General features: G+C 44.0%; 5 protein-coding genes and 2 long non-coding RNA genes across 28 annotated transcripts; 3 read left to right on the forward strand and 4 right to left on the reverse strand.

Annotated features, from left to right (window-relative positions):
* The first annotated feature begins 24,404 nt into the window (after nucleotides 1-24,404).
* On the forward strand, nucleotides 24,405-32,129 carry Foxo4 (forkhead box O4). 2 transcript variants are annotated; one of them, XM_013153727.2, is made up of 4 exons: nucleotides 24,405-24,503; nucleotides 24,912-25,468; nucleotides 29,311-30,367; nucleotides 30,683-32,129. In XM_013153727.2, the coding sequence occupies exons 2-4, from the start codon at nucleotides 25,016-25,018 to the stop codon at nucleotides 30,688-30,690; spliced, it is 1,518 nt and encodes a 505-aa protein (XP_013009181.1). In that variant the 5' UTR covers nucleotides 24,405-24,503; nucleotides 24,912-25,015; the 3' UTR covers nucleotides 30,691-32,129. The 2 variants fall into 2 exon arrangements, with proteins under 2 accessions (XP_013009181.1, XP_003471055.2); XM_003471007.4 differs by lacking the exon at nucleotides 24,405-24,503 and having other exon boundaries at nucleotides 24,646-25,468.
* A 129-nt stretch (nucleotides 32,130-32,258) lies between these two features.
* CUNHXorf65 (chromosome unknown CXorf65 homolog) lies at nucleotides 32,259-34,852 on the reverse strand. 2 transcript variants are annotated; one of them, XM_063246045.1, is made up of 6 exons: nucleotides 34,423-34,852; nucleotides 34,215-34,301; nucleotides 33,881-34,015; nucleotides 33,492-33,560; nucleotides 33,025-33,131; nucleotides 32,259-32,863 (listed from the first exon to the last, which is right to left on the reverse strand). In XM_063246045.1, exons 1-6 carry the CDS (start codon nucleotides 34,445-34,447, stop codon nucleotides 32,756-32,758), a joined length of 531 nt encoding a protein of 176 aa, XP_063102115.1. In that variant the 5' UTR covers nucleotides 34,448-34,852; the 3' UTR covers nucleotides 32,259-32,755. The 2 variants fall into 2 exon arrangements, with proteins under 2 accessions (XP_063102115.1, XP_063102114.1); XM_063246044.1 differs by having other exon boundaries at nucleotides 32,259-33,131.
* A 133-nt stretch (nucleotides 34,853-34,985) lies between these two features.
* Nucleotides 34,986-38,735, reverse strand: Il2rg (interleukin 2 receptor subunit gamma). Of its 2 annotated transcripts, none has more exons than XM_003470951.5 (8): nucleotides 38,538-38,735; nucleotides 38,193-38,346; nucleotides 37,793-37,977; nucleotides 37,445-37,587; nucleotides 36,691-36,853; nucleotides 36,125-36,221; nucleotides 35,809-35,878; nucleotides 34,986-35,480 (listed from the first exon to the last, which is right to left on the reverse strand). In XM_003470951.5, exons 1-8 carry the CDS (start codon nucleotides 38,731-38,733, stop codon nucleotides 35,319-35,321), a joined length of 1,170 nt encoding a protein of 389 aa, XP_003470999.3. In that variant the 5' UTR covers nucleotides 38,734-38,735; the 3' UTR covers nucleotides 34,986-35,318. The 2 variants fall into 2 exon arrangements, with proteins under 2 accessions (XP_003470999.3, XP_013009205.1); XM_013153751.3 differs by having other exon boundaries at nucleotides 38,510-38,694.
* A 5,888-nt stretch (nucleotides 38,736-44,623) lies between these two features.
* Med12 (mediator complex subunit 12) lies at nucleotides 44,624-67,503 on the forward strand. Of its 17 annotated transcripts, none has more exons than XM_063246057.1 (46): nucleotides 44,624-44,798; nucleotides 45,280-45,384; nucleotides 45,592-45,780; nucleotides 45,903-46,062; nucleotides 47,368-47,549; nucleotides 47,724-47,834; nucleotides 47,943-48,197; nucleotides 48,565-48,711; nucleotides 48,855-48,954; nucleotides 49,085-49,221; nucleotides 49,418-49,549; nucleotides 50,064-50,190; nucleotides 50,751-50,980; nucleotides 51,608-51,688; nucleotides 51,814-51,984; nucleotides 52,183-52,327; nucleotides 52,495-52,545; nucleotides 52,807-52,925; nucleotides 53,107-53,250; nucleotides 53,689-53,852; nucleotides 54,058-54,189; nucleotides 54,543-54,770; nucleotides 54,950-55,094; nucleotides 55,226-55,346; nucleotides 55,797-55,898; nucleotides 56,002-56,127; nucleotides 56,380-56,555; nucleotides 56,734-56,913; nucleotides 58,771-58,842; nucleotides 59,495-59,628; nucleotides 59,771-59,932; nucleotides 60,343-60,454; nucleotides 60,561-60,650; nucleotides 61,135-61,244; nucleotides 61,438-61,573; nucleotides 61,759-61,920; nucleotides 63,043-63,417; nucleotides 63,608-63,758; nucleotides 63,898-64,103; nucleotides 64,268-64,345; nucleotides 64,435-64,489; nucleotides 64,565-64,652; nucleotides 66,006-66,258; nucleotides 66,632-66,731; nucleotides 66,928-67,014; nucleotides 67,227-67,503. In XM_063246057.1, the coding sequence occupies exons 1-46, from the start codon at nucleotides 44,700-44,702 to the stop codon at nucleotides 67,268-67,270; spliced, it is 6,474 nt and encodes a 2,157-aa protein (XP_063102127.1). In that variant the 5' UTR covers nucleotides 44,624-44,699; the 3' UTR covers nucleotides 67,271-67,503. The 17 variants fall into 17 exon arrangements, with proteins under 17 accessions (XP_063102127.1, XP_063102128.1, XP_063102129.1 ...); XM_063246058.1 differs by having other exon boundaries at nucleotides 64,271-64,345; XM_063246059.1 differs by having other exon boundaries at nucleotides 63,898-64,094.
* Nucleotides 67,504-69,211: 1,708 nt separating this feature from the next.
* Nlgn3 (neuroligin 3) lies at nucleotides 69,212-89,544 on the forward strand. 3 transcript variants are annotated; one of them, XM_003471004.5, is made up of 8 exons: nucleotides 69,212-69,368; nucleotides 72,004-72,656; nucleotides 73,292-73,351; nucleotides 77,588-77,647; nucleotides 79,266-79,415; nucleotides 83,337-83,522; nucleotides 85,464-86,253; nucleotides 87,601-89,544. In XM_003471004.5, the coding sequence occupies exons 2-8, from the start codon at nucleotides 72,200-72,202 to the stop codon at nucleotides 88,436-88,438; spliced, it is 2,541 nt and encodes an 846-aa protein (XP_003471052.2). In that variant the 5' UTR covers nucleotides 69,212-69,368; nucleotides 72,004-72,199; the 3' UTR covers nucleotides 88,439-89,544. The 3 variants fall into 3 exon arrangements, with proteins under 3 accessions (XP_003471052.2, XP_003471053.2, XP_003471054.2); XM_003471005.5 differs by lacking the exon at nucleotides 73,292-73,351; XM_003471006.5 differs by lacking the exons at nucleotides 73,292-73,351; nucleotides 77,588-77,647.
* Nucleotides 89,545-95,893: 6,349 nt separating this feature from the next.
* Nucleotides 95,894-99,707, reverse strand: LOC106027939 (uncharacterized). Its single transcript, XR_001201521.3, has 3 exons — nucleotides 99,521-99,707; nucleotides 98,681-98,888; nucleotides 95,894-97,553 (listed from the first exon to the last, which is right to left on the reverse strand). It is a non-coding gene; the product is annotated as an uncharacterized LOC106027939 (long non-coding RNA).
* Nucleotides 99,708-116,327: 16,620 nt separating this feature from the next.
* Nucleotides 116,328-124,214, reverse strand: LOC134475353 (uncharacterized). Its single transcript, XR_010046473.1, has 4 exons — nucleotides 124,098-124,214; nucleotides 122,179-122,488; nucleotides 121,184-121,306; nucleotides 116,328-116,461 (listed from the first exon to the last, which is right to left on the reverse strand). It is a non-coding gene; the product is annotated as an uncharacterized LOC134475353 (long non-coding RNA).
* Between the last annotated feature and the right edge of the window lie 2,146 nt (nucleotides 124,215-126,360).

Raw genomic sequence — 126,360 nt, forward strand, 5'->3', positions numbered from 1 at the left:
AGCTCAGTGGCATAAGTGCCTGCCTTGCAAACAGGCAGTCGTGAGTTGGATCCCTGGTACCGATAAAAAGGAAAAAGACAAAAAAAAAAAAAAAGAAAAAGAAACAAGGTCTCACTATGTTGCCAAGCTGGTCTTGAACTCATGGACTCAAGCAATCCCCCCACCCCAGCCTCCCTAGTAGCTGGGACTTCAGGTACATGCCACCATGCCAGGCTTGTGAATCTGTCTATATGACAAGTCCTCTAAAAGAGTAGTACAGGGCTGGGAGTTTAACTCAGTGATAGAGTGCTTGCCCAACATGCATGAGATGCTGGGTTTGGTCCCCAACCCTGTGATAATTAATTGAGGTAGTAGGTTTTCTGTTTTATAAGACATTGTATCTAGTCACTTCTACTATAAAACCCAGTCTCTTGTATAAATGGCCAAGTTCAAGATTCTCCTATAAGAGTGTATCCTCTTAAAGTAATGGTTCAGGCCAGAGATTAACTTAGTGATAGAGCATATGCTTAACATATGCTGGGTTCAGTGTCCATCACCAAAAAAAATAATATGTTATGCTTCTTAATGTGGAATGATATCTATGAAAAGGTAGAAAAGGTGGTAAAAATATTGTGGTATAATACCATTTGTTTTAATGTATATGATACATATATAACCCAGGGGCCTGGTGTGTGTAAGCCAAGCACCCTATCTCTGAGCTACATCCTCAACCTATAATTTTGAAAGTCTGGAATATATACCCAAATGTTCGCAGTGGTTACTTTTGGGGAATTTCAGTTAGATTTTATGTTTTTGTTTCTAATTCTCTAGAGGATCTAATGTGTGTGTGTGTGTGTGTGTGTGTGTGTGTGTGTGAGTGATCAAGGAGCAAACCTAGGGTTATATTCCTTTTTTAATCACAAAAAATAAAACTATTTCTATTTAGAAAAAATATAAAAAGACAGAAAAAGGAAGAAAGCTTGTAAAGGAGAACAGGAAGCAGTAGTTAGAGCAATAGGAAAAGAACCAAAGACAATAGTTACCTGGAAGCAAGGGATGAAAGCTTCCAGAAGGAGAAAATTCAAATAAGATAAGCCCTAAGAAATGTCCACTGGGTTTGACAATTACCTAAATGGCAGCAGCTTCAGTAGAGTCCTGGGAGTAGAACCCAAACAGTGGACTGAAAATAAAATCAGAGGAGAAAATGAAACATTTATTAGAGAAATTCTTTTGGGACATTTGCCTAAGAAGGAAATGTAGAACTATAGGGAAATGCATTGTCAAAGAAAGATTTGTTTGTTAAGAATAGAAAAGATGGCAATGTATTTAGCAGCTGAAGGGAATGATCTTATAAAAAGTGAAAATTTGAGTATATAGGCTAAGTGAAGAGATAAGGCTTAGAATCAAATAGCCCTAGGAGAATTCTGTAAGTTAAATTTACAATGAGGTATGAATGAATACATCCTCTTTATTTAAGAGAAAGATTTGATAAGAAAGACAAGAGTAGAAGGTAATAGGCTAATTAGATCCTTTGCAGTAAAAAGGTGTTAACAGCTGTTAACAGCTGGCTCCCATACATTCACAGACATCCATACCCTTTTTGTTTTTCATGAGAGGCACACAGTTCCCAGTTCCCAAGTGATGTTGGGCAAAGTACAGTTATCCTTTAGACCTCAGTTATCAAACACAAAAACTCGTGTACACACACACACACACACACACACACACACACACGCACGCACATGCGCACACACGCATGCGCCAGTCAAATCCTTTGAGAAACAAGTGACATCAGAATTTTGATGTCCATTTGTACTTTATTGAGTTTCCTTGACCATGTTCATTCTTTCTCAAAAGGAATCAAGAATGGGGAAAATTGAAAAATAGAGATTTATAATCCTTACACTGGAAAGACTCTCATAAATTCATCATCCTACCTACAGGCAATACCATAACTCTTTTTTTTTTTTTTTGTCTTTTTGAGACAGGGTCTCGCTATGCAGTTCAGGCTGGTCTTGAGCTCACTCTGTACCCCAGGCTGGTCTTGAACTCCAAACGATCCTCCTGCCTCAGCCTCCCGAGTGCTGGGATTACAGGCATGAGCCACCACGCCCAGCTCGGCAATACCATACCTTGATCAGACAAACAACTGTCCATCTTCCTGCCCTTAAATTTTTCCTTGAAGATTTCATAACATTCAAGTTAGTGTCACAGAACCTACTGACAAGAACTTTCTGTATTAAGACTTTCCCAAAAGGGGCTGGGAATTTAGCTCAGCGACATAAGTGCCTGCCTTACAAGTGCACAGTCGTGAGTTTGATCCCTGGTACCGACAAAAAAAATAAAAATAAAAAAAGACTGTCCCAAAAAACTGGCAAATTAAAAGTTCCTGGAATTTGAGGTATTTGTTTCTTTAAGATAAGGGACCTGGAAGTGCAGGGATGGAGTGAAAACAGAGAGTCTGGCTATAAAAAGAGGTAATACAGGGATGTATAGAAAACAGAAAGGCAGCACTCTAATATACATACAATCTGTACTACAAAAGATCTGGGCTGAAAATTTAGCTGTTTTTTTTTTTTTTTTTTGAGACAGGGTCTCACTATGAAGTTCAGACTGGCCTTGAACTCATTTTGTAGCCCAGGCTGGCCTCAGACTCGCAGTGATCCTCCTGCTTTAGCCTCCTAAGTACTGGAATTACAGGAATGTGCCACTACACCTGACCTAGCTGCCTTTCTATGGAGCACCCCTTTTTATACAAACACACACACACACACACACACACACACACACACACACATCCATTGGTGACTTCCCTTTTAGAAATTGTTAACCCTAATTTCACCTGGTGCCTCTCGAGGGATAATGTCTCCTTTCAACTAAATCCCTTCTGAAAGTCCTCAGTTCCCTTCCTGTTTTGATGAGCTGCTTTTTGCTTTAGTTTTTCTTTCTTTCTTTCTTTCTTTGAGATGGGGTCTCACTACATAGTTCAGGCTGACTTTGCTTTGAATACACTGTGTAGCCCAGGCTACCCTCAACTCTCAGAGATCCTCCTGCCTCAGCCTCCCAAGTGCTGGGATTACAGGCATGCTCTAAGTACTCTTTAAATACTCAATTTGTCTACATAAATTGGCCATTGTATTTATTTTACCAGAGTATCTCTGGACCTCCTAGGAATGAAGACAATCTGAGAAAAAAAAGCTGTGGCTATCCGTGCATGTTTATGATAGTTGCTAAAGACCTAAGCAATCAGCTCACAAGAGTTTGCCCTCCAGCTTCCTGAGAGGTGTTTGTTAATTATATAATTAGTTATCTAGAACAGTAAGACCTGGACAGATAAAAGTGCTGCAGTTGTCTTCCCTTAATAAAAAGCTAACACTTATTGAACACTTCCTATGTGCCAGGAACTATTTTAAGTACTATATTTTAACTCAGTCAATCTTCAAAATAATCCTATGACATAGGTGCTATTTTTATAACTGCAGTATACAGATGAGGCAGAGACACATTGAGCAACTTGCCCCAAATTACACAGTTTATAAGTAGTAACTTTTAAACCCATGCTTTAACATGCCTCTCAGAGCACATCAACTCTACTTGTCACCTACAGAGGGGAAGCAGGGAAATATCTGAAAAGAAAAAAGGGAGAGAAACAAAGAACAAAAAAATGTGCTTCCAGTGGGAAGGGATAGAATGAAACTAACAACTGTCCAGTAACATTCTGGCTACAGCCTACTCCTGACTAGATATTGTTCTGTTCGGTCTTGAGCCTAAAACTTTTTGTTGAATTCCCATCTCCTTAATAACTATTAGAACTTCAAGCTTTTTTAATTTCTCCCCATCCTTCAAAGCCCAATGCAATTTCCACCTCCCCAGAAAACCTCCATATCCATCAAATTTATAGTAATCTGTACTTTAAATTTTTTACACTTATCGTCTGTAATGTTCATTTGGCTCTGACTCAACATTCTTAGCCTCATATGCATATGTCTCATTTTATCAACCATATTTGTAACTCTAAGGAAATGAACTAACACTTAACATTTCTCTTGCATCTTCCATAGTTCTGAGCATGCCATATAACAAATAATAAGCACTTGGTAAATATTTGTTGGCTGACTGATTGAAAAGGTCATGGACTGTATCTAATCTTGGTTAACACCTATGTCATGTGGAAGAGAACTATGCATTCAATGTGTATTCAATGAACATTAATATTACAAAATTTAAAAATTAAAAATCAATTCAAAAAGGCTACATGGAATTTCTACAGTATGCAGACAATAGTGCTGTGTGAATAGAAATGAAGTCGAAGACAGCTTCTAACTCAATTTTGTTCTTTTCTTCATGAAGTCTTATTTTACTAGTTTAATGCACACTATTTCCTTTCTCTGAATTCCTGCTGCATTTTAAGTCAGGAACAGTTATCATTCAATTTTTTTGTATCCCTCAATTTGATTATGAACTTCTTGAAGGAAATTGATGGCACTGTGCTGGAAATATAATAGAATTACAGTATTGGAAGGGACTTTGGAGCCTTTCATCATATAATTAAGCTTCTTATTCAACGCAAGAATCCCTTTTGCAACAGTCTTGATGAAGCTCTGATTTAACTCTATGCTTACAATAATAGAATTAAGTAAAATAGGGAAACACAAGAGGAAGAGGAAGTTCAGAGGCAATATATTAAGTTGGATTTTGACTACATGCAATTTAATATGACTGTTAGATAACCAGGAAAAGACAAACAGTCGAAATGCAAGTCTCAAACTGAAGGGAGAGGGTAGGACTGAAGGCAGAGACTTGGGAGTCTTGGCATGGAACTGAAATATTGAGATTAGGACTACAATGAACGGGTTACAGATTCAGAGTACTTACCTGGCTTGAGTGAGGTCCTGGGTTTGATCCCTAGCACAAGAAGAAAGGAGAGGAGAGGAGGGGAGGGGAGGGGAGGGGAGGGGAGGGGAGGGGAGAGGAGAGGAGAGGAGAGGAGAGGAGAGGAGAGGAGAGGAGAGGAGAGGAGAGGAGAGGAGAGGAGAGGAGAGGAGAGGAGAGGAGAGACTGCTGAGAACAAAAGGCAAGGACCAAGTCTCTGAGAATTCCTACACTTGGAAGAAAAAAGGAGAAATCAGTGAGGTAGGAAAATAGGAAAGCAAAGGAGAGATTGGTCACTAAAATCAATGGAGGATGACAGAGGATATAAGAATGAAAAACTTACTTGTCTGGTGATTAAGAAGTCAGACCTTTGACAGTTTTTGAGGTGCTGGAGATAAACCCAGAGCCTCAAATATGTTAGGCAAACTCTCTATCACTGAGCTATACTCTGAGCCCCAAAGTCAGGGTTTTGATGACCTAGAAAAGAGCAGTCTCAGTGAAGTATGGTCTATTTCTTGTTCACTCATTTTATGTCCAACACCTAGCACAATGTCTACCTCAATATATATTTGTTAAATATTTGAATGAATAGATGAGGTGAATTGTAGGTCCTGCTACAAAGGAGAACTTATGGAGGGAAACAGAAAACTCGATATTTTAATCTTTTTTCTCTAAAGCAGGAGGAGAATTTAAGTGATGATAGATATGTTAAAATGATGCAGGCATGCAGGCATGCACCTGTAATCCCAGCACTCGAGAGGCTGAGACAGGAGGATTGCTGTGAGTTTGAGGCCAGCCTGGGCTACAAAGTGAATTCAAGGACAGCCTAATCTTCATAGTGAAACCTTGTCTTAAAAAGACAAAAAAGAAAGAAAAGTAAGGAAAGAAAGAAAGATTAAGGTGAGAAAGCAGGGTTATGTTCCTTCCCTCAAATTATAAAGTAAGTTCATCTGAGACTCTCTCACAGATTGACAGTAAAAACTCTCACTATAAACTCTGGACAGAATACCAACATGTGCCTGCACACACATGCATGTGTGTGCATATGTGCACACACACACACACACACACACACACACACACACACACACACTACCAGAAGGCTCCAGAGAGTGAATAAAAGCAAGCAGATTTCCAGAGGGCAGATAGAACATGAAACAAGAGATCAGAATGGGGTGAATTTCTGTTTTTACAGCTTTACTTTATGGCTTTACCCTGAATTCAGCCTACAATCACTGGGCAAAACACCAAAACTCCATTAGAAAATCATCTTTCTAGACTGATGAACCAGAGGACAGAGCTTGGGACAATCATAGTCTCTGGAAAACAAGAAGAAATCTGAGAGAGAAGAAATTCTGAGAAAAGGATCCCCAAGTTATCTGTATAAGTTTTTCTCAAGGTGCATCCTAAACTATAAATGTAAAAACTAAGCAAGACCTTGCCTGAGAATTTGAAATTGTGTCCTGGAGTGCACACTGTGGCCTTACTCGTGACTTTGGAAATGATGTATCGATCACAGAATTTTCACCATGGTGCCAAAAAGTATAAGTCAAGTTTCTAAACATGTTCCAATTGCTTTGTCTTTTAGTATAGACTTCAGAGCTTACTGACAAATACTAATTTGATTGATTTATTACCTGACTATTCAGATTTGCTAAATTTTAAAAACCCTTAAAAGATTTCTGCAGAATAAAGGATAAGCTTCTGTTTCCAGGGAAAAAAAGCAAGACCTGTCAAAACACACACACACACACACACACACACACACACACACACATGTCTCTCTCAAAAGTCTTTTTGCTGTTTCCTCTGTCTGGAACACAAAGACTCCCTTCTAGTCTCTTTCCTATTTTTTGGCTTCTGAACTCATAAGCATTCTTTTACATCTAATTTTCAATGTCACTTCTTCTGGGAAGCTTTCCTGATCACCCAAATTCAAATAAGATACTCTATTCTATACTACACACCTATAGTCCACTTTTATTTCCCCATCTTACCATTTACCATACTGTACACAAGTGCTTGTCTGATTACCTGTGAACCCCACTAAATTTTATGCTCCATGAAGGCAAGCACTATGTTTTTTCTATTAGATTATTTACACTTCCTGATATATAACAGACACTTGGTTATTAATTTACTGAGTAAAGGAAACAATATAATTCCAAAGTATTTTTTATTTCTATTACACCAGGTTTCCATTCCATAATGGAAGAGAGAAGTCTCGACATTAGTATGACTCACCATTATTATATTGTGTTTAATTTTATAGAAAAGAGTACTCTTCTGCCATACAAAAAGATAAACTTGAATCATTTGTAGGAAAATTCATCCATCTTTAGACCATAATGTTAAATGAAACATCTCAGAAACATAAGCTTAAATATCATGTGTTTTTTCTTATATGAAAAACCAGGAGTAAAAAAGCAAAATGAAAGATAGATAATAGAAAGTAGGAAGACAGATGTATCTCAAAGGGGAAGGGCATAAAGATATGAAGGGAGGGGAAGGAAGAAGGAAAGGAGATTTTAAAAAGGAATTAAGATGTGTTACACACATGTACCAACTCCTCACAAGGAATGTAAATATTGTGAACTGCAAACGTGGACAAAACAAAAACAAAAGCAAAAAAGAGAGATTGAAAGATGGGTGGGAAAAATTACCAGAGTTGGGGCTGGGGGTTTAGCTCAGCGGCATAAGTACCTGCCTTGCAAGCAGGCGGTCGTGAGTTCGATCCCCGGTACCAATAAAAAAATGAAAAAGACAAAAAAAAAAATTACCAGAGTTTATCTTCTAGGAAAACGGTAGAATGATAAGCAGTAGAGAAACAGCTTCTCCAAGATTTGATATCCAGACGTTGGAATATAGCAATACAAGGAAGAAGACAAAAGTGGGTCTGGGATCTGAAGTGAGAATTAAAGCCCATGAGGAGAGCAAAGAAAAATTTCAATGAAGAAGAAGAAGGTGGCAGCCAGCACTTTCTCCCCGAACCCAGGCTCACTATAGCTCAACAGTAGATTCACTGTACATTTGAGGGGCAGCTCAAACCTGCAGATAAAGTGACTACTGGTGACCCTAGAGGCCTTTGCTGAGAAAAGCACCAGTGGACCAAAATCATGGGTCTAGCAGACTACAGTGACTGGTGAGTTATTCAAGTTCTAACATCTTCCAGGAGAAGGCAATTGGCCTGTAGCCATCCTGGAAAGGGGCCATCTGAGCTCAAAACTTAGAACAGCTATGGTCCAGCTTCAATTAGTGCCACCCAGTGTCAAAGTGAAGCTGACAAGTTCAAGTTGGCAGGAGGTCAGGGAGCCAAATTCAAGCCAGCAAGGAAGCACATGGAGTGTTACAGACTAACCAAATCTGGTTTTAGACTCAGTCAGAAACCAGCCAGAAGTTCAGTGGAACTGAAGATACAGGGTTGCTTACATGATTATCCACTATTCCACCATAAAGCTACTGCTGGCTTGCTGTAGTTAGTCACCTCATATCTAGACTCTGTCTGCCCACTTTGTCTAACAGTGACAGCAGAGACACGCCTTGGAGTGAACTTGCTTTTCTTCATTTCTTTTTTATTTCTTTTCTTGTTTTTGTTGTGTTTTATTTTTTCTTGGTTGTTTGTTCTTGTTTTATGAGTGTTACAGAATTCCTAGTGTTTTGGTTTTTGGTTTTGCTTGCTTGCTTGGTTTTTTGGGTTGTTGTTGTTGTTTCTTTTTTGGCTTTTTGAGGCAGAGTCTTGCTATGTAGTACAGTCTGGACTTGAACTCACTATGTAGCCCACACCAGACTCAAACTCACAGTGATCCTCCTACCTCAACCTCCCAAGTGCTAGGATTATAGGCATAAACCAATATACCTAGCCTCTAGTTTTTTTGGTTGTTGTTATGTTCTGTTCTTGTTTTAATTCTTCCTTTTTTCTTTCTCTCCTGTCTTCTGCAATAGTTCCCTAAAGTTGTGTAATATTACTTTGTCCTCCAGTTTTGCTTCTAATCTCTTCTTCCTCTTCTATTTCTCTATTTTTCCCCCAACTTCTTTTTGAATTTTGTCCCCTGAGGGTAAAATCACCATACTGAGGTCTTGTTAACTGTATACAGTCTTCTGGGTCATTTTAGATTTTGTTATATAACCACAAATCTTGTTCATATGGTTAAAGGTAGCAAATCAAAAGTTAACATAGTTTGCCATTTTCTAGGCTGTGTTGGATGCTATTCTTACTGCTGATTGTGCTTTACCTTTAGCTAAGGTGACATAATTGTTCTAATCACTTGTTTTCCTGATATACCAAGACCAAGATAGCCTAAAGATCATAAACAACATTATGCCCAGAACCAAAGAACCATGGGCTAGGCCAAGTAGGCAACAACTTCTCATCCTCAATAAATTGAAGAGGCAGGATCTTGCATCAGATTCAAAACATAAAAGCCAGCTACACCTGGAAGGCATCTCTAAGAACAGTCATTTATTAAGGGTTCTAAATACTAGCAATAAAGATATTCACCACAAACCATTTACAAGCATCAACCCATGAATTAAACCAAAAACATTGAAAATGAGAAGACACTTAAACAAAATGCAACCCTTGGCTTCCAACTTACCCAAGATAAACCCAGGGTCAATGAGGTGGAACAATTTAAATGCCAATCAACTGGACTCTCTGAAGTAACACCAAAATTAATAAAGCAGATTAATGAGGCTCTAGAAAAAATCAAATCAAAAATAGTTTCTCACCGAATGTGGTGGCATGTGCCTGTAATCCTGGCACTCAGAAGGCTGAGACAAGAGGATTGCTGTGAGTTTGAGGCCAGCCTGGGCTACAAATAGAGCTCAAGGCCAGCCTGAACTGCATAGTGAAACCCAGTCTCAAAAAAAGACAAAAAGTAGCAATAATAATTTCTCAGAAAACTTCAGAGATGGTGACCATAATGAAAGGCATGATTAGTAGCTCTCAAGCAGTTACAGACTAAAAAATATAGCAGTTTAGAGAAATCATGGAAACCATGAATGCCCAACACAGGAAAGAAATGGAATCCATTAAACAGATTCAAACAGAAATCCAGGAGATTTAAAATTCCATTAAAAGTATGCATAGCAGAATGAGGCAGTGTGATGACAAATTATCAAGTATAAAAGACAGGATTGTGGTTAACACTATGAAAAGAAAGATTTCTAAAAAGTAACAAAGGATCATCAGAAATCATTCTAGCACCTGTTAGATGATGCAAAGCAGAATGACATAGGATTGATCGGAGTCACTGAAAAACCAGAAGATAGCAAAAATGACATTTAAAAAATCTGTTCACAGAAGACATGGCAGAAAATTTCTCAAACAGGGAAAAAGAATTTGAGATAGAGATAAGTGAAGCACATAGCACTCCTATTAGTATGATCCAAAAAAATCTGCACCAAGGCATATACTAGTCAAGACTCCAGAAATTCAATACAAGAACAGACTATTAAAAAGGTGTTAGAGGGCCAGGGATTTAGGTCAGTGGCATAAGCACCTGCCTGGCAAGTGCAAGGTCATGAGTTTGATCGCAGGTACAAAAAAAAAAAAAAAAAAAAAAAAGCTGTTAGAGAAAAAAAATCATATACAAAGGAAAGCCCATCAGAATCGGAGCAGTCTTTGCTACACAATCCTCAAGTCAAGGAGAGTTGGGAGTGAAGTGTTTCAAGCCCTAAAAGAAAACAGTCTCCAACCCAGATCTATGTACCCCAGAAAACTACCTTTGAAAATTGATGGACAAAGAAAATACTTTCATGACAAAGAACACCTGAGGAATTCATGGCCACCAAACCAGCACTCTAATATGTTCTGAAGGACATTCTTGGAAGATTATAAAGTCTACAACTCCATGAAATCCAACAGACTGAATCCACTTGGGCAAGGCTAGTAATTAAAGGTAAGTGAAAAAATGGACCAACAAGAGAGTAACATGCAAAGATAAGTAAATACATACCACTTATCACCATCAATGTTGTCATCTCAATTCACCAATCAAAAGAAATAGACTGGTAGAATGGATCAAGAAGCAAGATCCAACAATATGTGTACAAGAAACACATTTAATTCAAAATGGAATTCATAGACTTAAAGTCAAAGGATGGAAAACAATATTCCATCCAACAGGAACCTGGAAGAAAGTAGAGGTAGCTATTGCAGACAAAGCATATTTCAAGCCAAGACTGATAAAGAAAGATCACTACATCCTTAAAAGGGTAACAATCCAAAAGGAAGAGATGACAATCATAAATATGTATGCAACAAATACCAGTGCACTCGACTATATAAAACAAAAATTAACAGACATGAAAAATCAAATAAACATTAATATAATTATAATGGGGAATCTCAGTATCTCATTATCACAAATATACAGCTCAAGGAGCCAAAAATCAACAATAAAATTAGCACAACTGAACCAAACTTTCCAACAAATGGACTTAGTAGATGTCTACAGAGTGTTGTACAATAGAGCATCAAAATACACGGTCATGGGTTATGTCAGGGGCCCCCAAGCCTCATGAAATTATGCATTTGTGATTGGTTCATTGTCTAACACTTGAATTGGTGGTGTGAGTGCTACACCCATCTGGGGTGGAGCCAGGATATGATGTAGGGGCGGGAAGAAGGTGTCTCTATCTTGCCGATTCACACCTTGCTATTTGCAGCCACTATTAACTGTGGCCCCACCCTGCCAACGCTGCCTTGGAGCCAATTGAGTATGGACTGAAACCTCCAAGAACTATAAGAAATAAACATTTCCTTCCTTCATTTTAGGTGTTGGGTATTTTGTCCCAGCAACAAGAAAAAAGTGACTAAGACAGTACACATTATTCTCAGCTGCACATGGGACTGTCTCCAAAATGGACTACACACTAGTTTGTAGGACATGCTTAAGTAAATGCAAAGAAATTGAAATTATCCCATGAATATTGTCAGATCATAGTGCAATGAAATTGGAAATCTATGACGAAAGAAACCACAATAACTTCATAAACACATGGAAATTAAATAACACCCTTCTGAATAAACAATGGGTCACAGAATTAAAGAAGAAATTAGACAGATTCTACAATTAAATGATAATGCCAATGCAACATACCAGAATTTCGGGGTACAATAAAACCAGTCTTACAAGGGAAATGTATAGTGATGAATACTCATACTAGAAAATCAGAGCAAGCTCAACTAAACAAACTAATGTTGAAACTCAATCTTCTAGAAAAGAAGAGCAAGTCAAGCCCAAAGCATATATGAGGAAAGAAATTTAGAAGACTAGAGCTTAAATGAATGCAGTGGAGACTAAGTAAACAATACAAAGGATCATTGAATTGAAGAGCTGGTCCTTTAAAAGAAATAAAATTACAAAGCCCTACCCAACCTCATTTTTAAAAAAGGAAAGACTTAAACACAGGCATTTAGGAATAGAAGAAGTGAAATCACAGCAGATACTACAGAAATCAAGAAGATCATCAACAGCTACTTCAATAACCTGCATTCTAATAAGATGGAAAATACAAGAAATAGACAGATTCCTAGATATATATGAATTACCAAAGCTGAAACAAGATGATATAAAAATTCTAAAAAAAAAAAAACCAATATCAGTCAATAAAACTGAAGAAGTAATTTAAAAGTTACCAACAAAGAAAAACCCAGGTGCTTATAGACTCATAAGAATTCCATAAGAAACTCAGAGAAGACTAATGTCACTGCCTCTCAAGCTGTTTGATGAAATTGATAGTGAAACAATACCCCCAAATTCATTCCTGGAAACAAGCATTGCCCTGATACCAAAACCACAGAAGGATCCAACCAAAAAAGAGAACTATAGCCCAATCTTCCTAATGAACATAGATGCAAAATTCCTCAATAAAATGCTGACAAACAGAATGCAGAAAATCATCAAGAAAAGTATATACCATAACCAACTAGGATTCATTCCAGGGATGTATGGATGGTTCATCATATGCAAATCAATAAATGTAATATACCACATCAGCAGAGCCAAGGACAAAACCACATGATCATCTCAATAGATGCAGAATAAGCATTTAACAAAGTCCAATACCCATTCATGAATTTAAAAAATCCTACAGAAAATTAGAATAGATGGTCTTTATCTCAATCTGATAAAAGAAATCTATGACAAGCCAATAGCCAAAATCATACTAAATGAACAAAAATTTAAAACTTTCATTCTAAATTAGGAACAAGACAATGATGTCCATTATCACCAGTCTAGAAACATTAGTTCTAGCATAGTTCTAGAAACATTCGCTAGAGCAATGAAAAAAGAGAAAGAAATGAAAGGAATAAGAATAGGAAAGAAAGAAGTTATATTATCATTATCTGTGGATGACATGATATTCTATATAAAAGATCTCAAAAAAACTCCACCAAAAGAATTCTAGATTTAATAACCAAATTTGGCCATGTAGATGGATACAAAGTCAACAGTCAAAAATCAATAGCCGTATCGCTGGTGTGATAGCCCATGCCTTTAATCCCAACACTCAGGAGGCTGAGGCTGGAGGATCACAGTGAGTTCAAGGTCAGCCTAGACCACAAAGTGAGTTCAAGGCCAGCCTAAACTGCATAGCAAAACTCTGTCTCAAAAAGCCAAAAAACAAAAAATCAATAGCCTTCCTATATATGAGTAACAAACTCACTGACAGAGAAATTTGGGAAACAATACCTCTCACAATAGCATCCCAAAAAATGAAATACCTAGGAATCAGCCTAACAAAGGATGTAAAAGACCTCTATGTTGAAAACTATAGTACTGTCTTCCAGCAAATTTAGTGTTTCTGTTTTAATATTTAGATCTTTGATCCATTTTAATTTTAGTTTAGTGTACAGTGAAAGATACGGTTATAGTTTTGGAAGCCATATTTTCAAAACTGTTACAGATTTAATGCAAGTCCAATCAAAATTCCAACAGCAGCTGGGGATTTAGTTCAGTGGTGTAAGCACCTGCCTGGCAAGCGCGAGATCATGAGTTCAATCCCTGGTACAAAAAAAAAAAAAATTCCAACAGCATATCTCACAGAATTAGAGAAAACAATCCTAAAATTCATTTGGAACCAGAAGGGTTCTTCGGGCAACAAAGGCAAAGCAAGGAGCACCAGAATCCGCAATTTGAAATTATACTGTAAAGCTACAGTGATTTAAAAAAAAAAGAAAAGAAAACCAGACATGAAGATCAATGGAACAGATTAGAAGATGCAGAAACAACTCCAGACACACTCAGCCACTTTATCTTTGACAAAGGAGCCAAACACCTTCACTGGAAGAAAGACAGCCTCTTTAATAAATAGTGCTGGAAAAACTGACTTTGCACATGCCAAAGACTGAAACTATACCCATATCTTTCACCATGCACTAAACTAAAATCAAAATGGATCAAAGATTTAAATATTAAAGCAGAAACACTAAATCTGCAGGAAGATAGAATAGGTAGAACTCTTGAAGACACTGGTGTAGGCAAAGACTTTAAGAAGAATACCCCAGTTGCACAGGAACTATCACAAAGTATCAACAACTAGCACCACATCACTACTATGCCATTTAAAAAGCTTTTTTCATGGCAAAGGAAAAAAAACACTTAACAGAGAAAAGAGAAAACTGATGATGTGGGAAAAAATTTCTACCAGCCATTTATCAGGCAAAGAACTAGTATCTAGAATGTATAAAGAACTCAAAAAAAAAATCAGACCCCCCCCAAATTTAAAGACCCAGTCCAAAAATGGGCATCTGAAATGAATAAATACTTCTCAGATGAAGAAATAGAAACGGCAAATAAATATATGAAAAAATGTTTAACACCACGTGTCCTTCAAGAGATGCAAATTAAAACAACACTGAGATAGCCAGTAAGAATGGCTATCATCAAGAAATCAACCAATAACAAATGCTAGTGGGGCCATGAGGACAAAGGAAATCTCCACTGTTGATGGGAGTGTGGACTGCTGATACCACTGTGGAAATCAGTGTGGAGATTCCACAAAAACCTAAAATTGGAGGTTCCATTTGACACACCTGTTCCCCTTCTTGTTATCTTCCTGAAAGAATTAAAACCATTATAGCCCAGTGATATATGCACACTCATATTTTTAGTGGCACAGTTTTTAATAGTTAAATCTTGGGAACAGCCCAAATGCCCATCAACCTATGAATGGATAAAGAAGATGTGGCTTTTTTTATACAATGGAATACTACTATGCCATAAAGAAGAATAAGCTTGAGACATTTCTAGCTAAATAGATGCACTGTGAGACCATAACCTTAAGTCAAATAAAGTAGACACACATAATTAACACTGCATTGTTTCTCTGGTGTGAGAAACTCAAAGTGTAAATAAGGACCCAAATGTATAATAGATATTAGAAAATGGGAAGTGAATGTTCAAATGAGAAGGGGAATAGCTCGAAGGAGCAAAGAAGGGACAAGAAAATAAAAGAATAGAATGAAAAAATGGAAACAAAGATTTTGTAAATAAATAAGGGAAGAATGGATGAAGGGATGAGAGGTCAGTAGTCAAAAAGAAGTAAGATACACTACATACAAATATAAATTCCTTATGGAGAATGTTTTCACCATGTATCTAAAATGTACCAATAAAATAAAAGTAAAGTTCTCAGAGATAGAAGAGTAGGATGTAAACTGAATGTCAAAAATCTGATAAAAGAGCAAGCAGCAGTTGACATAGTTACCACAGTGAAGGGAGAGGATGCTCTAAAAAAAGAGATGTGTGAACAGAAAACAGAGGGAGGGGAAAAGCAATAAAAATGAAATTAAGATGTGTTTTATAAATGTACCAACTCGACACAAGGAATATAAACATTTTGTACTACACACATGTACTAATAAAGTAAATTTTTTAAAAGTTATGAGGAAATCTATCATTCACTTTCATTGAAGTGTAATTTCCCCTGATTACATAGACACTTACTTATTTGGGACAATCTATGTGTGCTTTACATAGACTTCTGTTATTTAATGCTTGTATAAATACCATTTCAAGCTAGATAAGTAACAATACAGAAATGATTAAATTATGTTACATCTAACTAACAGACTATTACACAAACACTAATCATATTTATGAACCTGTTATTATTTGAAGACATGCTTATATGTTAAATGAGAAAAAAACCAAGAATACAAAAGTTTACATAAAACTGATTGCAACAATTGTTTGAAATCCATACAGAGGGCTGAAGATGTAGCTCAGCAGCATAGCACCTACCTGGCAAGCGCAAGGCCTTCAGTTTGATTCCTGTTACAAAAAAAAAAAAGAAAGAAAGAAAAGAAATCCATACAGATATCCCAGGCATTGTGGCGCATACCTATAATCCCAGTACTTGGGAGGCTGAGGCAGGAGGAGCACTGTGAGTTTGAGGCCAACCTGGAATACATAGCAAAAACCCTGTCTCAAAAACAAAAAGAAAACCAAAAAAGAAAAAAGTTAAATCCCGGTCGTGGATTTAGCTCAGCAGCATAAGCGCCTGCCTTGCAGGCACATTGTCATGAGTTTGATCCCTGGTACCAAAATAAAATAATAATGAATTATCTTATTTTTAAATTGTAGCAGCAAAGTTCAGAAGTCTGTTACACTGTTTTACTTTCCCCAGTGCTACTCTGAGCACACCAGTGCAAAGTGACAATCTGAAGTCAGAAAAATAAGTTCCTTTACATGCAGAGGCAGAGACCCCTAGTTTTCAGATCACCATCCTAAGAGTCTAGATTCACAGTGCTGTTTAGTGGAACTTTGTGTTGATGGAAATGTTCTATATTTGCACTGTTCAGGAAAATATCCCTTAGCCACACATGGTCACTGAACATTTAATATGTGGCCAGTGTAACTGAGGAGCTTGAGATTTAATTTAATTTAAAGTTGGTCACTTGTGGCTAGAAGCTATTATACTGTATGGTGCAAGACACTACTACGTGATAATGAAAGCTACAATCTTTTCTATTACAATGCACATTATTAGAATTCTAAGATAGTTTTATCCATCCTCTGAAGGTCAGTGGCTAATACTAATATCTTGTTTATTCTCACATGCCTTTTTTTTTTTTTTTTTTTTTTTTGGTATATGGGCTCAAACTCATGACCTTATGGTACATGCCATTCTTTTAAGGTTGTCTCCTTATTTCTGTCTTTAGATGAGTTAAAAGATGCATTATCATACTAAAAATACAAGGTTTCTAGAAAGCATGTCTTTTTGGGAAACAACTGTATTCCAACCATGTAGAAACTCATCAATAATAGACAATAATAAAATAGCATAATATGCATACATAAAAATCCACTGCCAGTGTCTCTTTTTCATAAAGGCAGCAATATGTTAAAGTATGCCTATCTTCTTTTCTTTCCCTCCAACACCCTCGTTTGACATATAATAAACTACAATCTCCCATCAATCCCTGCTAATCCTACTAAAAGTTTTGAAGATAACAGAGTAGTACATAAATTCAACAGAAGAGACTAATACAAAATGATCCCTATGCCAACATGGTGGTGCATGCCTGTAATCCCAGCACTCAGGAGGCTGATGCAGGAGGATCACCACAAGTTCAAGGCCAGCTTGGGTTACATAATAACTTAAAGGCCAGCCTGAACTGCACAGCAAGACCTTGTCTCAAATAAAAAATGCTCTTAGCTGTAAGAGTCAGCATCTTTCAGTTAGTCAGGTTGTGTGTCATAAATGGGATTTAGACCTAGAGAAAGCTGATATACTTTCTTTTTTTCCATGAATGCCTCTGGAGCTCCATGTAATCCTATCCAGATCTCTTTTATCACCAGAAGTTTCCTGGCTGTCTCATGCAGCCTGTGAAATCTATAGCTCACATAGATAGGCACGTGGTTATGTATTTTGCTCCCAGAGCAGGCTCCAAAATGTCCAGATATAGTGTCTAGTCAATCTTTCCTGGCATATCAGGCAGATATGACAGCACATGTGAGCCGAAGAAATACATAGCATGCACCTGGGAGGAACAAAGAGAGGTTCAAAGGCACAAATATGTACACTCTTAATACATACAATAATAAAATAGCATAAAGTATGCTAACCATGCCTATTATAAAAATCCACTGCCAGTATCTCTTTTTTATAAAGGCCACAATATATTAAAGTCTTCTTTAATATATTCTTTTCTTTCCCTCCAACACCCTCAGATTTCCTGTACTTTTATTTTTACTTTCTCTGATCTCTGCTTAGTCCCTTATTCCATCTGCCTCAGGCAGTGTCCACTGCTGACCTTTTTTCTTCTTTTCTTGGGGCCAGTCTTCTAGCACCTACCTCCATGGGGTTATGAGGTAATGTAGGCAAGCAACAATCAGGTTTCTCAGCTTTCAGGCCAGAATGGTAACTCTGTCCACCCAACCATCTATTCATCTGGCTTTCAAAACATAAAGATTCAGCCTCAGTCAATAACAGAGCATACCATACTTCTGCTCTTTATCAGAGAATAAAGATACTGTAGCTGACCTCTGTGGTCCTATCAAAGGCCTGGCTGTGAGAAGAGATATTTGCAGAATATATTGAAAGAGACATTCTATCCATCCACTCCCTTAGATGGCATTTTAAATTGTTTACTCAGATCAAGCTAGAGCACCAGAAGGTTACATGCCTGAACCATCTGAGCTCAGTCCCTACAGAAGTGTTTTAATGTTACACCCTTGGCTTAGCCAGCGTGGTCACAAGAAAGTAATATAGAAATCTCTTCTGTGTGTTTGTTATGAAATTTACTGAGGACATTGCCCCTTATGTTAATCCTGAATATTTCTTCTGGAATTTAGTGCCAGCAATGGACCATTATGTAGCTGTTAAAAAATCATAATTATGGGAGACAAAATATGAAAACATGTTTATGATACATTCTTGGAAAAAAGCAGAACATAAGATAGTATATAGACTAATTGCAACCATATAAAGTTATATGTGTCTGTGGACAAGGACTAAACACTAATAAACAAAGATAAAAATGGTATGAGGGCAACAAGATTAGAGGATTTTTTTCTTTTTCAAAAGATTTGCATTGCTTTAGTCCTCTCTCTGTTTACAATTGAGGGAACTAAGAATTCAGAGGCAGGAAAATCTCTATCTCTCTTAAAGAATGCTATGCTTCTTTTTTCCTGATAACAAGACTTGTGTAATTTGTTGCATTTCCCTCTTTCCCTTGACTACCCAAAAAGATAAATTCAGTGCTCAGTTCTCAAAGACAGAGAGAGAGAGAGAGAGAGAACCCAGTAAATGTTACTTATTAATATCTGTGTAATTACAACAAAAAATTTAAAAGAGCAAAAAAACAGTATAAATATCATTGTTTAACTAATCAGCAACAGAGTACTGACAAGAATTCAGATCTTCTAGTTCAGTCTAGTGTTCTTTTCATTGCATCAGACTGACCTTCAAAATTCAAAAAGGACTGAAAATTGTTTCAAACTTAGTAGTAATACTCATTCAAACCTATTAGGGGTTAAAATCCAAGGCTTTTGGTCTGAGGTGCACTTTTGGGAAAACAACTCACTAGTCTGGTGCCTAGAAAACAGTAGGCTTTAAGGAAATGTTCATTAAGAGAAAAAAAATGGGGCTGGCTTTAGCCCAGCGGTTCCTTCAAACCACCCGGCCGATTGGTCCGGTGGTTCGAGACCCGCGGGCACTCTCCAGTCCTTTAAAAAAAAAAGAGAGAGAAAGAGAAAAAATGTTTTCATAGGACTAGAGATTGAACCCAGGATCTTTACACTGAGCTATATCCCAAATGCTTTTTCAATTTTTTTTTAAGTTTTGAGGTAGAATTTCACTGAGCTACTAATTTACCTAGGCTGGGTTCTAACTTGTGATCATCTTACCTCAGTCTTTCAGAGTGCTGAGATCACAGACGCCACAGGACCAGCAAGAAAAGATATTTTTTAAAATAACAGACAGTTAAGCAGGCTAATAAGACAGGGTTGAGAAATGTTTCACAGAAACACACCACAAACAACTTAGGGAATGAGGCAAGAGGATCACAAGTTAAAGGCTAACCTGAGCTACACAAGAGTGACTTGTCTCACAAAGAAGAAGAAAGACGAAAAAAGAGGAAGAGGAAGACAAGGAGGAAGAGGGGAAGGAAGAAGAAGGCAAAAAGAGCAAGAGGAAGAGAAAAGAAAGGAAAGGAAGATGAAGAAATGACTTTCAGGAGAAAAGGCAAATGAAGATCTGTATGTTCTATACACATCTGTGAAGATCAGGGATGGGTAGAGGTGATGCTTTCTGAGACCTGGAAGTTTCTGCTTGGTATTTATGTTCACCACTACATCTTTTCCTGTGGTTACTAGCAAAAATTCTATAAAACTTCTGGATGGAGGCTAGTTTTTTTTTTTTTTTCAGAGCTGGGCTGGGTAACAAAGAAGTGGAGAAGCCAGGTGTAGTGAGTGATACATGCCTATAATTTCAGCACTTGGGAGGCTGAAGCAGGAAAGTTGAGGTCAAGGCCAGCCTGAGCTACAGAGTTCAAGACCAGCCTGAATTGCATAGTAAAACCCTGTCTCAAAACAAAACAAAATAAAACAAGAGCAAAAACAAAAACAACAATAAAGAAATGGAGAAATGTCTATGTCAAAAAAAAAAGAAAAAGAAATGTCTGTCAACTCAAATTAATAGAGCCATTTTGGGAGAGGGGGTAGAACCCAGGTAGAAGACTGGGTAGTGGCCATGAAATATTCAAGGGAGCCAAACCTCTGTGATCCTCAAGAGGAAAAAAAGTGGTGAATCAGTAGCCATTTGAGAACATAAACTTTGAGAACATAAGCTTTCAACTGGGAGAAAAACCTGTGCTTCCTATATCCTGCCATATCTGTTCATAGCATATGACAAGGATGGTTTTGGAGGCCTCCTGTTAGCCCTCTTTTCCTGTTCAGTGTCTCTTCTATTTTCCAAAGCTACCTTGATGACTCTAGTACTTGACCAAAGTGTATTATAACACTCCCACAGAAATGATGTAAGTTATCCTGAACTCACAAAACCTTAAAGTCATAGTGTTCTGTCACCCAACTGGTCTTTTTCCCACCCACCCCCTTCTAAAATAGCTGATCCTATGGCATATGATCATTTTTATCTGTCTAAGGTTTCAAAATATCTGTCCAAGGTTTCATCTTGTGAAGGTTCAACAAACATCTATTTGATGGCAGAGTCTAGTGGGGAAGATAATATACCCTCATGAAATGAAAAGCTGTGTAACCATGGGCACAAAATTAAAGAATACAAATCAAGTTCATAGAGGATCAGGTGGTACAAAGTAGATAAGTGATGTGTTAGGTCAGGCTAGTTGGGGAAAGTTTCCAAAAGCACGTAAGTTTTGGGCTTCAATTAGAAGTTTAAAAAGGTGATGGACATGAGTTGGTGGACAGGTGGACCTTTTCAAACAAACGCATGAAGGAAAGATGATGCAAGATACAACTCAAGCCAGGACAGTTGCCTGCTCCACCTTGACATTTCCCCATCTCAGCAACTCTACATGAGCAGTCACACAGAGCATCTATTTCAGTGAGAAGACAGCTCCTTGTCATCCAGTGACCACAGGCTCTCTCCTCCACTAAATGAATTCCTCACTCTTAAAGCACTTTCCAGATCCTCTAAATGAGGCTGCAGGAGAAAGAATAATATTCAGGAAATGCTTGCAAGGTATTATGAATAACTATGTACCATCTCTCTAGAGCCCAGGTAGGACTATATGGTTTTCTGTATGCCTTGTAGGTGACAACCAGAGGACAAATGTATGTTGGAGCAGAAGAATGAAGGAGTATAAAGAGCCAAGATAGCTATTTTGCCATGAGCAAGTTAATATCACTTTGAAGGGCCAATATAGACAGTGTTTTGTAAAATCCTAGTTGTATGGATATCCTTCTTAACAGAGAGAAGGCTTCAACATCACACAACATGTATCAATGGACACTGCAAAGGGTAAACTCAATTACAGTCCCTGTCCCTGGAAGTTTGAGATCCAGCAGAAAATTTGGAATGTGGCCAAGCAGATAATACATGATACAATTTATTTAAAAGTTGTTAAATGTTCAAGTGTAGTATCAGTTGAGTCCTGATCCCATTCATTCAACTAACATTCATTTTTACCAGTGATCCAGAGCCGAGATCACAGAGATACATAAATCAACAAGGAGCTCTCACTTTATCGGGAAAGACAGACAAATAAACAAGTATACAGTTGAGTATGGGCCATACAGCATGAACCTGCCCAAAGTACTTGGGAATGCTAAAAACAAATACTTCAACTACACTTAAAGGAGACAGAGAAAGCTGTATAGTTTTCCAAAGTAAGAGCCTTGAGATGACAAGTGACAAAATCCCAGGATGTAGACAGAAAAGTATAAAGGGGCTCAGTTATTTCCAGAAAATCACGGAGAACTCTCACTGGTTGGAATTCACAGTGCCAACCAAAAGATGAAGCAGGAAAAGTGTAAAGTGACCTGACTCTGAAGAGTACTACCAAGGAGTTTGAACTTATAATGTAGGCAATGGGGAAAATCAGAGAAAGTCATAAGCTGAGAAATTAAGTGAACACATGTAAATCACAGGATGCCAGTTCATCTGCCTCCTGGGTCAGTCTCCTATCTCCTTAAGCAAGCCACTTATCTCTGAGTATTATGAATGTCATCTATAAAATAAGAATAATAGTGATACTCTTCTCACAGGGTTGATATGAAGAATAATTGAGAAAACCCATTAGCACAGTGACTGGCACATAATAAGTGCTCCATAAAGTTTAGCCAGAATTACCTGGCATGCTTCTTAGAATGGTAACAGTGTTGCTGCATGTAACATAAACTGCAGTGCAGTAAGACTGATGGAAATCGATCGTATGAAGACAATATTGCAATTAAAATTCTAAATAAGGTCTCCAGCTAGGATTTGGATGGAGCAAGTTAGGGAGATGAAAAGGTCTTCCTTGGGAGCCTGGGTAGACCAAGACAACCATTAGCCAAATTCAGAGATCAAGGGTATCCAGAGGATAATGATATAGGGGAATGAAACTCCCAACTTACTATGTCCAGTACGAGTTCGTGTTCTCTAAAATCGAAGAATGAATTTTAGAAACAACAGAGGTTAAGAGTAGAATATATTTCTTGAAATAAAGAAAGATTGTGTCTGAAGAGAGACCTAAGGGGTTCCAAGCCGGTTGCCAAGGACTCTGTCCTTTCCAGGGACTTTTATAGAGTAAAACCATAGGATGAGACTGTTCAAGGTGGGGAAAACTGGGAACTCACAAGGCAGATGGGCATAAGGTAGGACACAACTATATCGTTAGCCAATAAGATTAATAGTTCAGGGGGCTGGGGATTTAGCTCAGCGGCATAAGCGGCATAAGCGCCTGCCTTCCAAGCAGGCAGTTGTGAGCTTGATCCCCGGTACCGATAAAAAAAGAAAAAGACAAAAACAAAAAAAAATATTAAAATTAAAAAAAGTATTAAAAAAATAAAAAAGAAAAAGACAAAAAAAAGTATTAAAATAGTTCAGGTAAAATTGATTACACTGGGGACAAATGGGGAAGCAAGTCACAAAGAAAGTGGGCATTCTTATGGAGCCATGACTCTTCCCTAGGGGGTTGGAAAGGTGACTCCTGGTTTCCTTGGGGTAATAGGAAACTATTTAGAATATCATTCCTTAGGATATGGATGCATTTGTTTGATCTTTTGCCTTGAGGCTTGGCCCACAGCAGGGGGTGTCTGTCTCCCCTTTGGTTGCAAGGTATCTGGGCTTCTGCACTGGCTCCTTCTAGGACCTAGCCCTGTCTCACTGCCTATAATATTTCTAACTAACTCAGCTGCCTGTAACAGTAGCAACGTGGATGCAGGAACAGATAACAAGTTCAGTTTGGGACCTATGAAATAAAAAGCGAAGCCGTTTAAAATAGGAACCAGAAGAATAGCAATACATAAGGGGAGTTCAGAAGAAGTGGTGGAGGAAGTTAGTGACAAAGATCTCACTGTCAGCGTGAACCGTGTATGGTGGGGAGAGTGTATAGTGGGGTCAGAGGCGGGTGGAGCAGACCCCCATAATCAGCTGTTTATGTGAAAACATGCCTCCCACTGAACTCCCACAACGTGTAAACACCTTCTTTTTAAGTCAGGTTTCTTGCTTCTTGCTTCACGGTTTTCTTCTTAGAGACAAAGTGTTTTTCCTCTTGATGGCTCTTGAGGAGGGGAAAGGTCTAGCATCTCCCAATATGGTAAAATATAAGGGACCTCGAATTACGGAGCAGGAGGAAAGCGGATGGAGGAGGAAAATTAGTTTCATGAAAAGGAAAGGAGTCCACAACGATCATTAATAATTTAAAGTTCCACCTCCCCATATCCTGCCACGCCGTTCTCCTGCCGCGAACTTCTGGCTCCTGGTCGCAAGGTAGGACGGGAAATGTAGTCCTTAAATCTGACCAGGGTGACACGACTGAAGAACTCGGTTTCCCAACTGGCTCTCCAGGCGCGTGCGCAGATGGCTGCCCCAGCGAGTGGTAAACAGAGACGTCAGGCTGGGGCTGCTGCTTGGAGCAAAACAAAAGGGAAACCCGGGGGGCGGGGGGTGGGGGGTTTGATCGGGGAACTGGTGCTGGAACTGGAGAGACTGGGGTCGCGAGAACTTTGACCCTAGTAAGAGTGGCGAGAAGGGAAGAGGCGGGGGAAGGGGAGTCAGGGGAGGGGCAAGTGACGCCGGGAAGCGGGGTTTGGGGGAGGGCAGTGATCCGGGAGGAGGAAATTTGGGAGGAGTGTCGGGGGGGGGGGGTGGGCAGCAACTTAAAAGGGGGAGGGAACTACTGCTTGGAAGACTTTCGATGATGGGAGCGCAAGTGTGAGGGGATACCGTGCCTCGGGTTTAAAAGAGCAGGAAGCTGAGTGAGAGTTTAGAGAAAAAGTGTCTTCGCTAGGCGGCGGTTACAGGTGGTGCCTCCAAAGAGCTCTGAGGCTCCAGGCTGTAGTCGCGAGAGGATCAGAGAACTGTGTGGAAGGGACAGTTTGGGGACTAGCCTCTTGAGTTCATGACTTTCTGGGGACCGACAGGAATGTGCCTCCTGGCCCTCGGTGCTTCCCTCCTTGGGGGTGGCATGGTGAGGGACTCTGGCAGACTGCACTGAACGCTGAGCCACAGAAGTCCAACTCCACGTATGGATCCAGGGAATAAGAATTCAGCCACAGAGGCTGCTACAATTGTAAACCTCGATCCCGACTTCGAACCCCAGAGCCGTCCCCGCTCCTGCACCTGGCCCCTTCCTAGACCAGAGCTTGCTTCTGAGCCATCCGAGCCACCCGAGGTGGAGCCAGGTCTGGGACAGAAGGTACACACGGAGGGGCTCTCGGAGCCGATCCTGTTGCCCTCCCGGCTCCCAGAGCCGGCAGGGGAGCCCCAATCGGGGATCCTGGGGGCTGTAACAGGTCCTCGGAAGGGAAGCTCCCGCCGGAATGCCTGGGGAAATCAGTCGTATGCAGAACTCATCAGCCAGGCCATTGAAAGCGCCCCGGAGAAGCGACTGACACTCGCTCAGATCTATGAGTGGATGGTCCGCACTGTGCCCTACTTCAAGGACAAGGGTGACAGCAACAGCTCAGCGGGATGGAAGGTAACTATGACTCCCTTACCTGCATCCCAACACCACCTATTCCTGGGTCCCTCGGCCAACTCTTACTCTTGGACCCTTTTTAACGCCCCCCCCCCACCTTTAAGCAGTCTAGAGATCCAACTTAAGTCTTAAGATAGACATTTACTTGGTATATAGTATATGCCACACTCAGAGCTTGATGCTGGAGGTTCACAGATGAAGTAAGACAGTGTCCCTACCATGGAGAAAATCGAATTCTCTGCTCCCTGTTCAACAGTTCCTGCACTTTAGCTTGGGCTGTCCCAAACATTTATTCCCACAGAGAAATCTTTATCCTATATACAGCAGGAACTGTGTGAATTCCTCACATGAACTTAACCTTTCCTCCTCTCCCACCTCCTACCCCAAAACCTTTTCTCCCATTCCTGTGGGATTACTTGAATTCCCTGCTTGCCTCCCTATGCCTCAGTGTAGAGGTACTATTCTAGGATTGCTCTACTCAGATGAGGGAGTGGGTGGCAAAGGATAAAAAGTGTGGTATTCGTAGGGAAAAGTAATTGATTTTATGCACCAGGAAGAAAATGGACTGTGAGCTGCTATTTGACTCGGTTTACCTACAAGAAATTCTCCCTTATAAGGATCCCTCCAAGCTTTTGGGGTAAAATCATGATTTACTGTAGAAGAATATTACTCATGTAAGGATGTAGGACACTGACTTTAAAATGCAAGGTTGGGAGTTCCCTTGGCCTTTCACAAAGAAACTGTGGGGAAAGAACTCCCAAGATACTCAAAAAAAGTCTTGTCCTAAGAAATATACACTCTAATCACAAAATCAGGCAGCTTCAACGCATATTAATGTATTGTGCCTCTCGTTGGTGAGGTCAGCATACAACAAAATACAGAAACTGCCATAAGCAAAGGGTCTTCCCTCAGATATGAGAGATTAAGAGATCAGATCTGCAGTATGTGTAAGGGCTGAACAGAAGACAGGACAGCTGAATGAGACCCTTTGCACTATTTCTGGGTAGACTGCCACACCAGTCTCAGCTCATAAAGAACTCCTTTCCTTGGACCCAGCCTACACAGCTGTTTTTCTTTTCCCTTAGGTTCATTTTCTAGAGTAGAAGAAATAACCTTGAATTGTTAGTTTTACCATGGGAGTACAGTCCTTCCTTTATAGCTTACAATATAGTTTTAAATTTTTTCATTTGATTACTCTTCACAGCATTTATGAGATTCTACATTTTACATATTAGGAAACAGAGGTACAGAAAGGTTAGGAAATGCGCCTACTATCAGCAGAATGAAGACTTTAAATCAGTTCTAACTGTAAATCCTATTTCTCTAAGAAGTACATGACTTGCTTTCATTAGAACGATTGCAAAACCAAATCATACTGAGTCTGGGGCTTCCAAGCCCCCACACCCCCACCCCCACCCAATCTCCTGGGAGGAAGCTTCAAGCCTGAGTTGGCTTCCCTGAGGATGTGCCATGATTAGTCCCACCCCACCAGGGGGCGGCACTCACTTAGAACAAGAGTGCTTAGGTTAGGTGGCTTGGGGAGCAATTAGCAGCCACCCTTCCCACAAGCATATGAGAGTTACAGACTTCTAGGGAACAAACCTCTCCCACTTGCTAGTTCCAAGGCCTACAAAAGAAAGATGGACAAATGAACTACATAGGCATTAAGTAGTAGAAAAGAATGGGCCTTCTTGGTAGACCCAGAGTTAAAGAATGAGAAGGGACGCAATCACAGCACCAGGAGTCACTCTAGTCCTTAGTTCCTAAGAGTTTAGGCCAGATGGACAAGTACAAGTCCTTGAAGGAGCTAGAAACATTTGTGCAACCAAGAAAATTGGAGTGCCATGCCCACAAGGTCCCAGGGAGATAAGTTCTTTGGCTAAAGGGCTATGGAATAAGAAGCTGCTTAGGAGAGCTCTCCAAGCAAAGGGTCTCCTTATCTGAAAGCACCAGAAACACATGAGTGGCTCCCTACTGTTCATAGCCTTAGCCACCTCCTTGCTCCAAGCACATCTAGCTCCTCCTGAGTTTCTAAACTAAAGAGCTGCATGTGGGAGGTCAAATTCCTATAAGGGTAGAGAGATTATCCACAAATTCCTGAGAAGTGGGGAAAAGGAAATAAGAGGGAAGGAGGAAAAGGGGGGACCAAAACTGGGGTGTAACCAGCCTTCAGCAGCCAACAAAAATGAGCTACACCCAGAGCTCAAGAAGTTGCCCATCTCAGTCTTGCTCCCTGGCCTAGGGTGGAGTGTCCCTATCAGAATGATACCAGTGAGCCCACAGCTTCCAGTGCCCAAGGCATTCAAGAGCTGAGGAACTGGGACATGGGATTCAGCCTGTAATCCCAATATTCTTGGAGACTGAGGCAAGAGGATCCCATTTTCAAAACCAGCCTGGGCTGAGGGTTTAGCTCAGCAGTTTAAGTGCCTGTTTGGCAAATGCAAGGTGGTGAGTTTGATCACCACCAAAAAAAAAAAAAAAACAGCCTGGGCAATTTAGTGACAGTGACAGTAGTAGGGCACTGATAGAGCCTCAAAGGGAACCTCACTTCCCTCACCCATCAGGCAAGAAATATGTACTGTGAATTTTTTTTTGTACCAGGGATTGAACTCATGACCTTGTACTTGCCAGGCAGACTCTTATGCCACCCACTAAACCCCCAGCCCCAGTACACTGTGAATTTGATATGCTGTGGGTTTGATAGTCTGGGATTTCACTGTTGGAGGTTGTGGGACTGGAGAGCATTGTCTGTGCCACTGGCACTTATACTTGATGAGTCTAATTACATGAAACTGTAAACCATGCATTATACATAGATTGGTTATAATTGTGTGGGACAGACTAAAAATACTGTGCAAGAAATGTGGCTGTCAAAGTCAAGCAATCACTTTATAGAAAAGGTAGTACTTCAACTTTGCCTTGAAGAGCTAGAAAAACTTAGAGAGGAGATCTTTCCTAGGAAAAAGAGGGAGTGATAGTCATAAGTGTGGTGAAGGGTATGTCACCAATTGGCAGAAATAAAGCTGAGATTCAAGGGGAAAAAAGGAATCTTCCAATCCTATAGAAAGCTGGTGGTCCAAATACTTGAAGGGGAAAGGAGTACCAGCTGTGTTGAGGTTCCAGCCCCCTGCCCCCATCTCAGAGAACTTGCCTAGGACAGGGATGTATGACCATTGTCCTATAATCTCCACCTAGCCTCTCTCAAGGAAAGGGGTGGAAGCCAGGGATGGTGGCACAGACCTGTTACTCCAGCACTTTGGAGGCTGAGATAGGATCACTTAGAGGCCAGCTTAGGCTACATAGCAAGAGTCTGCCACAAAAAAAGGAAGCAAAGGAAAGGAAGAAAGAGAGAAAAAAAAAGAAAGAAGCCTGGGAATTTAGTTCAATGGTCTAAGCACCTGCCTGGCAAGTGTGAGGTCATGAGTTTGATCCCCAGTACCACCAAAAAAAAAAAAAGGATGGAGTTGTGAAAGACTTTTTCTCATTTAAACTTTAGTTCTTGCTGGGTCACTAGCCCCAGATACTCCCCAGAAATCAGGAAAGGAGCTTTTGGGGGAGGCACTCTGCCCTCTATAGTGAATTGTTACTTTATCTAAGGTACCCCTGTGCAGAGAAGTCAGGGGCAGAGCCACTTGTCCTAAAGAAGGAATAGTGTATGGTCATCTTCTCTTCCTTCTTCCTCTCAGCTCCTTCCTCTCCCCTCTGCCAGTTTCCCCTCAGTTTGATGTTGAGTCTCTAGGTACACCCCTGCTGTGTCCCAACCTCCCTGTAGGTAACTAATCTGCTGGCCACCTGCCTCCCCTCCACACACCTCCCTTCCCTGCTCACTCTACCCTCTCCAGAACTCCATCCGCCACAACCTGTCCTTGCACAGCAAGTTCATCAAGGTTCACAATGAGGCCACTGGCAAGAGCTCTTGGTGGATGCTGAATCCTGAAGGAGGCAAGAGTGGCAAGGCACCCCGCCGCCGGGCTGCTTCCATGGATAGCACCAGCAAGCTGCTCCGGGGCCGCAGCAAAGCCCCCAAGAAGAAACCATCTGTGCTGCCAGCTCCACCTGAAGGTGCCACTCCCACAAGCCCTATAGGCCACTTCATCAAGTGGTCAGATAGCCCTTGCTCTCGAAGCCATGAGGAAGCTGATGTGTGGACCACCTTCCGTCCACGAAGCAGTTCAAATGCTAGCACTGTCAGCACCCGGCTATCCCCTATGAGACCAGAATCTGAGGTTCTGACAGAGGAGGAAATACCAGCCTCAGTCAGTAGCTACGCAGCGGGTGTCCCACCACTAAATGAAGATCTCAAGCTGCTAGATGGGCTCAATCTTACATCTCCCCACTCACTGCTATGCCAGGGCAGTCTCTCGGGCTTCTCTTTGCAGCATGCTGGGGTTACTGGCCCCTTACACACGTATAGCACCTCCCTTTTTAGCCCAGCAGAGGGGCCCCTGTCAGCGGGAGAAGGGTGCTTCTCAAGCTCCCAGTCTCTGGAGGCCCTGCTCACCTCTGACACTCCACCACCCCCTGCCAATGTCCTCATGACCCAAGTAGATCCTATTCTGTCCCAGGCTCCCACACTTCTGTTGCTAGGGGGGATACCTTCCTCCAGTAAGCTGCCCACAGGAGTGGGCCTATGTTCCAAGCCCCTAGAAGCTCCAGGCCCCAGCAGTCTGGTTCCCAGCCTTCCTGTAATGGTACCACCTCCAGTCATGGCAGGTGCTCCTACCCCCAAGGCCTTGGGGACTCCTGCACTCACATCTTCTACTGAAGCAGCAAGCCAAGACAGAATGCCTCAGGATCTAGATCTTGATATGTACATGGAGAACCTGGAGTGTGACATGGATAACATCATCAGTGACCTCATGGATGGGGGCGAGGGGCTGGACTTCAACTTTGAGCCAGGTATGATATCCTAGAATCACCTTGGCACCTCAAACCTATGTCTGCTCCTGGATGTCCAGCTGAGCCAGTGAGAGATTTAGAAAATGGGTAGTAGGAGCTTATGGGGAACTGGAGAGATGTCATATTATAGTGACATAGTTTCCAAATGGAACCTCCGGGCACCTCAGCAGTACCCTACCCCCACAAGGCAGTAAAGAAGGGGTATGTGTGTAGGGAGAGGGTGTCTGTTTTCTGTTTTCCTGAGCATGAATCTGGATGGTGGGAAGTTGGCCTGCTCCCAGATCAATCTCTTTGTCCTATTTCTTCTTCCTGCAGATCCCTGAGTCGTGGCTGGAAGCTTTGTTCCCCTGCTTCAGAGACGGAGCTAGGCACATTCATATCCACTCTTTTCCCTTGAGCCCTCCCTAGGAAATATGGGACCCTACTTCAGAGCTTGGTGGGGTCTAGTCACACAAACAGATATTGAGGATTGTGACGATAAAGCTGCCTCATATAGGAGCGATGTGGGGAGGGGCGAGTTTATTCTCACTGTGCCAATTAGGAAGTAAGGCCCCTTCTCAGGAGCCATCCTTAGCTACCCTGACTCCCATCCCTGGAAACAGGGGCCAGCAATGCTGTTGGAAATGTGAAGTCACCAGTGGCCTTACCCCTGCCTTTGGTAGCGGGGTTTTTTGTAGAGTCTTATCTGAACTGGACCAGGCTAAACTGAGCCTGGGATTTTTATGCAGTGGCCCCTTAGGCCAGTGGTGTGAGTTTGGTGGGTGGGATAGGGGACCTTAAAGAGCCAAAGGTCTGAGCACTGGAGTGGCTCACCAGGCCAGTCACTTTTGGGAGGCTGCTGATAACAAAAAGGCTTTTTATAAACTTTTAAGGGAATATAAACACAAATATAGAGATTTTTAATAGTATCAAGGTGCTAGTGATGGCAAGAATACTTTTTTTTCTTTCTGAAGGCTTTGTCATAGTGACATGATAAAAACACTACAGACAGTACTAGTACACGGGAAAGTAGGGGTGAGGAGGGGAGCAATAGCAGACAAGAAGAGCTTCTGTTTGGACCGGCCTAGAAAAAGGTCCTTGCATAACCAAGTTAGAATTGCCCTAAGGAAAAATTTAAGCCAAGTGTCCTCCTTCAGTCAGTTTATACCAGTGGTAGCAAACCTGTGGTACTCAGCTGCAGCAGGCTATTTGTTTCATTGGAAGTTGTAAAAGGTTCACCATCACCAATTTATACCTAGGAGACTGTGGTGTTGGGATGTGGCCACCCCCTTGTATGACCCAATGTGGGTTACTGGGGGAAGGTGTGTTGAAGGCCTGAATTAGCTTGGGGCCTGGGAGGAGGTCAGAAAGAGGAGAAGAGGATTTAGAATGGTATAGTTAGGTACAGAGACGTCCCTATGCAAGGCCCCTGACAGCTGTCCCTGCTCTTCTTTTCCTTCCCTGACTGCAGGGGTTATATGGAAGTGGGGGAGGGGAGAGCTTGGAAGCTTGACTGAGGCTCTGGGAAGTGAGTGGAGATGGGGGAATGTGGATCAGGTTTATAAGCGCCTGCTAGGGAGACTAGAGTTCTTTCACCACTCCAGTCCCCAAAGCAGCCCCTCCCCCAGTGACTTTTGCACTGTCCCCTCCCCCACTTGTTGTGGGTTCCCGTCATTTCCTGTGTCAGCGCTTGGCCTACCCAGATTGTATCAAGTGCTAGATTTGAGTGGGGAAGTGTGTCAAATCAATAAATGAATAAATTCAATAAATGCCTATAACAAGCTCTGGTTTCTGCTGTCTTACTGCTCCCCTTAGATAAAGAAAAAGGGTAGTTAAATCAAAATCAGATGGGAAGGACTGCCCTGAGGCAGAGAGATGAGGATGGGGGAATTTCAGCCTGGGAGGCATTGGAGAGTGTAGGGAAAGACACCTATCCCTAGCCTCAGTAGAGAGGAGGCCTCCTAAAGTGAGGTAGGCTAGTGTGAGAAGACTGTACCTGCTTCTTCATCCCTCAAAGACTCTACTAGACTTTAAAGTCTTTCTCCCCACCCTAACCCTTGTGCTCACTATCCCTCTCCTTCCACTCCATCTACCCTTGAGTCTCACCAGTGCCTGAGGCATACTTAAACTTAATGCAGATAGTGAGGAGTCTTTCTCAGAAAAGGAACTTCCAAGAGTCAGGCTCGATGGTGCCCGCCTGTAACCTCAGCTACTTGAGAGGCTGAGGCAAGAGGATCACAAATTCCAGCCCCTGAGCAATTTAGCAAGACCTTGTCTCAAAAAGAGTTGGGGATGTAGCTCAGTGGTAGAGCTCAAACCCCAATACCCAAAGAAAAAAAGAAAAAGGAACACATTAAATTCCAGGAATCTCATACCCAGAATCTGTTCTCACTTGGTCACTTTATTGAGTTATCGATGTCTATCCCTCCGACCGTGAAAATCTACTCTGGTCTTATAGTGCTGGCCCTTTCGAGGAGAGGGAGCGGGTGCATGTTCTTCCAGTTTTCCAGATTTGGACTAGAAAGGAAAAGTAAGATAAACAAAGAGGTCCTGTGGGGAAAGTAATGAAGGACAAAAGAAGGCATGCATTCGAAAAGGAAATTCAATTCCTTAGGCAGAAGTGGGGAATATCCAGTTTGCTGGTGGAAAGAGGACAAGCCACATTTGAGCGCTCTTACTGGAAGGTTCACAGTGGATTCAATTGCAGCAACCTTCTTGGCTTCTAGGATTTTAAGCATCTTCACTCGGTTCCTCTCTAAGATATCACATTGTGTTCGTAGGACATCTAGGAACGGAAAAAAAGGCACCTACACCTGCTAGGGATTGAGACCCTACCCATACTGATCCTCCCACCATTCAGATGGTCAGATGGAGTAACCTGGCCTAAGATGTTAAAAGTTAGGATGGTAATAGGGAGAGATACACAGAAAGGATGGTAAAGAAATGGGGTGAAGGGGTTTGCCACATGCACACTCTACCTGGATTTAACTAAACATCCCTCCGAAAGTGGACCTACACCCTGTCTCCTTTTTCTAGGCTTCTGTGATTCCACCTACCATAATACACTACTCTCACCATAAATTTTCCATCATACAGCTATGTAGCACACTCTCCATATTCTTCCCTCTCCCACCATACTCCTTACCAACCAGTTCCGGTTCTGGATTCTTCAGGAGGGGCACAATAGCTCTGTAGGAATTCTCAATTCTGGTTCCTGTGAACATTACAGTGTAATATCCCCAACCCTTGTCACCTAGTCTACACCCTTATGAAGTCCAAGATTTCAGGACTCCAACACTGCCTTGAGTTGGTTTGCCTTATTTTTTTCTCTTAGATATGAACATAAAGGGAAATTGTGGACACTAAGAAGGGGAGGGTATGAACCTAACTTTCTGTCATAGAGGCAATGCCCTGCCTTAGCCTTCTTAGAAATTATCAATTTGGATCTGATGAAAGGTATTCTATTTTAAGGACAAAGCTCTTCATCCATCTTCAGGGCCTTGCTGTATCTAGGGAATACTCTCAAACCTTTACCTGGTGCCCCACGCTCCACCTTACAAACGTAGTAGGTGTTTCGAGCTGTAAGGAATTTGCTGGCATATTCTCCATGGATCTTCGTCATGAAAAACATCTTCAGTGTCCCCGATTCATCACACAAATCGATGATGTCTGGAGGAAGGCCACAGGATAATTGGGGCAGTTGAGGACACACAATGAGAGTAAAGGAGACCCAGGATCCTCCAGACTGCGTTGGAGGAAGCTGTAGGGATACGAGGAACTCTCTTCTTGTCAGGAGAAGGGTTTAACTACTAAACATGACTTTACTGCTTCTGACCTGGGTCATTAATCCCCTCCCCAAACTCCTCACCTCGTTTATGCAAGCCCACTTTAGAGCGAATATAATGCATCAATAGGAGGACAGAGCAATTGGTATTAACCAGAAACTGCTGGTTATCTGAGAAGAGATAGGATGGGGCGTATGAGCCCTTCTATAGTCACACCATCTCTGTGATCTCCATTGCCCTTATGCCTCCCCACACCCATTCCCAGACCTCCAGCTCTGTGCTGCCCCTCACCTCCATATTTGATGACGATAAACATGGTCTCAAGATCATCTCGCTCTTCAGAAAGCACCCTGTGAGTTTTGTGGAAAAAGGGTGTTCTAGAGCACCTTGGGGGTAAGGGCAAGTGGGCCTGTAGGGTTAAGAGACTGGAGGGGCAGATGGATCTCACAGGCTGAGAAGGCCCAGACCAGGCAGATAGGACAAAGCTATTGGCAGTTGTGGATAACCAGCATCTCTGGGGTGGGGCCTGAGACCCAGGTGAGGGATTGTGAGGTCAGAAGTGATACTTGTTGCAGAAGATGGAGTAAGGCTAAAGAGAGAAGTTGGGTGGGATCTGTAAAAGATGTGTTGGATATGGCATGGGCGGCCTCTAAATACAAAACTAAACTGGACCTGGAATGACTGCAGAAACTTACTGAAGAAAATTCAGTTTCCAAGACAATATTCCTTTTTAGTTAATTTGTAGTATTATCACTTCTACAACATGACTCTACTTCTTTTCCCTGCCCTCACACCATGATTCCCACCATCCTTGCTCCCCATATTTCCCTTGCTCCCCATCCCCATGACAGACATTCTTGATGATTCTCAACAGAAATTTTATTTCTCATTGATTCTGGAACAATTGAAGGATAGGTGGTACAAGGAAGGGAAGGAGGAAGAAAGAAGCCTGTAAAAAGGAAAGGTCAGACTGGGGAAGATAAGAAACTTGCATAGGGCATTTCTCAAGTGGGGGATACTGAATAAAAGGGCAATTACATGGGGCATCAAATCCAACATTAGCTAAAGGATGGGATGCACATTGAACATTTCATCGGAAGGGAGGGATGAATGAAAGGGAGTTAGTAACACATAGTGCTATGGGATGTTGAGTTTTTGTCAGGAAACTGGGGCTCAGGTTTTGGACTTCAAGGTGTAACATGGAGGAACCCTGTAGGGCTGACCAAAGAAGTCCCCAGGCCCCTCCCTGGGGCCTCTCCTTTTGGGGGGACCTCACTGACATGACAGAGCCGTTCATTGTAGTCTGGTTGCAGACTCTCAGCCAGTCCCTTAGACACACCACTCCAGGCCTAAAGACAGAAATCCACAGGTCAAAGATCAACTAGGGGCAGGAAGCAAAATATTTATGCTCTGTGCCAGAGAAGCTCCCAAGATGTCTGCAACTACTATGATTACAGATGGGCCTTCAATACTACCGTTTTCATCTGTCTCCCACAACCCGTAATTCATTTTTCTGTGTGTCTCTCTGTCATCCACCCCTTATTTGGTAGGCCACATCTTGACACTTAGTGCAGGCCCCCCACCACTGTTTACTGCAACCCCTCCCCCACTAACATCTATCTTGCTGGCCAGCAATTGGCAATTGACGGACTGTAATATATTTGATAGTGTTCTCACCGAAAAATTCCCATGGTATTCAGTGATCAGATCCTCTAGGTTCTTGAGGGTGGGAATTCGAGGCATTGTCCTGATAGGAGAAAGAGGGAACAGGAATGCTTAAGTTAAAGCTCTTTTGTTACCCTTCTAGTCTTGCCATCTGAAATGATGGGGTTCTGTGTTTTTTGTGCCTGTAGCTTCCTCCTATCACCACACCTTCTTGGATGATCCCTCATTCCTTAGTGTCTTGCCCTCTATCCCTGAGGATCCTCAAATCATCTTCCATCACTCTTCCCAATCACCCTACTTCATGTTTTTGAGCTTTCTTAAATCTCACCGTTCCAGCCAGCAATACACAAAGAAGAGACTAATAATCAATCCCATGGAGCCAACAGGGATAAGCACAGCTTTCGTTATAAACAGCCAAGGATTCTCTATAGAAAAAAAGGAAAGGAAAAAGAACCTTACTTTGTGTCTCCCCACCATGACGAGGGTACTAGGCATCAATGTGAAACACACTCCCTCTACTTGATTTTCACTACAGAGGAACAATCATTATCTACATTTTACAGATTTGGAAACAGAATCAGAGTGGTTAGTCTGGTTCCAAGGCCATCTTCGCCATGCAGGCTCTCTGGAATGCTGGAGAGAAATCACACACATTCCATATCCCCTTTGAGCACCCTTTGGCCTCCTTTTCAATCCACTCCCCCTACTTGACAACACATAACTCAAGCCTACAGAGAAAAATCCCACATCCTAGGAACTGAGGTCAAACAGGAAAGGGAGAGGAGGCAGCATGTTTAGGGGATTAGGAATAGGGAGGTAGAACAAAAATGATGGTGTTAGAAAGGTTGAGGTGCTGGGCTCATGGATTGGGATCATGTATTTGGTCCGTTTTACCCTTTGAAATATTGCTTCCCCAATAGACTGGGTGGCTCCATTTACTCCAATGCTGAGCACTTCCACAGAGTGGATTAAAGCGGCTCCGGACCCGGAATGTGTACAGTTTCTGCCCATCCACACTAGGAAGGGAGAAGCTCTGTTTGTGATCCACTTGTTGTTCCTTGGAAAGAAGGAAGGTAAGGAAAAGGTCAGTGTATATAAACAAAAGGAAAATTAAAAAATACACTCTCACCTATAATTCAGTGTCACCTGGTTCTTTCAAGTTCTGGCTCTTCCCAGTTCCAAAGAAACCTGTTTCTCCCCTCCTTTCTTTTTAAAAAAATTTATTTCTATTAATACATATTTGCAGCACATAATGGTCACATTCATCATGGGGGATTTGTATGTGTACATAACAAATCTTCATTCATTTTTGTCCCCATCCTCTTCCCTCCCTCTGACTTTTCCCTCCTCTCAACAGTTCAAGCCATGCTTCCCTTTACACTGACTTAAATCTAATGCCTCATCTCCAGATCCCCTTAATGGTTTGCATTTGTTTACTTCTCTGCCTGGTCTCAGGAAGTGTCTGGACAGGGAATTCACTAACAATGATAGTGAAAGGAGTTGGAAGAGAGTAGAGGGTAGAGGAGCAGAGCAGTTGGGAGGCAAAAAAAACCAGGAGCTTGGTCTAAGGTCCTTCTGTCTGACTGAGGAATGCTTTGACCCCATCTGTTTGGATTTAACTGCTGCATTCATGTTCCCAGTCACTCACAGTCCAGTTGCTATCCCAGTCGCTCCGATACTGCACCAAATGCTGCAAACAGTGGTCCAAGGCATATCTGTTTTTCCAGCTCAGCTCTAGCTGGGATTCACTCAGGTTGCGAAGTGTTAGATTCTCTGGAGCCCAGGGGATCACTGGAGACATGTGTGCATGTGCAGTCATTCCCCTGGCCTAGACAAGTCCAGATCTTAAAAGTAGTTCTCCTCACCCCTCTTCCCTTCTGCATCCTGATCCCCTACCTCTTCCTTTCTGTATACCACAGTGGAGAAAGAACACTACTCCACTGACTCTAATGCCCCTCAGTAGCCCTGACCACTTGGCCACTTCTTTCCAGATTACCCAGATTCTGAAGTTTTAGCTTCTGTTCCATCTGCCTCCTGGGTTCTCGTGGGTCCTGGAGCCGGACAACAAATGTTTCATAGAGACGGATCTCGCTTTTTGGCAGCCAACAGCCAGATGTGATCTCTTTTGAGAACTTATAATGACCACACTCCTGGACTTTATAATTATCAGAGTTCTTGTACCTGGAGAAAGATTGGAAGGAAGAGGAATAGTGGGGCAGATTTGGGTACTGCATATGTTCATGGCCTAACCTCATCTGATCGGAACTGACTTATACCCCATGAGAAAATTGAAAGATGCCTGGAGGTTGGTTATCCTCTTTCTTGGTCTCCTTGGAACCTCTCTCATCCACCCCTCCTCTTCCTCCCCTGCACAATCCCCTCTTCCCTTCTCATACCCATATTGCAGAGTCAGGTTGGTAGGCTGGGGTTCAGAGCTGCTATTCCAAGTGCAATTCATGTACTCGCCATTGAACACAAAGCACTGAACTTCTGGGAGGGGCAGGGTGGAAATGTTAAGAGACTCAAGGGTCTCAGAGGTCGAAAAGGAATCTAGGTTGGGGAGAAAATAAAGTGGGAGAGGAAAAAAGAAGAAATAGTGTGAGGCAGGGATCCTTTTCCCTGGCCCTCCCAGGTCTACTCTTCAATTCTCCCTGAATTGTTGTGAAGGCCAGGCTCCGGATTTCCATATGGTCCCTTCCCATAGCCTCCTCACCAACCCTCTCCAGTCCCAGATTCCCCACCAGCTGTGGTGTCTTCATTTCCACTGGGCTTGAGGACCGTTGAGTTCAGCCCCACCCCCAGCAGAGGCAGCTGCAGGAATAAGAGGGAGCTCAGTGGCAATGAGGGCTTCAACATGGCGCTTGGTCTTTGTTCCCTGGGTGTAGTCTGTGTCAGGAACCTGGGCGCCTCACCCTCTAGCCCTCCCCACCCACACATTTCCTTCTGTCATAGCTTCCGGTGGAAAGAACCTTACAAACCAGGGTTTTACAGAGGGTGTGGCAAATGTGTTCAGTGACACAGGCTAAGTCCTCTGGGAGATTAGGTGGGAGTTAAGTAGAGACTAAGGAGAGTATACAAGTGTCACAGACTCAAGGATCCTCAGAGCACCTAGATCCTAGGAGACATTTGCTCACCTCAACTACCATCACTCCCAACAATCTTCTCTAAATCATTATCTTTTTAAAATTTTTATTTATTTATCTTTTTATTGGTTTTTTTTTCTTTTTATTAGTTTTTTGAGACAGGGTCTCACTATGTAGTTCAAGCTGGCCTTAAACTCACTCTGTAGCTCAAGTGACCTTAAACTTGCAGCAATCCTTTTGCCTCAGCCTACCAAATGCTGGGATTATAGGCATGTGCCACCACACCTGCTATCTAAATCATTGTCTTTTATAGTGGAGGCTCTAACACCACCCCCATCCTATGCTATGAGCCTTCTTTACTTAGTCACCCTTAAATCTCTGTCAAAGCTATACTGTGCTAGAAAGATGGAAAATACTGTTGTGGCTCCTATGGGCACGTATATAGCTATCTTTCCATAACCTAGTTAGAACCAGAATACCCACGCATAGCTACTGCTGGAGCTGGATCTGTGTAGCAGTAAGTGAGGAGATCTGACTTAGAAATGAAAAAACCATAATACTAGTTTCAAACTCCCCATCTTCCCCCAAATCAGCTTTTCTTTCTGTCTTCCCTATCTTAGTTAATAGTATCACTCTCTCAATCACCCAGACTTGAAACTTGAGTGTCCTCCCTAACACCCTCTTCAATCCAGCAGTTTCCTCTTTTCCATTCCCACAGCTGCTGTGCTGAATCAGCTTTTCATTACTTTCAATCATAATTATTACTAGAACCCAGTCACTGGTCTTCCTTTCTGAAGGTCTTTTGCTCTCTAATCTAATCTTCAATCTATGGCCATACTTATTTTCTCCTAAACACAGGAGCTGGTTAGAGAAAAGAATCTATTTATAGAAATTGTTTGCCTCCCAATATTTTGAGATGTTTTATTTTGTTTGTTTTGTTTTGATTTTTGTCTTTTTCAGACAAGGTATCCCTATGCAGTTCAGGCTGGCCTTGAGCTCACTGTGTAGCTCAGGCAGGTCTGAAATTTGCAATGATCCTCCTGCCTCAGCCTCACAAATGCTGGAATTACAGGTGTGCACCACCATACCCAGATCTCTTGTTCAGTGTTTTTTGTTTTTGTACAGGGGATCGAACTCACAACTTCGTACATGCCAGGCAGACACTTATGCCATTGAGCTAAATCCCCAGCCCCTTGTTTGGTTTTTAAGCCATGGTTTCACTAACTTGCCAAGACTGGCCTTGAACTCATGAGACTCCTGCTTCAGCCTCGTAAGTGCTGGAATCACAGACATGTATCACCACAGAAATTATTTATCCAGAAAATATTTATTGAGTCTTTAAGAATATGCTTATATTAAAAGAGAGCTTATATTTTGAAAATATACAGACAAGATGCCATTATCATTCTTGAAGCTCATAGATAAGTGGGGAAGACATAAATAATACCATATAGTGTAAATTTTATGGCATAAATGTGAAGATAGTACAAAGTATATGAATACAGAAGGGGAAGTAACTAAATTTACCAAGATGGAGAAGTGAGTAATTTAGAGGAAAATTTTGCTGAAGACCTGCTTTTTGAACATACTCTTAAAAGAATGAGCCAAGTGTGGTGGTACATGCCTGAAGTTCTAGCACTCAGGAGGCTGAGACAGGAGGATTACCACAAGTTTGAGGCCTGTCTGGGTTACATTGTGAGTTCAAGAACTACACAGCAATACCCTGTCTCAAAAACTAAAATTAAACAAAGTATAATTATACAAGACTGATAAGGAGGTAGGACATTAGGCAGAAGAAAAGAAGATGGGGTTCAGGAAACAGGATTATACAGCTTAGAATTTATTAGGTTGCTAGGGCTGCCATAACAAATTACTCCAAACTCTAAAACAGAAATTTATTTTCTCACAGTTCTTGAGGCCAGAAGGCTAAAATCAAGGTGATGTATATAAATCTCCACCCAAGCCAAGTATGGTGATGCAATGCCTGTAATCCCAGTACTTGGGAGACTGAGACAGAAGGATTGCTGTGAGTTCAAGAACAGCCTGAGGGGCTGGGGATTTAGCTCAGCAGCATAAGCACCTGCCTTGCAAGCAGGCAGTCGTGAGTTCGATCCCCGGTACCGATAAAAATGAAAAAGACAAAAAAAAAAAAAAAAAAAAGAACAGCCTGAACTGCACAGTGAGACCCTGTCTCCAAAAAAAAAAAACTCCATCCTCCAGGATTTGCATGTGCTAAGCAAGAGCCCTACCACTGACCTACATCCCCAGCCCCAATCAAACTGCTTTAAGAGTTTGTTTCATACCCCTCTCTCCCAGCTTCTAGTAGCTGTTGACAGTCCTTGGCATTGTTTGTCTTGTAGACAAATAACTTCAATTTCTGCTTCTACCTTCATATCATCCCTTCTCTGTGCCTCCTTTAACCTTCTCTTGTACTTTTTTTTCAGTGCTGGGGATCAAGTCCAGGACCTTGTATATGTGAGGCAAGGGCTCACCACAGAGCTTTATTTTTAGTCCTTTTTTATTTATTTATCTTTAATTTCGAGACAGGGTCTCACTAAATTGCTCAGGGTGTTCTTGAACTTTAGATCCTCCTGCCTCAGCCTCTCAAGTAGCTGGGATTATAGGCATGTGTTACTACACTTGGTGAATTCTAATTTTAATTATGGCTAAGATCCTTTTGCCACAGATTCTGTGTGGATTTTCCTTCTTGGGGGCCACCATTCAACTTACTGCAAAGAGACCATTATCCAGACTTAAAGTCTTCAAAAGCTACTCATGCCCTTCCGGATAAAGTTCAACACTCAAACTGGCAAGATTATGGAGCACCAGAAAAAATTGTTCATTGCTAGTGAGAATGAAAGACTCTAGGTCTATCCTCAACACCTAAAACAATTTAAAAAAAAAAACAGCAATAAACCCCCTATTTTTTGACTTTCTGGTAAGTAAGTTCCTTAGCAATAACCACACCTTGCATATTGGCTGCACTAATGCCACTGTGCAAAGCTGAGAATCATCAACTATAAAAATGTATCAAGCTTGGGTAGGATGTTATCAATGTTATGCAGGTGTGGAGAGAGTAAGTATGTAGAAACTCTCTGTACCTTGTGCTCAACATTGTTTTGAGCCCAAATTTCCTCTAAAGGAATTGTCTTTTTATTTGAAAAAAAATAGTCCTTCATAGGCAAGGTATTTCCAGGTACTCAGAAGGTTAATGTAGGAAGACTAAAAGTCCAAGGCCGGGCAATTTAGCGAGATCCTGTCTCAAGGTTTTAAAAAAAGGTTTAAAAAGAGTGGAGGATTTAATTCAATTGTAGAGAGAGTTAGGCTCATTCCCAGTATCACAAAATAAATAAAGTAAAAGCAAGTCCTTCAGATTTAGCTCAAATATTTCCACCACCAATATGGTTTTTTTCCCCAACCAGAACTTTTTTCCCAATTGTGATGATTCAATTTTTTTTGTGGTACTGGAGATTGAACCCAAGTTCTTTGCAATGAGCTACATTCCCAGCATCCCTGCCATACTCTAAAAACATTTTTTGAGACAAACTTTCACCTAAGTCGCTAAATTGCACCGGCTGGGTTTGAATTTGCATCCTCCTGCCTTGATCTCCCAAAGTGCTGAGGTTACAGACATTTGCCACCATGCCAGGCTGTTACTATTATTTTTAATACTGTGGGGGGGGGGAGGAGGTGCTGGAGATAGAACCTAGGATCTCCCAAAGCAAGGACTCTACCCTGAGATACATCCCCAACCCTTATTAATTTTATTATTGTGGCTTATCACTATTACTGCTTTTTTGATTTTTTTTTCTGAGTAATATTCCACTATAGCTTTTTTGATTTCTTGAAACAGGGTCGCACTATGTAGTACACTCTGGGATCAAATTCAATGGGATTCTCTTGCCTCAGCCTCCCAAATGCTGGGATTACAGGCATGTGCCACTATTCCCAGTCATTGTTACTTTTCTTATGGCACTCTGGCTGTTTTTTCTCTAAAAGACAATACCGTATTAGAGACAATATTGTCTCTGAAATCAAGAAAGACTCCTTAGCCAGGTGTGGTGGTACACCACTTTACAGCACTTTACAGCACATTACAGAACAGGGGGTGGGGATGGGCTGAGGCAGAAGAATCACAAGAGTTTGAATCCAGTTTGGGCTACATAGTGAGTTCAAGGCTAACCAGCAATATATGGCAAGATTCTGATTTAAAAAAAAAAATCCTAGTCTCAGCTCTGTTACTCAGTAGTTGTATAATACCAGGCAAAAGAATTTTCACTCTTTGGAAATGAGCTTCCTTATCCACAGAGTAACAACCCTTAAATTATGGTTCCATTTGTGAATTAAAGGAGATAATGTCTGAAAAATCAAGCGACACAGTAGGTGCCTCTTTCCAAGGAATGAAGGTTCATATTTGTTACGCACTTTTTTTTTTTTTGGTCTTTTTCCTTTTTTATTGGTACCAGGGATCGAACTCACGACCGCCTGCTTGCAAGGCAGGTGCTTATGCCGCTGAGCTAAATCCCCAGCCCCAAAGGTTCATATTTGTTCATGGACATTTCGAGGATGCACTTCAAGGCGTCTAAGAATCTCCCTGGAAATTCAAAATTTTGAATGTACCATTTTTCTGAGAAGGTAGACAGATTTTTGTCTTTGTGTTTGTTTGTTCTGAGACAAGGTCTTGCTGTGTAGTTCGGGCTGGTCTTGAACTCACTGTGTAGGTTAGGCAGGTGTGGAACTCGTGGTACTCCTACCTCAGCCTCCTAAGTGCTGAGATTACAGGTGTACGCCACCAAAACCAGCTTCTTCCTTGGCATCTTAAAGGGTCAGTGAACTAAAAAAAGATTAGGAAACTTCGTGGAAATCATAATGGCCTTGAGGGATTAGTGCCAGTGTTTCAGATTTTAACAGGTGCTTTCTTGGGCACACAGTTCCTAATCTCCACAGCAGTCCTTTGAGGGAGATACTAGCATGCTCTTGTTATCCAGAGGTGTCAGCATATCCATTATTAAGAAACGAAGTAATTTTGGGGCTGGGGATTTAGCTCAGCGGCATAAGCACCTGCCTTGCAAGCAGGCAGTTGTGAGTTTGATTCCTGGTACCGATAAAAAAGAAAAAGACAAATAAATAAATAAATAAATAAAAAGAAACGAAGTAATTTTAAAAGGTAGAGTTCCTAACCAATGCAAATATTGAACCTATTCTAGGCTAAGAACGGAGCTATACAACAGGAACGCAATCCCAACCAAAGTTCTGCACCCTGTCTCCCCCTTTGCACATCCACACCTCCAAGAGATCTCTCTCAAATGGGAAGGAATCAAGAGATGTAATGGGGGAAGAAAAGGGAATGAAAAAGGAGTTAAGAGTGTTATGTGCCTGTACTAATTCCACACAAGGAATGTAAACATTATGTACGTCAAATGTGTGCTAATTTTTTTTTTTTTAAAGTCTGCATCTCCACCACCACACACACACACGGCTCACAAAAGCTTCCGTGATTTTCGCTAAGGTGTAAACTGACTCTCCACCTTTAAGGCGGAAAAGCACAAGGGTGCGTAGTTCCGCCCCACGCTGGGTCGGGCCCCGCCCCCTCAGCGGTCGGTATTTTCCGTTGGTTCCCGGCGTCCCTCGGCTGCGCTCGGTAGTTTCCGGCAATAATCAAGAGTTCCTAACGTGCCCCACGTTGTCTCTCGGACGCCGTCCTCCCAACCCCCACTCCCCTTTCGTCTCCCTCCCTCCTCCTCCTTCCTCCCTCCCCCCACCCCCCACACAGCCCCAGTTTGGCCTTGCTGGCGCCTGTGGCGCTACGGGCTGGCCAAGATGGCGGCCTTCGGGATCTTGAGCTACGAACACCGGCCCCTGAAACGGCCACGGCTGGGGCCTCCCGATGTGTACCCTCAAGATCCCAAACAGAAGGAGGTGCGTTAAAAAATCCGGACTGCTTAGGGGCCAGGGCAAATGATTTGCATTGACAATTTGGGGAGAGGGGGCGGGGCGATTAGGTGGGAGCAAAAGTCCCAAAAGGGGGAAGAGTAAAGTGGACCGGTGTAGAACAGCAGGGGACGGTGGGAGGTTCCAGGCCATAAATAGCGAATGATGGTGGGGCGCGCTAGAGGCGCCCCCTCTAAGTACATACACCTCAGAAAGTTGTCTCAGGCAGCTTGGTGAGGCGGCTCTCGAGGAAGAGTGATGTTTAGAGAGCTCTGGCAGGTTGGGAATCTTAGTGACTTGTGGGACTAAGGGTGGGGTCCAAAGGACTATAGGGGCCTACCTTTAATAATCTGTTCTACACAGAATCATCCTCCTCCCTTTCTTCGTGTTCCCATCTCTTCTTCCCTCCTTTCCCATAACTTCCTCCCAAGGGGGGAAAATACCCTAAAATGCCATTTTCCTGTCTCAGGATGAATTGACGGCCTTGAATGTAAAACAAGGTTTCAATAACCAGCCTGCTGTCTCTGGGGATGAACATGGCACTGCCAAGAACATCAATTTCAATCCTGCCAAGGTGAGACATCCTGCCAGGCTGAAGGAAACGACTGGAAAAATCTGAGAAGGAGCAAAGGCCCTGGGTTGGGAGGACTTAAAGGGACAATTTAAATGGTTTAAGTTTGCCCCCATAATCCAAAGCTATCATGTTGCCATTTTTGCTTCAAAGGTAGGACCACCTGTCTGCCCTTTCTTCCTACCCTGAGGTATAGTTTTCTTTCCTCAGATTAGTTCCAACTTCAGCAGCATTATTGCAGAGAAGTTACGCTGTAACACGCTCCCTGATACTGGTCGAAAGAGGCCAGTGCACCAAAAAGACAATTTCTGGCTGGTGACTACTCGATCCCAGAGTGCCATTAATACCTGGTTCACTGACCTAGCTGGCACCAAACCACTCACACTACTAGCCAAAAAGGTGAGATACTCTTCTGTTCTGTAGACCATGGAGGGGCTACCAAGTACCCTCATTCTTACATTAAATTACATAAATATCAGTTCATGGGCTAACACGTCTCACTATTTGCGATATCCGTTCAGGTCCCCATTTTCAGTAAGAAGGAAGAAGTGTTTGGGTACTTAGCCAAATACACAGTACCTGTGATGCGGGCTGCCTGGCTCATTAAGATGACCTGTGCCTACTATGCCGCAATGTCTGAGAACAAGGGTAAGAAGAGACAGGTCGTTGACCCCTTCACGGGTGAGTAATTTCTAACACTGGGTGTGCCACTGATGGCTTCAAGGAGTGATAGACCCTTGGCATCACTCTTTCTAATCTATATTCTTTGCTTCTGCTTGTATCTTGGATTCACTCAGTAAACATCAAATAATTTATTTTGGTTTTGTGTTTTGTGGTACTGGGGTTCAAACTCAGGGCCTCACCAATGCCAAGCAAGCACTCTACCACTGTGCTTTACCCCCAGCCCTGACATCAAGTAATTTGATTTCCTACTGTGTTCATGCACTGAGCTATAAAAATGACATATATATTTGCCACCCTTAGGATGCTTATAGTCTAGTGGGGATGAAAGGCACATGTTCAGATAACATTAAATATAGAACATGGTATTTACCAAAGAATAGACAGAGCCAGGCATGCTTATGCATGCCTGTATGCCGAGCATTCAGGAAGATCACAAGTTCAAGTCCAATCTGGACAGTTGAGTAACTTAACAAGATCTTGTGTCAAAGTTTAAAAATTTTTAGACAGCTGAGTGTGGTGGTGAATACTTGTATCCTAGCACTCAGGAGACCAAGGGACAAGGATCACCACAAATTCAAGGCCAGCCCAGGATACATAGTATGAGCCTGAGGTGAGCTTGAACTGTATAGCAAGACCCTATCTCAATAAAACAAAACAAAAAAAGAAAAGAAAAGAAAGAAAAAATTGTTTAAAAGAACTAGTTTTATAGCTCGGTGTGAAGGCCTGGATTCAATCCTCCAAAAAGGGCTAGAAAGTCCTGTGGTGTGAAGGCCCTGGGTTCAAATCCCAGCACCACCACCACCCCTCAAAACTAAAACAGAAGCTGGGGCTGTGGTCCATGACTAATCCTAGGTACCTGGGAGGCTGACCCAGGAGAATTTCAAGTTTGAGGCCAGCCTGGGTAACTTAGCAAGACCCTGTCTCAAAATAATGTTTTTTATCAGTACCAGGGATCGAACTCATGACCACATGCTTGCAAAGCAGGTGCTTATGCCGATGAGCTAAATCCCCATTCCTAAAAATGTTTTAAATGTTCTGGGGACATACCTCAGTGTTCCCTGGGTTCAGTCACCAATACTACAAAAAAGGAAAATGAGAAAAGAGAAGGTTCTTTGAGACTTCAGTGGACAGATTTTATCTCTTGAGGATACCTGGGAAGACTTTGGGGAGGGTGGCATTTGGTCAGAGGCTAAGAAGATGAGTATAGTTTATAGCTGTGATGATTAGAAGTTGAGATAGGGATAGAAGATATTCTAAGCAGAAAGATAATTTCAAATAACCCCTTTTTTATCTTTTCTCTAGAATGGACTCAGATCATCACCAAGTACTTATGTGAGCAGCTACAGAAGATGGCTGAATACTACCGGCCAGGCCCTGCAGGAAGTGGGGGCTGTAGTTCCACAATAGGACCCTTGCCCCATGATGTAGAAGTGGCAATCAGGCAATGGGACTATAACGAGAAGCTGGCCATGTTCATGTTTCAGGTAAGGAGGAAGCCATGTTACGTAAAGCATTGGATTGAGCCTGATCTTGCACTCTACCAGTATGAAACAGATGTGTCTGCCACCTTGCCCCAGTTTTCCTTTTATTTGCCTCATCTGCCTCATCTCTAATAGTCCCTGGCTGAACTAATCCTCTTCCACTCCTGGTACCTATAGGATGGAATGCTGGACAGACACGAGTTCCTGACGTGGGTACTTGAATGTTTTGAGAAAATCCGCCCTGGAGATGATGAATTGCTTAAACTGCTACTGCCCTTACTGCTTCGAGTAAGGCTTAAAATCTGGGGAAGCTGGGGTGGATTAGAGGAAGACAAGATGTTAAAGCAGTGTCCCTTGAAGAGAAAACCATGAGCTCTGATGATCTTGTTTTCACAGTACTCTGGGGAATTTGTTCAGTCTGCCTACCTGTCCCGTCGTCTTGCCTACTTCTGTACCCGGAGACTGGCCCTACAGCTGGATGGTGTGACCAGCCACTCATCTCATGTTATATCTACTCAGTCAACAAGTGCGCTGCCCACAACTCCTGCTCCTCAGCCCTCAACTAGCAATACACCCTCAACTCCCTTTAGTGACCTACTTATGTGTCCTCAGCACCGACCTCTGGTTTTTGGCCTCAGCTGTATTTTACAGGTAGGTACTAGATTGACTCAAAGAAGTATTAAGAATCTGAGAAGAACTGTGTGTCCATCCTGAAGAATGGGGTGATTCCAAATTGAATGTGGGAGTAGGCATTGAGTACTCACTTGGAGACTGTGGCTTCTCAGTAATGAGGTATTAGTTCCTTTTTGGGGGTTCTGGTCTACCTCTCCCAGGCTAAATACTAGAGCCAAAGCCTTTCAGGAAAGTAGATGTAGGGAAGTGGTCAGGAATGGATGGCTGCCTGCCTCCAAAACTTTGAATAACCTTTAATCTGAAACATAAGGATTGGGTCATCTTACAGGATTCCTGAGAGGTGGCTATGGTAACTGAGTTTGACTTAACTGTTTATGTCTGGCAGACCATCCTCCTGTGTTGTCCTAGCGCCCTGGTTTGGCACTACTCACTGACTGACAGCAGGATCAAGACAGGCTCACCACTTGACCATCTGCCTATTGCACCTTCCAACCTGCCCATGCCAGAGGGCAACAGTGCCTTCACTCAGCAAGTACGTCTGACCAGTAGCCTGGTGCTTCCAGATATGAATATAAGCCTAAATTACTCTTCTAGAAATAGTGATTTGGGGTCTGGTAGTGTTCTCATAGTTTTTTGCGTGCTGGAGTACATCCTTAAGCCTTTTTTATATTGTAGGTTCGTGCAAAGTTGCGAGAGATTGAGCAGCAGATCAAAGAGCGAGGACAGGCAGTTGAGGTTCGCTGGTCTTTTGATAAGTGCCAGGAAGCCACTGCAGGTGGGTGTCAGAGGGCAGATAGTAGGAAGTATATTTGGGAGAAGGATGGGGTGGTAAAGGCATAGATATCTGAGAGTCATAATGTGTCAGACCTCTGGATAAGTCCTCCTGTACTGTTTGTCCTCCTCAGGCTTCACAATTGGACGGGTGCTCCATACTTTGGAAGTGCTGGACAGCCATAGTTTTGAACGCTCTGACTTTAGCAATTCTCTAGACTCCCTTTGTAACCGAATCTTTGGATTGGGGCCTAGCAAAGATGGACATGAGGTGAGCAAGATGGGAACTAAAAAGAACAAAAAACATTGCCGGAGCAACTGTCTATATGAGGAGAAAGTGTGGTGAGGCACTGAAACCAGGGGATGTATGCAGAGTATCTTCCTGGGCCCAGGATGTTTTAAGATTGGACCTCATTTCTTTGTATCCAACCCTACCTTACTTATCCCTGTGTTCCTTTGGTCTCCAGATCTCCTCAGATGATGATGCTGTTGTATCATTACTATGCGAATGGGCTGTCAGCTGCAAGCGTTCTGGTCGGCATCGTGCTATGGTGGTAGCCAAACTTCTGGAGAAGAGACAAGCAGAGATTGAGGCTGAGGTTAGGGAACAGAGATAATGAGGCCAAATGGAAAGGAATCTGATTGGGGTTGGAGACCCCAGAGAGACTGAGGTTCAGAGTTGATGGTGTATATGCCAGGCATGGTAGTATCTACTGTAATCCAGCATTCAAAAAGCTTAGGCAGGAGGATCACTGTGAGTTCAAGGCCAGCCTGGGCTATGTAACAAATTCAAATCCTTCCTGAACAACAGCAAGATCCTGTCTCAAAAAATGACAAGTTGATAGTGTGAGAACAGAATAAAAAACTAGCAGAAAATCTGCAAAAAATGTTAAGGACAGGAGGCACAAATAGGAAAGTGCAGATTGATATTGATACCTGGTTAGAGAATACATCAAGGCTACAGTTGACAGCTGGCAAAGAAAATGGAGGTCAGAAGGGAAAGAGAAGTGAAAAGTGTAGAATGGAGGCAGATAGGTGGGAATTCCAGGGTCATCAAAGAGTAAAGAAACAGAAAAGTCGGTCAATCCTCAGTCTCTTCTCTCCATCTTGCAGCGTTGTGGAGAATCTGAAGCAGCAGATGAGAAGGGTTCCATCGCCTCTGGCTCTCTTTCTGCTCCTAGTGCTCCCATTTTCCAGGATGTCCTCCTGCAGTTTCTGGATACACAGGCTCCCATGCTGAGTATGAACACCCCCCACACACACACACACATGCTCTAGTTTCTCTGCCTACTCTCAGTTACCTGCCTCTGTCATCAGAAAGCATATTTAATGACCTTTTGGTCTATATTTCAGTCTTGAGCTCTATGCAAAATGACTTTTAGGTATAATTCTCCCAGATCATCTTAAATTTTAAGAGAATAAAGAAGTAACAGGCAAGAATAAAGACAAGAATATGTGGTTGACGCATTTTCACTTTGTAAAGAGCAGCAGAGATGCTCTGTTTCTTGCTAAGATGATATATGGAACAGCAGGTGGGGTAACCAACTATACTTTTGTCCTTCAACAGTTTGGAGGTTTTTTTTCATTGTTCCTATTGTCTTAGAGGTCTCCCTCTCTGAGATGCTCTAGAGCACTGGTGGCAAACTAAAGGCACATGTGCCACAGTGAGTTGGTTGTTATCACTGAAAGCTCTAAAAGATTTGTCATCACTGCTGTACAGCATTATGCCTTAGGTATGTCCCTCTTTGTGTCCCCTTCCTTTGTGCTCTTGTGAACTCATGTCTTATTTCTTCTTTTCAGCGGATCCCCGAAGTGAGAGTGAGCGAGTAGAATTCTTTAACTTAGTACTACTGTTCTGTGAACTGATTCGACATGATGTTTTCTCCCACAACATGTATACTTGCACTCTCATCTCCCGAGGCGACCTTGCCTTTGGAGCCCCTGGACCCCGGCCTCCCTCTCCTTTTGATGATCCTGCTGATGACCCAGAGCGCAAGGAGGCTGAAGGCAGCAGTAGTAGCAAGCTGGAGGTGAATGGGCTTCTCATTGCCTTTGATTGTTTCTACTAATATTCCCAACTTCACAGCTCCAGGAGACCTCTGAGAGTCTCTTTTGCCCAAGAAGAGTAGTAGTAACTTTTTATAGTTTACCAAGCACTCCCACAACTATTTTTGTTCGTTTTATTTTTGTTTTGAAACAGTTATACTGTGCAGTTCAGGCTGGCCTTGAACTCACTTTGTAGTCCAAGCTGGCCTTAAACTTAATGCAATCCTTCTACTTCAGCCTCCTGAATGCTGGGCTTATAGACATGCACTGCCACACCCAATGACAGGGCCTTTTTTTTCAGTGCTGGGAATTGAACCCAGGGCCTTGTGCATGCTTGGCAAGTACTCTTACCACTGAACCACATCCCCATTCCTTTCATATTAGTTTTTTCATTTCATCTTCACAACAGCCTTGTGAGATACTCTTTATTTCCCATTTAAAGCTGATAGAAGCTAAGGCGTAGACTGGCTAAGTGACTAGACAAGGTTTGAATCTAGAACTTGTGGTTTCCCTACTTCAAGCTCTTCTCTAGTTCTTCTATAAGCTTTTCTATTCAGTCGGGAGCAGCTGTGTAAGACTAAAGCCACTTTGCTTATGTTCTGTTCCTTCAGGATCCAGGGCTCTCAGAGTCTATGGACATTGACCCTAGTTCCAGTGTGCTCTTTGAGGACATGGAGAAGCCTGATTTCTCAGTAAGTGAGAACCTGAGTGGGGAAGAATCCAGCTCCTTAGATCCTCTCATTATGTCACATTTTGGGATTTCTTTGTACCCCCTCAGCCCCTTTTCTTCTCCTAAATCCTGTTTTTCATTTCTTAGTTGTTCTCCCCTACCATGGCCTGTGAGGGGAAGGGTAGCCCATCCCCTGAGAAACTAGATGTTGAGAAGGAGGTGAAGCTCCCACCTAAAGAGAAGATCGAAGGGACCCTTGGAGTTCTTTATGACCAGCCTCGACATGTACAGTACGCCACACACTTCCCTATCCCCCAGGTACTGTTCCCCAATACCTGTGTCCATCTGTTTTGAGCCTAGATTTCTGTCCAGGGCATTTGCCAAGGGGTTGAAGCTATTCTTGAGGGTGCGGGTGTGCTGGGAAGCAGCTTGAGCACACTGGGGCACCAAGGGTGCCAGCATGCTACAGGAAGAGGGCAAGTGTGTGCAGGGTCTGATGGTACTGCCGGGATGCAGGAGGAGTCGTGCAGCCATGAGTGCAACCAGCGGTTGGTCGTACTGTTTGGGGTGGGAAAGCAGCGAGATGATGCCCGCCATGCCATCAAGAAAATCACCAAGGATATTCTGAAGGTTCTGAACCGCAAGGGAACAGCAGAAACTGGTGGGTTTGAGGCTCCTTGAATAGATTTCCCTCAAAGAATGCCCTAGTCAGTCTTCCCATCCCCAGTGTAGGGAACTCCTCAGTCATGTCCCAATGTCCTGTCTCTTAGAGTCTCCTGAGAGCTCTAGTCCTTTTGAAACTTCCCCCCTCATTCCCCCCCTCTGCAGACCAGCTTGCTCCTATTGTGCCTCTGAATCCTGGAGACCTGACATTCTTAGGTACCTCACAGTAAGCCCCATACTGCCCTTCCTGCCCCACCCCTCCCTCAACCTAGCACCTCCCTGTACATATTCCTCTAAGGTCCACATAGTCTGTGGTCCTCTAAGCCTTTGCTTCACTGTTCCCTTCCCTTTATCCCCCAGCCCTTCCCTTCTTCCTTCTTCCTCCCCAACCTACCTCCCTTCCCATCCCCCCCACCTACCCTCAGTCAACTAGTTATCTTTTCTGTCCTGAATTGTCTCTTTCAACTGTCCCTTCAGGTGGGGAGGATGGGCAGAAGCGGCGCCGCAACCGGCCTGAAGCCTTCCCCACTGCTGAAGATATCTTTGCTAAGTTCCAGCATCTATCACATTATGACCAACACCAGGTCACAGCTCAGGTGTGGGCCTAAGCCCAGTCCCCTTCCCACATTCTGGCCTCCTGTCCTATTTTTCTTTCTTCTTATCTTTTTTCCCCCTACGCAGGCCAAACCTGCTGGTCTCACCCCTTTCCACCATCATGGTTTCCTGCTTCCCTGGTTTTTCCCTCCCTCCACTCCTGTCTCCCACTGCCCTTATCAGGTCTCCCGGAATGTTCTGGAGCAGATCACGAGCTTTGCCCTTGGCATGTCGTACCATTTGCCTCTGGTGCAGCATGTGCAGTTCATCTTCGACCTCATGGAATATTCACTAAGCATCAGTGGCCTCATCGACTTTGCCATTCAGGTGGGGAAGTTAGGGAAGATAAAGGTGAAAGAAGGAGTTCTGTGCTAAGTAGGGTATGAGGACTGGAGTAGAGGTTCCACCTATTTTCCCAGGCTATTTGGGTAGGAAGACTAATACAGGGTGAGTGGAACATGGTCTAGGATTGTAGGAATAGAGATTTAAGTGTTCCCTGAGGAGGCCCAAGAGACAGATTAGAACATTGGGTACAGAACATCCTCCCACAGTGGAGTTCATAGAACTGTCCTGGAGACTGATTAGGGGTGTCCTTAATAGGACAAAAGATAGCAGCATGTAAAAACAGGGCCTTTCTGTGTTAAGGCAGCTCCAGTAGGAAGGGGCACCAGCCTGGCCTTGCCAGGTTCCTCCCAGAAAAAGGGTTTGTGTATGACATGAAAGGCATCTTATCTTCTCTTCTCTCACCCCCATCCACTGTGCTAGCTGCTGAATGAACTGAGTGTGGTTGAGGCCGAGCTGCTTCTCAAGTCCTCGGATCTGGTAGGCAGCTATACTACCAGCCTGTGCCTGTGCATCGTGGCTGTCCTACGCCACTATCACGCCTGTCTCATCCTCAACCAGGATCAGATGGCACAGGTCTTTGAGGGGTAAGCAGAGCTTCAAAAGACTGGAAACATGGGGCTCTGGCAAATGCCAGTGGAAGTCGCTTGGGAGGAACACATAGACTCACCCTGGGAAGTACCTGCTGTGCAGTTGAGGAGGGACTGATGTTACCAGGAGACTGGAATCTGCTTCGTAGGGCCTCTGGATCCTGACCCCTGCTGATCCTCCCAACCTTGCCTCTTATGACAGGCTGTGCGGCGTAGTGAAGCATGGGATGAACCGGTCAGATGGCTCCTCTGCAGAGCGCTGTATCCTTGCATATCTCTATGATCTGTACACCTCCTGTAGCCATTTAAAGAGCAAATTTGGGGAACTCTTCAGGTAAGAGAGGTAGGAGGTAAGGGGTAGAAAGGGGGACCTAGTCCCATCTCCTTCCTACTACCACCCACCTCAGGAGCAAAGCACAGTCTATTACCCTGTTGCCTACCCAGGGTCAGTTATAGACCATGTCCTCCATGTGCCATTGCATTACTGAGAGTGGGCCTTCTGCTTCCCAAGACCCTTCCTGTTCTACATAGTTCCTTTCCTGCCCACTTTGCTGTGGCACATCTCCCTTTTTGTTGTCCCAAGGTCCCTTGACCCTCACCTTTTTTTCTTTTCTCCCAGTGCAGACCACCCTCGTGGGTCATACCCCACTTATTCAACCCTACTGTCGTCTTTTCCCACCCTTGCAGTGACTTCTGCTCAAAGGTGAAAAACACCATTTACTGCAATGTGGAACCATCAGAGTCCAACATGCGCTGGGCGCCCGAGTTTATGATTGACACCCTGGAGAACCCTGCTGCTCATACCTTCACCTACACGGGGCTAGGCAAGAGTCTTAGTGAGAACCCTGCTAACCGCTACAGCTTTGTCTGCAATGCCCTTATGCACGTCTGTGTGGGGCACCATGATCCTGATAGGTATGGGGCATGGCATATACTGAGGAATGGTCATCAGTCATATCCCTGCCTGATGTTGGGAGGGGCGACATACATGGGAGGTACTGCACATTTAATTATTACTGGGGCAGAGATGAAAAACTGAATCTGAGGTGTGGTGAAACAAGGCTTTTCCTGAGGGCACTTGTATTTTTCCCTAGGGTGAATGACATCGCAATCCTGTGTGCAGAGCTGACTGGCTACTGCAAGTCACTGAGTGCAGAGTGGCTAGGAGTTCTTAAAGCATTGTGCTGCTCCTCTAACAATGGCACCTGTGGCTTCAACGATCTCCTCTGCAATGTAGATGTGAGATTTGGGGTGGGCAGTTAGCAGGGCTGGGGTCTGGTCATAGTCATCAAACTTGTCAAAGTTCTGCAGGGTCGAGCCATGCCATTTCTCCACACTGAGTTGCCATATCTGTTTGCTCTTTGCTACAGGTCAGTGACCTGTCTTTCCATGACTCCCTGGCTACTTTTGTTGCCATCCTCATCGCTCGGCAGTGTTTGCTCCTGGAAGATCTGATTCGCTGTGCAGCCATCCCTTCACTCCTTAATGCTGGTGAACTACCAATCGATAACCTTTAGAATTTCTGGACCTCACATTTCAGTACACAGTGTCTATCCTCTCATTGTTTGGTGTGGGGCCCTTTGCTGTGGCTCCCTGGCCCTTACTAGGGCAGTGCTTTGGTGCAACCCACGCTGAAGGGGCCTGTTTTCTTTTTTCTATTTTTTATTTATTTGATTTGGTTTTTTTGCTCCCCTCTGGGCCTATTTTCTAATCCTAATTTTTCTGTGTGTGTGGGTGTGTGTATATGTGTATTTGTGGTGTTCTAAGGATGGAACCCAGGGCCTGATGCGTTCTTGGCATGTTTTCTGCGCAAAACAGTTGTCTGTTTTTTCTTTCACCTTACCTGTCTTCCTCCTTATTTCTCCTCCCACCACACATACTCAAGCACACACACACAAAAGTTGGTTTCATCCCTTCCAGATCTGCTTGTTTTCCTTTTAGCTTGTAGTGAACAAGACTCGGAGCCAGGTGCTCGGCTCACCTGCCGCATTCTCCTGCACCTTTTCAAGACACCACAACTCAATCCTTGCCAGTCTGATGGAAGTAAGTGACCCTGATCCAAGCCACGTTCCAAGAGAAAGCCCCCACTTGCTCAGGCACACACGCACGCACGCGCACTTCCTGTTCTTGTTCCCCCTGACTTCAGCTTCCTCTCCAGACAAGCCTACAGTCGGAATCCGCTCCTCCTGTGATCGCCACCTGCTGGCTGCCTCCCAGAACCGCATCGTGGATGGAGCTGTGTTTGCTGTTCTCAAGGCTGTGTTTGTACTTGGTAGGGGTGGGGGGTAGGAAGGGAGTAGTGCCAGAAGTGTATATAGAGTGGAGTGTCAGCTCAACTACAAGGGACAGTCTTTCTCCCTCTTGAAGGTGGTCCTCTGACTTTGGGGAGGAGAGGAGGGTGAAAAATACATTTCTGTCCCATAGGGCAACATTTAGGGAAGTTTCTGCCTTTGTTGGCTCAGGGTGGATCTCTACACAGTATTCTGATCTCACTCTGCCCTCTGTGTCCCACCCTGAACCACAGGGGATGCAGAACTGAAGGGTTCAGGCTTTACTGTGACAGGAGGAACAGAAGAACTTCCCGAGGAGGAGGGAGGAGGTAGCAGTGGCAGTCGGAGGCAGGGTGGCCGCAACATCTCTGTGGAAACAGCTAGTCTGGATGTCTATGCCAAGTATGTGCTACGCAGCATCTGCCAACAGGTCAGTCCCACCTTCCTCCCAAAACCCCTAAATGCTTCCTTATAATATAGGCCTGTTTCTAACCTGTGATCGTACCACTTCCTTACTATACATCAGGTCCTTAACCCAACCCCAGCACATCCCTCTTCTTAGTGCCCCTTACTGGTTGTCCCCAGTCCCTGATTATCAGCTTCCTCAGGAATGGGTAGGAGAACGTTGCCTTAAGTCACTGTGTGAGGACAGCAATGATCTGCAAGATCCAGTGCTGAGTAGTGCTCAGGCCCAGCGCCTCATGCAGCTCATCTGCTACCCACATCGACTGCTGGACAATGAAGATGGAGAAAACCCTCAACGGCAGCGTATTAAGCGTATTCTTCAGGTAAACCCAGGTGATGGGTCTTGGAAGAAATAATGGGACCTAACTTGAGGAGAAATAGTGGAAACCAACAAGAGAGAGAGGGAGTTCAGTAAACAGAAGACAGATAAAGATGTGGGAGAAGGTGGATGAGAGCAACAGCTCCAACACAGGTTCAAGAGTAAATCCAGGGGCTGGAGGTTTAGCTCAGCAGCATAAGTGCCTGCCTTGCAAGCAGGCAGTCGTGAGTTCAATCCCCGGTACCGATAAAAAGGAAAAAGACAAAAAAAAAAAAAAAAGAGTAAATCCAACGTGTTCTAGATTCAGTAATTTAAGACTGTGAGGTGAGCACATAGCTGCCTGTAACTGAGTAGTAAATAGTTACTACTTATTAAGTATATACTTTGTAAGTAGTTACTCCTTATTAAGCATGGTACTGTACATACATTTTCTCACTTAATCTTTACGACTCTATGAAGCAAGTATAAATACCTATTTGGCCAGCTTAAAGAGGTTAAGTAACTTCTCTAAGGTCACACAGCTCATAAGTTTAGAGTTGGTATGTGAATCCAGGTATGCCTGTGTTCTTTCCAGTACTGCAGATGTTCAAGTGATTGGGAGGGTGAAAAATAAGGTCATGGAGGAAAACCTAAAGGAATGAGGTCCCTTCAGCCAGAGACTGGCTGCTAAAGAGACACTGTTAAAGGGAGATTAACCAGTAGTAGCTTTCCAGTCTCCACAGGACTTAAAGAGATTGTCTTGAAAGGCCTTGTCTGGGACTTTTTTTTTTTTGGTCTTTTTTTTTAGACAGGGTCTCTCCATGCAGTTCAGGCTGGCCTTGAGCCTACTTTGTAGCCCAGGTTGGCCTCAAACTCGCAACTATCCTCCTGCCTCAGCCTCCCGAGTGCTGGGATTACAGGTGTGAGCCACCATACCTGGCCTTGTCTTTAACTTCTGAACAACTGTTCTAAAAAAACAAAGGCAGGCTTCAACTTTTAATAGCAAATATTTAAAGTGTAAATATTATGCAACACTTTCTGATGCGAAAGAATATGAAGCTGTAGAACAAGGATCTAGAGGGAGATGTGAAATCTTGAACTGCATTTAAAGTATGCTAGATTTCAACTATTTTGGATTATTTAAATATGATCTTTCCCAAAAAGAGGAGCATAGAGATCCCTTTTAGATCTTTGAAAACCTGTGGTTCAAGGCTGTGGGAGATTTGGCAGGGCATGGTGGCACATACCTAAAGGCCCAGTTCTCTGGGAGACTGAAGCAGAAGGATTACAAGCTGGAGACCAGTCTTGGCTGCTTGGCAACTTAACAAGACCCTGCCTCAAAATAAAAGCTGAAAGGCTAAAGATAGAGCTCATTGCAAAGGCCCTTGGTGGTATCACACACATGAAGAAAAGACAGAGTTCCTTGTTTGTTTTAAAACAAGATCATATAGTATAATTCAGACTGGCCTTGAAGTCATGTTGTACCCCAGGCTGGCCTCAAACTTGTGACCAATCCTCTTGCCTCAGCCTCCCAAGTGCTGTGATTATAGGCATGTACAACCACACTTGCCAAGAAAGTTCCTCTTTTTTTTTTTTTTTTTTTTTTGGTACTGGGAATCAAAGTCAGAACCTCGCACTTGCCAGGCAGGCACTGTGCCATTGAGCTATATCCCTGGCCAAGAAAAAGTTTCTGTTAAAAAAAAAAGTTATGGATGGCCAGAGATACAGCTGAGCGGCACAACACCTTGTCTAGCAAGCTTGAGGTCATGAATTTGATTCCTGGTACCAAAAACAAAAGTTACAAGAGATTGGAAATTGGTTGTAGGGTGGTGGGTAGCTGGGACATGGTGGTTACTAGCTTGGGGTGGGGCTTCTACCATAGAACTTGGACCAGTGGACCATGCGCCAGTCTTCCCTGGAACTGCAGCTCATGATCAAGCAGACCCCTAACAATGTGAGTAATGCCTTGTTGGACTCTCCCCTTTCCCATACCCAACTCCAACTAAGGGATATGAGCCACCATAGAAGAACCTGGGTTTTAGCCAGGTATAATGGCATATGCCTGTAATCATAGCACTCTTGTGGGCTGAGGCAACAGAATCACAAGTTTGACCCTAGCCCAGACAACTTAGTTATCAAGTCCCTGTCTCAAAAAAAAAAATAGCCTTATAGCTCAGTGTGAAGGGCCTGGTTTCAATCCCCAATACCACCACCACCAAAACCAAAAAATCTAGGTTCTACCCTTACGCTCTGGAACTGAGAAAAGTAAGCTGTGGGGATGGGAAAATAGCAGACATCATAAGCTGGTAATCAGAGAAATATATTGGGAATGCTGGAGTTCTCAGCTGTGGGGAAGCTTGGCAGGGCTGGCAGTAGAGCCTGTTTCTTGGGTCACAGATGTAGGAGGTAGGCAAAGAAGACAACAGTGGAGGAATTGGAGAAATATGGGCATGCTAAGCACGTAACTCCCAACAGTTATAGCCCTACCTTCCTTTCAACCTCTACAGTTGTTCTCCTTTGCTCTTATCTCCCATTCCTTGCACCAGGTATCTCTTTTTGCCCTTGGCTACATATTTTAGTTCCTCTGTGCCTTTCATCCTCACTAGGAGATGAACTCCCTCCTGGAGAACATTGCCAAGGCCACAATTGAAGTCTTTCAGCAATCAGCAGAGACAGGGTCATCTTCTGGAAGTATGGCAAACAACATGCCCAGCAGCAGCAAGACCAAACCTGTGCTCAGGTTGAGTAGAAACACATTAGGCCTTATCCTCTCTAATTGCATTTCTCTAATTGCATGAATGATATCTGCCTCAGGGAGATACTGTGCATGTTCAGAAAAAGGAGACCTCCCCACAACCCTGTGTCCTCTGTCTGTGCTACAGCTCTCTAGAACGCTCTGGTGTATGGCTGGTGGCCCCTCTCATCGCCAAACTACCCACTTCTGTCCAGGGGCATGTGTTAAAGGCTGCTGGGGAGGAATTGGAGAAGGGTCAACACCTGGCCTCCTCCTCTCGCAAAGAACGTGATCGACAAAAGCAAAAGAGGTAAAGGGTTTGGGGAGGGTGCTGGGATTGAGAAAAGAGAGGAGGCAGGCCCAGTGAAAAATAAAATTTAGGGCCAAGGGTTAGACTTGAACAATTATTTCTAAGATAACAATATGTAATCCATTAACTAGTGATTTCCTTATTTTTTTTCTGTAAATCTGTATAACTTGTACCCTTTCTCTGTTTTTTTTTTCTCCTTAAATAAAATTAAAAAAAAATGAATAGACATCATAGGAAAGTGGCAAATCAAGGGGTAAAAGTGGCATAGCTAAGCAAGAGGTCAGATCTTAAGAGCCTGGGATGGAGGAATGAGAGGTTAGAAGTTGTGCCATAGTCCTGTCCTGTCCCCTCCTTTTTCCCTCCGCTTTCTTTCTTGCCCCCTTCTCTTCTCGCTTCCCTTCCATTTCTAGCATGTCCTTGTTGAGCCAGCAGCCATTCCTATCCCTGGTACTGACATGTCTGAAAGGGCAGGATGAGCAACGTGAGGGACTCCTTACCTCCCTCTACAACCAAGTGCACCAGGTATGGGTGTTTGGGCCATGGAGGTGGGCAGGAGGGCAGGGAAACATGTACCTAAGAGGCCACTGGAAGATCCCTGAGCTGCATGTTAAACTTGTTTCTGTTGTAGATTGTGAAGAATTGGCGAGATGGCCAGTACTTAGATGATTATAAACCAAAGCAGCTAATGCATGAGGCACTCAAACTTCGGCTCAACCTGGTGAGGGGAAAGCTGGGGAGAAGAAAGGAGATGGGACTGGAAATGCAGCAAAGAAGTCTTGAGTTGGGGAGAGCAGGGATGAGGATGGAGACCCCAGATTTTGTGACGTTCAAGTGTTAGCTGTGGATATAGGGCCTGAAAGTTGTAAAAGGGACTGGATCACTGTGGTCAGGGTCCAGTAGCTTGCATGCCCTGGATCTTTGCAGGGACTTTCTCTCAGTGTCCTACATTTTGGTGTGTCCCTATAAATGCTAGAAACGCACTGTGGAATGTTGAATGAAATCCTGGAAATCATCTAGTCCATCTCCCATCACTTTATAAAAGGAAATGCCAAGAATTCAGCGATTTATTCAAGATCATATAGCAAATCGTAGATGCAAATGAAACTTGATCTTAGGGGTTCCAAATCCCCCCAACCCAGGCTCTAAGTAACTTAAGCTGGCTGTCACCCTTGAGCCATCTGACTGATCTGTGGCCCTGGCAGGTAGGGGGTATGTTTGACACGGTGCAGCGTAGCACTCACCAGACCACAGAGTGGGCTGTGCTTCTCCTGGAGGTCATCATCAGTGGCACTGTTGACATGCAGTCCAACAAGTAAGCAGTTCCCTACCCCAAGGGGGGGCCCTGTTCCCATGCCAGCTGCGAGGTTTGCTGAGATGAGTGTGTGGCTGACACTGTGGACTGTAATCCTGCATTCCCCACACAGTCTTGGTGCCCTTCCTTGCCATAAAACCTTTTTCTTTCTTATTTCTTCTCTGGGTACCTTCCTCCCTACATTCTGTCACAGTGAGCTCTTTACTACGGTGTTGGACATGCTTAGTGTACTCATCAATGGGACCTTGGCTGCAGACATGTCTAGCATCTCACAGGGTGGTATGGAGGAAAACAAGCGTGCATACATGAACCTGGTGAAGAAGCTGCAGGTGAGAAACTGGCATCTCAGCTTTCTGCCTTGACTGCATTTACTATCCAGTCTCAGGGCCTTGTTCTGGCCTAAGCCCTCCACTCTTCCTCTTTATGCCCGGTTCTGTGCTGTTTTTTGAGGCTTCCCAGTCTTCTTTTTTTTTCTGTATCTTTGAACTCTTGTCTCATCTTCCTGTGCCTGCAGAAGGAGTTGGGGGAGCACCAGTCAGACAGTCTGGAAAAGGTTCGCCAACTGCTGCCACTGCCCAAGCCAACCCGAGATGTCATCACATGTGAGCCACAGGGCTCCCTTATTGACACAAAGGGCAACAAGATTGCTGGTTTTGATTCCATCTTCAAGAAGGAGGCATGTTCCACTGTCTTCTCATGCCCTTGGCCTTTCTTCAGTAACCTCAAAGCTTTGGCAGGCTCATCACTCAGAAGTCCATCAGGCTTCGAAAACTGTCTCTGGGGTTTTGAGCAAATCACTTAACTTTCCTTGTTTTATCTCCCCCTTTGGAGTCCCACTGTTTTTTTCTGGACTTCCCTCCTCTCACTCCCTTTTCACATGCCACTGTTTCTCAGCACCTTCCTCTTCTCTTCCCTTACCTCCTGTCTTGCCCCGTGCATTTGTCTAGCTGATGCTGTATCTTTTATTCTTGCTTTTCTCTCTCCCCACCACTGATCTGTGCAATTTTCTCTTTCTCCTCTGTCATTTACAGTATTTGATAAGTAACCATAATCACTGTGTATAGCTGAGAGTTAAAGGGAAAAGAGGGTAGAGTTTAAAATCCAAAGTGCAGCTGGGTGTGGTGGCACAGGCCTGTAATCCCAGAACTTGAGAGGCTGAGGCAGGAGGATTGCCATGAGTTCAAGGCCAGCCTGAATTACATGGTGAGACTCTCTCAAAAACCCACCCAAATCCTATCATATTTATATATTCATATATAATATATACCCTCATTTCTCTTCCTTATTTGTCTGCTCATCTGTCTGTCTGTCTCTCTGCCTTTTTCTATTGTTCCACCTGCCTCTTTCTCTGTCCTAGTTTCTCGGACTCTACTGAGCCCTCTTTTCTCTGCCCTGTCTTTAGTCTTTCTCTTCCTTTTCTCTCTCTTCCTCTCCTCCTTCCTGTTTTCCTGTGAATGTCAGTTTCTCTCCCCCACTGCTTTCCTTTTCTCACCCTCTCTATGTCCTGTTTCTGTCTCCTTGCTTTCCCCAGCTCTACCTCCTCTGCTCCTCCTCTTTGCTCTCCTGGCTTCATCTTTACTCTTCATGCCTCTTTCCTTCCGTGACTTACTCTCTTACTTGTGTACGTGTCCCTGTCTTTCCATCTCTCACCATCTCTACTGACTCAAGTTACCTACAACTTTTTTTCCTTTTTTTTTAATATTTCCAACAGATATTATACTCCATTCTATAAGTCCTCAAGATGTACTTTGTGTTCTCCAAGTCTCATCAGCTCATTGTCTCTCATTTTCTGGAACAGGGTCTACAGGTTTCCACTAAACTGAAGCTCTCTCCTTGGGATCTGTTTGAGGGGTTGAAGCCATCAGCACCACTCTCCTGGGGCTGGTTTGGGACAGTCCGGGTCGATCGACGAGTGGCTCGAGGGGAGGAGCAGCAGCGGTTACTGCTCTACCACACACACCTGAGGCCCCGCCCTCGTGCCTACTACCTGGAGCCACTCCCAATGCCACCAGAAGATGAGGAGCCACCAGCTCCTACCCTTCTAGAGCCTGAGAAAAAGGTACCTGAGCCCCCCAAAACTGAAAAATCAGGAGCTGCTCCACCCAGCACTGAGGAACGCAAGAAGAAGTCCACTAAGGGCAAGAAGCGCAGCCAGCCAGCCACGAAAACAGAGGTCAGTACCTCCCCCACCATGCATCTCCCTCAGTCTCTCCTCATGACGCTGCATAGTAGAGAGTGAGAGTTTCTCCTTTATAGGAGGTATTTGTGGAAAGGGGTATCATTAGAATTATAATAAAAATCAGCTATGTAAATACAGCTCCTCTTCACAACCCTCTCACCTTCCTCCTCTGTCACCCACACAGGACTATGCAATGGGCCCAGGTCGGAGTGGCCCCTATGGTGTGACAGTGCCTCCAGACCTCTTGCATCATGCTAACCCTAGCTCCATATCCCACCTTAGCTACAGGCAGGGCTCCATAGGCCTGTACACCCAGAACCAGCCACTGCCTGCAGGTGAGTGCCGGCCTCTAGGAACATTCCTCCTACCCAAGGGCTGTACCACTACTACCCTGGGGCACTGTGGCTGACTAGCACTCCGGGAGAGGGCTGGAGGGGGAGGAGCCCAGATAAGTAAGTCTGCTTTCCTTTCCAGGTGGCCCTCGAGTGGACCCATACCGCCCTGTGCGATTACCAATGCAGAAGCTGCCCACCCGACCAACTTACCCTGGAGTGCTGCCCACAAACATGACTGGTGTCATGGGGCTAGAACCTTCTTCGTATAAGACCTCTGTGTACAGGCAGCAGCAACCCACAGTGCCCCAGGGACAGCGCCTTCGCCAGCAGCTCCAGGCAAAGATAGTGAGAGGGGCAGTAGGGAGGGCTGTCAGGGAGAGGGGCTTTTACAAGTTACAGGACTGAAGAGACACTTAGGATCTTCACAAGGACACTCAGGGTGGGAGATACAAGAAATGACCTAGCAGAAAGCATTTCCTAAGTTTGAGCTTCTCTCCTTTGTCCCTTAGCAGAGCCAGGGGATATTGGGACAGTCATCTGTCCATCAGATGACTCCCAGTTCTTCCTATGGCCTGCAGACCTCCCAGGTAAGGGCCTGGGGTTCTGAGCATTGGGGCGAGAAAGGCAAGCTGCTGTGCACACTCCTAGCCCTGACTCTTCTCTTCCATCTCTCCAGGGCTATACTCCTTATGTTTCTCATGTGGGACTGCAGCAACACACAGGCCCTGCAGGTACCATGGTGCCCCCCAGCTACTCCAGCCAGCCTTATCAGAGCACCCACCCTTCTACCAATCCTACTCTTGTAGATCCTACCCGCCACCTGCAACAGCGGCCCAGTGGCTATGTGCACCAACAGGCACCAACCTATGGACATGGACTGACCTCCACTCAGAGGTACTCAAAAGTTGAGAGTTGGGCAGGAACACTGAGGTATAAGGGGGCATTTGATATGGAAAACTCATACCTGAAGGTGATGGGGCTAGGCTGAACTCTATAGAGATACTGGGAACACTTACCTGGCCAAGTAGCCCATAACAAGAGGCTGGAGCTGGAAAGGACCTTGGAGACTAACAGTCTCACATTTGCTTCCCCAGTATTTCTTTGAGGCCCCAAGAGGAGGGATCATTTGTTCAATTCTGATAAAAGATCTGGGATTTATAAGAAAAGACTGACATGATAAGCTTTATTCAGCAGTTGAACTCCAGGATGGACTAACAAGTGAATACCGTGACTAATGTTAGACAAGCCTAGTTAAGACCTAGTAACTATGTCTTCAGGCTCCATATCTTATAACTTAGAACTCTGCTGGGGGGTGCTGATTAACTGTCCACTCTGTGGCAAACACTATACTAGGTATGACTACATGAAGTGAAACAAAGCAATAGATTTTGTAGATATAAAGACAGAGACAGAGAGACTGACCACACCACAAGGAATTTTTACTCTAGTTGAGGAGGAAAGTATTACCCTTGAGAATATTATGAGCAAAGATATAATCAGGTCTTGCAGTTGGGTGCTGTGAAGTAAAATGGGAATTCAGAAAAAGTGGGATACAATCAGTATGGACTTGAGTCATTGGAGAGGCATGAAGGTGGTCAGACCTGAGTTGCTCTTTGAAGACTAGCTATGATTGGAATTTGTGAAAAAGGAGAAAGAAAGGCATTCCAAGTAGGGGAGATAGTATGGTCAGAGACATGGGTAGTGTCTGGGAGATGGAAAGGAGAGTAGAATTCATGCTGGGGAGGTAGTGGGGGCTAGGCTTAGAGGGGGAGGATTGATAGATGGCCCTGAATGTTGAGCTTTATCACTGAGATACAATCCCAGAAGGGGGGTCTTTCAATTAGCACAGTGATAGGAGTTGGGTAGGTTGTGAGATTAGTGTGGAATGAGTAGATAGAATGCATAGGGGAAGGTGAGTGAAGATGGAAGACACAACAGGGAAACTGACTGGCCACAGACCGCCCCAGGGATACGAGTACAGAGGGCATAATAATATATCATGTGCTGAGACTGTTGAGAAATAGCTAAAACAGAACTAAAAAATTCTTAACCATTAAGGATATGAGACACTAAAAGAAAGTATCATTTTTGCCCCTTACTCCCCAACCTAGAAGTCTGTCAGACTGAAAAGGGCTCTTCTGATTAATACCAAGGGAAAATTAATGCAGTGACTTATTAGAAGTTTGCTTTCTACTGTCTCACTCTCCCTGCCCTGTGCCTTGACCCCTGGATCTCTTGTCTCTGGAGATTTTCACACCAGACACTGCAGCAGACACCCATAATGGGTGCCATGACTCCGCTGAGCACCCAGGGCGTCCAGGCAGGTGTCCGCTCAACTTCCATTCTGCCTGAGCAGCAGCAACAGCAGCAGCAGCAGCAGCAGCAGCAACAGCAGCAGCAGCAGCAGCAGCAACAGCAACAGCAGCAACAGCAGCAACAGCAGCAGCAGCAGCAGCAGCAGCAGTACCACATGCGTCAGCAGCAGCAGCAGATCCTACGGGTAAGAACCCAGGATTCCATCCTAAGACTTGGGAGCCCAAAGAGGAAGAGAGGCCCAGGTTCATGCCACACTGTCGCTAGCATTAAATGAGGCTACACTGTGCTAAGCACCCAACTGAGTGGCTGCCTAAAGTTGCTTAAATCATTGCCCTCCTCTTCCTCCTTTTTGTGTTGCCAGGGATCAAAATGGGAGAGAGTTGGACACTCTCTCCAAGTAGTCTAGATTTGGCCTCCTAGCAGTGGTCTGAGAAGGGAAGATTGGGACCCAGAGTTCCCTCCTTGCATCTTGACTTTGACTCCCCTTCCTGCCCCCATTCCTCCAGTACTGAGTCCTGTGCCTTTGCTTTCCTCAAAAGTATTTTATGTCTTCATAGCAGCAGCAGCAGCAACAGCAGCAGCAGCAGCAGCAACAACAGCAACACCAGCAGCAACAGCAACAGTCAGCTCCTCCCCAACCCCAGCCCCAGTCCCAGCCTCAGGTAGCTGTTCAACATCAGCCCTAGGCTTAGGGACAGCTGCCTAGGTTGAGCATGCAGCCAGCAAACTTGTTTGGGTACAGTATGCAATGGGGTAGCAGTGTGAAGTAAGGCATGGCACTCTACAGAGGAGTGAAAGATAAGGATGAAGGAGGCAGATGTTAAGAGTCTGATCTTCTGCTTCCTGTTTCCACCTCAGTTTCAGCGCCAGGGCCTTCAGCAGACCCAGCAGCAGCAACAGACAGCAGCTTTGGTCCGGCAACTCCAACAACAGCTCTCCAGTAAGCCTGCCTACTTTCATAAGGGAGCCCCAGAATAAATGAGGGATGGGGTGGGCAAAAGTAGCTGAGGTGACCACTTCAGGCCCAGGTTATGAGGGATCCCTTCCCTCTCCTCCCCTCCCCTTCCTTCCCCCTGCATCTGATAGCTTTTATCATGCATAATCTATAGGCTTGCTTGATCTCCAACCCTGACAATTTCTGGTTTTCCACAGATACCCAGCCACAGCCCAGTACCAACATATTTGGACGCTTCTGAACCACCTGGAGGAACTGCTTGTGCACTGAATGTGGCCCCACTCTTTCCTCTTAATACCCATTCCTCTTTCCAAGCTAGCACCAGTAATGGTTGGGGCCCTTCCCTCAGGCTCCGTTTTTAATAAGTTTTTAGTATTTTTGTTAATGTGAAGCATTGAGCTGTTGGGTTTTTGTATATTATTTATATAGAGACCCCAGAACTGTTGCACCCAATACACAGAGCTTATTTGCAAAGGGAGTGTGTGAATTCTGTGTGTCGGGAAAGGCTGGTCTCTTGGGATAGTACTGAGGGCTGGCCAATAAGTCAGAGCCTTCATGTGGTTCAGATCATCTCTCCTATTTACTTTCCACTCCCTGTCTTTCTGAATTCTACTTGAATTATTGCCCTCTCCTCCAGGTCCAAAGAAACATGTTTGAGGTACAGGCCCTCTGTCCCGTAAGGACAGCTCACCTCATCGTCTAACTGTTGCCCCATCCTTTACATTTTTCCTCCGTGGGAGACATACCACTGGGATTGGGCAGGACCATTAGACCAGGAGAAAAACCAAGGGAACCCAATTTTCCTTTAATAACATCCCAGCTGCTGGGCTTTGAACACTGTGGGTAGGGTGGAGGTTATAGTTGCTGGTTACCCTTTTGCCCATCTCATGTGGTCCCATCATGTACCAGTAGCAGCCTTTGCATAAGCTGAAGGATTTCCCTAAGTCCCATTTCTGAGGAGAAATTGCCCTCATTGGTCTGTGCCATCACAAAGTAGGTGGAGGAAGTACAGTGGCTCCTGAGAGGAAAGAGCCCGGTGAGAAGCAGCACCCATTGCTCTGCCCTGCTGCTGGAACTGTTTGTCACATGACCCACCTGAGCTGTTAACCTCGTATGACTATTGCTTGCCCCTATTGTACAGTACAAAAAAACAAAACTTGCTCCAGAGTCACATTTGGAGCTATGGCTAGGCCATTCTGAGGCCCCTGTCCTTGTGTCTTGAGCCCTAAGTCCAAGGATGTGTAGGAGAACCAGCTGCCTGTAACAGAGGAGTCTTCTGATGTGCCTAGCTAGGACTGGAAGAGGATCTGCAGCAGCCCCATGGGTGGGTAGATGATACAGAAAGATCTGGCAATTTAAGGGTAATGTCTAAGCCACTATTACATCCTGTTGCTGAGAAGTGTCAATTGTGCAAGTAAAACCAGGAGTACCAGTTAATACCCAAGTTACAAAAAATAAAATCCCTTTCCAAAGTCTACCTACAAAGCCCTCATGCATATGGGGTTTTCAGAGTTCGAGACTTTACATGTACAAGGAATTGAACTCTGGCAAGATAAAGGCAAACATGACTGAAACTATTCTTGACTAATTCTGTTCTAACATAAATATACCATTGCTACATTCTTTAGAGGAGTAAAGGCTTCTCTGGGGTAAGGGACATTCAGAGGGAGTTGTGCTAGGCCAACTGGATAGGGTACACTACATAGAGAAATGCAAGACAAAGACACGGGGCCTGGGAGGGAGGAGAGGTTTAAATGGTCAGATATCTAACCCCAGATGAAACAGTAGAGAGAAAGCAACTACCCTGACCTTTGGGAGTGTGACAGATGAGGGCTATGTGGCCCCACTGGTGGTTGCTGCCTGGGTAGTACTTGTGCTGAGGAGAGGTGAGCAAGGCTGACTATGGTTGAGGCATGTCTTTGAGGAATGCTACTGGGTGGGGGGCAGGCCTCAGTTTCTCCCTTTGTTTCAAGATCTCAAGATTTGCAGGTGAAGTTTAGACTGGCTGCCCTGAAAGATCACCTGCCTGATAGTTTGTGCTATGAGGTGTGTGCCAGAGAAAGCGAGACATGCACAGAACTTGCCTGAGCAAGGTGGGGAAGGGGGTGTTGAGGCCAGGCCAGAGGACTTGAGCCATCTCTGGCACAAAAGGAGTTAATGGCAGGGACCGCGCCCCCCCCACCCGTGTCTGGACACGCGCAGCGCGCCCCCTTGGTGCGCGGGCACAGCAGCCAGGCTGCCGGAGAGCTGATATCGGGATTCGGTGCAGAGCCCTTGGCCTGGAGGCAATATGAGTGGTCCGAGGCCGGGTTCAGTGGCTTGCAGCGGTCGGGGAACAGGTGAGGCCACCTGCCCTGGTCTCTCATCCTCTAGCTGCCCATACCTTGCCCCTATCCCATCCTCTCCCAATCCCAGGCCCCTCCACTCCCCATCCAGTGGCCCCCCCATCCCTCTCAGCTCTATGTTCTCCATCAACACCCCTGACCCCCCCCCAATAGCCCCCTGCGCTACTCTCTACCCCTTCCCTAAACCTTGCTTCCCTATCATCCTCCCGCCCTCTTTGCATAGCCCATCCTGCAAGCTCGCCAAAATATCCCTGTTGAGGACCCCCAGTCCCACTCCTGTATTGCACATTGTCAGTCCCCCCTTCCCTGCAGTGCAGCCCCATTCCCCTTCCATCATAGCATCTCCTAGCCAGGCTCCCTCCCCCACTCCTGCAGCCCCCCCACCCAACGGAGGCCTTTATTCTATCCTTCCCATTCCAGTACAACTCCATCCCCCCATACCATTCCAAACCTGTGTAGCACCCAATACTGCAATTCTCAATTCCGCTCTGTTCCTGTACAATGCCCCTCACCCAATATTGCTCTAGCCTCAAAAGTACCTCCAGATGCCATTCTCATCCCTGGCACTGCTGCCTCCCCTTGTCTTCTCCTAAATTGCAAGTTGGACCAGGATGGAGATCTTAGCCTTGGAAACTCACAGTGGGTCTTAGGGTACAGAGGGCATTTGGGGGTCGGTTGATTTGTCTAGGTGTTCACAGGGAGGGACTGTAGGGAATTGGCTCAAAGGGGAACTCTGCATTTGGTGCTGAAGGGTTACTAGAGAGGGAGACAATCCCTAAAGGGTTAATGGAATTCGTGAGGTAGGGCGGCGCCAAAGGGGTTAATGGGGGTTGCTAGCGGGGAAGTGGTGTGAATGAGTGGTCTGTGCCCCTGAGTTGCCATGGAGATGGTGAATGGGGGGATTGTGTGAACTCAGCTGCGGACTATCCCCCCCCAAATACACACCCACCCACTCCTGCCCCACCTCCCTGCTCCTACCCCTTCCTTCCCCTTCCCCTCCTCCCCTCCACCAGAGTGCATTCTGGGCTGTGTCTGGGATCTTCCCTCTTACTTTGCTTCCCATTTCCCTATTTCCTCCAAGCCCCCACCCCTATAGCCACTTTACCCAACCACCCTCCTCCTCCCTCCACCTTTTCGGTCTTATACTGTCACTGTCTGCGCCGCCTCTCCCTCTCCCTCTCTCTCTCCCTCTCCCTCTCCCTCTCCCTCTCCCTCTCCCTCTCTCTCTCCCTCTCCCTCTCCCTCTTCCTCTTCCTCTCCCTCTCCCTTTCTCAACCCCTCCCTTGGTGGCCCATTGCCGGGCGTTCCCACTCTCCCTCCCCCATCCCTTCAGCCACTTCTTAAAGGAGCAGGCCTGTAATCTCCAATGGTGGGAGAAATAGGGGGAAATTAAATGCTCCCATGGTGTGTGCGTGTGTGTGTGTGTGTGTGTGTGTGTGTGTGTGTGTGTGTGTGTTGTGAGCACGCGCATACATGACACAAGCATGGGTCCATGCGTGTGTGTCTGTTGGCACATGTGTCCAAGTGGGTGCATCTGTATGTGCCTGTGTGTATGTGTTGCCTATATAACTATGTCAGAAGGCCTATGTGTCTGAATGTATGTTGCTCTTTCTGTTTCTGTCTCCACTTGTGTATCACCATTATGCTGCATGGGTCTGGATATTTACCTATGCACGTATGTATGTGTGATTTCAGTAAGTCTCTGTGTCTCTAAATGTATCACTCTGCAAGGTTCTGGCCATGTAAGACACTGTCTCATAATGTGCAAGGATAGAGGGCATTTCTGTGGGTTTGGAATGTGTGTCTATGTGAGTGAATATCTCAGTGTCTGTGACTGTGAGCCTGGTGTAGTTTCTCACACTCACTCTTTGAGTCTTTTGTGAGTTTATTTCTATCAGTCTCTGAGTGTGTGTCCTCATACTCTGTTGTTTATCTTACACTTAACTAACATACACAATGCCTAGCATGCTAGGAGACTAATTGCTGCCCTCTGTTCTGGCATTCTGTGAATTAAGGGAGAGCCAGCAGAAAGGACCAAGGTTTCATTTGGAAGCAGTGACCAGGAGAAAAGTACAAGCAGGGGCACAGGACGATCCACACAGGAGGGTCAGAACTCCACTGGGACTGGAGTGAATGGCTGTGTCCCCTCCTTTGCCTGAGAGTCAAAGGCTGTAGGTTGGGAGAGGTTCTGCCTATCTGCTGCTTTTCCTCCTGATGCTTTAGTGTTCCTGAATAAGGTTACCAAGCCTACCTTTTCCTGATGTGGAGGTCCTGTGTAAGATTACCAGATCCCAGGAGTTACACTGCTCAGTGTTCACACAGTGTGCCCGGGGACCCCTTTTCCCTTTCCAGCACCTCCTTCCTGAGTATGTGCTACTGTGGCTCCAGCTGATTCTGAACTCAATTACCTATGGAATTAATGTTGGGGATTGTGAACTTGCAATGACAATTAGATTTTCCAACCATAGACAGGCAAGGAGGGTGGTTCTGGTTAGTAATGGACCATCTGTGAGATCCTGAAAACTCTCTTTACTGAAAGAGAATAAGCCAAGCTCAGCAGGGGCCCAAAGATGGACTCTGTGGCCCTCCAAGAACTTCTTGGATGACGTGTGTCTCCCTCTTTCCACAGGCCTGTCTGGCCCTGAGTCCCCTTTCTGAAGTGGTGGTGCTTGGACGACCTGCTCTCTACGTGGCTGGGCACTTGTATGTGCCCATTGAGAGCACAGTTTTGAGGTTCAAGTCAGTGTGACCATGAAGGGGCTGCCTATTGGGCTGATGCTGTGACACTGGAGTCTGCCTTTCCTGCCAGTCCCCCCACCTGGAACATGTGGCTGCGGCTTGGCCCACCCTCGATGTCCCTGAGCCCCACACCCACAATTGGCCGGAGCCTGTGCCTCACCCTGTGGTTCCTCAGTTTGGTGCTGAGGGCCAGTACCCAGGCCCCAGCACCCACAGTCAATACTCACTTTGGGAAACTAAGAGGTGCCCGGGTACCATTGCCTAGTGAGATACTGGGGCCTGTGGACCAGTACCTAGGTGTACCCTACGCAGCTCCCCCAATCGGCGAAAAACGTTTCCTGCCCCCTGAACCACCCCCATCCTGGTCCGGCATCCGGAACGCAACACACTTTCCCCCAGTGTGCCCCCAGAACATCCACACAGCTGTGCCCGAAGTCATGCTGCCAGTCTGGTTCACTGCCAACTTGGATATCGTTGCTACTTACATCCAGGAGCCCAATGAGGACTGCCTCTACCTGAATGTCTATGTGCCTACAGAGGATGGTGAGTGCTATAGCCAGGCACTGTCCCTCTCCTGCCTCCCGCCTGTCCTGTTGTGTTTGTGGCTTGCATGTGGTCGTGTGCCCTGCAGCATGCATCTGTCTGTCTGTGAAAATGCTTCTAACCATCACTCTGCTAGGCCTCCCTCCCCCCCACCCTGTTCTTCCCTCTCCCAGCATTGTCTGAGCTCCCATGTGTGAGTGACACTGTTGCCAGGAGGGGCCTGGCAGGCCTGAGAGCTTTGACAAGTCTAGGTCCAGTGCTGGATGGGGTTCCCTGGGGGAGTATGGGTCACTGCTGGCAGCTGCCCTCAGGAGGATGCTGGCTCCACCAGGCCCCCCTGTTGCCATTCCACCTGCTTCAAAAGGTGGTAGGTGTGTGTGGCTGAGGGAGCTGGGTATGCGTGGGGGTGTGGGGGACAAGCCTGGTGGGCAATGCTTAGGTGCCTTTTTCACTAGCTGTTGCCTCCTCCCTCGGGGGTCACACTAAGGTAAGTGACAGAAACAAGGAGATGGTGGGACAGGCTCTCTGCCATGTGCCACCTGCAGAGCAGCTCAGCTTTTGGGGCCTGGGGTGGGGGGTGCATGCCCCTGGGCAGAGGCCTCTTGTTATTTTTTAGTTTTTTATTCATTTTACAGTAAAGCGGATTTCCAAGGAATGCGCCCGAAAGCCCAACAAGAAAATTTGTAGGAAAGGAGGTAGGTAGCGAGCCGGCGGGGAGGGAGAGAGAGAGAGAGGGAGGGCTGCCTGCCCACCTGCCCTTGCCCCTGAGGACCCAGCCTTCCTTTGAGTAGCCCAGGCTCAGAGGGCAATGAGCAGGCATCAGGTCCACTTCAGCCAAGGGCCCTACCTGCTTTTCAAGGAGCATTCGGTGACCTAAGTCAGGTTCAAAGCAGAAGCAGCAGCCCCATGGCCCCCAATCTTCCAGCTCCAAATGCCACCCTAAAGTATATGCCAAAGTAAGAGCCACTGGCTCTCTTGGTGACACCTCAGGAGAAACTCTAGGCATCCAAAACAGAGTCAGAGAGGCTGTCCACTTCCATGTGTATGGAGCCACAAGATCATCCCTCTAGTATTGTCCTAGGTTGAAAGTTTAGACTCAAAACTCTTCCTTCTCAAAGCTTAGATTAAACATGTATACACTTACACACACACACACACACACACACACACACACACACACACACTCCTACCACCTCTGGCCAGAGCCTTGCTGAGAGTCCCAGGTTACTCTAGTGGCAGAACTTGGGATTTATGGGGAGTATGGACTCCAAAGGAGGCAAATTTTAAATTTGATCCTCTTGCTGGGCATGGTGGCGCACTCCTGTAATCCCAGCACTTGGCAGGCTGGGGAAGGAGGGTCACTGCAAGTTCCAGGCCAGCCTGGGCTACATAGTGAGTTCAAGACTACCTTGAACTACACAGTGAGACCTTGTCTCAAAAACACAAATAAGCCATTTTGCTGAGAGGAATCTATTCTCCTCGAATAGTTCATCTTCCTGTTTGAAATCACTTTAGGCTTTCTGCAAAGCATTCTCATATTTACCTCATAAAACGCTCCCTTCATCTTGAGAAGTAAGGAAGGCAAGATATCAGCATCCTAATTTTACAGATGAAGAAACAGGCCCAGGGGAGTGACTTGCTGCTGCTTAGGGCTCCATTGCTGGTCTGTGGCAGAGCTGGGACAAAAACCTGGGTCTCTTGACCCTCAGGGCATGTTCTTCCACTGGAGCACACAGAAGCAGCTCCCATCTGGTCATTTCTGCCTCTGCAAGTCCAAGAAAAAAAGTGGCAACAAGTGGCTGTGTTGGGCTAAGTTGGAAACACTAATAGCCTAAGGAACAGGTGGATCACAACCTGATCCCTATAATCCTTGGGCAAGCTTGGAGTTTGTTTCTCTTTGATTTCCTAGGACATAGTCTCTCAGAGTAGGGCTACTAGGATTCCTGGGATGGGATTTTTTGTTACTGAATAAGAATCCTGGGGGAAGAGCCAGGAATCTATACATAGAACATGTGCCCTGAGAGTTTTTAAAGCACATGCTGGAGCACAGAGTGAGATGCAGTGCTCTAAGGACTATGTTTCATTACCCCTCCACCCCAATTTGGGAACTCACACACAGTGGGCAATCCATTGATGTTTTCCCCAGGAAGGCAGAAGCATTATAGTATGGCATAAAGTACAAGTTTGAGAAGCACAAAGCCTCACTGAGTTCCAGCTCTGCTGCCAGCTCACTGTGAGACCATCCACAAGTATTTTCCTTTAAGAACCTCTTGTTTCCACATCTGAAGGTAGAAGGAGACCATTCTGGCTTTAACATTCCATCAGCCTTTAAATAAGTTCAGGAAACCTGTAATGCCTGCACTCAGGAGACTGAGGCAGGAGGATTACCACAAGTTTGAGGCCAGCCTGAGCTACATAGTGAGTTCAAGGCTAGCCTGAACTACATAGTGAGACCCTGTCTCAAAAATATAAATAAATAAATTCAGAAAGAGAGTCTCTTAAACCTACTGCTAAGAATTATTTGATGGGGTGTGGTGAGAAGACATGACATTACTATTAACAATTTCTTAGGAAAAATGGTTTCCCCAAGGCTCCAATAAGTACCTAGGGCAGTCTAGTCTAGCCCTGAGACTCATCAGAGAGCTGACTGGAAGCCCCCATACTGAATCCCAAAGTTTACTAGTCAAACTATGGACTACAGGCAAGGCCATGTGCTAGGTACAGTTGGTATGTGGAGGAGTGTGAGGCAGAGAAAGATTTTCAAAGACAAAAGGCTTAATCGAGACTCTGAAGCAGCTCCTTGCATGGCATTACATCTCAGTTGCTTCCCTTTAAGCCCTTCAGGCCTGTCTAGGAAGTGGGCTTCAGACAGTTTGGAGGAAGGCATTCAGTCAATCATTTCACTGTTCAAAGTGACTCTATCCAGGCCCTGCTGACCATTTGGAACAGTCACAAATTGTGTCCCTCTGGGGAGACCCATACTCAGAAATGCTTGTATGCATGGTCAGGCAAAGTGGCATAGGGTGATGGTGCCTGACAAGGGCCATGGCAGCAAGGAGGTTCTTGGCAAGGGCCAAGCTGAAGGAGCAAAGGCATACTGTGCAAAGTAGATTGGGACAGTGCATCAACCCAGGCAGCACTCAGAGAGGGCCAGAAAGGATATATCTTCTAAGTCAGGGATGATGGGAAGTGATTTCCTGGGGAAGACCTGTCCGTCCCCCACCCTGTCAAACTGGACGGACTTCTCTGGAGATAAGTGATCCCTTCCAGTTTGCAGGCTGTCCATGTCCCACTGGATTTCTAGGGGCGCACTGGCAGGTGCTGAGCTAACATGTTAAAGACAATAGATGCCACCAGAAGTTCAGAAAGCTGGAGGCGGTTTCTACCCTAGGGTTGTGCTCCTGCCCTCATTGCAAAGCCATTTTGTAGTGTGCAGGTGGTTCTGTTTTGATTAACAGCTATAAGGAAATCTAGTCACCAGCACTCAGACTTGCTGAGAAACAGGGCTATTGGCTTCCTACAACTTGAGGGTATCTGGTGTCAGAGACACAAGAGGACCATCCCTGAGCTACCAGCAAAATTACCTGTTTCCCTGAAATGGGCAGTGTGCAAGCAGTAGGTTCTATCTCTCCACAGTCATTCCAGGACACACTTCTAGTCTTTTTAGAACAGGAAAGAGAATTAGTGCCAGCCAGATCCTAAACATCTCTTTTCTCTTCTGGTCTCTTCTCTCTTCTAGTCTCCTCTCTTCTCCCTTCCAAGCTCCACTTTCCTCATTCATGATTTTCCTTTCCCTCATGTCCAAAAGGTGGCACGATGCAGTGGAAAGACCATAGGCCATGCTGTCAAGCAGACCTAGATTTCAATCTCACCTGTAGCATTTCCTAGCTGTGTGATGTTGAGCAAGTCACTTTACCTCTCTAAACCACAGTTTCCCCATCAATGAAATAGGAATAAGGATAGAACCTACTTTGTTGAGCAGTAACAATCAAAAACAGTATAGCAAAAGTAAAGTGTCTGGCACATGTTAAATATTCAGCATATGGTAGGAACTAATTATCATTTTTTTTTTTTTTTGTCTTTTTCATTTTTACCGGTACCAGGGATCGAACTCACGACCGCCTGCTTACAAGGCAGGTGCTTATGCCGCTGAGCTAAATCCCCAGCCCAATTATCATTATTTCTATCTCTCTCTTCCTCTCTCTCCCTTCTACTTCCTCTCTTTCCTCCCTTTATTCTTTTCTCTTTTGTTTCCTTTCTTCCCTTCCTCCTCTGGCTCTCTATACATCACTGAGAAATGCTTGCTGCTCTCAAGACTGGTTCCTTTGGGCAGAAGCCCCATTGCTATTAACCAGGGGAGGGGACCCCAGTGAGCAAAATCAGGGGAAAAGCTTCATCTTGCATTTCCTCCTGTGGGAATCAGAGTCAGTGGAGGCCCGGTTTGAGCCTGTCCACTGGACCCTGGTAGCTCAGGCCTTGTGTTCCTGGTACACACTGATATCCACACGTGCTGGCATTGTCACCTTCATCTTCAGTACCTGCCCTCGCTCTCCAGCTCTACATGCCTGTGTACATATGTGAAGCCCTTTCCACCCAGAATGAATCCTTCCCTGAATGGGTCTCTGGCTTTGTCTTGGCCCACCTGCTGCAACCCCTTTCCTAACTGGGAAGGGAGTTGGTTGACAGGGGCTGTTGGGGACAGGGAGGTGGGGCAGGGAGGCCAGCACAGCAGAGGCCTGCACCACCATCATCCTGATTAAGGTCTGGGTCTCAGCCCACCCATTCCCAGTTCTTGCCATTCCTCCTGCCTGTCCTGGGCCCAGGCCCGGAGCTGGCTTGCTGGGCCACAGTGCAGTCATGCTGTTTTTGAATTCTCTCTCTGTTTTGTTCTCTGTTCTGTGCTGTTGTGTCTCCCCGTGTCTGGTCCCCAGGATCCGGCGCTAAGAAACAGGGCGAGGACTTAGCGGATAATGACGGGGATGAAGATGAAGGTATTTGGGGGCTGCAGGGCGCGGCGGCTGGTGCATGGCACAGAGCCCCTCCCCTTCTCAATGGGGAGAAGCCCCGTTTGTCTGTCTGTTCGTCCGTTGGTGTGTTTCTGTTCCTGTACAAGGCTGCTGGGCCTCCATCTTTGGCCTCATTGGCTGCTGGAAGTTCCAGGGTGATGCACACAGCCGGCAGGAGCAGGGGACAAGCAGAGCCATGAGGAGGGCATCTTCCTCACCTTGCCCTTCTCCCTCCCCCATTTTATATGGCTAACGAATACCTCCCCTCCTGAGCAGCAGGGAAATGGTGAGCAAGTGGGGAGGCTGGGGATTGGCACAAAGAAAACTGGATGGTGAGCAGATATTGGTGACTCATGGAAGAGACCCCTGTGTTGTATAGGAAGCCTGTCCTGGGAGAGGGGTCCAGCAAGATGGCACACTGAGGAACAATACAGTAACAACAAAAGAGAATAGAACCTTCCCAGTCTTCTTCCAGAAAGAGAGAGATGATCACAAAACCCAGGGCTGCCAGTGGACTCAGGACAGGACCAGAAAGACTGTGGCTAACATGCCAGGCTGAGGCCAGGACACCACAGCTATCTATAGATGTCTTAAGATCCCTGGGTGGTGATTGGATCAACCTTCCTCTTTGGGGTAACAGGTTCATTTGTTCTGCAGCAGAGAGCATTCCAGTCTACCTCTGCAACCTGGTCCTGTCCCTTCACCAATGGAAGGGTCAGACAGCTCAGAGGTCACGGGTAGGGTTGTGCTGGTATGGCAGAGAGTGTTGGTCCAGCTCACAAACCAACAGGCTACAGACAGAAGTGGTAAGGCCTGAAGCCTTCTCTTGACTGCCCCAGCACTGACACCATGCTGTGGGCCCGGGAGAAGCCACTGGATGGGCCCTGGTTGAATGGCCTTGGGGAGGCTCCATCTTCATCTTAATGCTGATAGGGCACTCCTTAGTTCTGCCGTATCCCCAGTGTTTCCAGTTAAGTCTGCCCAGGGAGAATGGGGTAAATGGGTATGTGGCTGAAAAACCATGTCAACAAGGATCCCCCTGCCCCCTCCCAGCCATTCACTCTTTCCTCATCCTTCTTCGTTCTCTCTCTGTGCCACCTCTTATCCCCACCCCTCTTGTCTCTGTCTGCACCAGGGGGCCAGCAGCTGCCAGTGGCTGTTTTTCCATGTAACTGGTCTAGTTTGGGGGTTTCAGGGCTCCCCAGCCCCTGCTCACTAAAGCCTTGTCAGGTCCCAGGACTTCTGGATGCCCAGGGCAGAGACTCTCCTGATACAGCTAAAAGATAAGCTGTTCCTCTTGCTGCTGCCCCCAACACCAAAGCCTGACCATGGCCCATGTAGGCCTAGCACTATCTGGCATGCCAGGCCACCATCACTTGGGAGGCATTTAAAATCTGAATCTTTGAAAACATCACTGAAATTCAACCTGGCTAATGCTTGAGCTCTAGGCTAAATAACCCCATAAGTCCTGCCCTCAGCAATGGCAGCAGCGTGTCCTGGCACCTGGGATAGCTATGCTGCCCACACCCACCCCCCAGGGCTGCTGGGGGTGGGGGAGAAAGGGCATGTTACCCAGCTTGTGTCTTACCCCTTCTCCTTGCAGACATCCGGGACAGTGGTGCTAAGCCCGTCATGGTCTACATCCATGGAGGCTCTTACATGGAAGGGACAGGCAACATGATTGATGGCAGCGTCCTCGCCAGTTATGGCAATGTCATCGTCATCACCCTAAACTATCGAGTTGGGGTACTAGGTATGGTTCCCTGCAGGTACCTAAAGGGAAGTTTGGTTTCTTATGGGGCAAGAAACAATCCTAGGGAGTTCAGAATGGGCAGTTTGTATTCTCTAGCTGGTGGTAATGACCATAGTCAAAATGTTGTTATCCTAGGGTCAGGGATTTAGCTCAGTGGCATAAGTGCCTGCCTGGCAAGAGCAAGGTCGGGAGTTCGATCCCAGGTACAGAAAACAACAACAACAACAACAACAAAACCTGTTGTTACCCTATGACCGACTACCCAAGTCTCTTATATCCCCAGGTTCTTTCTTGGACTATTTAAATGCCACTGCAAATCCAGTTTCAAACTTCAAGCCAGATCTCCTAGATTTTTGCTTAGCTGAGTTCTGTAGCATTCATTAATCTTCTAGTGTCTTATTCTCATCCCTATCCATCCAGCTCCACTTTCCTAAATACCCCACACAGTGTCACATACCCATAATTTCAGCTACTCAGGTGTCTGAGGCAAAAGGATCCCAAAATCAAGACTATCTTGGGCAACTTACTGAGACCCTATCTGAAAATACAATAAAAATGGTTTAAGGATGTAGGTCAGTGGTAGAGCACTTACCTAGCAAGCATGAGACCCTGAATTCAGATCTCCAATTAAAAAAAAAAAAAAAACACATAGAGCCAGATGTGGTGGCTCACACCTGTAATTGCAGCACTCAGGAGGGTGAGGCAAGAGGATCTTTGCAGGTTTCAGACAAGCCTGGGTTACAAAGTGAGCTCAAGCCCAGCCTGAACTGCATAGCGAGACCCTATCTCAAAAAACCACACACACACAAAAACTCCACATAAATAACATATACAGATGACTTACCCTTATTACTATGGACAGTAGGAAGATACTGTTTGAGGTTTGAACTAAAAATATATTTCCTTTAAAAAGCAGAGTTTGTATCTCCTCTGGTAGCTCTTAGGATACCAGGTATGGAGAATTCAGGGCACTTCTTAGTCTCTCCACAGTCCAGTGGGCTTCAAATTTCATGGTTCTGTCCCTGCTCCTCTGTCTTTCTGCATTGCCTCAGATAACCATGGCATGACTCTTAAGTTCTTTTGTGTTAAGAAAGGGATCCGAATAGCATGATACCTTAAAGGTGGCTGTAAATGTATGAAGTAGAAGTGCACCGTTCCTAAACAGTAATACATGGATATTCCTGAGGCCGGGAATGTAGGGGCTTGCCAAGTTTTATTCCAGATTTGAGTATTAATTTAACTGTACCTCCTTCCTCAGGTACCCTCCAGGTAAACATCAAACCTTGAGTGACTCAAATATCTGGTTTTGATACAACCTGCTAGATTCCCTCATCTTCTCTTGACAAGCAGCTGACCATGGACTGCAGTGTAAATTTGGACCTGGGGAGACTGGTTCAGATTTATTCTGGCAGTTGACAGAGTTAGATGTTTCAGCTTTTATTCTCACATAGTTTCTGGGGATGGCTGAGATACTGGGGATGAGCAGAAAGTGACTGCTCTTCCAGACCAGCAGATTGTATGCTCCTGGTCGGTCACATTTCACTCCATTATCTTCCTGAGCCTGCTGTAGTGCTTGAAGCAACTCTTGTAGAGGAACTCCCTGGCATGGCACTGTCCACGTGCTTTAGTACCCCTTCTCTGGAGGTTCCTGGGATCAGAGGGAATAGAAAGGAAAGGCTAACTACCATGCCCAGCTTTTTCAGGGCTAACCCAGGAAATTAGTCTGTGTTGAAAAAATATACTACATACAACTGCATGCTTTTCCTGGTAATTACAACAGACATTTGACACATTTCCCTGGTGCCTGGGCAAAGATTGAAGGTAAGCCTTCTATTGCCTAAGAGAGAGAAAAGGAAAAGAGAATAATATGAAGGAAAGAAAGAGAACAGAAGAAAACTAAGAGACACATGTTGTGATTTTTACTAGTGGATCTCAAGGCTTGGGCAGCTGAACTGGGTCTTGGTCAGCATACTTAAGACTGGAACAGCTTCAGTTTCTAAGTGGACCAGGTAAAGGAGAAACTGGTTCCTTTGTCTGGAGTAACAAGGGCTTCTTGATTTACCCTCATTCAGGTTTTCTCTAATTCTTCCTCCTTTCCTCATCTGGAATCCAGAGCCAGGGAGAAATTGTGACTAGGTCCTAAGAGGAATAGCTAAGTACTTTCCACACTTAATGTATCAAAGTTAAATTAATAACACACTTGAAGAGGGTAGGATGAGCTCTTTTGCAAAAGCTAAGTACAAAAGGATTCAAGAAAGACAGTGATGATGTCTTTTGCCTTCTGAAGTCTGAATTTTGTCCCTTCCCATGCACTGCCAAACCACCAAAAAGCTCTCTGTGAGCTTTGGGCACCTTCTCAACACGGCCTTGCACCAAGTTGATTCCAGGCACTGTGAATGAGTCTTTAGCTGTGGAGTCAACAAATACTGGCCCAAATGTCGGTTTCCAATATGTAGGAGTACTACAATTACCCACCAGTAAAGAACCCTCCCAAAAGACTAGCCTAGTCTCCTAGGCTAGAAGATAGAGTCTTCAAAAGAAGCTAAGGACAAGGAAGAGATGAAATAAGGCAGGAGGATCAGTCTAAAATGGAGGGGGAGATATAGGACATCTCTGTGGGATAGCCAGCAGGTGGGTGGGAAGGTAGTCTCCATGGCAACAAGTCTCCAAGGCAGCAAATCCCAGCAGGTGGGTGGGAAGGTAGTCTCCATGGTGACACATTGCCTCAGCAGCAAATCCCTGTGGGTGGGCAGGAAGACCTGTTTCTGTGGTTACACTAGGCACTGACTTCCCCCATTTCTCCACCAGTTGAAAAAGATGGTCTAACCCACTGGCTTCTCAACTTTTGCAATGATCAGCATTACCTGGGGAGCTTGTTTAAAATATAAATTGTTAGGCCCTACCACCAGAGTTCCTGATTCATTAGGCTTTGTAGGAAGGGAAATGAGGACCCACCCAAGGAATGAGGGTAAAAGGGCTATCCAAGGCCCAGGAACGAAGTGGAGATGGACAAATTTGTACAGGAAAGGTAAAGAGCTTAGGGGATCACCACCTTTTGGGATCTTCACTTCAACGAGAGAAGGAAGGAGAAGTAACTGTGTCTCTACAATCTGCTGGGCTTATGCTCATTTTATCCTTGCTACAGTGATTTAAGGTATTTTTACCCCTACTTTGTAGAAGAGGAAACTATGACCCATAGATTTTGAATACCTTGCCCAAGACCACAAGGCTAGAATGTGAGAGAGCCAGAATTCTGACCAAGGACTTTCTGACTTTAAGGTTCCTTCTCCCCCCACCAATGTTAGGATCATGTCCTGAATAGTAGTATGTCAGAGCAGAGGATGCTAAGTAATGATCAGTTTTAGTTCCTGCAGTTTAACTCTCCTCCCTGGAGGAGACAGCCACTTGTAATGATTTGGAGATCCCTCCTTCCCAACTGGGTAATGAATGGGAGGCAGGGAACCAACCCTTCCTATTTTGGTAGTGCTGGACCTTGCAGAAAGGAGCAGTGGTTTATCTTAGCAAGGTATGAAGAGCTGTGTGGCCCTGTAGCTATCTTGCTGGATGTAGTGGCACACACTTGTAATCCCTATAATCCCAGAACTAAGGAGGCTGAGGCAGGCAGATTGCTGTGAGTTTGAGACTGCCTGGGTACATAGTGAGTTCAAGGCCTGAACTATAAAGTGAGAGCCTGTTAAGAAAGAAAGAAAGAAAGAAAGAAAGAAAGAAAGAAAGAAAGAAAGAAAGAAAGAAAGAAAGAAAAAGAAAGGAAGAAAGAAAAGGAAAGAAGGAAGGAAGAAAGAAAGAAAACAAAGCAAAGCAAAGCAAAGCAAAGCAAAGACCTGCCTGTCAACTTAACCCAATAACCCAAACCCTCCATCCCTTTGCCTTCACTATCTTCATGCCCTTTGTCGAATCTAGGTTTCCTGAGCACTGGTGATCAGGCTGCCAAAGGAAACTATGGGCTCCTTGACCAAATCCAGGCCCTCCGCTGGGTGAGTGAGAATATCGCCTTCTTTGGAGGAGATCCTCGCCGTATTACTGTCTTTGGCTCAGGCATTGGTGCATCTTGTGTCAGCCTCCTCACCCTGTCACATCACTCTGAAGGTGAGTAGCTCTTGGGGCAAAATACAGTCTAGCCAAATGCTGACTCTCTGGCCTTCCAAGTTCCACAATGCCTAATCCCATGCCCTAAAAGCAGCCAGGGGAATCAGTTCCACAATCCCCCAGGGATACATGGAAAGAAAATAGTTCTCTGGAGGAAGCAGTACTTCTAATGTGAGACAAGGAAGGAGAGAATCCCATGTACATCCTGAGAGAGCAAGATAATTCTGCCATGGTAGCTCCATTTGGGACCAGTGGTGGTGAGCGTATGGCACACAGGTGGCAGCCGGCTGTTTGTTTTCATCAAAAGCTCTAACAGGTTCGCCATCACTGGTTTGGAACACTGTGCATAACATGCCTCTATCTGAATGAATAATGGTTCTTAGTGGGCAGAGAAAAGCTTCTAGTATGAGGCCATGTTACTTCAGAGTTGAGATCTAAGGCAGAAATTAGTTTTTAGTTATAAGAAACACTCATTGTCTGCCTTTCTCTCTGAAGAACAAGCCTATACAAGAGGAGGAATGTTCTTGAGCAGGATGTAGTTCCGAAGTGAGAACCCCTGGCCTGTGACGAGAGCCTCTTCTGAGGAACTATAGTCTATTCTGGGCTGTGCAACACCCGTGAGGGAGATTCATTTTTACTCTGTCTCTGAACAGCCCCTTTTTCACCAGGGTTATTCTCTCTATCTCAAGACTATACAGAACATTCTATTTCTGAGAAGCAAAGCTGAACTTATGAAGAGAAAATCTTCCTGAAATACATGTCCTTTTCTGAAGTAAGGAAATCTGCAAGAGAGGACACATTTCTTTTTTCATTGAAATCAATCCCATGAGTTAATGATATTCTCACAGGAGGACTTGCAGGTTGTCTTTAAAGAAGGCGTGTCTCTAGGAGAGAGAAGAATTACCTACTCTGACCTAGAACTTCTGTCTGTCCTTCCAGAGACTGCCCTGGTGAGGGAAGACAGGTATAATCTGCAGCTCTAAGAAAAGAGAAGGGGGACCAGGGCATAGGTCAGTGATAGAGTACTTGACCAGCATGCACCAGTGTCTGGTTTTGATCTCCAGCACCACATGAAAAAAAGAAAAAGAAAGAAAGATCAAGATTTCTTCTCTTTGCCTTTCTGAAATCATCTCATGGAGAATAATCTCTGAAAAAATGAGGCTGTCTCTTAAGTAGTAATCTGTATTCCTCTCTCTCTTCTACCTATGCAAACTGCCTTTCTGTTAGAGCAATGAAATCATGTGCCTGAGGCCAAATTTCCAAAATTCCTTGGAAATGCAGGGCCTCAAAGAGAATGATACCTTTTTTTCCCAGAGGGGAAAGAATCATCTTCTTTCTGAGTTTGGGGGACGGATTCCCTCTTGGCCAGGGGGAAATCTGGATGTGAAACATCAGTAGCTTCAGCAAAAAGAAAGTCTCTGCTGAAACTACAGAGGGCACGTGCCCAGGCTTTCAGACCCCAAGGCCTTTGCCTTTGAGATCCTTCCTCAAACTCCCAGAATGTGGAGCTCTCTCCTGCCTGCATTTCTCATCTCTCATTAAAAAAGACCCCTTTGTGGTATGAGCGCCAGCTCCCTGGTGGTGCGCTGGCACAGAGCTGGGCCCAGCTGGGCAGGAAGCAAGAGGGGGAAACAAGGAATGATAAAGAGAGGGGTGGATAAGGAAGCTGATGTCTGGGACCCAAGAGGTTAAATTCTCTCTGGCATTCCCTTAACCCCTAAGTTACCAACCATTGCACCAGGACAAGGAAGCAACAGAGGAGCCAGGCGAAGGATTAATCTTGAGGGATCAGCAGTCCTTCTCTGGTCCTAACCTGTCACCCCATCAGAAGAGTCATTCCTCCTTCCTAGCCCATTCAAACCATACGGCACCCTCTGTGACAAAGGAATAAACTATTTAATGATTTGTATCACATGACCTGATACCATCTATTTTCTGTAGGGCTTTTCCAGAGGGCCATCATCCAGAGCGGCTCTGCTCTGTCCAGCTGGGCTGTGAACTACCAACCAGTAAAGTACACCAGCCTTCTGGCAGACAAAGTGGGCTGTAACGTGCTGGATACTGTGGATATGGTGGACTGTCTTCGGCAAAAGAGTGCCAAAGAGCTGGTAGAGCAGGACATCCAGCCAGCCCGCTACCATGTGGCCTTTGGGCCTGTGATCGATGGTGATGTCATTCCTGATGACCCTGAGATTCTCATGGAACAGGGCGAGTTCCTCAACTATGATATCATGCTAGGCGTCAACCAGGGTGAGGGTCTCAAGTTTGTGGAAGGGGTGGTAGACCCTGAGGATGGTGTCTCTGGCACCGATTTTGACTATTCTGTCTCTAACTTTGTGGACAATCTGTATGGCTACCCAGAGGGTAAAGACACCCTGAGAGAGACCATCAAGTTCATGTACACAGACTGGGCAGACCGTGACAACCCTGAGACGCGTCGTAAAACACTAGTGGCACTCTTTACTGACCACCAGTGGGTAGAGCCCTCAGTGGTGACAGCTGATCTACATGCCCGCTATGGTTCACCTACTTATTTCTATGCCTTCTACCATCACTGCCAAAGCCTCATGAAGCCTGCTTGGTCAGATGCAGCTCATGGGGATGAAGTACCCTATGTTTTTGGTGTCCCTATGGTAGGTCCCACTGACCTTTTCCCCTGCAACTTCTCCAAGAATGATGTTATGCTCAGTGCTGTCGTCATGACCTATTGGACCAACTTTGCCAAGACTGGGTAAGGAGAAAATGAGTTTCTTTTCTTCTTTGGGACCCCTGCATGTTTTCTCCTCCATTTCCCTATCTAACTTCTTCCTTCCCATGATATTCCCCAAATATTACTAATTAATTCCTTCACTCTCTACCTCCCCTTTTTGAGATTTTATGCCAACTCCTTCAAAAATTTTGTTGAGCTGGGCATGGTGGCACACTCCTTTAAGTCTAGCATTGTACGAGGTTGAGGTAGGAGAATCACAAGTTCTAGCCCAGTTTGAACAACTTAGTGACTTAGTAAGACCCTGTCTCAAGATTTAAAAGTATAAAAAAGGGATGCAGATATAGCTCAGAGCAAATGTCCTGGGTTCAATTCCTAGTACCACAAAATTGTTGTTGTTGTTGAACAGTCTGCAAGCAGAGGTGGTAGCTCAATGGTAGAGCACCTGCTTAACATGCCCAAGGCCTAGGTCACATTCCCAGCAATATAAAAGAAAAACTGTGTTGAAGCAAGGAACTTCCTTAGCATTGGAATCAAGCAGGGGTGCAAGTTACTGGCAGAACCATGGAATTCAAGGTTAGCTGGTCAGAGGCTAAGTAAAATGCCAATAAAATACATTTCAGAAAGAGCCTCTAGAAGGCTCTTGGCAAAACTGGGCAGCTCAAAAGATGGATAGATGTAGTTGGGCATGGAGACTCCTACATGCAATCCTAATACACTGCAAGAATGAGGCAGGAAGAACACAAGTTCCTGCCCAGCCTGGACAATTATTTTCTTCTTTTTTTTTTGGTACTGGGGTTTCAACTCACAACCTTGTGCTTGCCAGACAGGCACTTAGGCCACTGAGCTAAATCCCTGGCCACCAGCCTGGACAATTTACAAACTCTGTCTCAAGATAAAAAATAAAAAGAGGGGGGCTGGGAATTTAGCTCAGCGGCATAAGCGCCTGCTTTGTAAGCAGGTGGTCATGAGTTCGATCCCCGGAACCAATAAAAAAAAAAGTAAAAAAATAAAAAATAAAAAGAACTGGGGGTGTAGCTCAGTGTGTAGGTACTGGGTTCAATCCCCACTACAAGAAAACAGGAAAAAGAAAAAAGAGCCTGATAGATGTTCAGTAGCATTGGAGAAGACAAAGCACCTGTAGCCTGACCTTTGTGGATAAGCACAGGGGAAAATGATGTTTCCATGATGCCTGTCTAGAGACTAGGAGTCCAGGCCCTGGGAAGAAGTGGGCTGTAGAGAGGAGGAACCTTGAAATATATGGAAGTGGTGGGAAATTTTGGACTCAGGAATAGGTGTGTGAAGAAAATGGCAGGGTCTTTCTTTTATCCAGATAGATTGGTGACCCCAAATTTCTGTGTGGTATTTCAGGGATCCTAACAAGCCAGTTCCCCAGGACACCAAGTTCATTCATACGAAGGCCAACCGCTTTGAGGAAGTAGCCTGGTCCAAGTACAATCCTCGAGACCAGCTCTACCTTCACATTGGGCTGAAACCAAGGGTCCGCGATCATTACCGAGCCACTAAAGTGGCCTTCTGGAAACACCTGGTGCCCCACCTTTACAATCTGCATGACATGTTCCACTACACATCCACAACCACCAAAGTGCCGCCCCCCGATACCACCCACATCTCCCACATCACCCGCAGGCCCAACGGCAAGACCTGGAGCACCAAGCGGCCAGCCATCTCCCCTGCCTACAGCAACGAGAATGCCCAGGGCTCCTGGAATGGGGACCAGGATGCAGGGCCTCTCCTGGTGGAGAACCCTCGTGACTACTCCACTGAATTAAGTGTCACCATCGCTGTGGGGGCCTCCCTCTTGTTCCTCAACGTTCTGGCCTTTGCTGCCCTCTACTATCGCAAGGACAAACGGCGCCAGGAGCCCCTGCGTCAGCCTAGCCCCCAGAGGGGAGCTGGAGCTCCTGAATTGGGAGCTGCTCCCGAGGAGGAGCTGGCAGCATTACAACTGGGCCCCACTCACCATGAGTGTGAGGCTGGTCCACCCCATGACACGCTGCGCCTCACTGCACTGCCCGACTATACCCTGACCCTGCGCCGCTCCCCTGATGACATCCCACTCATGACCCCCAACACCATCACGATGATTCCCAACTCCTTGGTGCAGACTTTGCACCCCTACAACACCTTTGCGGCAGGGTTCAACAGTACTGGGCTGCCCCACTCACACTCCACCACCCGGGTATAGCTCCAACCCAGAGCACAGTTCACCTCCCAGCCCCTCCCTCCCAAATACACACACACATACACACACACACACACACACACTCACACACACACACACGTGCACACACAGATACACATGCACGCACACAGAGACATATATGTATACGCAGTCACCCATACCCTGCAGCAGACCCATCTGCACAAGCATAGACAGATGTGGACATGCACCCGCATGTACAAAAACACAAATAGGAAGGTAAACCTGAATAAACCCCTCAGATGGGGACACAGATGAGTCCTTGGCAAGCTGAGGACTCATGGAATAGCAGCTGAAGCCAGCTCTCTGAGCCTGAACAGACACTCCTGGGGGCCTGAAAGCAAGACTTGGACACCCCCTTGGTGCTCGCCTTCGGCCTTTCTTGGAACTACACCACCGACCAACTCCAGACTTGGGAGCTTTCAAGAGCAAAGTAGCTCTTCCTCCCTAGACTTAGTCTTTTATCTGGGTCTTGTTTTTGTTGATTTTTCTTTGGAACAAACACTTTTCCAACCCATGAGTGGCAAGAGGCTCTGGAAGAGAGGGATCTGGGACCATTTCTCTCTGGTTCTGGAAACTCCAGTGCTCACATAATCAGATCAAGAGATAGAACCCCCATGAAAGAAACGGATTCGCACAAGACCATGGGGTGACAGGAAGGGGCTAATGATGGGTGAGGCTGAAGGGCTGTCAAGAAGAGATCTCCAACCATTTCCACATCCTGTGGAAGCCTGGAGGCCAGCAGTATTAGCCTGGCTACACCAGGGAGGGGACCCTAGGTTTGGTGTACAAGGTATTATGGAGGCCATGCCATTATTGGGTCCCCAGGTATGTAATCTGGGTTCTGCCTCTACCCTTAGGGAAATGCTATCAGAAATTCACCCCATTTTCTTTATAGTCTCTTTTGTGTCTGTCATTTCTCTTTCAAAAAGACGGTGTTTTTGTTTTTGTTTTGTCGTTGTTGTTGCCTTTTTTTTTTTTTTTAAAGAAAAGCTCTTAAAACACTAACGGAAACCCATGGAGTTTGTCCTTTGTAAAAATTTTAAACAGTGTCTTGATATAAAAATAAAAAATCCAGTCAGCACTCCCAACCTGCCTCGATTGCACAGGCCTTGCCCCAACAGCCCTCAGAGCAGGGTCCCTCTGTGGGCTGGGAATCTAGTAATCAGGCCCCTTCTCTGTGCCTCCCTTCCTGGGCTGCACTCTGTTGGGCCCCTGGAAAGGCCTCACCAGTCAGGTTGCTGTCCCCATGCCCCTACCCTCCCTGCCAGCTCAGCTCCTGCCGCTACAGCTTCCTCTCAACACTTCTGGCCTCTAATGAAAAAAGAAAAATAATACTTCCTTCTTCCTCTGCTGCCACAGATACTGCTTCCTCCCCCACCTTTCTCCACCACACCACCACCCTACCCTCATCTTAGCCTGGGGGTAGTGAGGGGGTGTGACCTCTATCATGCTGAAGGGCTTTTTCCAAAGTGGTAACATCAGCCACGTGGGTCCCTGGCCTTAGGTGACTGATAGGGCCTTCTTTTTCCCCAGGTACTCTGGTTTCCTGTTAGGTCAATTCAAATTGGAGAGGTCAAGGGAAGCCTGAGAGTGATATTTCTCCAGGACTGTGATCTGTGACTCCCTGACACTCTGGGGAGCAGATTCAGGAGGCTTACCAGGGTTAGCATTATGGGATTTCCAATTATTCTCAGTGTCTTTAAGGACTAAACAGGGAACCTGCTCATCAAGTATGACAGTGGGGCAGGGTCACTGATCCCTCAGAAACCAAGGATAAAATTCTTTTTTTTTTTTTTGTCTTTTTCCTTTTTATCGGTACCAGGGATCAAACTCACGACTGCCTGCTTGCAAGGCAGGTGCTTATGCCGCTGAGCTAAACCCCCAGCCCCCAAGGATAAAATTCTTAAAAGCAACTGACAAAATGAGGGAAATGAATCAGTACAGCCAGGTGACTTTCAGAGGGTATGAACACACGGTAGAATGTACAAAGACCAAAACTCAGAACTAATATACTAATACGCTGCATGGAACAAGACAAATGGGCAGTAATTGACTTAACATATACATAAAGAACTGGGTACTTAAATGGAATGGGTCCACAATTTTAGAACAAGTTTCCTCCCTCTGTCCCTTTTTTCTTTCCTTCTTTCTAAAACCATGTAGATACTAGTGTATAATAACAAAAATACAGTACAAAGGAGCTGAGAAATGATCGGAATGTGAGTGTCAGAATTCAAAGTAACCCTAGAGTCATCTAGCCCAACTTACTTACTGTAAAGCTGGGGGAATGGGCCCAGAAAGGCCAGTCGCAGTGTTGAGAAATAGGCCTAGCTTACAACCCAGTAATATGTGGTCTTTCCCACAGCCCTACTCAGCATGTTCCACTCTACCTGCCACTGTTTGTGACTTAGTTTAAGGCAACACACATCTTTGACACATGGAAAAGTAAAGATCTGGAAAAAAGCAAAAGCTATATACCAAAGGACCAGGTGTTGGGGTTTTCATATATATATATATATAAAATTTAGAAAGAAGGAAGCTTATGAAGTAACATTCTATGGTTGTGGGGCACCTACTATGTGACAAGTATGCTATAACCATCTTCAAACTGTGACTCAGAAATCAGGACACAGTTGAGTTCTCTCATGACCTATGTCCTCCATTTCTTCTGAGAATGATAGAGGGGAAATGAAATTAAATGAAACCCAGGGAATGACTACTATTGATAGGAGATGAGCACAAGCACCCAGTACGTCCTCAATGACTATCACCAAGTAGAATGAATGGCTACTAAAGAAAGCTAGTATCCTTCATTTTCCTGAAAGTAGAGGGGTAGATTATGCCACCTTTTAAGGTCCATTCAGAGTCTTCGTTTTTAAGTTTCAACATCTGGTTGCACCATTTTAGATCTTTCCAATCTAGGCCTCCCATTTTAGGGTAAGTATGTACCTCTCCAAATCAAGAGTCTCCCTATTTGGGGGAGATTTAGTCCTTCCTAAAACTCAAGGTTCCATAGCAAACCCAGCTCAAATTACAGGCCTTCTGGGGACCAATTAGTAGTGGAGTACAGTTGGTCACACCTTTGGGAGGCCCGAGTAGAAGAGGCAATTTCCAAATTAAGCAAGATTTCAATCTAATTTTGTGTTTGTAGCTTGAGGTTCTTGGCCCTAGTGCTAACTACAGCCCTGAGTTCAACTAAAAAAGCCCACTTCTTTATTTGAAGAGAAGCTAAGAACTACACTTGGATTTTATCCCACATTGCAATGGTCATTGGTGCCTAGATTAGGTAGAGCCAACATCCCTCAGTTTATCTGGTTTCTATTTCAGTCTTTTAGTGAACCAGATATAGCTATCTTGGGATCTGAATTTGTGGGGTGTGTGTGTGTGTGTGTGTGTGTGTGTGTGTGTGTGTGTAGGCTAGAGGTTGGTCACTGAGGAAATCTTCACAGAAGTATGGTTATCAGGTCAGGCCAGAGGCCTGACCTTTGTTGGTTTAGCTATACTATGTAGACTGGAACACACACACTTTGGGGTATATATTGTCAGAAAGGCAAAAACAAACCATGATAATATGAATGAAACATACAATCTAGTGTGTAACTTCAGTATAAAGGTTAAAAGAACAAGAGAAATACTAGGAAAGCTACAACTGTGAGTGGGTGTGTAGGTGGAGTTGTGAGTACATCAGACTGAGAACCTCTGCCAAAGCACGGAGGCAGAAGGTCCAGGCATACTTGAGGAGCAGCAAGGGGACCAATGGAGAGAGTTTAAGCTGAAGAATGGGAAATCACGTCGGCAAGGTGGTCTGCAGAGACCTTCATAACCCCTGAAGACTTTGGGTATTATTGAATGAACGATGCCTGCTCACAGTTTCAGGGTGAGAAAAGGAAACCTCCCCAGCTCTGCTCTAGCTACTTTTTCATGCTCCTGAAGGCAGGCTTATCCCAGAGAGCCTTCAGCTCCTCTGACAAACTCTATTTCATGGTGTGGTCAGGACAACTGGTGGTGGCTTTGAAAGCCACACGGAGAATGGGAAATTATGTGTGCTGCAGCCTAAAGATTGATAAACATGGCCCTACCATTTAATAGATGGCAAAAGGTGAGTGCCACAAATTATAGATCAATAAATGTGATATTGATTGAGGGCAAGATTCTTAAACAATTAAAGGATGATTGGTGAGCACTTATAAAGTGAAGTAAAGATTGCTCAGCCTCTGCATTGATTCAGGAAAAACAAATCATTCACTCCCAGCTCAGCTCATTTCCTTTGACAGGTAGAATGGACAGGTACATGAGAGGAACGTTACACCTATAGCATTTGGAGTTGGACAAAACATTCTTTTAATACTCTTGGGACAATATGGAGAAAATGCAGGGTGAGTAAAGAGAAACTTAAACAGACTCTTAACTAGTTAAATGGCTCACTACACACAAAAGGATTCTATTTTCATGTCACCAGATTAGATTTCCAAATTTTACAATGCTGGTAAAGTCCTTTATTTGAATTTCAAAATGTAACAGTACAAATATAGGATGTGAGAGAGTAGCCTACAGGGTTTTAGAGTAAATGAAACCTCATCATGAGTTATGAGTTGCTACAAAAGGACCATACTAGCCATAGCTATGGACCATATGAATAAGAGGATATCGTTCAGGATAAAGGATGCGACTACCTGTGCTGCTCGGCACAAGTCGGACTATACCTGCTGCTGTCTGTTCAGTGATGAGTGCCAGACTTCAAGGGAGATGTTAACAAAAGCATACCCAGAGAAGAATGGTGAGAACAGTGAGAGAGTGGAGAGATGTGTCTACTGAGGCCAAATCATTACAAGGCCCATGGGGGAAATAAAACTGTAGATTTGTTCTATGTGACTCCAAAGGCTTTGAGACTTAATGGATGGAAGTTATAGGAAAACAGATTTAGATTCAATATAAGGAAGTTGCTCTTTTTCCTTTCTTTTTTAAATAAACAATTGTAATACAAGTTTCAGCTCCTGCTTCCAGGTTCTTGAATTCCTTTAAAGCCTATTACCAACAGTTTCAAAAACAGAGAGGGAAAATTATCCTATGGCTAGGGGTATAGCTTAGTGAGAGAGTGGTGGCCTAGTATGTATAAAGCCCTGGGTTCAATACCCAGCACTTTAGAAAAAAAGACAACAAAAATGCCCTAAGGCCAACATACTAACATAAGCATTTTACCGTATCTAGAAAGAACTTTCAAAATACGACTGGCATTCTGAAATTACAGTGGACTGCCTTGCTGTATTGCCAGAGATGGTCAAGTAGTGACTGGACAACCACTCCATGCGGGTGATAAAAGGTGATGAAAGTGGCTGATAAAGGCCTAAACCAGGTGACCTCCAGGATTACTGAAATTCTGATACTCAAGTGGTAAGGTTTCAGTGGTAAACTACTCAAGAAAATATTTCTGGAGCAGAGGCAGAGGGAGGAGCTGGAGGAGAAGAGATTGGAAGCAGAGATAATAACTTGTTAAGATGTACCTGCTCATCTGGGCCTGGTGGCATATGCCTATAATTCCAGCACTTGGGAGGCTGACACACAGGAATTACTGAGAGTTCGAGACCAGCCTGAGGTACATAGTGAGTTCAAGGCCAGCCTGAACTGCATGGTAAGACTGTTTCAGAAAGAAAAAAAAAGATGTATCTTCTCTGAGGGCTATAACTATTTTCACCTCCATTCTTCCCCACCTGCATTTCAAAATTATAGTGTGAGGAGCAGCCTTACTGGTTGCCTACCTTCCCTCCCTTATGATCTGACACTCGATTCCCTTGCGCAACCTCTTTGAACCTCTTCATTATGTAGGTAACTTGACTCTGCTTGAATATCTCCAGTGATGGAAAGATCTCATCCTCTCAATGCATACTGGATTTCCTCAAACCTATGAAGCTCCTCCTTAGGTTGAGTAAAAATCAGTTTTCCCATGGCATCCACAATTTGCTCCTCATGATGTCCTCTTATGAAGCAAAACAAGATAAATCTCACTATATATTTGAAACCTGCATCTTGATCCACCACCTATGCATCCCTTCTCTATGTTAAACAGCTCCAGAAGTTGATTTTAAACTCTTCTTACACTCCTGGTCTCTATACTTGCTCCAGGTTGCTAACATTCTTGTTGGTGCATAGTGTTCAAGGCTGAAGGCAATCCTCCATTGTGGTCTAATGAAAGGGAAGAGAAGGCAGAGCTAGAATCTCCCTCATTCTAGACCTGAATGCATTAGCATGTGGAACAGCTAGTGTCAAAACGAATAAGCCCACAGTCACCTCAAACACCTGGACCTCTTCACACAGATTGTCAGAAAGTCTCATCTTTTTTATCTAGTACTTAAGCATTTGGCTTTGACAAACTCACCTCTGAAATTTTACATTTCAGTTCCCTTGTTGGCTATGGCATTTTGGGATCTTTCTGAAGCTAGTTACACTTCATTTTTGTTTTCATTAAGTCATTAACTAAGCTATTGGATGAGCCAAGACCCACCCTCCAGGCTGACGGAAGATCCATTAGTCACCAGCTGTGAAAGCACTTTACTGTCCTGTCTTCACATCCTATTTCCCCCTCTTATCCACAAGGACATCTCACACCAGACATTCTTAAATACAGCTGCATTCTGAAATCCTCTTTGGAAACAGTAGTAGGAAGCAGAAGGGAGCAAGGATAAAGGGGAGTTTGGCCTTTAGTTTTTCTCCCTGCTTTGTGGTGGCCAGGACAAGCCCTCACAGCTTAGGTCTCCAAGAAGGAAGTCCAGACAACAGCTCAGGTATAGAAAATTGAAAGAATCTGCATTCAGATCCATCTCTGACTCTTAGCAGCTCTAAGTCTCTGGGCAAGTTGCTTAACTTGTTTATCCATAAAACGGCGCTGATAACACCTACCTCACAGGGTTATTAGGTTTAAACAAAAAAGTGTATGTGAATGTGCTTTGTAAACTGTAAATGCTATATAAATATAATACTATTGTGATGATTTACTGGACACTTGCTGTGCTCATCAGAATACAGTATAAAAAGATAAATCAACCAGGTATGGTGGCACATGCCTGTAATCTCAGCACTCTGAGAGGCTAAGGTAGGGGGATCTCAAATTCAAGCCTATCTTGGGTAATTTAGCAACTTAGTTGTGTGACCCTGCTTCAAAATTTAAAAAAAAAAATGCCTGGGGATTTAGCTCAGTGCAAAGACCCTGGATTCAATCCCCAGTTAAAAAAAAAAGACAAGACAAGAAATGGTGCTTGGCAGTAATCCCAACACTCAGGAAGCTGAGACAAGAGAATCACTGAGAATTTGAAGGCAGCCTGGGCTACAAAGTGGGTTCAAGTCCAGCCTGAACTACATAGTGAAGCTTTGTCTCAAAAAAAAAAAAAAAAAAAAAAAAAAAAAAAAAAAAAAAGAAAGGAAAAAAGAAAAGAAAAGGTCCTTGGCCTCAGGGAGCTCAAAATTTTATAAGGGAGATATGTTCACAAATAGCCATAATATAAAGTAGAAGGCAAACAGCACACTTTGTTATAGTCATTCAAAAGAATGGGTGATCCCTCAGACTGGGGAACACGAAAATAGCTTCTTGGAGTCTGATGTGTGTCCCCAACATACTAGACAGTTTGACAAACAGAAATGACTGACAGAATAAAAGCATCCCAGGTAAAAGATCCTAGGAATGGGAGTTAATGAAGCCCATTGGAAGGCTAGCAAACATCTCACTGGAAGAGGCAGTGAGGCTGGTGGCCACTTCACATCAGTTTTAGATACGGTCACACCCAGAATGCTTATTATAGAGCAACCAACATACTGGGGAGGGGGCAGAATTTCAGCAGAACCTTCTAGGCCTCCTGTCTGGTATTATTCAAATGACTGCCTTGAAGAATAACAACTCTTCAGGTGGAAGTATCTAGAAAGGCTCCAGGAAAATTACCTTTTCCTTTATCTGAAGTTGAGAAATAAGTCTCTAGGAAAGACAGAGACTAAGGCCATATTTAAATCCTAGGAATCTGCATCTGGAAGTGGCTCTGGATTAAGGATTTAAGAATCTTAACTGAAGGAGAGTTATCCACCATATCTGAAAGACTTCTTATTTTTCAATTCCATGATGGGGAGGGGAGGGGAGGAAAATGGTTCAAGGGCTCTCAAGGTCCATTTCCAAATGGGTTATGATTTGGCGCCACCTGGTGTCCCAAACAGAATATAGCGGACTCCTTTCCCCAATTTCCTAAATTTGGAGCTTTGTGCTGCAACCAGGGATGGGACCAACTTCCTCCCAGTAGAGGAAAGCCAGCTATTCAGAAGCCTTCTGGGGTCTACATAGTGGAAAAGAAAATGGAGAGAGGGAAAGTGTTGCTCCAGGCCTCATGGCATTCTTCCTGCATTGTCAAAGTTTACTTCCCTCCAGAGGACTACTGAATTAGGTTTGCCACATCTCCTCCTTGCTCACATGTGTTCTTTTGCCATGCCTTGAGTATCAATGATACAGGATCTTCCTCCCTGATTTAGTGATTTATTTTACAATGCTAAGAATGGAGCCCAGGCCATTCTCAAGCTTCAATATTACATGGTTTCTCTTATACAAGAAACCCAAATTATAAGTAAAGAGCAAAATAAAAGATAGTAGGAAGTAGGGCCAGGCATGGTGGCCCATGTCTGTAATCCCAATGTTCAGGATGCTGAGGCAAGACAACTGCAGTGAGTTCAAGGCCAGCCTGAGCTACATAGTGAGACCCTGTCTCAAAAAAAAATCTGAAACCAGGCATGGTGGTACACACTTGTGATCTCAGGAGGCTGTATAATAGGTACATTCTGAGTTCAAAATCAGCCTGGGCAATACATTGAGACCGTCTCAAAAAAAAAAATAAAAGAAAACAAGAACTGGAATGGCTTGAAGATACCTCCTAAAAGGATATTAGTAAAGGGCGGATTGAGGGGATGGCTTGTAAAGCTGAATCTCTCTGGCACACTGTACTCCTAGGTACCATTAAGTCTGAATTATTATGCCCCACTCTCCCAGACATAGACTATTTAGCTCATTGGCATGTGTGTGAATCCCAGGACAGCTCTGGCTCTCAGGTTGGAGTTCAGGTCGCAGCGGGGCCTGAAAATGACAGGAGAATAAAAGAAAGCAATCATCAGCTAGATTAGATTGCTTCAATTCTTGTATTATTACTTTTATATACTCCTACTCTTCCCAGGTCCCCAAATAAAGGAGTGCAAAAGTAGAACCCTCCTAACTATACTGGCCTAGTAGTGAACAAATTCCTGTGTATCCTTTAGTTAACAGGAGGTCAAAAATTTTCAAAAGTAACATTTGTAAGAAAAACAATGGGTAGGATAGCAACAAAATAACTTGAAAAAATGGGTTTATGAAGCTTGCCTTTCTTAAAGTCAACTAAAGTTCAGTCTTGAAAAACATGATTCAATGTTAACTGGCATCTAACAGCCCTCCCCCCCTTTTTGTCTTTTTGAGACAGGGTCTCTCTATGTGGTTCAGCTTGGTCTTGAGCTCACTTTGTACCCTAGGCTGGTCTTGAACTCACAGCGATCCTCCTGCCTCAGCCTCCCAAGTGCTGGGATTACAGGCATTCCTAGAACCAAGCCAGGTATAGACCTTTTGAGATTTGCAGTGCCTAGAAAAATCAACTTCCCTCATGGTTCTCCAGTGCTGAGGCCCTAGTGCATGCCTTTCACTGTGCCACACACTGCCTCCTGGTTCTACAGGTACCTGACTTTACTTCTTCAAGCTTCCTAAGGAAGAAGAGCTCCAGAGAAAATCCATCCCATCACACAGTCATGACATATTTAGGACACAGGTTCTGACAAATACAAATACGTTTTAACATTGTAACTGGAAAAATACAGTCCACCAAAAAAAAGGTGTACACACTTCAGGAAAAGAAAACTTTGTATAGGCCTGGTGTGGTGGTGCACCTCTGTAATTCCAATACTCTGGAAGCTGAGGCAGGATTGCTGCAAGTTCAAAGCCAAGCCTGGGTTACAATAAGTTCAAGGGCAGCCTGAACTACATAGTGAAACCCTGTCTCAAAAAGACAAGAAGAAGGAGGAGAAGGAGAAGGAGGAAGAAGGGGAGGAGAAGAAGGAGGAGGAGAAGAAGAAGAAAAGAAAGAAGGAGGAGGAGGAGGAAGAGGAGGAGGAGGACACAGAAAATTTTATTTACCTATTTTTATACTAAATTTATTGAGACATGAGATTAATGTGAAGTACCTTTGGCTTCTACAATTACAAGAGCTGCTCAAAGTGGTGGCAATTAGCTTCCAGACATTTATTAGTAAGGCAATCTGCTGTTAGGGTAACCTTGGTCATTGAGATAGCCACACATAGATTTTCAATTTCTTCTTTAAGGGCTGAAGTGTAATGCGCTCTCTGCGATATATGACATCCTCCATGGTATCCAATACAAGGGTAACGCCATCTGTTGAAAAGAAAAAAAAAAACATACTATTTTTCTTTTCCTAAAGTGTGTACTTTTTTTTCTTTTTGGCAGACTCTATTTGGAATCAAGCCAGCTTCTGAAGACCTGATCCTGCCGTGGCCATTTACTCTTTCTAGTATTTCATTTTAATCCCTAAAGTAGCCATGTGACCTTGATGGCAAACGCCATCTTCCCAGCAGGCCAGCATGAAGTGCATTAGATTACTCTGCTGGCTCACTCCGTCTTTTCCGATTTCAAAGGTTTTTGGACCGCCTCCCAAGACCCCTTTTCCGGTCTAAGAGGCCCGGGAGGCTCGCAGGTCATTTGCGGAATATACGTGATTGACAGGACCTGCATCTAATGAGCGCTCCTCTCTTTCCTACTTGGCTTCCCAGTTCCGTTCCTTTCGGGTTGCTTTTTGATGACTCATCCCTGAAATTTTTCGTAGGGTGGCTTGCGTGGGCCCCGCCTGTCCTTCCTACTTTCACTCTCAGTTGTCCCTCGACTCCCCGTTAGGGGAATGGTTTTTGTGTGCGTGTGAAACCCGAATTTACATTGTACTTTAAACAAACAAAAGGAAGAATACAATTTCCGCACAGGAAAGAGGAGGCTCTTCCTTTTAAGGAGCTTACCCCCTCGCCTTCGTGGAGCTTCCTCTTCCTCGCGCCGCTGCAGGAGAGGAAAGTGGGGCTGTGGGGGCCCCCACCTCTGCCTCCAGCGCCCGCCAGACTGCAGCAGCTCGGCTACAAATGCCGGCGGCCTCTGCGAGAGCTCGGGTCAAGGCTGCGAGGTCGCAAACGAAGCTGGCCTGTGCAAGACCTCTCCAGTAGGTGAACGAACGAATGGGATTCCGCCTGGCCGTGGGGCCCTAGCCAAGCCCTGCTCCTGCATGCTCACAGCACGCTTTCCTGTATTAGGTCAGTTGAAGCCGGAAGATTTAGAATAGGAAGTTGGCAAAGAATTGGCTAAATTTGTCCGCTTTTGGCTGCCTCTTGCAGTTTATTGCTCTTTTGTGTTCTCACAATCATGACTTCTCTGCTGTCTCTTATTACACAACCAAAGCATGACAGTGAAAACTTCTGGTTTGACCTTAGTTTAATATTGCCTTATATAAGATTTTGCAGGGGCTGGGGATTTAGCTCAGCGGCATAAGCACCTGCCTTCCAAGCAGGTGGTCGTGAGTTCGATCCCCGGGACCGGAAAAAAGGAAAAAGAAAAAGAAAAAAAAAAGACTTTGCATAGGCAGTACACAATAAAATACCACTCCCTCGAGTCTGTGTATCATATCAAAGGCTAGATATGCAGGGCAAACTGCTCTCAATGCTGTATGCTGTATTAATTTATGAAGGAGCATTTGCACTTTGGTGTTGATTGTGTCTTCAGAAGAGGAGAGTAATTTGTGGCTTGAGGAAACAAACAAAGTGCTGAAACCGTAGGCATCTCCCCTTTCCCATTCCCTCAAGCCAGCTAGCTCCCTTGGAGCCTCTTTGGAGGACACTTGGCTAAGTCCCATCCACAGCTCATTTGCATTGTCTAGGCTTGCCCCTCTGGCCTCTCGGAGGAATGTAGCCAAGGAACCTGCAAGAGGCTGCATGCTGTTCTACCCCTCCTGAGGTGAAGAGTAAGTGGAGATACAAAACCTTTCCAGCTTCTATTCCAGCTTTGTGCCTTCATCTTAAACACAAAACGTTTCTGTAGCATTTTGCTGTCCATATCTCCATTAGTTTACCCATAGCCTTTGTCCTGACAATCAGAGAAAACGGTTGAGTGATACCAAAAATGCAGAAAGCACACATGTGTGTGTGTGTGGGGGGGTAGTATGTAAAATATGCCATCCAAAAATTTCGCACTAGTCACACATCCAGGGGTCAATGCAGTTGAGGGCTAAGTAACCAGAGTAAACGCATGAGCTGTGTCACAAATTGGGAGGGGGAAATTGTGAGACTTTAAGATCTCTAGGCAGATTGGGACCAGCAAAGCCTTTGGCTCCCAGCTGCAAAAGGATTCCTGGAGGAGGTAGGATTTGAGAAATATGTTAGTGATAGAACCGAATGGCCAATGGCTATAAGTTACTTGCTTCCCAAGGCAGGAGTGGGATTCACAGGTAGAGTCCACTTTGATTAGTAAGCTGAATAACCAGAGATTGTTACTCTTTCTCTTTCTCTCATAACACATATGTGTTAAACACCAATTCTATCCCAGATACTGGAAATGTAAAAATGATAATGATAGCAAATAGTTATTGGATATTTACTATGTAAGCACATTACAGACAGTCCTCGGTCCACAATGGTTCAATGTACGGATGTTTGACAATCCAATAGTATGTCATCTTTTTCTTTCCTTTTTTTTTTTTTTTGTATCAGGGATCGAACTCAGGTCCTCACACTTACCAGGCAGGTGCTTACGCCACTGAGCCAAAGCCCCTCTTTCTTTCTTTTTCAGACAGGGTTTTGCTTTGTAGTTTAGGCTGGCCTTGAACTCACTATTTAGCCAAGGCTGGCCTCAGACATCAATCCTCCTTCCTAAATGCTGGGATTACAGGTATGTACCACACACTGGGTGACAATCCAATAGTGTAAAAACAATATACACTCAGTAGAAACTATACTTTGAAGTTTGACTTTTTCCTTTGTGACTTCTTGTGGTGCAGTACTGTCTCAGGATGCTGATGCTCCCAGTCAGTCAGCCACATGGTCACCAGGGGAAACAGCCAAGACCCTCAGTGTAATAATCAATGATGTTGCACTCAGGAGACTGAGGCAGGGGGATCATTGTGAGTTTGAGACTACCCTGGCCTACAAAGTGAGCTCAAGGCCAGCCTGAACTGCATAGTGCGATGCTGTCTCAAAAAGATAAAAAAATAATAAGGTAGGTTAGGTGTATTAAATATTTATTTCCAGATAGAGTCTCAATATGTAACCCATGCTGGCCTCCAACTCTCAGTGATCCTCCTGCCTCAGCCTCCCAAGTGCTGGTATTACAGGTGTGTGCCACCATGCCCTGCCTAGTGGTTCCTGTTTATGTAAATTTATCAGGATGTAACCCATCTGCACTTCAAGGAACATCTAGTTTAAATCTCACAGTGGGACCGAGGGTGTGGCTCAGTGGTAAAGTACTTGCCTAGTACACATGAAGCCCTGAGTTTCCATCTCCAGTACGACAACAAAAAGTCAATCTCAAAGTAACTTTACAGTGTAGGTGTTATTGTCATGTCAGTTTTGCAGATGGGCCAACTGTGGTTCCAAGAGATAAAAGGATGTGCCTAAGGGGCCGGGGATTTAGCTCAGTGGTGTAAGTGCCTGCCTTGCAAGTACGTGGTTGTGAGTTCGATCCCCAATACCCACCCCCAAAAGTGAAGAGCCCAAGATCACACAGGTGGCTATGAGTGAAAGAGTTGGGCTTTAAATCTTGGCAGCTAGAGTCTAGAGCCCATGAATTGAATTAGAATGCTTTGTCCAGTCTTCTATTGGAAAATTCAAGAAATAGGACTCATTGGTAGCAGGGAAAATTAGAATCAGGAGTGTCAGGACTTTACAAGTAAATAGATGAGCCAGGTTAAGGCAAAAGATCCCCAAGGTAGTGACAGAGCACTAGCTGGCTAGACAGACAGGTAGACCAAGCATCTGGGTAGCCAGGCTACAGCATAAACAAGGAGGAAGCCCAGATCAGCAGGTGGTTGGCCACCCAAGTGCTGGCAGCCAGTGACAGAGATCCTTCCATGAATCCTGAGCTCCCAGAGAAGGAAGCCAGGTGTCAAAAGGTCTGGCAAGAGTAGGACTGAACTCTATTCCTTTGGAGATTGAGGTGCCAGAGAAGGCACCAAGGCAGAAGTTGAGGGTGGGCACCAGAAGAGGGGCTTAAGGCAAGGGCTTTTATTCAACAAACAGTACAGTTATTAGAACTGAAGACCAGTTCCATTCATCCCCCTTCTATCTGTTCATTTTGTTTTTTTTTTTTTGAGACAGGGTCTCATTTTGTAGTTCAGGCTGTCCTTGACCTCACTATGTAGCCCAGGATGACCTCAAACTCAAGGCAGTTCTCCTGCCTCAACCTTCTGAGTGCTGGAATTACAAGTCTGTACCACCATGCCTGGCTCTCCCATTTGTTCTTTTTTACTCTTTCCATGTTTCAAGGATTGTTCTAAGCTCTGGTGTAAGACATAGTCCATTAAAATGTGCTATATATATGTAGTAACTTCCCGTGATGAAGATAGTCATTACGTACTACAAACATGTGCTAATAAAAATTTTAATTTTTTCAGTGTGGAGATTTCTCAGAAGACTAGGATTGGAAGTTCCATTCAATCCAGTTATTCCCCTCCTGGGTATTTTTCCTGAAAAACTAAAAGGGTCATCTCACAGTGACATATGTGCACCCATGGTCGTAGCAGCACAGTTTGTATTAGCTAAATCTTGGAAACAACTAAAATGCCCATCAACTGCAGAGTGGATGAAAAAGTTGTGGTATTTTTATACAATGGAATATTACTCAACTATAAAAAGGATGATCTTAGGCCTTCATAAGTAAATGGTGACAACTTGAGACTATCCTCATAAGTGAAATAAATAATCATATTTATAAATATCACATCGTGTCTCTACTGTAAAAAGTAATAAGAATTGTAGGAGTAATAAAACCCAAAATGTGTAATTGCTGATGTAAAAAAGAGAGGAAAAGAAAGTGCTCTAAAGGATATAACTGCATGTATGTTTAAATGCGTAGGACTGAGAACCATATTACTAAGTTTCTGTTGGATCGTTGAACAGAACTGTTTGCAGTCTCACTATTTGAATGTCTACTTTGTATGCTTTAATTTTGTAGCTTGAACAACTACTTCTAAGAGGAAAATATGTAATTTATCAACTAGTGATTTCTTACTGTTTATTTTCTTAATTCTGTATTATGTCTACCCTTTTTTCTGTTTTGCTTTTTTTCTCTTTAAATAAAATTTAAAAATTAAAAAAATTTTTTTTAAAAAGCCACAGTCCAGACTATTTCAAAGAAAACAAGAGACATTATGGTAGCCACTGTTGATTTCCTATTGTCTTTTTCTGAAATCCTGTGTTATTTGCATTGTTTTACTCTGCTCTGCTTTGTTTTATTCTCTTTCTCTTTTTTTTTTTTGTCTTTTTCCTTTTTATTGGTACCAGGGATCGAACTCACGATTGCCTGCTTGCAAGGCAGACACTTATGCCGCTGAGCTAAATCCCCAGCCCCCGTTATTCTCTTTTTTAAAAAAGCCACATGCCATTAGGGAAAGCAGACCTGTAAAACAAATATGTGCAATACTATGTGATATGTTCTTATTAGAGGCACAGAATGTGTGGGGTAGAAGAGAGGGAAACTAGCTTTTTTTGAGAGAGTTCTTAAACAATACTATAGTGATACCTTAGTTCACAAACTTCATTTGGTCTACAATTCTGAAAAATGGCCACATTTATGTTTGTGTGGGAAAGATGTCATCTGATATAGTCTGATACAGAACTTGCCGAAAGGAAAAATATAGCTTAGTCTACCTGGCAAGTGCGAGGTCCTGAATTCAATTCTCAGTACCAATAAAAAACTTATTTTTGGCCAAACACTTCTGTTTGCAAACAAAAGCATTCATGAGCCAAGGTACTACTGTGTTAACTCAGTTCTGGGTCTTTAAAGATGTAGAGACATTTTCCTGGCTCAGAGTAGTAAAGTATAATATGGACCAAGGCACAAAGGCTTGAAGGCAGAGGACATATCTGGAAAGCAGTAAGCACTTGGTACTGGATAATTGGTGTAGGGAAGCAGGGATAGGGGACCTGAAGGTGGGTCCGTGAAGGCTTTGTGGAGGCCATGGAGACCTGGGATGTTCTCCATACATACAGGAGAGCCAGCAAAACATGATTTGCATTGGGGTGTTTCAGAAAGAACACCTGGGAAATGACACCCAGAATAGTGCTCTGGAAGCAGGCAAATCGCTCAAGAAGTCATTACAGTTCTGCAGGCAAAAAATCACAGGAGCACAAGCTAAGATACAGATGGACAGGATTAGTTCAGGAAAACATTTCTGAGGGCTAACTGACATGACTCAGTGACTGATGTGGCCAATGAGAGGGAAAAAGGGATGAGAAACAACTTGAAAGTTTTCTGGCTTAAGAAACGGAGTCTAGGGGCTGGAGATTTAGCTCAGTGGCATAAGCGCCTGCCTTGCAAGCAGGCAGTCGTGAGTTTGATCCCTGGTACCAATAAAAACGAAAAAGACAAAAAAAAAAAAAAAAAGAAACGGAGTCTACGGTGACATGGTTCACAAAGACTTGGAGTCTAGTATGGGAGGCAGGTTTTATGGGAGGAAATAAGGAGTTCAGCTTTAGTTATTTTTAATTGGAGGTGCCCAGTGTTGTAATGAAAGATGTTTAAGTGGTAAAAGAACCAATGATTGATTAATTGGTTGTGGTACTAAGGGTTGAACCCAGGGGCTTTGCACTAAGCTACATCCCAGACCTTTTTTAATTGCTAAATTGCCTGAGCTAAACTTGAACTTCCCATCCTCCTGCCTCAGTTTCCCAAGGACCTGGGATTACTATGTGAACCACCATGCCCAGCAAGGAAATTCTTCATTTATCAATCTCTGTGGTATAATACTCCCACCGTGGCCAATTTCAATCTACCAGTGTAGTACTGATGCACTTACAAAACTCCTGAAAATATTTAAGTTGACTTCAGAGACTTACAGAAAAGACCATGCTGGATATCTTTTTTTTTTTGTACCAGGAATTGAACTCAGGATCTTGTGCTTGTCAGGCAGGCACTTATGCCACTGAGGTATATCTTCAGCCCTTTGCCAGATATCTTGGGGCTATAGGTTTCTGATGGCATTACTTAAATAATATTGTGACCATACCACAGGACTAAGTCAGATTTATGTGAGGAACTGGGGTTTAGCTCAGTGGTAGAGGACTTACCTAGTATGCCCAGAGCCCCAACATCACCAAAAAATTAATTACATGGGACTAAATGAATCAACAAAAGATTATTATAGATTTTGTTTAGAATATCACTTCTGTATTTAAAGAATCCCTTTCATCAGGGCATGGTGGCACATGCCTGTAATACCAGCACTCAGGAGGCTGAAGTAGGAGGGTTGCCATGAGTTCAAGGCCAGACTGGGCTACATAGTGAGATTCTGTCTCCAAAATAAACAAATAAATAATAAATAAAAAGAATCCTTTCTGTTTTCCCAGTCATAACTATCAGATTATACTTTCACAAACAGAAATGAAACACATCTTTTCTCCTTGCCTGATCACTCCAGAATTTGAAAACTCTTACTGAATAGTCTTATTTCCATCACAATATAATTACTTGCATAAGTTCAGTAAAGGTCAGTTCTCCTAGTAACAATATATAATTGGAACTTTCTGTAACTGGGACTTTGGGATGTCATATTTAAGAATGATGTACATAGAATTAGGTAGCAGTAGACAGTTTTAAGGAAGGAAGAGTGATTTTATGGAGCAAATGCTTACTGAATGCTCCTGAGAAAACCAGCCTGGTACCTGGCTGACAGGTAAGTAACAAGTAACAAGGTCACTTCCTGGCAGGCCTCAGAGCCATAAATTATTTTGGAGATGTTAAGAAGAGTTAGGAATTTGGCTGGGAGAATGAGGCAAGAAGATCACCAATTCAAGCCCAGTCTGGGCAATTTAGCAACTCAATAAGACTCTGTCTCAAAATAAAAAATAAAAAAGGCTGTGGCTGTAGCTCAGTGCAAAGGCCCTGATAACAACAACAACAACAACAAAATATATGGGTCAGCCAGTCCTTAATGAACAAAAGTCACCTGAATGAGAAGTGGGCTTAAATTTTTCAGAGAAAAGAAGAATGTCTTATAGTTGGGCATGATGATGAACATCTATAATCCCAGCACTTGGGGCTGGGGATTTAGCTCAGCGGCATAAGCACCTGCCTTGCAAGTAGGCGGTCGTGAGTTCGATCTCTGGTACCAATAAAAAAACAAACAAAAAATATAATCCCAGCACTCAAGAAGATGAGGCAGAAGGATCATGAGTTTAAGGCCAATCTGGGTTATATAGCGAGACTTTGTCTAATTAATTAATTAATTAATTAATGAGAAATGAAGATCACTAAAGATCCACTGGCTTCACAGTGATCCCAGAAACAAAGAGGAGTTTAGTTTTCAGATAAATGGATATTCACACTGGGAATAGCTGGAAAAGGCTAGAGGGGGGAGATGGGAAGAAACTGCCAAAACCTGACAGAGCATAGGAGCCATCAATATGCAGATAGCCCTTGAAATCAAGAATCATGTCAATCACTTAGTAGTAAGAGTGTTGCCAGGTGTGGTAGGGCATACTTGTAATCCCAGCACTTGCAGGGTGGGGGAGAGGTGCTGCAGCAGGAGGGTCACCATGAATTCAAGGCCAGCCTAAACTACAAAGCAATACCCAGCCTCAAAACAAACAACCCATTAACTTATTTTTGAGGTGGGTTGCTTTTTGTTTTTCTTGGAGACAGGGTCTCACTATGTAGTGCAGTCTGACCTTGAATTCACTATGTGGCCCAGGCTGGTCTCAAACTTGCACTGATCCTCCTGCCTCAGCCTCTTGAGTATTGAGATTACAGGCATGTAAGACCACACCTGACCTTCCACAAACCTATTGAGTGTTGGAATAAGAAGACAACTGAGGAGAAGAAAAAAAAGGGAAGTAAAAAGAAGATGTGTTATATACCAATTCCACACCATGAATGTAATCATTACATACTGCAAATATGTAAAATAAAAATTTATAAATTAAAAAAGAAGCAGTGTGTGGTAGTGCACATCTGTAATCTCAGCATTCAGGAGGCTGAGGTATGAAGATTGCTGTGAGTTTGAGGTCAGCCTGGGCTACATAGTGAGATACTATCTCAAATAACAAAAAAAAAGGAAGAAGACAACCAAGACTGGATTTCTGGAAAATATTTACAGAGGAGGAAGAGCCAAAAAAATAAAGAGGAACATCATTGCATGATATCATGGCATCCAAAGAGGAGAAATTTTCTAGAAGTGAGATTTGTTCATAGCATAAAATAGTACAGAAAGCTTCCTCTAAAATATGTTTGTTGTCTTTCCCAATATGGTTGTCACTTGAGAATATAATTAAAGCATTTTTAAAGATGAGCATGGTGGAGCACATCTTTAGTCCCAAAACTCTGGGAGGCTGATGCAAAAGGATCCCAAATTCAGACCCAGTCTGGGTATAGTGCATTGATAACTGGTGGTCAATTTAAACACCAGCTGAACTGAATCAGCATGGTGCTGAGTGTGGGTAGCCCACCTGAGGACTGTTGCCAGCATAAAAAGGAGACCTGGAGAGGAAGAGTAGTGTTGTGGGTTCTCCTAAGTGTTCTTGTTGTTTGGAGCCATTGATTCTCCTGCAGGAGCTTGTCATGCTGGCTCCCATGATATGAACTCAGCCATTATCATTGGAGGAACCCAGAACCAGGTTGCTGAGGATGGCTGTGGTTAACTTTGGGGGAGCTTTGGTCCTTACTTTGATCATTGCTTTCTGGCTCTTGAGGGGAAGATGTGTGCTGTTTAATTTCCAGGAGAAGTTTGTCTCACTGGCTTCCTAACATGTACTCAACTGTTATTATTAGAGGAGCTTGGGACCTCATTGTCACTGAGGATGGCTGTGGTACTTTTCGGGGGGGGGGGGGCTGGTCCTTATTTTGAGCATCGCTTCTTGGCTCCAGTACAGAACACTCAACCTACTGGCACAGATCCTTCACCCTGCTGGCACAGACTTTCTAGCTTCTACTGCTGACCCTTGGGCCTTCCCAGTGCAGATCCATGGAATAGACTTGCATGGGTCATGGTCTTGGGCTCTAGGTTTTCAGCTGAACTCAGGCAGGTTATTGCCATGGAATCCAGGCTGTCAGCTGCATTTTCGAGGTCTTTAGTAGTGTGGACAAATTTCCTGCACTTACTTTGTATTTGACTCCTTGGGTGACCATTATAAATAATACTATAAATTATGTGTCCTGTATGTAATTGTTCTCCTTGCAACCCCTGACTACAACACTGGGCAACTTAGTAACTTAATGAAACTCCGTCTCAAAGTATGAAATTTTAAAAGGGCTGGGGACATAGCTTAGTGCAAAGGCTCTGGGCTCAGTCTTCGGTACTGAAAAAAAGAAAAGCACTTTTCCTGTTTAAATGGAGGTAGACCCCAGAGTATAGTGAACTGAGTTATGACAGAAAGTGAGAAAATAGGTTCTAAAAATCAGACTCTGGGGATTTAAAGGTAGTAGTATTAATTACCTTCCCTTTAGAAGGTGATCTCCGAAGCTAAGCAGAGTCAGGCCTAACTAGTGCTTGGATGGGAGAAGGTGAGTATTCAAATGTCTTTTGATTTCAGCAAACCTTTTTTATTGGGTGCCTTGACTATGAGGGGAATGAATAGAAACAAGATATGATCACTCCCCAGTTTAGGAGACAGACACAGAGGCCCAGGAGCACCCAGGAGGGAACATAATTGCTGTCAGAAGGAGCTAGTAATCTGAGAAGTATTCATAAAGGAAATTACTTTTGAATTTAGATGAGTAGGAGTTATCCTGATGGCAAGTGGGGAGAGCATTCCTAGTAGAGGGACACGGGCAAAAGGATCAGATGTAAAGGTCTGTGTCGAGTTGCGGATGGCTAGAATGGGGAAGTACAGTGCAGGTGTGGGCCACTGGAGGCTAGGTTGGTCCTTAAGCCATGTTAAGACATTTGAACTGGGGCTGGGGATTTAGCTCAGCGGCATAAGCACCTGCTTTGTAAGCAGGCGGTCGTGAGTTCAATCCCTGGTACCGATAAAAACAAAAAAGACAAAAAAAAAAAAAAAAAGACATCTGAACTGTCTATAGTAATATAGAGCATGGGAAACATTAAGAGTGTTTTGTTTTGTTTTGCCAGTCTAGTCACATATCCAGAATTGGAAGGGGTGACACTGCAAAGAAGGGAGACCATTTGGGAGACTTCAGTAGTTGACTGTTTTTTTTTTTTCCTTGATATCCTGATACAATGTAGTTGACTAAGTGTGAAGGGATGAAGGAGGCTTGTCTGTCCTAAGACAGTGGCAAGATGATGGAGGAAAATCAAACAGTAGTAATCAGGATGAACTGATTTAGTAAATAAAGATAATGACTTGATTTTAATTTGATCACAGTGAAATTGTTAAACTCTCAGGCTCTGAAACTGGGAAGAATCCTAGTTGAAGAGAGAGGCGTTGTGGTGTATAACTGTAATTCCAGCACTTGGGAGACAGAGGCAAGAGGATTGTTATAAATTCGAGGCCAACCTGGGCTACATAGTACATTCAAGGCCAATCTGAACTATATAGCAAGACCAAAAAAAAATCCAGTTGTGGGACCTTAGTTTATTTAATATCTCTGAGCCTCACCTTCAAAATGGAGAAAAATAAAAACTTACAAGATTACCTTAAGATATAAAGGAGATAATGATGTTTTCTTTTTTGAGACAAGGTCTCGCCATGTAATTCAGGCTGGTCTTGAACTCACTGTATAACCCAGAGAGATGTCAAACTCATGGCAATTCTCCTGACTCAGCTTAGTGAGTGCTGGCATTACAAGCATGTGAAGCCAGGCCTAGCTTTGAAGGAGATGATGTATGTGATCTACTTAGTACAGGACACCAAAGTAAATTTTCAGTAAGTACCAGCTATCATAATTAAAATTATTAATCTTACCACAAGCTAAATTTCATTGGCTAGTAGAAATGTCCAGTAGACAGTTGTAAATGTAAACTGAAGTACAAAAAGAAGTTAAGGGCCCAGAGATTACTGATTCACCTTACAAAGATGACACGATGTGGGGAAGTGGCTGAGCCTCTGTAGAGGCAGATAACTGAATTTCACAAAATGTTCACATTTGGAGGGGATAGAAGAAAGGGTACAGAAAATCGGTGGCCTGAGAGAAAGGCAAAGGTCCTTGTGGGAGAGGATCTTTAAATTGTGAAAGAAGTGGTTTTACCCAAGGCCTTAGTTCCTGACACTCCTGCAGCACTGGATGCAAGTGACCCCTTCAAGCCTTCTTTTAGAAACTCCTCTTCAGTTTCCATGGCATCTGTGCACTTCAATCCTCTGATTATGCATAGATGTCACAGCTGAAAGCCTTGTAGGGCTTACTTACTCCAACCCCCTCATTTTCCAAACAAAGAGGCTAAAGAGCCAAAAAATGAAAGTACCTTTATCAAGGTTCACAGTTGTTCCTTCTTGGTCATTCACCACCCTCCTCCCTTCCTATGTTATTTCTCTTTTGTTTTACTGTGCTCACTTCCTTTTTTTTTTTTTTTTTTTTTTTTTGATAAAGTCATCTATTTGCACAGTTGCTAGAATTGCTTTTAGGATTTTGATTACCAGTTGAAATCCTGTCTGGCCCTTTTCAGACTGCTAGCCCATCCTTCCTGCAGTCAGGTAAGTGTTCAACCAATACCTGGCATTCAATGTGACTAAACATCCCATCACCTCTACTCATGAGCTGGCACCTCATTGACCCCACTGTCCTGTTACTGATACCATTAGTCTCTGACCATTCTCTTGCTAAGGTCATTCTTTCCCTTAAAGTGGTGGGTTAGTCTGATAGATGGGTCTATGCAGTGCAGTGGTTAAGTATGAATGAGCTGTAAAAGACCTTAAAAGATACCTATTTCTCCAAACTTCACCTTTTTCAGAAAAAAGCAGTTGAGTCCCTGTAAAGTAAAGCCACATAGCCTAGCCATGGAAGTCTAGACAGGAAGCCAGGGGTATTAGACACCTAGTCTAGTGTACTCTGGACTCTTTCATATCCCTCTTGCCATCTCATTGGATCTGTCATTTTTTCTTTTCTTTTTTTTTTTTCTTTTTCATTTTTATCGGTACCAGGGATTGAATTCACGACTGCTTGTTTGCAAGGTAGGCGCTTATGCCGCTGAGCTAAATCCCCAGCCCCTGTCATTTTTTCCAATATTTTCAACTCTCATTTTTTTTTGAGACAGGGCCTCACTATGTAGTTCATAGGCTGCCTTTGAACTCATTATATAGACCTGGCTGGCCTGCCTCCGCCTCCCAAATGCTGGGGTTGCAGGCATGTGCTACCATGCCTGGCTCCATCACTTTTTAAAAATATTTATTTGTTGTGGTACTGGGTTTCAAACACAGGAATACTCTATCACTGTAGTATATCGCCAGCCCTTTTCCTTTTTTATTTTGAGACAGGGTCTCACCAAGTCGCCCAGGATGGTCAGCATTATGGAATAGCTGAAATTACAAACCTGTGCCACCACACAGTGCGTTGATTAAATCTTTATAATCTCTTGCCTGGACTGTTGACACAGCCTCCTATCTACCTTTGCATACTATAGTCTCCTCCAACTGTAGCTTTGGCTCATCCCACCAGTTTCTTGTTTTGTTTTGAGACAGGGTCTCACTATGTAGTTCAGGCTGGCTTTGAACACTAGGTAGCCTCACCTGGCACATCAAACTGTGGCAGTCCCCCTGCCTCAGCCTTCCAAGTGCTGAGATTACCAGTATGCTCCACCATACCTAGCACAAGTTAATGTTTCTTAAAAACATCATTTCCATCTGGTCATTCCCCTTGTCAAAAAGCTGTTAGTGGTTCTTTGTTGCCTACTAAAGTCCAAAATTCCAAGATGTGCATTAAAACACCTCCAAAATCTGATGCCAGTCCCACATTTTCAGTCTATTCACACTTCCCTTTTATAATCCTGTGGCCCAAGGAACTATTCATTTCTTGAGCAGCTCATGTGTTGTTATAGCCCATCGCCTTTTGACATACTGTTCCTTCAACTTTGTGTTATCCCCTTGATTTTCCTTCTATGGAAATTTTCCTGATCTCTCAAGGCCCAACTCAAATGCCCTAGACTTTTCAGATTCCCCTAGCCAGAATGAATCTCTGTGATAATATATGTGTCAGGACTTGTCATAGGTGTTCAGCAAACATGAGTTTGAATTTACCTCCCTCTACCTTTTTCACCTGTGCTCCTGCAACATATTGCTAATACCTGTTTTTAACACTTGTTTCCCTTACTTTGTATTAGAACTAGTTAGTTAACCAGTGAAGCTGAATGTGGTGGCGCAGGCCTATAATCCCAGCACCAGAGAGGCTGAAGCAGGAAGATCACCACAAGTTTGAGGCCAGCCTGAAATGCAAAGTAAGACCTTGTCTCAAAAACTCAAAAGAAAAAAAAGAGACATGTTTCATTCATGTTTTCATCTTTCACAGCCCCTGACAGAGTACCTAATACACACAAAATAGCTATTCATGTAATGTTTATTGATACAGAAATTAATAGTCCAGTTATGGCTTGTGTCTACATGTCCCCAAGCTTCAGGTCATTATAGGTGGAGCTTTTTTAGAGGTGGCTGGGTCTAGAGTGTATGCCTGATTCATGGTGCAATGCCAAGATTAAAAGTGTGTGGTCACTAAATCAGTTCACTGATTGGATTGGCATCACCCTAATCTTGGTAGCCTGGATACAATATAAAGGACAAAAAGAAACTTGTTTTGCCCCTTGCTTGCTTTGCTGCTTTCTACCCAGAATGAATAGTTTCTTCTCTGCAATGCCCCTCTACTATGTCACCCTGCCTTGGAGCCAGCCAATTATGGACTGAAACCTCTATAAACTATGAGCTAAATGAACTTTTTTCCTCCTTTAACTTTGGGTGTTGGGTATTTTGTTTTGGCAACAAGAGAGAAGTAGCTAAAATAGGCCCTTAAAAAGTATTTTGTCAGCTGGGAATGATGGCACATGCCTGTAATCCCAGCACTCAGGAGGCTGAGAAAGGATTGTTGCAAATTCAAGATTGGCCTGGGCTACAAAGTGAGTTCAAGGACAGCCCAAACTGCATAAAAGACCCTGTCTCAAAAAGACAAAAAAAAATGTATTTTGTCTACCCAGATGTGGACTCTAGGAGACTGCACTCTAGGAGACTGAGGCAGGAAGATCACAAAATTTAAATCCCACCTGAGCAATTTAGTAAGACCCTGTCTCAAAATAACAAATAAAAAGGGGCTGGGAATGTAGCTCAGTAGCAGAGCATTCCTGGGTTCAGTCCCCAGTGTCAATCAATCAATGTCTGGGAATGTTTCTCAAAGAAGTCTTTAACAGAGGAGACAGAAGTATATATACTGTGGGAGACAACTTGAGTGACTCCCCTTGAATGCAGAACAATTGCTATAATTTTGATTATAGGGAGACTTATTTCCTTATACTAATATGTACAGAGCTGGCTATGGTATTTCTTTCTTTCTTCAGTTGGCTCTAAGCATTGCAAATAAGCTAGCCAGGTACTGGTATGTAATCTCCAAAGCCATCAGACAGTCTCCTATTTTCTTGCATAGTGTTCTCTATAGAAGATATGGGCACAGCGGGATGTTAGAGCCATTAGCTCCAGGAATGTCAACTGGGTATGAGCCTCAAAGTAAAGAGGCTATGACTCCCCAGGGCACAAAAGTTTACACATCAGAAACTGAAGCAACAGACTCTTAAAACAATCCAGTTGCTACCTTAATTAATTATGCAAATTGATCTTCTGCCTATCCTTATCTCTGCATTTTGCAGAGATGCTTTTCTCCCTAGCTGGTTAGCCAGCTGAAGTTACTCCGTAATTCCCGCCTTCCTCACTGTCACTCATCCCTGAGCCACCCCCTTCTTCACAAGATAATAAATTCTGGGAGAGGCCTAGGATCAGGGCCTTTGTCCACACATCCTCATGGGGATTGGATTTGGGTAGCTTTGGCTGCCCTTAACTTGGACTATGTTTTGGTGTCTTTACTCTCACTATGGGTGGCATTGGAGGTGGTAGATTGGAATTAACTTGCCGGGATTCCAATAACATCTCAATGGGCTTGTAAATATAACTTTTTGGCTTGTGAGGAAGACTAGAAAAGGGATCATGATACTTGGGTGATGGTAAACAATAATTGGAATTACAATATGCTGGGTATGTTGCTTAGAAAAGTCTTTAATGGAGGAGACAAAAGTACATAAATGAGGCTGGAGATAACAGCTCAGCAGCACAATGCCTGCCTGGCAAGCACAAGGTCCTGCGTTTGAGTCTTGGTACCAAAAAAAGAACTCTTAAACAGATGATATAGTGGACTATGATAAGTGCTATCATGGAGATGCACAGGGCAGAGGAAGAGAAGGACAGCGAAAATAAGGCCTCAACTCCTGAATTTAGCACACAGAGGCCACATTCCTCTGTCTTTGTATGTGAAGGGAAAAATATCTGACTGGGCTTTGAAGAATGAAAGAGTTGGTTAAAAAATGGTATGATAGATAAATTTTATCCTAAAGGCAGTGAGAAAGGAGCCAATGACATTCTAAGCAGGGGAGTGACTTGAGGCAGATACACTTTTTTTTTTAATCAGTACCGGGGATCAAACTCACGACTGCCTGCTTGCAAGGTAGGCGCTTATGCTGCTGAGCTAAATCCCCAGCCCCCAATACACACTTTAGAAAGATCACTCAGAAGAGAGTTTGGAGAATGGGTTGGAAGAGGCCAGCAATAGAAGTAGGGAGATAGAAAGCAGGGGCTGTGGATTTAGCTCAACTGCATAAGTGCCTGCTTGCAAGGGTATGGTCATGAATTCAATCCCTAGTACTGATTTTTAAAAAAAGGATAGAAAGCAGATTGGCTAATCCAATTGGAAGTTTCTCAGCATCTGGATTAAGGCAGTAGACTAGAAAGGAAGGGAAGGAATCACAAAATATGAAAAGGAGCTAGGTGTGGTGACTTATCTATGCCTGTAATCCCAGCATTCAAGAGGCTGAAGCAGGAGAATTGGAGGCCAGCTTGGGCTACATAGAGAGACACTGTTTTGTTGTTGTTGTTGTCTTTTTTGAGACGGGGTCTCACTATGCAGTTCAGGCTGGCCTGGAGCTCACTTTGTAGCCCAGGCTGGTCTCAAACTCACAACAATCCTCCCACCTCAGCCTCGAAAGTGCTGGGATTACAGGCATGAGCCACCACGCCCGGCTCGACACTGTTTTAAAAAACAAAAAAAAAAAAAAAAAAAAGGAGGAGGAATTGGGCCTGGTACAAACACCTATAGCCCAGCTACCTGAGAAGCTGAAGCACAGGGATGACCTGAGTCCAAGACTTGAAGACCAGCCTGGGTAACACAGTGAGATTCCATCTGAAAACAAAATCAACAAAAATATATGAGAAGTAGAACCTATCGAATTTAGGTGTTTATTGAATATGGAGCGAATATAAAGATCAAAGGGAGGGGAAGCTAATGCTGACTCCCCAGATTCTTGATTTGGGCAGCTAGGTGGAGATGAACAACATAACTGAGTGGGATAAGAGAACACTGAAGGAGGACACAGGTCTAGAATGAAAAAGATGAACCCAACATTTTATGTGTATATAGAGACCAGGAATAAGGACTGACCTTCAAATATAGATTTGCTACTATCAGAAGCTGAAACCAAGGCTGGGTACAGTGGTGCACATCTATAGTCTCAGCACTCAAGAGGTTGAAGCAGGATTGCTGTGAGTTCAAGGCCAGCTCTGTATAGCAAAATGCTGTTTCAAAAAACAAACAAACAAGGGCACCTATTTGGGACCGCTCCTGTCTCTCAGGAGCTATACCTATTGCACATTCTCCCATTTCCCTTTCCCTTTTGTAAGAATTTTCCTATTCTTACAAAAAAAAATACATATATGAAAGTATTTTTACTAATTTATTAAATTGGCTGGAGGTGTACTTCAGTGGTGAAATGTATGCTTAGCATGGATTTAATCCCTAGATTTTGGCTTTAATCTCCAGTACTAAGAAAAATAAAAATAGCCAATCATGGTGGAGTATGCCTTAATCCCAACTGTTTAGGAGGTTGAGTCAGGAGGACTGCAAGTTAAAGGCTAGTCTGGGCAAATTAAGAAGACCCTGTCTCAAAACTAAGAATTATTTATTTATTTATTTATTTTATATAAAAACTAAGAATTTTTTAAAGGATGAGAATATAGTTTAGTGGTAAAAACACTCCTCCAGTATCAAAAATAGATAAATAAATAAACACACAAACCATGATTTTATTGTTGCTGTTGGATTTATTTTTCCTTTTGGTACCAGGAATTAAACTCAGGACCTCACACTTGCCAAGCAGGTGCTGTGCCACTGAGCTATATCCCTGGCCCCAAACCATCTTTTAAAGGAATATTTAATGGCATTTAAAATGGTTATGATAAAATAGCAAGTGAGAAAAGAAAGATACAGAGTAATAACTATCAGGCCTGGGGATTTAGCTCAGTGACATAAGCAGCTATGTGGCAAGTGCGAGGTTGCAAGTTCGATTCCCAGTACTAAAAACAAAAGTAATAACTATCATATGATTACAATATTTCATCCCATGCTGGGATGAAACCCAGGCTCTTGATCACACTAGCCAAGTGCTCTACCACTAGCTATACCCCAGCTCTAAAGATATAGATAGATAGATAGATAGATAGATAGATAGATAGATAGATAGATGTTTCTCACTGAAAAAATGGCCTTTTTCGGTGTTTTAAGATATTTTTTAAAAATTTTATGGAAAGGGCTGGGGATTTAGCTCAGCGGCATAAGCACCTGCCTTGCAAGCAGGCGATCATGAGTTCGATCCCTGGTACCTATAAAAGTAAAAATTTTATGGAAAAAAGGTAAAACAAAATAATAGAATAACAATAGTTAATACATTGCATGTTGTTATCTTTAAAGTAGTTGCTCAGAGTATAATATATGAGCATAAAAATTTCTCCAAAAATTGATTGGAGCAATTTTTGGTGTTTCTGAGACAGGGTTTTGCTATGTAGTCCAGGCTGGCTTTGAATTTGTGGCATGCACCATCATGCCTGGCAAAAAGTGACTTTAAATATCAGTTGTGATAGTGCATGCCTGTAATCCCAGAACTCTGATGCAGGAGAATCCAAGAGGATCTCCAGTTCAAGCCCAGCCCAGGCAAGTTAGGGACTTTGCAAGAACCCCATCAAAATAAAAAGCACTGGGAGTATATAGCTCAATATAAAGGCCTTGGTTTCAATCTTCAGAACCTCAAAGAAAAAAAAAAGACTAAAATTTTCCACCTGTTAGTAATGGTTATCTCTGGAGTGTTGTTAAAGACGTTTTTTATTTTCATTCCAGCTTTTCTATAAAGGCCAGGGATGGTGGTACATACATGTGTTCCCAACACTTAGGAGGCTGAGGCAAGATAACCACAGGTTCAAGGCCAATCTGGGCTTCATAGTGAGTTCAAGGGCAGTCTGAACTACATAGTGAGACCCTGTCTCAAAAAAACAAAGAGAGGGGCTGAGGTTTTAGCTCAGCAGGCATAAGCACCTGCCTTGCAAGTGTGCAGTCTTCAATTCGATCCCCGGTACCAAAAAAAAAAAAAAAAAAAAAAAAAAAAACAAAGGGAGGAAAAATGGCTACAAAGATCCATACTTGTAGTCAAACCTTTTCAGGAACCTGAAGCAGGAGATCATTAGAACCCAGGAATTCCAGACTTGTGTGGGCAACATAATGAAAATCCCACCTTGAGAAGTTATTTTAAAAAAGAAAAAAAGAAGCATCCTTAAAAAAAAACAAACAAACTTGGTGAAGAAGGTAAAAGAAGCCAGTGCAGCATGCCTGTAATCCCAGCTCCTTAGGATATTGAAACAGGAGGATTGCAAATTCAAGGCCAGTGTAGAACAATAGTGAGATTAGGTCTCAAAATAAATAAATAAATAAAATGTCTAAGCCCCCAAAACACCACCATAAGACTTCTAGATTTAATAACCAAATTCAGTCCCATAGCTGGATACAAAATCAACACTCAAAAATCAATAATATTCCTGTACACAGATAAACTCTGACAGAAATTACAAAAAAAACACCTTTCCCAATAACATCCCCCAAAATGAAATATGTAAGAATCAATCTAACAAAGAAAGTAAAAGACCTCTACATTGAAAACTACAGTACCTTTAAAAAGGAGATTGAAGAGGATATTAGAAAAAGGAAAGATTATCCCAGGCTCTCAGGTAGCAAGAAGCAACATAGTAAAAATGGCCATACTACCAAAATTGTTATACAATTGCAATCCTGATCAAAATTCCAATAGCATATCTTAAAGAATTAGAGAAAACAACCCTAAAGTTCATTTGGACCAAAAGAGACCTAGAATAGAAAGACAAATCTGAGCAACAAAGGCAAGTCACAGAGGGCATCACAATCCCTGACTCAAAATTATAAAGCTACTGTGATAAAAACAGCATAGTACTGAGAAAAAATAGACCTGAAGATCAACAGAACAGATTAGAAGATGCAGAAACAACTCCAGATACACTCAGCTACCTCATCCTTGACAAAGGAGCCAAAAACACTTTCACTGGAAGAAAGATAACCTCTTTAATAAATGGTGCTGGGAAAACTGACTTTGCACATGTAGAACACTAAAACTAGACCCATCTCTCTCACCATGCACTAAACTAAAATCAAAATGGGTCAAAGATCTAATATTAAAACAGAAACACTAAATCTGCTGGAAGATAGAATAGGTAGAACTCTTGAAAACATTGGTGTAGACAAAGACTTTTATGAACAAGACCCCAGTAACACAAGAACTAGCACAAAGAATCAACAACTGGGATCTCATCCTATTAAAAAGCTTTTGCAGAGCAAGAGAAACCACCAATAGAGTGAAGAGAGAGCATATAGTATGGAGAAAGAAATTGGCCAGTTATTCCTCAGACAAAGGACCAACATTTATTTTTTTATTTTTATTTATTTATTTATTTATTTTTTTTGTCTTTTTCATTTTTATCGGTACTAGGGATCGAACTCACGACTGCCTGCTTACAAGGCAGGCGCTTATGCCGCTGAGCTAAATCCCCAGCCCAGACCAACATTTAGAATATATAAAGAACTAAAAAAAAAACAGATCCCCCCCAATTTAAAGATCTAATCCAAAAATGGGCATTTGAAATGAATAGACACTTCTCAGATGAAGAAGTAGGAATGGAAAATAAATATATGAAAAAAGTTCAACATCATTGGTCACTTGAGAGATGCAAATTAAAACAACACTAAGATTCCATCTCTTCCCAGCAAGAATGGCTATTATCAAGAAGTCAATCAATAACAAATGCTGGCAGGGCAGTGGGGAAGAAGGAGCACTTCTCCACTGTTAGTGGAAATATAGATTGGTACAACTACTGTGGAAATCAGTGTGGAGATTCCACAGAAAACTAAAACTAGAGGTTCCATTCGACCCAGCTATTTCCCTTCCTGGTATCTTCACAAAAGAATTTAAAGCATCATACAACAGTGATATATGCATACCCATGTTTATAGCAGCACAGTTTGTAATAGTCAAATCTTCGAAACACTCCAAATGCCCATCAACTGATGAATGGATAATGAATATATGGGTTTTTAAAAAAATACAATGAAGTACTACTCAGCTATAAATAAGGGTAAACTTGAGACATTTCTAGGTAAATGTATGCACCTTGGACCATACTGTTAAGTGAAATAAATCGAACACACATGTGTAAATATCACATTGTTCCCCTGGTATGAGAAATCGAAAGTGTAAATAAAGACCAAAATGTATAATAGGTATTGTGAAATACTTAGAAAATGTTCCAATGAGACGAGAACTAGGGAGAGGGGAAGGAGAAAAGAAAGAATGGAAAAGAAAAATAACATGAAAAGAAACAATGGAAACAAAGCTTTTGTAAATAGGGAAAGGAAGATGGGTTGAAGGGAGGGGAGGGGAATGTGTAAAAAGGAATTAAGTTATATCATGTACAGGTACAAATTCCCTATAATGAATGTGATCATTTTTTATACCTAAAATATACCAATAAACTTAATTTTAAAAAAATAAAATAAAATGTCTGGGGAAGTAATTCAGTGGTAGAGTGCTTGCTTCCAGGAAAAGCAAAAAGAAAAGAAAGAAAAAAAGAAATGGCTTGTCCAGGCTCAGAGATAAACTTGCTGCTATTAAAACTGAACAAAAAGCCGGGCATGGTGGATCACGCCTGTAATCCCAGCACTCGGGAGGCTGCGGCAGGAGGATCGTAGCGAGTTCGAGACCAGCCTCGGCTATAAAGTGAGCTCAAGGTCAGCCTGAACTGCACAACAAGACCCTGTCTCAAAAAGACCAAAAAAAAAAAAAAAAAAAAAAAAAAAAAAAAGAACAAAAGAAGCGCCTACAGCATGGGCAGGAGGAAAACCAGAACACCTGAGATCTGGCCATGGTGGGACTCAGGCAGCTTATTCACCTGCCCTCTTGGTAAGCTCTTGCGGCATGGGCCAGGAGGAGAACCAAAGGTCCTGAGATCTGGCCATGGTGGGACTCGAGCAGCTTCTTCTTCTGCCCTCTTGATAAGCACCCGCGGCGTGGGCTAGGAAGAAAAGCATTACCTGTGAGCCTACTGCCACGAGGGCTAAAATTAAGCACCCTTCCCTCTCCCGCCCCCCCCCCCATAGCTACTGGGGATAGATGTCTCAGCATCTCTTGGGAGGATGACCACATGCAGTATAGCAAATATGGGGGATTTCCTTCTATCTTCTGTTTGAGGGCAAAGGCTGTTTTCACTGTTTTGTTTTGTTTTGTTTCTTTTGCTCTATTCAGTACTCTCAATTGGTTTTATAATGTTCTATTTTTGGTTTGATTTTGCTATACCTAATTGACTGGACAACCATTGTGAAGTCAAGGAGATATACCATAGTACCTGTTACTACTATCTCAGTATCCTACTGTGAAATCCTATACCAATTTCACTGCATTGTCTTGATTGGCTTTGTTCTGTCTTGTGCTGCTGCATTTTTACTACCTTCAAAATAAAATTTAAAAAAAATAAAAAAACTGAACAAAATATTCCAATGAGACATATGCAGCTGCATTATTGAAAGTGTGAGCTCATTCTCGGAAAAAACCTCCTCTGAAAGCTTGTGATGGACAAGTAGTTATGGAAGTGTTCGTGATTCGTGAGATAACAGTGAGGGCATCCCTATGCATGCATGTAGCTCAGTTCCCCGGATAATCTTTATTTTTCTAGGAATAAGCCAAACCTTAGTTGCATTTTATGGCTGAACCAGCCACAACACTGTGAGATGAAATGTCAGCAAAGAGCACTTTTTATGTTTATTGTAAAATGCTACCTCAGATTCAGAAATCAATAACTGCTTGACATTCTGAAAAGCACCCTCATGCTAGCAAATCCAAAGCTGCTGGACATCCATTTCCTTGGAGATAGTGAAGTAACTCAATTACCTGTTGTTTGTTATTTTTGAGAAAGGGCTTCACTATGTAGTCCAGAGTGGTCCTCCTGCCTCAGGCTTCTGAGTGCTGAGTTTATAGATGTGCACCACCACACTCAGTTGTAGTTTGAGTATCCTTCCTTTTGTAGGAGTTAAACAACCAAAATGGAGGCCTCTCAGGAGAGTCTGAAGTCCTTGCTTTATATCTGCATCAGGGGGCTCATGGATTGTGGAGTCCTTATTCAGGGTAAGCAGAGGTAGGAGGATCCAAGGGGCATACATCTAGAAGATGATCTCATCTGAGGAGGCCCCAAGGGCAGCAACTGTAGTGAAGAAACAATCTTCAAGCAGAAGAAAAGGCAAAAATGGAAATACGGTAAAAAGAAGAAGAAGAAGAAGCCCTTGGCTGGGAGGCGGTGGACTAACCTGTTTAGATATGAGGAACAGACTGCGTTGGCTAGAGGATGTAAAGGGTGAAGATCTATTAGGATGTAAAGGACAATCATCTATTCTTTATGATGGTCCAAGCCTATATCAGGGACCAATAGGACAGTTTAGACAAGGAGAGGAGGAGGCAGGTTCTGTGGTGCATGCCTGGAATCTCAACTCCTCAGGAGGCTGAAGCAGGATAATCACTAATTTCAGTATAGCCTGGACAACACAGAGAGATGGTGTATCAAAATACTAAAATAAAACAAAAAGTGCTGAGGGTGTAGCTCAGTGGTGAAACACCTCTGAGCTCAATCTCTAGTACTGCAGAAAAAAGGGAAAATTGGTAGATACTCTCTCCCCCTTCTCTACCCAGCCCAGTGTACAGGGCTGGGGCTAGAGCAGAGTTGGTTATATAGAAGGCATCAAGCACTGGGGATTGTCATCAGCTCAAGCTCTTAAGGGTGCCTCTCTGGCCCAGTTTTCTTCTTGGACCTAATGTTCAAATCTACTTTGGAACAGTCTAGGAGTAGCTGTAGCATGTGCTCTGAGTTCTCCCTGACAGGGTGAATGGATATGCATGGCTAAGGACTGGGGACTTCAAGAAGAAGACAATGGAGTTAATGATTTCAGAGAGCTGAACAGGCCTAAGCACCAGTCCTCATGTTTGCAGCAAGGTTGGCTGGGGCCAGTGTGATGGGGGTGCAAAGCACCCAGTTTCTACCCCTCGCATAAGTAGAAGCCTTGGCTCTCAGAGGATCAGCAGTCCAGCTCTCTCTTAGGTGTTGATCTGGTAGCATTGGGTGGTTTTGTGGAATGATTGAGGGTAGTGTTTGCAATTACTAAGGTAAAGGGAGTCTGGATGGGGCATTCATGGTGTTATTGCTGGCAAACGACAGAGAGCACAGAGGGGTCCAAAGATTCTTTTTTTTGGGGGGGTCTTTTTCTTTTTTATCGGTACCAGGGATCAAACCCACGACTGCCTGCTTGCAAGGCAGGCACTTATGCCGCTGAGCTAAATCCCCAGCCCCGCCAGTAGATTTCTATTTGGATGACCTGGAAAAGGATCCTAGTGACAAAATAATAAGATTGCAATGATGGATGTGTATGTAAAGAAAGAAAACAGGAAAGAAATACAATTAACTATTAACAACTTAATAGACAAGATGTCAGCTTCTTAGGTTGGCTGACCAAACCTGGAGTATTAGCACTGCAAGCTAAATTCTGCTGTGGCATTTTTCCTCACCCTTCAAGCTTGACACTTGGCCCCATTCTCTGGCTCTGACTTGCATTCCTCTCATTCTCATCCATACCTCACTATCTGTAATTCTCGCAGATAAAAATCAAGCACTGGATACACTGGGAGCTTTCCCAGGTTGTCTGACCTTGTCTTAGCATCGTGACATCCCTAAGGGCAGACATAGCAGGAGTGTATGCTAGGCCATAAGGGCCAAACACAAGCAACATTAGGCCATGATTTCTCGTTTCACTTCATTTACCTACCTGATCTGGCGAAAGGATGTGGGATTTTCTGAAATCTTTTGCCACAGCAGTCTCTGCTGTTCTCATGATAAGACATCAGTGGAATCTAGAATCATTCTTCAGCTCCCAGGAATTAGGCTGTTTATAAAACACAAGAACAGAGACAAAATAAATTCCAATTCAGAGGGAGTAGACAGGATGTCGCTTAAGGCTCTCATTCCTGGTAAATGTATCATACCAAAGGAGTACCACCTTACTTTTATGCTTTACTACTAGCTAAATGAATGGACCATCTTGACTATGTGGGATTGATTTTAGGATATTGGAGGGGGCATTGAGGGGAGCTGAAACAACTTTGCTTTTGTTCCCAGCTTATATCAGTCAGCTTTTGTCACTGTAACAAAATACCTTAACAACTTAAAGGAGGAAACATTTATTTATTTATTTTGTCTTTTTGAGACAGGGTCTCACTATGCAGTTCAGTCTGGCATTGGGCTTACTTCGTAGCCCAGGCTGGTCTCGAACTTGCAATGATCTGCCTACCTCAACCTCCAGAGTGCTGGGATTACAGGAGTGCGCCACCACACCTGGCTTATTTATTTTTATTTTTTGAGACACAGTCTCACTATGTAGCTTAGGCTGGCATTGAACTCTCAGTCATCCTCCTGTCTCAGCCTCCTGAGTGCCATGATTATAAGTGTGTAGCACCATGCCCAGCTAGGAAAGGTTTCTTTTGGCTCAGAGATTTCAGTTCGTGGTTGGTTGTCTCCAATGTTTTGGGACCTGTAGCAAAGTAGCAGCATATCAACAGGTTACAGAGGATAGAGAGGACACATCAGCAAACCACATGCCTGCCATTTCTCCAACCCGCACCTCAAACCCCACCAAATAAAAAAAAGCTTCTCGCCTGTAAGGGACAAGTTCTGTGTTCTGCTCACACAGAGATCCCTCTCAGGTTTAGCAATAAACCCACTTAGATTGTTGAGTTCCCACCCCACTCCCCCTCCTCCAACACAGATGAGCAACCAAGTCTTCAACATGTGGCTTTTGGGAACATTTCAGATTCAAACCATAGCACTGCTCCAAGCTATCATTAGAGCAAAAGGTCTGTGCTTAACTATTAAGTGAATTGAGCCAGGCGTGGTGGCTCATGCCTGTAATCCCAGTATTTGGGAGGCTGAAGCAGGAGGATATTTGGGAGTCTGAGACCAACCTGAACTACAAAGTGAGCTCAAGGCCAGCCTGAACTGCATAGAGAGACCCTGTCTCAAAAAGACAAAAAAAAGGGGCTGGGGATTTAGCTCAGTGGCATAAGCACCTGCATTGCAAGCAGGCGGTCGTGAGTTCGATCCCTGGTACCGATAAAAAGAAAAAAACAGAAAAACTGTTCAGTGAATTGGTGTATTCTCGCTTGAATGTGCTACAGTTTGGATCTGGAATAACCCCCAGAGGCCCACATATGGAAGTTTTGGTCCTCAGCCTGTGGTACTGTTGAGCAATGATGGAACCTTTAGGAGGTGAGTTCTAGAGGAAAAAAATTAGGTCACCAGGGGTGCGGAGGTGGGGGCAGGGCATGACCCTAAAGAAGATATTGGGACCCAGCCCCTTATTTGTCTCTTTCACTTCCTAGTGGCCATGAGATAAACAGTTTTGCTGGACCATGTGCTCCGCACCATGATACGACCTCACTGCAGGCCCCAAAGCACCAGGCCAACCAACAATCATGCACTGCAACCTCTGAGACTATGAGCCAAAATAAGCCTTTCCTATCTATATACTTTCTTATGCTTCTTTTCTTCACGTGCAAATCCCATAAATATACTGTAAGTTCATCAGTTAGCTTAGTTGATAAGGCAAAAGGGCAGACACCTAATTTTAAGAAATATAGTAGACTGGGCCCCTGCATTCTGTAAAATGGGTCATCCTTCCATTTGTAAAATAAGCCATTATCTTTTTATCGTGGGCAGGCTGTCACTTTTTTCCTGTAGTAAATCAAGCAAACTCTTCTCTTTTTTGAGTCAGAGTTTCACTTGTAGTCCAGGCTGGCTCAAACTCACAGTAATCCTCCTGCCTCAGGCTCCTGAGTGCTGGGGTTTATAGGCATGTGCCACCACACTCAGCATGCAAACTTGTTATGGATTCACAATTTCCAGTTTCCCACCACCAAAAATACATAAATATTCCCAACTCCAGACTACCATGCACTTCTCTCTGAAGGGCCTGAACTCTGTTTGAGTGTGTGCTTTTAAAGTTCTGCCTAATAAATCCCTTTATGCCTCTTAAA

Source organism: Cavia porcellus, unplaced genomic scaffold, assembly GCF_034190915.1.
Source record: "Cavia porcellus strain 051 isolate PalLab524CR breed Dunkin Hartley unplaced genomic scaffold, mCavPor4.1 scaffold_3, whole genome shotgun sequence".
NCBI lineage: Eukaryota > Metazoa > Chordata > Mammalia > Rodentia > Caviidae > Cavia > Cavia porcellus.

Coding starts and splice junctions, on each gene's coding strand:
- Foxo4 (XM_013153727.2), top strand. CDS start 25,016: ATGGATCCAGGGAATAAGAATTCAGCCACAGAGGCTGCTACAATTGTA. Junction 25,469..29,310: donor ACAGCTCAGCGGGATGGAAG/GTAACTATGACT, acceptor TACCCTCTCCAG/AACTCCATCCGCCACAACCT.
- CUNHXorf65 (XM_063246044.1), bottom strand. CDS start 34,447: ATGTTTATCGTCATCAAATATGGAG. Junction 34,016..34,214: donor AGTGGGCTTGCATAAACGAG/GTGAGGAGTTTG, acceptor GCCTTCCTCCAG/ACATCATCGATTTGTGTGAT. Junction 33,132..33,491: donor TCCAGAACCGGAACTGGTTG/GTAAGGAGTATG, acceptor TTCCGTTCCTAG/ATGTCCTACGAACACAATGT.
- Il2rg (XM_003470951.5), bottom strand. CDS start 38,733: ATGTGTGGGTGGGGAGGGCTAGAGGGTGAGGCGCCCAGGTTCCTGACA. Junction 37,978..38,192: donor AACCTGACTCTGCAATATGG/GTATGAGAAGGG, acceptor ATCTTTCTCCAG/GTACAAGAACTCTGATAATT. Junction 35,481..35,808: donor AATACCATGGGAATTTTTCG/GTGAGAACACTA, acceptor TTCTGTCTTTAG/GCCTGGAGTGGTGTGTCTAA.
- Med12 (XM_063246046.1), top strand. CDS start 44,700: ATGGCGGCCTTCGGGATCTTGAGCTACGAACACCGGCCCCTGAAACGG. Junction 46,063..47,367: donor GGTCGTTGACCCCTTCACGG/GTGAGTAATTTC, acceptor TCTTTTCTCTAG/AATGGACTCAGATCATCACC. Junction 51,985..52,182: donor CACACTTCCCTATCCCCCAG/GTACTGTTCCCC, acceptor GCCGGGATGCAG/GAGGAGTCGTGCAGCCATGA.
- Nlgn3 (XM_003471004.5), top strand. CDS start 72,200: ATGTGGCTGCGGCTTGGCCCACCCTCGATGTCCCTGAGCCCCACACCC. Junction 73,352..77,587: donor GAAAATTTGTAGGAAAGGAG/GTAGGTAGCGAG, acceptor TCTGGTCCCCAG/GATCCGGCGCTAAGAAACAG. Junction 83,523..85,463: donor CCTGTCACATCACTCTGAAG/GTGAGTAGCTCT, acceptor TATTTTCTGTAG/GGCTTTTCCAGAGGGCCATC.